Source organism: Trichosurus vulpecula, chromosome 4, assembly GCF_011100635.1.
Source record: "Trichosurus vulpecula isolate mTriVul1 chromosome 4, mTriVul1.pri, whole genome shotgun sequence".
Lineage (NCBI taxonomy): Eukaryota > Metazoa > Chordata > Mammalia > Diprotodontia > Phalangeridae > Trichosurus > Trichosurus vulpecula.
Genome location: NC_050576.1, coordinates 216,078,382 through 216,222,221, shown reverse-complemented (window position 1 = coordinate 216,222,221; position 143,840 = coordinate 216,078,382). Strand labels below are relative to the sequence as shown.

The 143,840-nt window shown below is 42.9% G+C and overlaps 4 protein-coding genes across 7 annotated transcripts; 2 read left to right on the top strand and 2 right to left on the bottom strand.

Moving 5' to 3' along the window:
* Nucleotides 1–47,110: 47,110 nt before the first annotated feature.
* PVALEF (parvalbumin like EF-hand containing) lies at nt 47,111–56,476 on the top strand. Its single transcript, XM_036754140.1, has 4 exons — nt 47,111–47,216; nt 49,363–49,498; nt 50,223–50,338; nt 56,430–56,476. The coding sequence occupies exons 1-4, from the start codon at nt 47,111–47,113 to the stop codon at nt 56,474–56,476; spliced, it is 405 nt and encodes a 134-aa protein (XP_036610035.1).
* Nucleotides 56,477–72,818: 16,342 nt separating this feature from the next.
* Nucleotides 72,819–122,487, bottom strand: CEP131 (centrosomal protein 131). 4 transcript variants are annotated; one of them, XM_036756936.1, is made up of 26 exons: nt 122,071–122,487; nt 120,491–120,692; nt 113,845–113,939; nt 107,325–107,439; nt 106,809–106,936; nt 100,147–100,260; nt 97,392–97,550; nt 96,587–96,704; nt 95,793–95,909; nt 95,176–95,329; nt 94,744–94,838; nt 93,876–94,058; nt 92,591–92,782; nt 91,323–91,460; nt 90,322–90,447; nt 88,520–88,636; nt 86,558–86,660; nt 85,413–85,614; nt 83,163–83,270; nt 82,922–83,039; nt 82,325–82,399; nt 81,961–82,103; nt 76,574–76,751; nt 76,269–76,465; nt 73,271–73,331; nt 72,819–73,169 (listed from the first exon to the last, which is right to left on the bottom strand). In XM_036756936.1, exons 2-26 carry the CDS (start codon nt 120,674–120,676, stop codon nt 73,095–73,097), a joined length of 3,297 nt encoding a protein of 1,098 aa, XP_036612831.1. In that variant the 5' UTR covers nt 120,677–120,692; nt 122,071–122,487; the 3' UTR covers nt 72,819–73,094. The 4 variants fall into 4 exon arrangements, with proteins under 4 accessions (XP_036612831.1, XP_036612832.1, XP_036612833.1 ...); XM_036756937.1 differs by having other exon boundaries at nt 86,558–86,657; nt 122,071–122,404; XM_036756938.1 differs by lacking the exon at nt 88,520–88,636.
* Nucleotides 122,488–124,398: 1,911 nt separating this feature from the next.
* TEPSIN (TEPSIN adaptor related protein complex 4 accessory protein) lies at nt 124,399–140,045 on the bottom strand. The gene is made up of 13 exons (XM_036757799.1): nt 139,894–140,045; nt 136,593–136,665; nt 136,188–136,279; nt 135,830–135,923; nt 134,551–134,618; nt 134,102–134,180; nt 133,824–133,895; nt 132,210–132,413; nt 130,227–130,401; nt 129,144–129,257; nt 128,616–128,694; nt 127,596–127,730; nt 124,399–127,200 (listed from the first exon to the last, which is right to left on the bottom strand). Exons 1-13 carry the CDS (start codon nt 139,936–139,938, stop codon nt 126,607–126,609), a joined length of 1,824 nt encoding a protein of 607 aa, XP_036613694.1. The 5' UTR covers nt 139,939–140,045; the 3' UTR covers nt 124,399–126,606.
* A 237-nt stretch (nt 140,046–140,282) lies between these two features.
* On the top strand, nt 140,283–143,584 carry NDUFAF8 (NADH:ubiquinone oxidoreductase complex assembly factor 8). Its single transcript, XM_036758141.1, has 3 exons — nt 140,283–140,399; nt 140,517–140,627; nt 143,224–143,584. The coding sequence occupies exons 1-3, from the start codon at nt 140,316–140,318 to the stop codon at nt 143,242–143,244; spliced, it is 216 nt and encodes a 71-aa protein (XP_036614036.1). The 5' UTR covers nt 140,283–140,315; the 3' UTR covers nt 143,245–143,584.
* The last annotated feature ends 256 nt before the right edge of the window (nt 143,585–143,840 follow it).

The window sequence follows — 143,840 nt, the reverse complement described above, 5'->3', positions numbered from 1 at the left end:
AACTAACATGTTCTTAGTCTAATGGATATCATTTTTAGGGTTCACTATCGATCACTATTCATTTATGGGAAAAGGGAGATCCTAAGCTTTATATCCAAAGTTTGCTCTCTTCCCATCATATACCAGTTCCACAATGTACATGTGTAGCAGATAGCAAAGAAATCCATAGCAAAACAGAAATCAGAAAAAGTATACATATGAAAATATACACCAGACCACACAGAATAAAGGATACTCCCATTGTAAGGTAACAGCTCAACAAAGAGAGAGTCCCATATCTTAATGAAAGGGAAATTCCCAAAAGTCTCTAGTGCAGTAAGTTGATAATTAAAATAGCTTCTTCACAGAGTATTTCTCCTTTCATAGCCCTTAAGAGAAGCTGGAATCTTTGTATCTTCTCTCTTAATGCTGGAAGCTAGAAGAACCCAAAGACAGTGAAGAGTGTGGATCTCTCTCTTCTGTCCTGCTCTCCATCAACTCCACCCTCCCCTCATGCAGGCTCCATGCATTGATCTCCACCAATGAGGAGAGATTTCCATCCCCAATTAATGATTTTCCATCCCATTCATTGATGGTTTTAGGGCTTGGGTTACACATACAAGAGGATCTACCCAGACTTAAGCCCTGCAGAAGGTCTATTCTTTCATAAAATCTCAGATAAGTTCTTCAATACCTCAAGAATGTAACCCTCATGTCTGAAGTTCTCATGTGACGTGTGGGGCCCACATATCGGATCCAAATCTGTGAGTACCAAAAGAAAGCCAAATTGATCTCAGGACAGAGCTCATTGAAAATAAAGATGAGTAACCTCCGATGAGCAACCATCTTCTCCGAGACCTGTGGAATATCTGTCACTTGTAATTACAGTTTAGTGGAGCTCCCAGCAGCTGTCTTCATTTCCTGCATTTCCTTCAACTATGGCTCATAGAGTCCTGCTCAGTTTCCTTTTGCAGCTCAGTGCTTGTTGACTATTGGCTTCTTGTTGACTGGCTGACTCCAATAGCATCCAGAAGATGGCATTTGATGTGATTTCCCACCATTACCACTGTGCTAATTCTGCATTGTGCCATTTAGGTGATATCTGGGGTCAACACTATTCTTCTGGCACTTCAGGTGGCACTTCAGGCCCTATGCCACAGAAAATTCTTTTTTTGGAAAATGAAAAATGTTGTAGAGGATGTGGGAAAATTGGGACACTGATGGACTGTTGTTGGTGGACTTGTGAACTGATCCGACCATTCTGGAGAGCAATTTGGAACTATGCCCAAAGGGCTATAACACTGCATGTCCTTTGATCCAGCAATACCACTACTAGGTCTGTATTTCAAAGAGATCATAAAAAAGGGGGAAGGACCTACATGTACAAAAATATTTATAGCAGTTCTTTTTGTGGTAGCAAAATTTTAGAAATTGAGGGATCGCCCATCAATTGAGGAATGGTTGAACAAGCTGTGATATGCGAATGTAATGGAATACTATTGTGCAATAAAAAATGACAAGCAGGCAGATTTCAGAAAAACTTGGAAAGACTTACATGAACTGATGCTGAGTGAAGTGAGTAGAACCAGGAGAATATTGTATACAGTAACAGCAATATTGTACAATGATCAACTATGAATGACTTAGCTTTCCTCAGCAATACAATGATCCAAGACAGTTCTAAAGAATTCATGATGAAAAGTGCTATCCACATCTAGAGAAAGAACTGATAGAGTCTGAATGCAAAGTGAAGCTATTTTTCATTTTCTTTTCATTCCCAAAATTCACAAATTTTCTTTTATTTTTATTGGTTTTTTCCTTCAGTCTGTTTCTTCTTTCACTACATGAGTAATATGGAAATATGTTTTACGTAATTGCACACACATAACCTATATCAAATTGCTTACTCTTATAGAGAGGGGGAAGGGAGGAAGGGAGAAAAATTTGGAACTCATTTTTAAATGAATGTTAAAAATTATTTTCACATGTAATTAGAAAAAATACTATTTAAAAATAAAAGAAATAAAATATTTTTCTGTCTTTGACACCTATTATAATCAGAGATGCAATTCTCTCTGAATTATCATCCAGACATTCTTCCCACTCCTTCCCCCCTCCAACAAATTTCAACATATCTACCATAGGTTTTCAAGGTACACTATGGGTCTGCTTAAAAACATAACTCAGGAGTCCCCACCAGTGTGTTTATGTTTTTCTGGTGACCTAGAGGGCACAATTAATTTAGAGCAAAGGCACTTAATGAAAGAAAATGGTAAAAAAAAAAAGTTGCAATAGAGCCATTTCCTCCATAAACTCATAGGTTCGTAAGAAGAAGGGGAGAAAAGAAAGCTCACACCAGCCAATCCGTCAACAAGCATTCGTTAACTGATTACTATATGTCAGGCACTGTGCTAAGTGAAGAAATGACCACCAGTATTTTGATAACTGTAGGATAGAGGTATGTCTCATTTATTAATACATATTTCCATATGGAAAAGACTCGCCATAGAAACTACAAAAGGTTCTGGAGAGCAAGAAATTTCCTCATAATGGCTGACCAAAGCAAAGTTTTTATTATTTTAGAGAAATAGACTTAAAAGATAAGAGGTATAATACAGAAAGCTCACAGTACAGATTAATGAATCAATAGAGTGGCTTACAAAATTAATGGACATATTCAAAGATAAATTTTTGAGACCTCTCAAGACCTATGGGAGTCTCCAAACTATTCAGAGAAAGGTAAAATGTTGATCATTAATGAATTACCAAAATTTACACAAGTAGCATGAGCCTTACCTGAAAGCAGAGCTTTCCCAGAGTCCTCCAAGATTACCATTCCTTTGAACTAATACTAAAATAGAAGCACAATGGCAAAATAACCACGCAATATAATGGGCCTAGCCTCCAGATCCCACCACAGTGGACAATCTCCATGTTTTTCAAAGTATGAGTCAGTGTCTTCAGATGGGAAGGTAGAGGCAGTGGTGTGGGAGACTTGAGGAGAGAAGAGAGAATTTGGAACAGCCTCATTGAAGAGTGGGAGACAGAACCAATTAGGGAGGAGTGAAAGGATTATCTGGCTTCAGCAAGGTCCTGGAGGAAACCTGTCTCCCTACAGAGTATCAGCTTCCCAGGCATCAGGGAAGGACCGCACCAAATGAAGGTCAGAATGCGGCAACTTCACCAACCTGAGCTGATGTGTGAGTCCCAAACAGGCAGAGGAGGGAGAAAAAAAGGAGAGGCTTGAGGAGAAAATGAGGAAAACATTTAAATAAAAAAAAAGTGGTGATCAGGTATCCTTGCTCAGCTTCTCCCCTGTACAGTTATCCCTCCCACGTCACGACTTTCCCCATCAAGGTTTCGATATAACCTGGATTGGCATAAGAAACTAAATGGGAATTTGGGGGGAGTTTTTTGGAAGCCACAGATAACACAAGAAGGCCAGCAGACAACACAGGGCCTATGGCCAAATACTTAATCCAAATTTTACAATAAGGTATTGTAAAAGATACCCCATAAAAGAAAAAGAAAAAAAGTCAGGCTTGTTCTCTGGTATGGAGGGAGAGCCAAAAATTTTGCTCAAAATTTCCAGATCACAGGGGTGCCCATAACCCCCCACGATGTGGAAGGGATAACTGCATTTTGCCCACACATTAGGCATACACTGCTCTGCCTCCCAGCCCTTCCTAGTCACTGACATTATGTTCAGACATGGTGCCTCCAGAACCAAATGTCTTCTGTCCCTCAGGAATCCTAACAGGTGAGAATGGAAAAGTCTCCACTACTTTAGGAACTTGACAAAAAAACATAATTTTTCCCTAGTGGCTTTTCAAATCCCAGTGAGTTTCCTTGGGACAACTGGGTCCCAAATTTTTGTTGTTCAGTCATTTCAGTTGTGTCTGACTCTTCATGACTCCGTTTGGGGTTTTCTTGGCAAAGACACTGGAGTGGTTTGCCATTTCCTTCTTCAGTTCATTTTACAGATAAGGAAACTGAGGCAAACAGGGTTAAGTGATTTGCCTGGGGTCACACAGCTAATAAGTGTCTATCTGAGGCTGGATTTGAAGTCAGGTGTTCCTGACTACAGGGCAGGTGCTCTATCCACTATGCCACCTTGCTGCTCTTGGGTCCCAAATTACCTGTCATCTCAGTAACATTACCTGCAAGGAGATATTTGGAGGAAAGAAGTAAAGGTCCCTTCTACAACACTATAGCAAAGAATATTTGGGCTCCCCCAATGTTGGATACCTCCCAAAATGGTGCCTTTGTTGTTGTTCATCTTCGTTTTAAAGAGGACCTATCACATCATGGGGTGAGGTCTTGACTTGTGTGAACTGAATTTAAGTGAGACGAAGTTGCACAAAGTCATCAGCCTCATTCTGTCTTCCAGAGTCATCAAAGTCCAATGGCAAAACAAGAGTTAGGACGACTGGTGACAGTCCAAGATGCATTGGATGATCTTGGCATCTTCAATGTCTGCCCAAGCTCTAAGTGCTTCACAAAGCCTGCTTTAGCTGCCTTCATTGCTGTTGGAACAAATTGTTCTCATCCACCCATTCCACCAAGGGAAATCTTCACATGCTTGGGGTAGACATTCCCCTAACTCACCGACGGGTTTATGGGGTATTCAGGGTGAATTAGCACCTCTGGTGTGAGGACTTTCTGGACCCTTTTCAGGGATGCCCATCCATCTTTGGTGTCCGCCTTTCACCCAATTCTCACCTGTGGCTCCAAAAAGCTTTCACATTTGCAGCCGCCACACCCCAGTAAACCATCTCTGCAGACAGGCTAAATCAGGTTGAGGGTAACTGACAGGTGCCTTTGTAATAAACCTGTAGTAAACAATGCACATTTCTATGGCATTTTTACATTTATAGAAGGATGCTATATGGACTGGATAAGGCTGTCTCTTATCCAGGTCCATCCAAATGGCATAAGATACTACAGTGCTCCTCAGAATTCAGTATTCTGAAACTGTTCTCTGTTGTTCTTCCCTGATGAAGAGCCCCTCCCAGGCCTCTGGTCCCTGTGTCTGGGGCAGCCCAGTCAACAATACTCAACCTTCAGTGGAAACAAGAGGCATTGCTTTCCCACTATTCAGATCAATTCAGTATGAGCAAGTCAGTTGCTTTTTGGGCCACTAGACCAGGCCAGTCTCAGTGAAAGCAGTGAGGAGACCACCAAGTACAATACTGTGTTCCTGAATTTGCCTTCTCCCTAAGCCTAGACAAGATGTGCTTGTGGTTGCTAGAATTTCCAGGATTTCTCTCCACCTTGAACAGATCACAGACATAGAAACCAGAGGTTTTTAGAATTGCTAACAATTCTAATTCAGGAGCCTGAACTTGAGAACTAGGCTATATCATTCGTTCCCTAGAGCCTATTTGGTTTTTAGATAACAGAAAACATCCAAAGTATTGAAAGAATTTGATTATTACTGGTATTCAGAAAGCCCCTTCCCACCAAGGCCAAGCTCCCTGTACAGTTCCAGCTCTCCCACATCAGACTGTCCCTGTGTTTTAAGTGGGGGCACAAGGCAAAGAAATGGAAGGAAAGGAGAGAGTTATCTCAGAAATTCTGGCTCTCATTCCAATGTTCTACCTACTTGCCAGGAGCTGCCTACAAGATGAAAGCTGCCAGAGGTAAAGGAAGGGTCAGAGATTTCCTGTATAGCTGATCCGAGGTCGGGGGCAGTGTGAACAAATGCTGGCTTCTTGTAAGGGCCAAACAGAGATCTGAGCTTCCCTGGGGGTCAGGGAGGGGCTGTGTAGGACACAAGGTCAGGAGAAAGCAACCTCACCAACCTTTGAGCCCCAAACAGGAGGACGAAAGGGCAGAGGAAGGGGTAAGAAGGGAGAACATGATTGAGGAAAGAGGAAGAAAAAGGGGAAGGAGAAGGAAAAATAGAGAGAAAAGGAGAGGAAGAGAAAAAGGGAAATAGGGAAGAGTTGGCAGTGGGGGTGGGGGGAGATGGAAGGAAATAAGTCTCTCATGGGGAAATGGTGTGATGGTTTTCTACTAAGAAACCCATGTGTCTGTCCCTAGCCCCTGACTGGCTGAGATCAGGCCAACTGGAGTTATGGGCAGTGATTGGTGAGAGTATAGCACAGGACCAGACAAGGGGTTAGCTGGTCTAAGATCAGTCACAGGAAACCTAAATTAAAACTAGAGGGGCTACCCCTGGGGAAAGAGCCATCTGTCTTCACCTAGCAGTTGTTTCTTCCAGGAGCATTTTGAGACCTGCTAAGATCTGATCTTTAGACCTGTGCCAAGTTCCATCCCCACCCTTCCTTTCCCCTCCTCCCCTAGCTTAGGCGTGGCATGTGGACAGTGCAGGATAGAGACTGCAAAGAGGCTTTTTTGTTTTTGTTTTTCGTATTTTTGGAGATGAGAAGTCAAGGAAATTGGGTTTAAGTGACTTGCCCAAGGTCACACTGCTAGTAAGTGTCAAGTGTCTGAGGCCAGATTTGAACTCAGGTCCTCCTGACTCCAGGGCCAGTGCTCTATTCACTGTGCCACCTGGCTGCCCTCAAAGAGTCTTTAGAACAAGGGTTCTTACCCTTTTTTGCATCATGGGCCCCTTTAACGAGCTAGTGAAGCCTGTGGACCCCCTTCTTAGAATGATATTTTTTTAAACAATAAAAGGAAATGCAGTTAGGTCCCAATGGGTACAAATAATGACTCCCATGAAGTGGTCACATGTATTAGAATCTGTCCTGTCTTAAGTTGTAATTATGTCAGATATGGTCATTGGTTTTAGCCCAATGGAAATATGCAGTGTGAATTTGAATAATGTGACCACTTTACAGTAGGGATGCATTATTTGCACTAATGAGGACCTAGTTTGCTAAATTTCAGTTAGAGGTTAATGAAAATGAAGATGTCATTTTTCCCATTTAAATTCATGGACACCTCTGAAATCTATGTCCCTACCCTTTGGAGTCTGTGGAGCTCACTTTAGGACCACTAGGCAAATGGCTATATGCATGATCCTAGAAGAATTAGAAGTTTCTGTCCCTAGGAAGTATGGTAAACTGCCTCCACACATTTTTATTCCCCCAGCATTATAGTGACTGTCTGCCTCTGTTCACTCCCCAAGAATATGTCAAAAGGTCCTGGGTTTTCACAGACAAGGCTATGTGGAAAGAAAACCATGCTAGGGGTTAAAAGACCTAGGATTTCAACTGGATCTGCCACTAGCTACCTAAGCAAGTCACTTCTAAAAAATCTCCTAGGTCCCTTCCACCTTTAAAGCCTATGAGTCCATGTTCCCATATTGTTAAGGGCTGAGAGTCTCAACATTGGGGAAAATTATCTGGACCACATCTCCCTGAAGACTGGCCCCATAATATGGTAAGGTCACCCAAAGTGTGCTCTGATTAGGTGAGAGTGTTTTCAACAAAATGAGTTTCAAAGAAGCTATAAGTCTTCCAAGGATTGGTGATATGTGGGTGGTAACAGGTAATGAACATGGGGACAGCTGAGAAGAAAGGTCTAGACCATGCTGGTGGTGGCATGAGATGCAGTAAGAGTGTTCATCTGGTTACTGTGTCACTAGAAACTAGTGCCATCTAGATTGCCACTCCAACAAAGCCAGTCATCTAGGCTGCCACTGTGCCAAGATGCAAAGAGTTAAGTGAGACTAAGCAAGGGGGAATGTTTCAGACACTGATCTCTGACACCTGTGCTGTGAGTTTGAAGTAATGCTTCCCTCCTTTGCTATGTTGGGAAACAGAGAAGTTAACCTAGGAACATTTATGATCTTATTCAATTCCTTGTCATTTCTTTCGCATGCAGTTTTAGTTAAATGTCTTCTGCTCCAATTTCATGTGTCACCTTGCCCATTCTGGGAAAGGATCTTTGGACAGGGGTTTGGAGCAAGGAGTTTTAATGGATACTAACCCAAAACAGGACATCAAATCTGGACATTAAAGATTTATCTCAGAGTCATGCGGGAACTTGTGGGGAACCCATGCTACATATATAAAGTAGTCTCTGCTCTCTGGGAGCTTATCTTTAAAATAATTCTTGTAGACACAGTGGAACAAGATACACTTATAACAGAATTTAAAAAGAATGGATAATGAGGTACATTTATCCCTAAAATTTTATTATTTTGACTTCAAAAATGTCATGGTTTCAACAGTGTGGGTCCTTCCTTCACCAATATTGATTACAATCCCTTTACATAGCAAACAATTCTTCATGAGTTACAATGGACAACAATTCATCACTTTGTGTCCAACCTTCTGATAATGCACCTCTGCAAAATTAGATAGGTTGATTCTTTAGAACAGATATCATTGGGCTCATACTTGAAGACTTTTCAACTTGGTACTACCTGCTAGTCCTTGGGATCTTCTGGTACAGCCTTCCTAAGAATCCAAGCAAAAGAAAATGTGGTATACAGCAACAGTAATATTGTTCTAAGAACAACTTTGAATGACTAAGTCATTTTGAGTATTATAAATACTCAAATCAACTACAAAGGACCTTATGAAGGAAGATGCTATAAACCTCAAGAGAAAGAACTGATAAATAGAAGTATGTATAGTATGTTTTTACATATATATGCGTATACATGTATATATATTTGTGTCCAATGGTAGCCTGCTCTAGGGTGGAGTGGGGAGGGAAGGAGAAAAAAATTAAAAGTACATGGCAGAGAACAAAAGGAAACTTAGAAGGAAGCATAGAAAAGCAGGGTAGCTTTGAAAATGATGACTAGCATTTATTACATAGTTTTACAAAAAAAAAGTAAACAGTGTGAAATGGACATTCATGGCTTTATATTGAATACTCTTTTTATGCTGTGCTATGTACATGGAAATGTTCTCTTTGTCTTTTTGTATTGAAGTTCAAAATTAATAAATATTTCTTAAAATATTAATTAATAAGAGGAACCCAAGGTCACCCCTATGTCATAAAGAGGCATTAGAAGACTTTAGTGGAGGTCTCTATTGGATATCCATCCAAATGCATCTTGAAATCTGGGCATGAAACATTCTTCATCCCCTCAGTCCCAGTTAAAATCCCACCTTCTATGGGAAGCCTTTCCCAGTCCCTCTTAATGTTAGTGCATACCATGGGTTGATTATTTCCTATTTATGCTGTATATAGCTTGTTTATACATAATTGTTTGCATGTTGTCTCCCTCATTAGATTGTGAGATCCTCGAAGGCATGTATTGCCTTTTGCCTTTCTTTGTATCCCTACCACTTGGCATAGTGCCTGGCACATAGCTTAATAAATGCTTATTGACTGACTATTGATAGCATAGTCAAGGAATTAGAGCATTGGAGGGTGTAAAGTACCCCTTGGCCCTGCATAAATGCGAAAGCTTTTTTTCTGGGGAAAAGCTGTGAGTTAAGCTATTATATGCCATGTAGCCCTATAGCAATGGGACGACAAGATTCCTGGTGACATTTCACCTACCCCCTCCAAGCATCTTCTGGCCAGATGAAGAAAGACAATTCCCACCTATAAAATGAAGAGGTTGAACTCAATGGCTTCTAAGGTCCCTTACAATTCTAAATCTATAGCTTATAATTTAAACCCAAAGGCTGATTATAGTTCTGTGGGTATCCCAGCTCTGCCAAGTCTTCTCCCTTTCTCTTCTTTCCTTTCCCTCTTTTATGGTTTTTTTATTTTCGTGTCTGTGTAGGATGAGCCTCCTACACTATTTGCAGACCTTTCTTTGACCCATTAACCAAGAGCAACTGTTGGGGAAACACCTGCTCACTAGAAGTGTCTTCACAGGCTCCCTTTTGCTGTGGCAACTTCTTATTTGCGGAAGTGTCTCGATTCCCTGTAGTCCACAGTGCACATACCAATCTGCCTACATGCCCAAGGGCAGACCTGTTATACCCAAACAGCTGAAATCCAGGTACCTGGCCTCAGCAAAGGCAATAAGAGCAGAGCCTTGGGCAGTTTGCAGACCAAATAAACCAGATAGGATGATACGGTGCCTTCCTGATTCATGTAAAATATCCCCACCTTTCATTGAGGTACACCTGCTTAAAATACAGTCATAAAGCTCCAAGACCCCATTTAGGGTTTTCTTGGCAAAGATACTAGAGTAGTTTGCTGTTTCCTTCTCCAGCTCATTTTACAGATGAGGAAACTGAGGCAAATGGGGTTAAGTGACTTGCCCAGGGTCACATGGCTAGTAAATATCTCAAGCCATATTTGAACTCAGGAAGATGAATCTTCCAGATTCCAGGCCAAGAAGTCTATCCACTGTGCTACCTAGCTATGCCTCCTCCCAGGGATATCACACTATTATTCAACCCATGTTGTTAGATGTCTAGAATACATGTCATCAGAAACATGGATGGAAAGAAAACCTGGGATATTTCCCAACATTTTCCTTCTATAACCTCAGGCCAAAAAAAAGTGCCTCTCCTCTCACTTATTTAATAGAGTCTTATTTTTGTATTCCTCACTGTGTATGGGGAGGATAAGCTGAGTCATTTTATTGAATTTAAGTTCTAGGATGTAGGCAAGGGGAGAGGAAGCACTGCTATGATGTCAAACAGGGTGGAAGGGGCAGGAGAGAGGACTAATGTGCAGAGGATTTCTGGCAGCCATTAGAGCCCAGATAGATGGAACTCAGAAGCTTACCTGCTAATGGAAAATCTCTCTTCTGAGGCTCACCCTCTTGTTATTCTAGGTTCACTGAATTCATATAGAGGAAGAAATATGAAGGATATATGTTGTAAGGGTGGGGTCAAGTAAATCAGTCAAATTACCCCACCCTGCCTAAGTTAAGAGATAAAATGCCATGCCCGGGTACCTTAACTAGGTGGAAACACAACTCAATTGAATCACATTGAAGGCATCCCAACTAAATGAGAAAAGACCTTCCTGATGATGGCAATGTTGTTGTTGTTCAGTCGTTTCAGCCATGTCTGACTCTTCATGATCCTGATCAGCACATTTTGGTTCATGACCCAGGAAAGAGCTAGAAGGACCATGGTGTAGTCCAGATAGCTCTGGTGACCATTTGTCATAGTTGTTAGTGGGAATGACTAAGGAGGGGCAGATGACCTTCGGGATCTTTGACCTCACTGATGTGGTTAGAAATACTGAATATCAGAATTACTAATGAGCCCAAGCAGCCTTGCAAAGAACGCCTTGCCACATGCAGCACTCAGCCTCTGTCTTTAAAGAGTTTACAATCCAGCAAGGGAGACAGAACTGAATATGTATGAGCAAATAAGTGAACAAAATGTGATCCACAATAATTCCTCCTGAGAATGTCCCTCTCACATTCTTTTTCTCCTTTCCATTCCCAACCTTAACACTTTTGCTCTACAAAACACTAAGATTCTGTGATGATTGGTTGACTTGGTTGATCCTGTCTCAGCATACCTACTTCCTAGGACCTTCAGGAGTTTTGATTCTGGCTCAACTCTTTGGACCCATTTTTTCTCTGCCCCACCTAACTGATTCCTCTTATACAATGACCTATGATCCTTTGACCTCCATACTGGATTGCCTTTTTTTCTTTTAAGAGATATTTATTTCAAAAACATAGCAAGACAAAAGTATAAATATTTCTCCCCAACTCCTGGAAATCACCTCTACCACCTCCCCTCTGCCATTTCAGTCTGGGGGTGGGGGGGGGAGAATGTAGTTTCTATATGTTATTGGTCCCACCAAGTTCATATCCAAATATAGCATCAATACTTGGATGAATGTCACAGGTACTAATGGACTGGGATCCTGCAGGTTATACTCTTTGAGGCATCAATGCTAGGTTGACTATAAAATCTGGCCTGGGCTCCACTCCTGGAGCAGAGTGTCAATGGTTGGGAAGACCTTTAGGGCCTCTCCCCTTTTAGTGGTATTGACTTTCTTTTCTCACCAGAATGCTGCCAGGATGGAAGACGTCAAATGGAAAGGATCATGTTGTATGGATTTTGATTACTTAGCTACTTAAGACTATGGGAATAGAATCAAATAATAAATAATTCTTAGGTATAGTACATTATCCAATATCCAATCGTTCAATCTGAGGCAAAGCTTAGTGAATGGAAAAGTGAACGATAGGAGAACAGAATGAATTAGGGCACAAACTTTCCTTAAGATACTTTGTCAGAACCTCTCTTAGCTCACATGCAAATCATATCCACCCCTAACATTTCACAGGTCCTGGTTATTTCAAGGATCCACGGATCAATTGCTGTTTGGTAGGTGACAAATTAAAAGTTTATTTTATGGTCAAATAGGGACTAATGGGAAGACCAACCCCATACAATTAGGAGGTCTAAAACCAGATGTGAACACACATCTGGGCAAAGAGAGGTAAGGGCACCCTGTGTACAATGCTCTTGACTACAGTGAGCTGTATTGTACTGGTACCTTCAGTCTGTCTATTTGTCAGGGACAGCTTCAAGTCTAATTTCTTTGGTAAAGGCTCTGGTGAACACTCTAGACCTCTAGGGCTCACTCTGTGACCTCCATCCATTGTTCAATTGATTTGGGCTTATTGACCCAGTCCTTCTTGTGCAAGGATGTGTCGCTTGACACTTAGCTAAGCTAAAGGTCCAAAGGACCCAGAAAGAGACAATAAAATCTAAAGGTATTCCGCACCTCAGCAAGTCAACTAACTATATATGCAAAGATCAGCAGAAACAATGAATTTCCCTCCCGGGCAAAAATGATCATTTTCTCCAGTTATTCATTTGCATAAAATAAAAAATCTAGGAAGTGTAACAGGCTAATCACCATTAATAATAGTAATAATAATAATAATATTGATAGATAACATTTATATAGTCTTTACTAGGTGCCAGGAACTATGCTAAGTGCTTTATAATTACAGTTATCCCTTCCACACTGAGGAAGTTAGGGACAGAATGCCACTCCATTCTCCCCTAACTGGAGAATCTGGGTAAAATTTTTTGGCCCTCCCTGCGTACCAGAGAAGAAGTCTGAATTTTTTCTTTTTCTTTTATGAGGTGCTTACAGTACCTTATTATAAAATTTGGGTTGATAATATGCAATATTGTACATATATTTTATGCATTTCTGAGTTTCTAAATTGTATCATCTAATGGCCTTTGTGTGTTGTCTGCGGCTTCCACAGAACTCCCCCAAAATTTCCATTTAATTTTTTATGCCAATGCACAATATATTGAAACTGTGATGGAGAAAGTTGCTATGTGGAAGGGATAACTGTATTATCTTATTTGGTCCTCACAATAACCCTGGGAGATAGGTGTTATTATTATCTCCATGTTACAGTTGAGAAAACTGAGGCAAACAGGTCAAGACACACCATCAGTCTCTAGAGTGAAAGAACTTGCACTGAACCAGTAAGAATTGTCCAACTGGAAGGGCTAGGCCTCTCCCACCTCCTGCATGGAGATAATAAACCTGAGAGAGCTAAAAAGGGGAGGTTTTTGCTGAACTTTGGCTAAGGGTTCTTCTTGCCCTTGCTTAAAGAGCTCAGTCAGCTGAAGAGAATGCAACTCTGGAGTCCTGTAGATTGACCCATGTAGTAGAGTCCAGTGGCTAAGCAATTTGCCTTGCCCAGCCTACTAGTAGCTGTACCCAGCAACCAAGCTACCTGCCCAGTCCAGCCCAGTCTCACAGGTTGTGTTTGTCCTTTGTTTTCAAAGAGGACCATGACATCAGAGAAATGGTGTCATGACTTGCAGTTGACTTTGATTTGAGTGAAAGACCCTGGCCCTTTTAGGCTAAGGCCTTTTCATGTACTCACTTTGAGTGAGGTAACGCCCATTCAGTGAATAGGCCTCTTTAACAAGAGAGTTAAGGGATGGCTCCTTTAATTAGAAAGAAAGAAAAAAAAATCAAGCTGGGAGGGGAAGACCCTCAGGATTGCTGTTCCAAAGAGAAAGTTATCATTGACATTCACTCTAAGCCAGGAGGGCCCAAAATACAGCCTTTAAGTGGAGCTTGGGCAGGGACCTGTTGTGGTCCAATCTATGAGCTTCAGAGTGAATTGGGTTTGAAGTTTTGAGAAAGAAAGACAGACATACAGGAAGGAAGGAAGGAAGGAAGGAAGGAAGGAAGGAAGGAAGGAAGAAAAGAAAGAAAGAGAGAAAGAAAGAAAAGAAAGAAAGAAAGAAAGAAAGAAAGAAAGAAAGAAAGAAAGAAAGAAAGAAAGAAAAAGAAAGAAAGAAAAGAAAGGAAGGAAGAGAGAAAGAAAGAGAGGGAGAAAGAAAGACAGAAAGAGAGAAAGAGAGAAAGAGAGAAAGAAAAAAGCTCCAGAGCTCCAGGCCCACAGACGGTGGGGGGAATCAAGTGGCTGGTGAGAACATGAGTGCAGGGATCTCTTTAATGGCGCTAAGGCAGAGTTCTCTTGCTTTGCCCTGCTTGGATCTGGGTCGCAGTCCTGGTTGGCAGTCTTGGGGGGAGGAGGAGTGTTGGTGTGGCAGAGCTTGTGGTGGCGGTGGAGAGGGAGTCCTCTAGATAGTTACATGGCAGAAAGGAGTGCTTGCACTCACAGACCAGAGCACAGGCCAGGGGAGGAGTATTATACCACCTCAGAATAGAAGTAGCTCTGAAAACAGCAGTGCAAAACCCCTGAAGCTTGGAACAGAGCACCCTCCACTCTGGAAGCAGTCATACCCTGACAAAGAGCTCAAAAGTCAAGTAATTGGCTGGGGAAATGAGCAGGTAGCATGAAGGGACTCAGACTACAGAATCTTTCTTTGGTGACAAAGATCAAAACACACAGCCAGAAGTCAACAAAGTCAAAGAGCCCATAGCAAAAGCCTCCAAGAAAAATATGAATTGGTCTCAGGCCATGGAAGAGCTCATAAAGGTCTCAGGCCATGGAAAAGCTCATAAGAGAAGTGGAGGAAAAATTGGAAAAAGAGATGAGAATGATGCAAGGAAATCATGAAAAACAAGTCAACAACTTGCTAAAGGAGATCCAAAAAAATACTGAAGAAAATAACACCTTAAAAAATAGACTAACCCAAATGGCAAAAGAGTTCCAAAAAGCTGATGAGGAGAAGCATGCTTTAAAAGGCAGAATTAGCCAAATGGAAAAGGAGGTCCAAAAGACCACTGAAGAAAGTACTGCCTTAAAAATTGCAATGGAGTAAGTGGAAGCTAGTGACTTTGTGAGAAATCAAGAAATTATACAACAGGACCAAAAGAATGAAAAAAATGGAAGACAATGTGAAATATCTCATTGAAAAACCACTGACCTGGAGAATAGATCCAGGGGAGATAATTTAAAAATTAGTGGACTCCCTGAAAGCCATGATCAAAAAAAGAGCCTAGACAACATCTTTCAGGGAATTATCAAGGAAAACTGCCCTGATATTCTAGAACCAGAAGGCAAAATAGAAATTGAAAGAATCTACTGATAGTCTCTTGGAAAAGATCCTAAAAGGAAAACTCCTAGGAGATTACAGTAATATAAATTTTTTTTCTTTGATAGGAGCTAGCTCTGCAGCCAACTGACCTATTTCACTCAGCCTTGCCACAGATTAACCAGTCCAGCTGTGACACCTATGGTCTGTGAGGAGCTAACTTAGCTGAACAATGGAGCGATTTATCCATCACACACTGTGTCCCATAATGAATTTCATGAAGCCTTGCAATTGTAGTGTTGGTGAGTTGCATTGTTCACATGTGTTCCCTACACATACGCTTTATACCTATTGTGTTGTAAGTTTGTGGTCACTCTTTCTCCCATGAGCTCTGTGTATATTTGTGGAAGAATGTGTCCCAGGTTGGAGGGGTAGGAAATGTTTTGTAACTATTGTTCTTGCTATACCATTTGAGTAAATGCCTTTCCTAAGAACTAATGAAATCCATTGGCTGATTGTTAAGGGCAAACATGTTGCTGGGGGCTTGTGAGCTACATTATTAAGGCAGTAGCCACAAGAAGGATTGCCCCTCTTGTAGCTGTCATCCCTCTGGGGACACAACCTGTCCAGTGCTAGAGTAAGCCCAGGTAAGGTGCTACATTGTACATGTTTGTCCAGAATCTTTGCATATGCTACATTTTTGATGGGACCAATGGAGTGCTGGATCCAGCTCATATTGGCTTTCAAGAGCCAATTACTAAATTTTCAGTATGAATATTTATACTTTAGAAATTAGCAAAGGCTACAGACTGGGTTTACTTTATTGTTTTATTGATCGTCTAGCCTCAAGAAAGTGATGGAGAAAATATTAATAATGCAAATTAAACTTAAAAGTATATTGCGGATACATTTTTTCCTATTGTTAAACATTTACTAGAATATCCCTGGATGGGACCCAGAGGAGATGTTTTCTACCTACAACTTTCCATCTTGGATGCTTTTACTAGCAGAAAATTAGCATTTTTGTCTTTTGTCCTAGATTGTAATTAGACCATCTGTTTTCTGATGTATTTCCTTTATAAGTCAGACCAGTTCCTTTGAGATAACTCCTGCTTGATAGAATGCTTAAATATTGATGTTTGTTATATTATTGCATACATTACAAGTACAGAAGCTGATAGGAACAATATGGTTATTGTATCCTTTGAGCACTGATGCCTCCTCAATGCAGCCAGAGCCACATGGAACCTTTTTCAAAGGGTAAGGACTTAAAAAAGAACTGAAAGAATTTGCAAGATACTATTGAAATTTTGCAAGAAGAAAAGTATTCAGTTAGTAGTATGAGGTAAATGATAAAACACTGTTTTCTTTAAGTCACCTGAGGATGGGAGTTCCTGGTAGGATAGGAGTTCAGAAAAATATTTGGAAACAGGCTAATATGCCTCTAACAGAGGGTGAAAGTGTTAAGATTGTCGATCTGCGGGGTGGAGCCAAGATGGCTCTGTAAAAGGAAGGAACTACCAGAACTCTCTCAGGAATTCTGTCAGATATATCTAAAAAAGTGAATCTGCGCAGATATGAGAGAGTTAGAAGCCACTAGTAGACCGAAAGGAGTAGGAGCACTGGGCATGTGCAAGGGCACTAGAGCAAACCAACCAGGAACAGCAGAGGAATCCAGCCAGAGCACTGGTCTGGGAGGGCTCTGGGCAGGCAAAACACTGGAGCAGGAACAGGCCCAGGGCAGAAGTACTTGCTATGGCTGAGATCGAGCCCCAGGCCTCTCAACCCATGATGGGAGTCTGTCGGAACGGAGAGCCTGAGGCTGCAGGAGCAGCTAGCCTGGAGACCTCCAACCCACAGTCTTGTGGTTTGAAACTCGCCTTCTTGAACTTCTGGGAGCCAAGATGTCCAAGTAAAAATGGCTCTCATCCCTCCCTTGAATAAACCAGAGAATACTACCTCAGGAGAAACGGAGGAGCCAGAAGTGGGGCTTCAGTAGAGAGAGAAGCTGGGGAGAGGGCTCTGCTTGTGGTGGCAGAAGGAGACTAGTGCAGGAAGAGAGGTATTCCAGCAGCCCTCACCTCAGTAGAACAGAGTAACTAAGCCCCAGAGGGGTGGAGCTAACAAACGTCATCACCAGGACCTTAAAAGTGGATTTGAACATCCAGGGGAAGCGGCAGACACCAACACAGACAACAGCTGAGACCACCTCTGCTGTAGAGCAGTCCTAGGGGGAAGAGGAGACTCCCAGCAGGCAGACCACCCCTCCCCCACACCTCACGAAACCAGAGGCCATAGAACATAAAGCTAGATCTCAACACAAGAAACTTGGGACAGAGCCCCCTGAGCCCCCAAAACAGAGATCCACTTTAGAAGTCAGGAGGAAAAAAAAACCATGAAAAAACACACTAAAAAGCCAAAGACTATTGATTCTTATTATGGAGCCAGGGAAGATCAAAATACCAATTCAGAAGAGGACAGCATGGACACCATACCCACATCTGAAACCTCAAAAGGGGAAATAAACTGATCTCCTGACCAAAAAGTATTCCTGGAAGAACTCAAGGAGGACTTTAAAAACCAAGTTAGGGAGGTAAATGGAAAAAATGGGAAAAAAATTCACTGAGGAAAACAAATCTTTAAAAAGTAAAATTGGCAAAATAGTTAAGGAGATGCACAATGCAGAATGCAAATGGAGAAAATGTCTCATTGAAAAGTAAAATCAACCAAATGGAAAAGGAGATGGAGAAGATAAAGGAAGAAAGCAATACATCGAAAATTAGAATCCAGCAAGTAGAAGCTAATGACTCTATGAGACATCAAGAATCAGTCAAACAAAATCTAAAGAATGAAAAAATAGAAGAAAACGTGAAATATCTAATCAGAAAAACAACTGACCTGGAAAATAGATCCGGGAGAGACAATTTAAGAATTATTGGTCTACCTGAAAACTATGGTGGAAAAAAAGAGCCTGGACAGTATCTTCCATGAAATCCTTAAGGAAAATTGCCCAGAGGTCCTAGAACCAGAGGATAAAATTGTCACTGAAAGAATCCATCGATCACCCCTTGAAAGACATCCCAAATTGAAAACTGCAAGAAACATTACAGCCAAATTCCAGAGCTACCAGGTCAAGGAGAAAATACTGCAAGCAGCTAGAAAGAATCAATTCAAATATCGTGGAACTACAGTCAGGATCATGCAGGATCTTTCAGCTTCTATATTAAATGATAGGAGAAATTGGAATATGATATTCTGAAAGGCAAAGGAGCTTGGACTATGACCAAGGATCAACTAGCCAGCAAAACTGAGCATAATTTTCCAGGTAAGGAGATGAACATTCAATGAAATAAGGGAATTCCAGACCTTCCTGAGGAAAAGATGAGAACTCAATGGAAAATTTGATCTCCAAACACAAAACTCAAGAGAGACATAAAAAGGTAAATGTGGGGAAAAAAACCATAGTTAATAAGGCTAATTAGTTACATCCTTATATAGTATTATTTTGTTTTATATATGTTATATATATATATGTATATATATATATGTCAATCTTGGAAATAGTATACTTATGAGTATCGAAAGGGGTATGCATAGACTGTGTGTGTCAGTATAAAATAACTGATATAATGATAAAAATATAATTAAGAGATATAAAGGGATGGTTCTAGGAAAAGAGGTAAGGAGGTAGTAGAAGAGAGTAAATTATATCACTTGAAGAGGCACAAAAACATATTATAGTAGAGGGAAAGAAGGGAAGGAGAAGAGCAGTATTTGAGCTTTACTCTCATCGGATTTGGTCCAAGAAGGGAATAACATACCCTGATGAGTATAGAAATCAAACTTGTCCTACAGGCAGTAGGAGGGGAAAGGGAAAAGAAGAGGGAGGGGGTTGGTCAGAAAGGAGGGAATAAGTAGCAAGGGGAAAAAGGTAAGATAAGGGAGGGGAATCAAGAGGGAGGGTAAACTGAGGAAGGTGGCGGTCAAAAGACTGTCGATTTGCAGACATACTGTCAGGACTGACCCAGACGGGAAAGCCTTCTGACAGCCTGGGAACAGCTATAGATGCAGGTAGGCCCCATATTGAACAGCATATGATATGATATTCCACCACATCGTCAGAGGCAGCTAGATAGTGTGGTGGATAGAACACTGGACTTGGAGTCAAGAAGACCCAAGTTCGAATCCTGACTTAGACCCTTAGTAGATAGGTGACCCTAGAAAAATCACTTCATCACTCTATGCCTCAGTTTCTTCATCTATAATAATAGCATTTTCCTTACAGAATTATTATGAGGATAAAATGAGATAATATTTGAAAAATGCTTTGCAAACCTCGATGTGCTATAAAAATTCTACAACTATTAATATTGTTAGGACCACAGGCATACCTTAGAACTCTTCTCAGTAAAGGACATGTCACTTTGGGGAAGAAACATGGATTCAGCTTGTTCACACCGGTTTGACAGAACCCACATCTAACTTTAGGCTGAGTTCTGTGAACAGGTTGTTAGCAGGGACGGGGCCTGCGCCCACCACATCAGAGGTAGGGGCAGCACCTCGGCTTGGTTCCAGGCAGAACAGATTGTTAATTCATTTAAATCCCACCACTGGGTCAAGTGGTTGGAGTGGAAGTATCAGACAGGCATTGGGGGGCGTGTCTAAAGCAGAGAAAATTCATCTCCAAAAAAAGCTAAATCCGGAAGAGCCAATGATTTTTTTTAACAGCCCCTTTTAGGTTTGTATTCATGGGCTTACTGAACATTATGTTCTCTTGCTTCTAGGTCTTGCTTATCAAGTCTGTTCCATTGATTTACTCTGCCCAAGACTCATTTTGAGAAAGATTGATGGAAAGGATTACTCTCTTTGAGTAGACTGTTGCTTAAGTGAGAGGCAGCTTTGTCTACTGCAAGAAGGAAGAGTCTCTCTGTCCAATAGATTTGCTTTTTGGTTTTGTTTTACAAGATCATAGGATTTTTTAAAAAAAATTCTAGACATATTGAGTATCATTTTATTTTCAGGTTTGCTTTAAGGAAGGGCAAATTGAGTGGCCTAGTGGAAAAAGCTTTGGATCTGAAGTCAGAGGACCTGGGTTCAAACATGGCGGGATTACTTGCTACTTGTGTGGACTAAGCCCAGTCACTCAACGTCATTGCCCCTCAGTTTCTGTATCTATAAAATGTTAAGAGAAATAAGAAGTCCTCAAGAATAAAATTTTAGACCCAAATGATTGTGATGAGGTTGAAGAAGGGGAGCTGTTTAAAAAACACTGATATGGACATAAAGACAATGTATTATCGAACTTAGATTTCTTTAAAAGACATGGAGAGAAGGTGGAAGTAAGGGCAAATAATGGAAGATGAATGCACAAAGATGGCATGGTCCTCTTGGAATAATGTCAGGAGTACTAATGCTTAGAATGAGCCGTAGCTCTAATGAATGTTAAGCACAACATTTTAAAATGATTCTTTTAGCTGTGTTTCAGGAAAGAGGAAATTCTAAGAAAGGATAGGACTCATGCTCAGGGCAGATGGGATGATTTCTAAAAATTTTTTATTGTTTTATTATTTAATATTTTTTAGTTTTCAACATGGATTTCCACAAGATTTTGAGTTACAAATTTTCTCGTGATTTCTACCCTACCCCCACCCCAAGATAGCATATATTCTGATTGCCCCTTTCCCCAGTCTGCCCTCCCTTCTGTCACCCCACTGCACCCCCACCCTTATCCTTTCCCCCTCACTTTCTTGTAGGACAAGATAGATTTCTGTGCCTCATTGCTTGTATATCTTATTTCCCAGTTGCTTGTAAAAACAACTTTTTTTTTGAACATTTGTTTTTAGAACTTTCAGTTCCAAATTCTCTCCCTTCTTCCCTCCCCACCCACCCTCCTTGAGAAGGCAAGCAATTCAACATAGGCCACACATGTATCATTATGCAAAACACTTCTATAACAGTCATGTTGTGAAAGACTAACTATATTTCCCTCCATCCTATCCTGTCCCCGTTTATTCAATTTTCTCCCTTGACCCTGTCCTTTTTCAAAAGTGTTTGCTTTTGATTACCTCCTCCCTCAATCTTCCCTCCCTTCTATCATCTCCCCTCCCTTATCCCCTTCCCCTCTACTTTCCTGTAGGGTAAGATACCCAATTGAGTGTGTATGTTATTCCCTCCTTAAGTCAAATCTAATGACAGCAAGATTCACTCATTCCCTTTTCCCTGCCCCCTCTTGCCTTCCATTATAATAGCTTTTTCTGGCCACTTTTATGTGAGATAACTTACTCCATTTTATCTCTCCCTTTCTCCTTCTCCCAATATATTCCTCTCTCACCCCTTAATTGTATTTATTTATTTATTTTTAGATATCATCCCTTCATATTCAACTCACCTTGTGCCCTTTGTCTATACATATGTATATTCCCTTCAACTACCCTAATACTGAGAAAGGTTTCATGAGTACAAATATCATCTTTCCATGTAGGAATGTAAACAAAACAGTTCAACTTTTCTAAGTCCCTTATGATTTCTCTTTCTTGTTTGCCTTTTCATGCTTCTCTTGATTCTTGTGTTTGCAAGTCAAATTTTCTATTCAGCTCTGGTTTTTCCATCAAGAATACTTGAAAGTCCTCTATTTTATTGAAAATCCATATTTTGCCCTGAAGTATTATACTCAGTTTTGCTGGGTAGGTGATTCTTGGTTTTAATCCTAGCTCCTTTGACCTCTGGAATATCATATTCCAAGTCCTTCAGTCCCTTAATGTAGAAGCTGCTAGATCTTGTGTTATCTTGATTGTGTTTCCACAATACTTGAATTGTTTCTTTCTGGCCGCTTGCAGTATTTTCTCCTTGATCAGGGAACTCTGGAATTTGGTGACAATATTCCTAGGAGTTTTCTTTTGGGGATCTTTTTCAAGAGGCAATTGGCAGATTCTTTCAATTTCTATTTTACCCTCTGGTTCTAGAATATCAGGGCAGTTTTCCTTGATAATTTCTTGAAAGATGATATCTAAGCTCTCTTTTTGATCATGGCTTTCAGATAGTCCAATATTTTAAAATTATCTCTCCTGGATCTATTTTCCAATGAGATATTTCACATTGTCTTCCATTTTTTCATTCTTTTTGTTCTGTTGTATAATTTCTTGATTTCTCATAAAGTCACTAGCTCCCACTTGCTCCAATCTAATTTTTGAGGTGGTATTTTCTTCAATGGTCTTTTGGACTTGTTTTTCCATTTGGCTAATTCTGCCTTTTAAAGCATTCTTCTTCTCATTGGCTTTTTGGAGCTCTTTTGCCAATTGGGTTTGTCTATTTTTTAAGGTGTTATTTTCTTCAGTATTTTTTGGGTCTCCTTTAGCAGGTCATTGACTTGTTTTTCATGATTTTCTTGCATCACTCTCATTTCTCTTCCCAATTTTTCCTCTACTTCTCTTACTTGCTTTCCCAAATCCTTTTTGAGCTCTTCCATGGCCTGAGACCAATTCATATTTTTCTTGGAGGCTTTTGCTATGGTCTCTTTGACTTTGTTGACTTCTTCTAGCTATATGTTTTGATCTTCTTTGTCACCAAAAAAGATTCTATAGTCTGAGTCTGAGTCCTTTTACATTGCTTGCTCATGTTCCCAGACAAAATACTTGACCCTTGAGCTTTTTGTCACGGCATGACTGCCTTCAGAGGAGAGAGTGCTGTGTCCCAAGCTTCAGGGGTCTTGCACTGCTGTTTTCAGAGCTACTTCTACACAGCAGGCTCTGCCACACCAGTGCTCTTCCTCCCCCAAGAACCGCCAACCAGTACTGCCACCCAGATCCAAGCAGGACAAAGCAAGAGAACCCTTTCTCTGCACCAGCAAAGCACTCCCTGCACTCCTGCTCTGATCTGCTGCCTGATTCCTCCCACTGAGTGGGCCTGGGGCCAGAAGCAGCTATAGGTGGAGCTCTGGAAGCAGCCAGTGGAGCTTTCTGCTGCTGCCACCACACCACCTCCGCTGCCCTGGGGCTGGGGCTAGACTGTGTACTTCTCTCACCCAGATCCAGCAGTTTCCCCACTGACCTGCTAAGTTGTCTTTGGCATTTGTGGGTTGAGAAGTCTGGTAACTGCTACAGCTCAGTGATTCATGGCCCTAAGGCCTGCTCTACTTGATCTATTCCTGGCCTGGTCCTTCCTAGCATGGTGCACATGCAGTGCAATAGACCCTTCCCAGAGACCATCCAGGCCATCCTGGGCTGGAGACCTACTTCTCTCTGTTATTTTGTGGGTTCTCTAGCTCTAGAATTTGTTCAGAGCCATTTTTACAGGTGTTTGGAGGGATTTGGGCGAGAGCTTAAGTGAGTCCCTGTTTTCCAATCGCCATTGTGGCTCCTCCCCCTCCAGATGGGATGATTCTAATGGAAGACAGAGAGAAAGCAGAACTACTCTTACTGGCTTCTGTTTTCTTTGCCTAGGATAATGATCTTTAGAACAAGAAAGAGCAAAAGTAGTTATCAGGGAGTTGAAACTTAACCTCTCTGGTGCTCAGTTTCTTAATCTGTAAAATGAAAGAGTTAGACTAGACAGCCTCTAAAATCTCTTCCAACTCTAAATCTATAATCTATGTAAATGCTAATTATTATTAGATCTAATTGTATGATCAAGACAATAGTCCAAGACAAATTTCAAAGGACCTGTGATGAAAAATGCTATCCACCTCCAGAGAGAGAACTCTGATGAATTCTGAATGCAGATTGAAGGATACTTTTTTAAAAACTTTATTTTTATTGTTTTATTTTGTTTGTGTTTTCTTTTGCAACATAGCTAATATGGACATATGTTTTACATGACCTCACATGTATAATCAAAATCACATTATTTGCCTTCTCAAGGAAGGACAAGTGGCAGGAGGGATAGATTTTGGAACTCAAAAATTTTTTAAATGATTGTTAAAATTTTTTCCATGTAATTGAGAAATATTTAGTGAAATAACTATAATTTTTTTAAAAAGAATCTAATTGTAAAAATATGTAACACACCTTATTTGCACTTATTCAATCCATTTGAGTAATCACCAGTCAAGCACTTATAATGACAGTTACTGTCCTCAAGGGACTTATATTCTAGCAGGGATACAGAATATGTACTCAGATAAAGGAAATACAAAGTGTATACAAAGTAAAAGTGACAGATTTCTGAGGCATAATGGAAGTACTTGAATTTTCTGGATAATTTCTTCAATTCACTATACATACAAATATATGTATTATATTCATGTATGTATATTATATATATGCAATTTTGGTTTAGTCATTCAGTCATGTCTGACTCTTTGTGACCTCATTTGAGGTTTTCTTGTCAAAGATAATGGAGTGATTTAACATTTCCTTCACCAGATTATTTTACAGATGAGGACAAGTGCCCAGGGTCACACAGCTAGTAACTGTCGGAGCTTGGATTTGAACTCACAAAGATGAGTCCTTTGGACTCCAGGGCTGGCACTCTATCCACTGTACCACCTAGCTGCCCCATATATATGTATGTGGATGTATGTGTGTATACATACATATATACACAAATGAATGCAAATGAACTTTATATACGTGTGTGTGTGTATTTCATTTGCATAGGACTCTCCTCATTGATGATGAGCTAATTACTCAATGTAAAGCTGATGAGAACTTGGGAGAGGAGAGATCCTGCTGCTTTTGACTTTCAGCTTTAAAGGGGAGTCACACTTGTTTCCAGGTTCTCTTCAGGGAGAGGTCCCTGGAGGAAGAGAAAGACTGGGAAGCAGCCAACATGTGGGAACCAGTGCCTATACATGTATAGGGAATAGATTTCCAAGTTTGCTAATAAAGTGGTTTAGTTCCCTTATGGGCATAGCAGACAATTCAGGTACCCCTCTCTATCCATGACACACCACATGGTGAGAACTGACTCCTAGGAATCTTAAGAATGAATCATAGAGGGCTGGACAAAAGCATGATTAAAGCCTTCAAAATAAGGAGTTCAAGTCTTGTACCGTTTTCGCCACCGTCATCAGTTGCTCCTGGTACTATCTGTAACTTATTTTACTCCTCTAGATGATTATTTCAGTCCTATATTATTCCCATAGTTCTGGGAATCACATTCATTTTTGCCCACAAAAGACTGGCACAGCCCTGGAGCACCCCTCCTCCCTTTCTCTAGAAGGCTGGGTCCTAGAGCTCTTATACTTGGGCCACAGAGACAGTCTCAAGCTATCTATCTATCTATCTGTCTATCTGTCTATCTATCTATCTATCTACCTATCTATCTATCTGTGACAGTTAAGTGATACAGTGTATACAGCTAAGTGGTACAGTGTATATAGCACAGGGCTTGGAGTCAGAAAGACCTGAGTTCAAATCCTGCCTCAGACACTTACCAACTGTGTGACCCCAGTTGATTGCCTTAGTGCTGAGAAGCACTCCAAAAGGAAAAAAAAACAGTAAAAAGTCCCACTTTGCTTGCCCTTACATTCCACCCCTCCAGGATCCTTGACCTTATAATGTTAATGGCCATGGATCCTGGAACAAATAGAGGCACTATACTTTGCAATCCCATCACATAATAACTTATTAGTAAGGTGGCCATATAGTCTTAAATAAAACATCATTCAGTATATCTTATAGCATTTCTCAGAATAACCACACAGCATATATCATTGTTCAATAAAGTAAACCATAACATTCATAACAACATTCTTAAGCAAAACATCATCCAGTAGCGCTCTCCAAAATACTTGTTTACACAAGCAGGGTGTCCCAGGCCAGGGTCTTCCCTAGCACAACATATCATCCTTAAGGGGTGACAGAAAATACAAACACCATCCACCCCTAGGTCACAGCATGTTACAATCTCCTCTGTCAATACAAAGTGTCCAAGTAAAGTCTTCTTTTCATCTTGACCCAAGATCGACTTTCAAGTTCCATGTCTCTTCCTCTGTGGGCCAACCACTCTCAGTTCTTGCCTGGATTCGCACACAAGCAGCTCTTGGATTCTGTTCCTCAGCTCGGCTCATGGGGACTGTGCCACTTCAAGTTCTTCCTGCTTCTGCCTGACAGTAGACTCCAAGGGCTCCTATTCAAAGTTTCTGTTTCTGGGAAAGCAAAGCTCCACATGCAGGCAGCTCTCAGCTCCTGCCCCAGCCTCCACAGAATCATAGTTACCACCACTGGGAAACAAACAATTATACCAGCCCCCAAACTTTCCTTTTAATTTTGCAGATCCTGTCAACTATGCCATTTTTGTGTTACTTGCCACTATAGGTGGCTGTGTAAGACCAATAACATGAGTACACAGGAGTGCTGCTAGCACAAGTTCTTTGATCAGCTTTTCTAAAGAAAGCAGCTTTAAGCAGTTTACAATCTCACTTTAATCAAACATAAACATAATATTCACTTATTTCAGGGGAAAATGTCAGCACCCTGAACTTCAGAGAGAACACAAACAGAAATTACAAGCAAAAAATTATATAAAAAGAGCAAATAACACAAGTCAACAGACAGGCTTCTGTCTGACCATAGCAATAGACACTTAGTTACCAGAGAGAGAAGCACCAACATCTGGATTTTCAAAGCCAGGAGGCTCCTTAATGGTTACTCAGAGTCTCCACATCAACACTCTTCGAATGAGTGAGCCCCCAAAGCAAAACCTCTCCTCCCACAGCTCTGAGAGTATATGTATATATATATATATATATATATATATATATATATATATATATATATATATATATATATATATATATATATATATACATATATACATATATCCTTTCTCAGAGTCTGAGGGCTTCACACCTCTCAAAGGCTTCACAACTCTTATGACCTAATTAGCAAAAGGGTGTGGGCCTTCCTACAAACAAAGGCAAGACTCAATCAAAGGCACTTGATTGTCTTAGTGCTGAGAAGCATACCAAAAGAAAAAAAAACAGTAAAAAGTCCCACTTTGCTTGCCCTCAGACCCCAGGAAGTCAGTTAACCCTGTTTGCCTCAGTTTCCTCATCTGTCAAATGAACTGGAGAAGGAAATAGCAAACCACTCCACCATCTTTGCCAAGAAAATTCCAAATGGGGTCACAAAGAGTCAGACACAATTGAAAACTACAAAACAAGAAAATCTATCTAGGAATTCTGAAAAATAACAGGAATAAAGGATGTCATCAAGGAATTACTTAATAGGGCAGAAGATGAGTTGGTCTCATGGCAAGACCAAGATGACAAATGAGCAGCCAGAGCATTTCACTAGTACCTTCAGGATGTCAGGAGAAAACTAAGAAGGCCTCCTGAATGTTGGACATTTCATGGTGAACTTTTGGTGGAATATGGATGAGAGTTGCCCAGGATGGGCAGGCATGGATAGATTACGAGCTATGCCGTTGGGGAAAATTCCAAAATTGATGAGATCACAGGGGACCATTAGGGTATTTGATTGTCTACAAGCATCTAGGGTCCCCAGGGGTGCTCAGATCCCCAAATACTCCAGTCAATCTATGAACTGACTGATATGGGCATTTTCTCCTCCAATACAGATCATGGCAAATCCATACCTTCCTATCCTGTGCCACTCTTCCCCATGTCCTCTCAAAACATAGCTTCAGGGATTCTACTCAGTGTGCTAGTGGCTTTCCTCCAGATTCTGTAAGCTCCAATAGAGCTCTCAGGATGTTTCTTTTACCACGTGTTGTTGTTGCTGTTCAGTCTTTTCAGTCGTGTGCAACTCTTTGTGACCTTATTTGGGGTTTTCTTGACAAAGATATTGGAGTGGTTTGCTGTTTCCTTCTCCTGCTTATTTTACAGATGAAGAAACTGAGTCAAATAGGATTAAGTTACTTGCTCAGGGTCACACAGCTAGTAAGTGTCTGAGGCAGGATTTGAATTCACAAAGGCAAGTCTTCTTGATTCAAATCCCAGTGCTCTATCCACTGGGCCGCCTATCTGCCCACGTGACCAGTCTCTATTATTTTCCCAGCATACATTTCCCAAATGACATCCTCTACTCCTGTTCCTCTTGGGAGTTTCTCATTTGTTATATGTTGCATGTGGTGTAATGGATAGAGAATTGACTCCAGAGCCAGGAAAACCTGGCTTCAAGTCCCACTTCTGGCACATACTGACTATGCAACCCTTGGCAAAACCCTTAATCTCTCTGTTCCAGGCGATTCTCTTTGATCCCCAGTTACAGAGAAGGTTGCTGACCTCTATGGATAGAGTGGTAAGTTTCTTCATCACTTCCCTATACTAGTGAAATCGCACTGTCCCTGTCCCTATCCCTATATGTTGAGGCCTCTCTGTAATATTCGTTTCGAATTCTTCAAAGATTGCCAAGTTTCATGTTTTATAGGCTCAAGGTCACTGGAAATACTAGTTGACGGTGACAAGGGTGGCTTAGGGTTCTGACTCTAATTGCCTTTCCATGGACCAGGGTCACCTTGGCTACAGGAAGGAGTGGTCTCACCCTACACCACAGTTTCTTGTTAGATTTCAGGTTAACCCTGAAGTGACTGGTACAGGAGCCTAGTTCTTTATAGACTAATTGCAGGGACTCCCTCCCAAGGGGGGTAATATCAGTCTGGATCGTCTAGAGCTCCAGCTTCTTGGAGATACCCAGGAGAGGGGCAGACTGAGACAGGAGCACCTGTCTAGAAATATCACACACCCGGAGTGAGGGGAATATAAAAGCCTGAGACTCAGAACAGCTTCTTAGATCTCCCCCTCCCCTTCCTCCCACTCCCTAAAGACACAGCACAGACATAAGGAAGCCTAGGCTGCTCACTGGTAAGTACCAAATGGAGCGGAGCTGCTGAAAGTCCCTACTGGTTTGAGCTCTAACAATTAGGAATCGGAAGACAATGCAATGGGGTCTAGAGCTCTCTTCCATGGGAAGGAGATGGACAGCTCCAGGCAGACCCTCTCTGCAACTATGCTAAGAATTCTCACTTGACTTGGCTTTTCCGTTAGCCCCATTGCCCAAGTCAAGACAAGTGGAAGCTGTTTAAAGAAAGCCTCCCACGGGTGCCCAGGTTCTGAGCTGTCTGACATTCAGAGTCTCAGTTTCTAAGGGTCTTTGTCTGAGTGCGTGTTTGCAGGCGGTGGAATAAGCCATGGAATTGGGCGTAAACACCCCTCTCTGTTCTGATAGGGAAAAACATTAGGTTTTGGTTCTATTTTGAGAAGAGGGGGATGAGTGTGAATATGAAAGTGTGACTATAAGAATGTGAGTCTATTCATGAGCTCATTTACAAATATGTCTGTGAATGTGTGTAAGGTGATACTGAATGTATGTGAAAGTGAGATTGTAAATATGTATTGTATATAATATATTATGCTAACAGTATATATAATATAAACAGCTTAATGGATTAGTCTAATATATAATATAAATAATGCAATATGTTATGCTAAGAAAATATTATTTAAATAATTTATATTTATGCGAATAAATAATTTATGAATAATATTTATTTGAATATATCGTATATGTTATATAATATTAAATAATACATGAATGTAATATAAATATATAACATTAGAGTATGTGTATGTTCAGGGAGGGGCACAGTTGTTGAGAATCATTTTTAAAATAAGAATCTCCATTTCTTGGAAAGTTGGTGCTGGTAAGGGACATGGAGATAGAAAAAGGGAGAGAAAACCCAAACAAATCTTCTGCGCCCATCTTTCAGCTGAATTCAATCCAACAAGCATTCATGAAGTGCTAATGTTCAAGACATGTATATGAGAGGCAGAATCAGAATGGAACCAAGTGTCCCCTCTGGCACATCCTGACACTGTGATCGTGGGAACATCATTTCCCTGTCTGTAAGAGACTAAGTGGCAGAATAGTGGCTGATATGCATTGTTGAAAGGCATTTCCTCCCCAAGGAGTTCCCTCTTCTAAAGAGATCACAGGCCTGGAAAGCCATCCCTGCTCTCCAGTAAATCGTATTCTACTGGAGGTTAAAACCTGGACACAAATAAATATAAAGTGTATATAAAGAAATCTCAGTTGGGATAGAACATTAACAAATGGGGAGAGTAGGAAGGACATCAAGACAGGATAGATACCTAGGGGGCCTTTGAGCTGTGCTTTGAAGGAGGCCAAGGAGTCAGGTGGAGCCTGGAGTCAGGAAGACCTGAGTTCAAATCCAACCTCAGACACTTACTAGCCGTGTGACTCCCATCAAATCATTTAACCTTGTTTGCCTCAGTTTCTTCATTTGTAAAATGAGCTGGAGAAGGAAATGGCAAACCATTCCAGTATCTCTGCCAAGAAAACCCCAAATGGGGTCGGAAAGAGTCAGACGCAACTAAACAACAACAGGGAGGCAGTAAGGTGGCAGGAAGGAAGGAGTGCATTCCAGACATGGGAAACCACTTGTACAAAGGCAGGAAAGATGGAATGTTGTTTATGAGGAAGAGTTAGCAGGTCAGTTTTGATTGACTGTTTAGTTAGTTCCACTTGTTCTAGGAGGAAACATAAAATATCCCCAGAGGCAAGGCGGGGGATTGGAGAGGGAGGGAAGGAGGGAAGGAGGGAGATAGAGCCAGAAATAGAAAAATAGAAACAGAGAGAGAGAGAGAGAGAGAGAGAGAGAGAGAGAGACAGAGACAGAGACAGAGAGAGAGACAGAGACATAAACAGAGAGAGAGAGAGGGAGAGAGAGAGCAAATGCATTTGTTAAACACTCAGTATGAGCCAGGCCTAACGCTAAGCACTGAACCTACAAAGAAAGCCCAAAATAGACCCTACCTTCAAGGAGCTTCCAATAAGAACAATATTTTTAATAACTCTCACCATACCAAATGCTCAAAATCTCCAAGCTACATGGCATCATAAGCTTTCAAAATATAAAGACCGAGTAGTAGAGATCAAAATCGTATAGGGTCGGGAGGAGGTGTACATCATCCCTGTTGTCCTGTCTGCTGCTGGGGTGGTATAGATAGAGGATGCTGTCCATGAGCCTCCAGAGGATGAACTCACTTCTTAATAGTTTTAGTCAGCTTCAAAAAGCAGCTTTTTCATCTAACTGTGGAATAGAATATTAAATAGAAAAAAATAATAAAGACTTGTCTCAGAACTATTTCTATCGGAACTCCATAAAAATATGAGAAGATAAAATGATGTCAGTTAATAACAGTGATAATGAAAATTGCTTGAGAAGTCAGCAGATAAACTACCAGAACCAAAGCATCATCGAAGACATACCTGTTTGCCCACAACTGTCTGGACATAACACTGATCCATAAACATTTAAGAACAATTTAAAAAAAAAATCCATCAGCCTAATAGGCTGTAAAATATTACATGAAAAAAATGAATAGCAGTACAGTAATATATCACAGGGCCGTTGAGGTCTGAATTTCATTAAAAAAAGATGAGAATGAGATGAGTGATCATGATAATAATAAAAATATAATTTAGCACCTACTGAATACTTAGCAATACATAACCCAGTGGCCACAATTCAGAAGCTCACAATTTTTTCATAACTTAACAGGCAACAAATCCCCATTCTACCAACAGAGATCTGGAGTTCTCCTTCAGAATTCAACAAATAAACTATATGAGTATCAGAGCATTATCACAGAAGGAAGAATCTAACATCGCCCACAATGGTGCATTGATCCATAAAAATTTGACAGTTGTGTTTTTAATAGATGTAGCTAATGGGTAGAATGCTAGACCTGGAGTCAGGAGGAATTGAGTCAACATCAGCCTCAGACACTTACTAGCTGTGTGACTCTGGAAAGGTCACTTAAACGCTGCCTGCCTCAGTTTCCTTATTTGTAAAATGAGAATGAAAATAGCACCCAACTCAAAGGGTTGTCGTGAGGATCAAATGAGATGATGTTTGTAAAATGCTTTTCAAACTTTACACGACTACATAAATGCTATTATGATAATAATGATGATAATGATGCCACTATACCAAATATTCACAAACTCCAAGATATCTGGAATGAAAAGCTTCCAAAATGTATTCTTCAGTTATTTTTTCAGTAGCATCTGACTCTTTGAGACCCCATTTGAGGTTTTCTTGGCAAAGATATACTGGAATAGTGTTCCATTTCCTTTTCTAGCTCATTTTACAGATAACGAAACTGAGGCAAACAGGGTTAAGTGACTTGCCCAGGGTTACACAGCTAGTAGGTGTCTGAGGCCAGATTTGAACTCAGGAAGATGACTCTTCCCACATCCCAACCCAGCGCTCTATCCACTGTGCCACTTAGCTTCCCCCAAATATAGAGAGAGGCCTAATAGAAGAATTCAAGACCATGTGGGAACAGGATGAAGTATATATTATCCCCATCATACTGTCTGCTACTGGAGTTGTCTTGAGGTTACTTGCAGGGAGCCTACAGAAGATGTCTGCATCTCAATACTTTTATTTGATTTCGACAACGGTCGGCTTGTCCGCTTACCCAAGAGTCCACAGAACTTTAACATAGAATAGTAACAGAATAGTGACCTGTCCCAGGACTAGGCCTATCTGAACTGCTTTCAAACCAGGAGGAAAAGAACAGGATAATGAAAATAAAAATAACAACAAAACGGGGCAAAACTCAGGCTTCTGAAGTGTTTTAAGGCTTAGAATGTACTTTCCTGCCAAAACTCCTACAAGCTGAGTAGCGAAGGCCAAGATCATACAATTAGTGATTGACAGAGCCAGGATTCACACTTGGGCTTCCTGAGTCCAAATACAGCCTTCTTTCAAAGACGCTGTAGCGATCTTGAACCCTTTTCTGTGAAATAGCAGTCAGTGCACTTTTGTTGTTATCCAGTCGTTTTCAGTTGCATCTGACTCTTCGTGACCCCATTTGGGGTTTTCTTGGCAGAAATGCTGGAATGGTTTGCCATTTCCTTCTCCAGCTCATTTTACATGTGAGGAAACTGAGGCAAACAGGGTCAAAGAACTTGCCCAGGGTCACACAACCAGTAAGTGTCTGAGGCCAGATTTGAACTCAGGTCTTCCTGATGCCAATCCGGGCACTCTATCCATTGCACCGCCTAGCTGCTCTTTGTCAGCTCCCCTACAGCGTCCATAGCTCTCTGGCAAGTAGGGTGAGCAGGTGGATTACAAAGGAACATACCAGATGTTTCCAGGTGGGCACGTAAGTACATACAACATCCTTAAAAAAGTCTAAATTATTTTCTCTGGCATTCAAGGCCCTCTATAAGATAGCCCCGAGCTATCTTTCCAATCTCATCTCCTGTCCCAGCACTGAAACTAGATGTGGGTCTCTGAATAAACCTCAAAGAGGCTTTCAAAGAACCCACACTAGGTCCTGTGAGCTTCACCTGTAAAATGGAGGTCATCATACTTCTCCATCTACCTGACAAGGTAAGCTGAGGAAACCTCAAAAAATCACTGAAATCAGGACTTTGAAAACTACAGGTCAGTCAAACCTTTAAGTCAAAGGCCTTTCATTGCTCTCCTCCCTCCCTGGATGGGAATATCCAGAACCTTCTTCAGCCTTGGTTCCCATCTTTGTACCTTAGGCTAGCTTCACATTTTACCTGAAATTTTTTTTGTGTTTCTGTCTTTCATCCTCTCTCCTGGTCTTTGAAAGCTAAAAGGGCTGGGACTATGTTAGCTTCCATCTCTGCATCCACCTAGGATCCAGCCCACACAGTAATAAGCAATAATTAGCATGTATATAGCACCTACGATTTGCCCAGCACTATGCTACACTCTTTATAAATATTATCTCATTTGGTCCTCACAACAACGCTGTGAATTTAGGTACCATCATCATTCCCACATTATAATTGGGCAAACTGAGGCAAACAGAGGTTTAAGTAACTCACCCAAGGGCACATATCTAAGAAGTATCTGAGGTCAGAAGTATCTGACTCCAGGCCTTAATGAGCTGTATGATCTTGTCTAAACGAGCCACTTAATCTCCCTTGGCCTCAGCTTTCTCCTGTGTAAAATGAAGAGGTTGGTTTGGATGACCTCTCGGGGGGCCCTTTCAGCTATAAATCTGTTACGTATCCAAGTTCCATTTAAGAACTTACACCAGCACGAAGAAGAAGCCAGTGGCTGAGGACCCCTGGGAACAGGCTGGAGAATGTTTTGCTACCAAGATATCTTGGCTCCCAACACCATCTTGAAAATTTGCTGCAATTGAGACTGAGCACAAGTAGGTGGAGTTCAGTTTCTTGTTTTTCCCAGACTGGGACAGCCCACCCTGGAAGAGCAATTTGCTGGCAGCACCAGAGTAGAGGAGCAGAAAGTGGGGCAGGATTTCTATACATTTGGCAAACAAATAATTTCTACTTACTTTTTTGGGGGGTGGGGTAATTGGGGTTAAGTGACTTGCCCAGGGTCACAGAGCTAGTAGGTGTCTGAGTCCTCCTGACCCATGCTCTATCCACTGTACCACCTAGCTGTCTTCCCTATTTACTTTTGAATGAACAGTTTGGGTGAATGGTTAGGCCTCAGGAATGAGATAGCATGTTTATTAAATTTATTCTCCATAATGTTAACCAAGATGATTTTTTTTTGGTTCAGGCTGATTTTAGTTCCCTTCCGTTTTGCATGTCCTACTGGTTCCTTGCCTGAAAATTAATCAAGGCACTTATGCCCTGTTTTAACAACCCAGCTAGCAGCTTTGGTGGGGGCGTAAGATCCCTCCCCCACAGCCGGCACCCAGGGGGCTGCCGGGACCCAGGAGGCTGCCGGGACCCAGGAGGCTGCCGGGACCCAGGAGGCTGCCGGGAAAGCACAGGTTCTTTTTATCTTCTTAAACAAGGAAAGCACGGTGAAGGGGTTGACCAGCTTACTTTAATCCAGCATTCAATTAGCATACAGACAACAATCATTTAGTTCAGGGGAAAACGCCAGCATTCAGTTAGCATTCAGTTAGTTCAGGGGAGCGTACAGACAAGCATCAAGAGACAGACCAAATACAGATTCATTGACTTACTTCAGGGGAAAAAACCAGCACCCTGAGGTTCAAAACATTCATTTAGTTCGGGGGAAAAAACAAACCAGCACCCTGAACCTCAAAACCAAAATACAAACAAGTTACAAATATCAACAGACAGACCCAATACAATTCATAGTTACCAACATCTGGGCTTGGCCCGAGAGCAAGGACTGGCCCAGAGTCACGCTTGCTTGCCGCTGCTCCCACACCAACCGGAAGAGGAAAGAGAGAGCTTCAAGCTGTCCTCTCCCCTCTTATAGAGTTTTTGACATCATCAAGCGCCGCCTGAATGACCAGGGCTGATTGGTTCTTGACTTGGCCCATCCCCCTAGCGTAGACGTTAACACCTCCCCTCAGCCAGCCCCATGACTCATCACACAGGAAGTTGTCTGCTTCCTGGCATGCTCTCTGGGCTTCCTGCCCCGGAAGAGCAAGCCACAGCGTCCAGGGGCTCAATGAGGTAAGCTGAGTCACTCAAAGAAAACAAAGGCCATTCCGGTTACATGCCCAAACTTCTGAGGGGTCTTCTTGTTTGAGTAAAGAGGAAAAGGATGAGTTAGGATGGGAGGGATATGGCTCTATGTCAAAAGATACAAGCCTTGTGAACATCTACTCACTGGAAGAAAAGCTTGGATCAAACTGGGTAGGGTTGAGTAAATGGAAGATTCTTGTCTTTTTCTCTCCTGGAACCTCTGGAGTGGAAAAGGCCATAAGTTAGAGGGAAGAGGGAGAAATTAAACCAGAAAATCTAAGAGGAAATAGAGTTGAGCTGAAGTAGGGAGGCAGTATGATGTGAGAAGATACCTCTGTGAATTTTGGCAAATGGCTTCCCTGCTCCAGTCCTCAGTTCCTTACTCACTAAAATGACAAGGTTGAAGTTAAGTTCTTAACTGAGGATTTCCAAACTTGTGTGTTTTTAAGTTATATTTCAATACAATTGGTTTCTATTTTAATCCTATGTATTTTATTTTATGCATTTGAAACATTCTGAGAAGAGGTCCATAGGTTTCACTGGATTGACAAGAGGGTCCATGACCCCAAAAGTTAAGAACCCATAGATTAAGGTGATCTCTGAGGTCCCTTCTGGCTCTATATTTGCCTAATTTAGGTGTCTCCCTGGGATCTGTGGTTGTGAAGAAAGTTCTTTGTAAACCCTGAAGTTCTATATACATGTGAAATATTATCATGCAACCCGACCTCACTGGGGAGGAAAAGATGAAGAAGAGGAGGAGGAGGGGAGGATGAAGAGGAAAGGAACTGGAGCCAGAGTTGACTGGTCAGTTTAAATGGCAGCATTATCCAAGGACCCTAAAGAGAGAAGGAATTCTCATGGCCCAATAGAAGAGTGTTTGTTGTTGTTCAGTCATTCAGTCATGTCTGACTTTGTCACCCGGTGGACCGTGGGGTTTTCTTGTCAAATATACTGGAATGGTTTACCATTTTCTTCTCCAGTGGGTAAAGGCAAACACAGGTTAAGTGACTTGCCCAGGGTCACATAGCTAGTAAGTGTCTGAGGCCAGACTTGAACTCAGATCTTCCTTACTCCAGGCCCTATCCCCTGAACCACTTAGCTACCTCCAGAAGTATGTTTACCATACTCCAATCCCAGGTCTACTGTTGATCGCATTACCTTCTTTCCCTGTGCCCTCACAAATGTCTTTTGGGTCTACCTCTTATCAGGCCAAGATAATAGCTCCCATTTGTATCTCATTTTAACCTCCCGACAACCATTTGAAGAGGGGGTAGCACAGATGGTATCGTTTCCATTTTACAGATGAAGAAACTGAGTCTCTGAGAGGTAAAAAGATTTGTACAGCTCACAGGTTAGATCGGAGTTAGCAAATGAGAGAGCGGAGGATGGGATTCAGGGCTCCTGGCTTCAATTCCAACCCACCCTCCTGCTTCCCAGCAGTAATGGTAAGTGCCACCCCTCTGCGCATACTCCACCTATTTCCAGTGTGAAAGCAAATCAAATATTTATTAAATAAATCATTTGATCTCTTGTGGCCTCAGTTTCCTCACCTGTAAAATGGAAGCTAGTAATACTTTGCCAACCTCGCAGGGTAATTTAAGATCAACTAAAAATAACTGACATCTACATAATGCTTTATATGCATTAACTCACTTGAGCCTCGCAATCACCCTGTGACGAAGGGCTTGTTCAAATTAAGAAGCTTTAAAAAAATTGTTTGAGAGCTTATGGTAGAATGGAAACTCCTTGAGGACAGGTAGACATTATATGACACTTTGGGGAAGCTAGATGGCTCTGGATAGAGCACCATAGAATGACCCAATTTCAATCCTATGAGAGATACTGATTAGCTGTGTGACCCTGGGCAAGTCACTTAACTACTCTGAGCCTGTTTGCTCTTCTGTAAAATGAGGATGACAACTGTTGTTACTTCTCAGGGTAGTCTTAGGGATCAGAGAAGATATTGTCTAAGAAATATTTTGCAATGCTTAAAGTGTCGTATGTTGTTGTTCAGTTATGTCCAATTCTTTGTGACCCTCATGAGCCGCTCTGTCCATGGTGTTTTCTTGACAAAGGTACTGGAATGGTTTGCCATCTCCTTCTCTGGTGGATTAAGGCAAACAGGTTAAGTAACTTGCCCAGGGTCACGCAGCTAATAAGTGTCTGAAGTTGGATTTGAACTCGGGTCTTCCTGACTCTAAGCCCAGTGCACTATCTACTGAGCCATCTAGTCATCCTGAATCGTCTGCTTATTTTATCTTTGTGTACCAAGTTGTCTACCACAATTTAATAAATGCTTGCTGGATCAGTTTGGATCGAATTGGATCCTGTTGTCAATAACATCCCTAGCAGCAGTTCTGAAACTTTTTGGTGTCATGGATCCCTTTGGCAGGCTGACGAAGCCCTGGACGCCTTTTCAGAATAATATTTTTAAACAAATAAAGCAAAACACATAGGATTACAAAGGAAACTAAAACTTGGTAAAAATAAAGAGGGAATTTACCCCATCCTAACTCGTGGACCCCTGAAATCCATCCACAAAACGCTTGGAGGTCCACGGACCCCAGGTGAAGAACACCTGATTTATAGTGATGGCAGCCATGACCACTGGACTCCAATGACTCTGGAGGAGAGGGTGAGGCTAATGACTTTAAACAGCTGGGCCTCACTCCAATCCAATTCACTTGCAAGTCAAGATATCACCCTGGTGATGTCATTGGCCTTCTTTGAGAATGAAGGACAGACAACAACAGCCACGAGAAGCAGTGAGGTTTTAAGTTTCAAACTCATAATCCTCACTTTCTACATGGATGTGGACAAGCAGACACTCTATCTGTCTCTTCCATTCTGGGTGTCCAGGGATCTGGGCCTGCTTGGGCCTTGAATTTAACATGGAGCTTGGCCTTTATCCTGCAGGCTGTGGAGAATGAAGAAAATGAAGACCTGGTTACATCATTCTCCAAATTCCCTTTCATAACTCTCTTCTCCTCCACCCCCACACCCCACCATATTCAGTCTCTCTCCTTTTGGCTGAGCTCAATTCTAAAAGTCATTGTATTCTCACTGAACTTTCAGAGTTAATGCTGAGCTGAGGGAATATAACTAACCGCAGTCTCTTCCTTTTATGCCCTGACTCCCACTGGCCCCAGGGACACATACACCTCCAAAATAGCCGCTGTGCTGGTGAGCCCCCGAATCTGATCTTCCCCTGGGGTAGGTCAAGCCTGGTAACTTGAGAGGCCCATCTCATCACAAGATGTTTCCCTTACCACTTGGCCCCCATATGGGAGGAGAGCTAGGGGATGTTGGAGGTTGGAGTGCGGACGGAGAAGGCATCCATTTCCCTATTCTACTCTGCCCACAAGGCTTCATACTCCGTAGTGACACCCTCCAACAGCAGACCCATCCAGGGGAATGGCAACACTGGGGACTAATGGGAAGAACTAAGGACTGGGGTCTTTGAGGAGAAAAGGGGTCAGAGCTAGATCATCACAATATTAACAGAATAACTTGAAATTTACAGACAAAGCTGCGTGTAGACTAACATTTTAATCTTGAGTCCACGAACTTGCTTTTGAAAAGTTTGTTAACTATATTTCAATAAAATTTATTTCCTTTGGGATCTTAGGTATTTTATTTTATGCACTGAAAAACATTATTCCTAGAATAGGCTTCCAGACTACCAGAGAGTTCCATGATATGAAAAAGGATAAGAACCCTAAGTTACATAATCTCTAGGGGCAACTAGGTGGCTCAGTGGATAGAACACCGGGTCTGGAGGCAGGGAGATTCATCTTCCTGAGTTCAAATCTGGCCTCAGACACTTCCTAGCTGTGTAACCCTGGACAAGTCACTTGACCCTGTTTGCCTCAGTTTCCTCATCTGTAAAATGAGCTAGAGAAGGGAATGTTAAACCACTTTGCCAAGAAAACCCAAAATGGGGTCACAAAGAGCTGGATATGACTGAACAATAATACACAATCTCTAAGGATGGTTCTAGTTCTCTGATCTAATGACCTGAAGCCTGGAGAACCACTTGACTCTGTCCTAAGCATCCTTTAGGATACAGCTCCCTCCTCCCGCCATAGGATGTGGTGGGGCCATGGCTTTGTGAACAGCATCTCAGACAATAACCTGACTGCTGTGCTGAGGGAATATCCTATGGCTTAGTGGAAATTGTCCTCGACAGTGAGACAGTGATCAACCGACAAATTGCTTTGTAACCTGTTTCTATAGTAGCATGGGTATAGGAGGAAGAAACACTGCACTGGTGTCAGGAGAGGTGTGCATAAAGACTCATCTCACAGCTTACTAGCTTTGGGACCCTGGGCAATTAAGTTAACCTCTCTGAAACTCAGTTACCTCCTCTGCAAAATGGGAATGGTAATGGTATCTACGATGGGCGGCTAGGGGGCCCAGTGGATAGTGCTGGACCTGCAGTCAGGAAGACCTGAGTTCAAATCCAGCCTCAGACACTTACTTGTTGTGTGTCCCTGGGCAAGTCAGTTAGCCCTGTTTGCCTCAGTTCCCTCATCTGTAAAATGAGCTGGAAAAGCAAATGGGAAACCACTCCAATGTCATTGCCAAGAAAACCCCAAATAGGGCCACAGAGAGTTGGACAGGACTGAAATGACTGAACAACAAATAGCACCTCCCTGACAGGGTTGTTGTTAGGATCGAATGAGATAATTTATCTCAGGTGCTTTGAAAACCTTAACGTGCTATAGTTATATAGAACTTTGAAATTTACAAAGTATTTTTCTCTTTTGCATTTAATAGTATTTTTTCCAATTTCATGTAAAGAGAGCTTTCAACATTAATATTTGCAACATCTTGAGTTTTGAATTTTTCTCCCTTCCTCCCTTTCTTCCCCCTTCCCCAAGATACCAAGCGATCTGATTTAGGTCATACCTGCGCAGTTATATTCATCATATATCCACATTAATCATATTGTGAAATAAGCATCAGAACAAAAGGGGAGAACCACAAGAAAAAACAAAGTGGAAACTGTATGTCTCACTCTGTTTTCCATCCCAAACCTTTTGTAATTGTCTAAGATTGTTGTATTGCTGAGAAGAGCTAAGTCAATCATGGTTGGTTGGTTGTTGTCCTTTGCTCTCAAAGAGGACCAAAATGACATCGCTGTGCTAGAGTCAAGTTTCAATGCGTCTGACGGTGGCTGATCTGGCCAATGCAAGCTCGGAATGCTCTATTGCAGGTGGAGCACCAATAGTCCGTGTGAACATTTGGGGTGGATACTCCAAACTTGTGCATCCTGCATTTCCTTTGAGCTGTTTCAGTTCTGCTTTGCTTATAGAGCCCAGCACTTTCTCTGATGTGGGCATGCCATGCTGAGCGGTCATGTGCCAGTGTCTCCCGTGTCACCCAATCAATTCCAAAGTTCTTGAGAGAGACCTTGAGAGTGTCCTTGTATCTCTTTTTCAGACCACCATGTGACCACCAAGTCAATCATAGTTGATCATCACACAGCGTGGCTGTTACTGTGTACAATGTTCTCCTGGTTCTGTTCACAAAGTATTTTTCTTACAACAACTCCACACAATAAATTGCGCGTGTGTTAATATCTGCGCAGTGAGGGACTTTTGAAGGCTCTTCTCACTCCAATGCTACAATCCTATTTCAAAGATGAGGTAAATTGAGTTTCAGAGAGATTAAATAAGCTGCCCAGAGTCACATGACTAGGTCATGGGGAACCAGGATTCAAATCCAGGTCAGCTGACTCCAAGTCTATACCACATTACTCCTTTTATGTATAATCTGGATGAGACAGCTACTAAAGTTCCTTCCAAATCTCAAATTCTATAATTCTCTGCAATCATTTTTCCTTCTTCCTTGGGCTTAAGTTTCCTCTTTCGTGAAATGTGAGAGTCCAATGAGATGAATTCTATGATTTTACGATTCTAGGACGAGCCAGAGGTTATTTCACGATGAGGGTCTGGCGGATTGACTCATAAAATCCCTAAGGGCATAACTGAGGTTTCCCTTGTCATGAAATAAAAAGGGAAGTTACCATGTCTCAGTTCTCACTGGTGTTTGGGTCCTCCGTAGGCCACCATCACTCAGGAATAAAATGTATGTCCTAGATCCCAGAATTCTCCCTTTCCTCTTCTTCTTAGGTGGGACCTTTTGTTTTACTCACCTGAGAGAGAATTCAGGGGAATGATTATATATAGTAAGGAATAGCACTGGTCATGTGCCATTAATTAGCTCAGCATAATTTTAGTTAGTTAGGCTACTGCAAAATGGGCAGATTGGTTAGATGATCACCAAAATCCTTTCCAGGGAAGAATGCAGCATAGAGGAAAGAGGACCTGAATTCGAATTCTAGCTTGACTACCTACTCACTGTGTGACTTTGGGCACGTCACTTCATCTCTCTGAGACCTTGGTCTCGTCTTCAATTTAAGCGAGTTGAAACAGATGATCTTTTAGGTCTCTTTTAGACTTAATCTTCTGAGCTCCCCCTGACTTGGACTTGGCTTTCCCAGAGTGAGACTTGTACCTTTTGACTGTAGCTTCTACAAAAGTAGATTTAGTTGGAACACTAATGCATTGTTGGTGGAGTTGTGAACTGATCCAACCATTTTGGAGAGCAATTTGGAACTATGCCCAAAGGGCTATAAAAATTTGCATACCCTTTGACCCAACAATACTACTTCTAGGGCAGTATCCCAAAGAGATCATACAAATGGGAAAAGGGCCTACACGTACAAAAATATTTATAGCAGCTCTTTTTGTGGTGGCCAAGAACTGGAAACTGAAGAGATGTCCATCAATTGGGGAATGGCTGAACAGGTTGTGGTATACAAATGTAATGGAATACTATTGTGCTATAAGAAATGAAGAGCAGGCAGACCTCAGAAAAACCTGGAAAGATTTATATGAACTGATGCTGAGTGAGGTGAGCAGAACCATGAGAACATTGTGCACAGTTACAGCCACATTGTGTAATGACTAACTTTGACAGACTTGGCTCTTCTTAGCAATGTGAGGTTCTAAGACAACTCCAAAAGGCTCAGGATGGAAAATGCTGTCTGTATCCAGAGAAAGATATATGGAGCCTGAATGCAGATCGAAGCATACTATTTGCTCTCTCTCCTTTTTGTTTTGTTTTGTTTCTTCTTTCTTGTGATTCATTCCATTAGTTATAATTCTTCTTTACAACATGGCTAATGTGATAATATGTTTAATATGAATGCATACATAGAGCCTATATTAGATTGCACACTGTCTTGGGAAGGGAGGGAAAGAGGGAGGGGGAGAAAATTTAAAACTCAAAAGCTTGTTGAACTGAGTGTTCTAAACCAAAAATAAATTAATTAATTAAAAAAATTTTTAAAGCAGATTTAGGATTGTTTTCCTTTGAGTTTGATCCTGTGATGCCCCTAATAAATACAAAAGGAGAGTGAAAACTGGCTGTACTCCATCCCCTCCCTTGCATCTTGATGCAAGATGACTGTTTAGTCATTGACAATGGAGGAGAAATCACAGGCTAGAGACTTCCATTGGACTAGAACCCAGAAGGCAGCTTGGGTACTTGGCAGGTCAATTCCAGGAAAAAATTTTCCGAGATGGTGGATTATCTACAATTTTTTGCTAAACAAACAGAACTAAGAGATGGATTGATAGATAGATGGATAGATAGATATATAGATAGATAGATAGATAGATAGACAGATAGATAGAAGGATAGATAAATGGATAGATTAGATAAATACACAGACGTATAGATAAATAGACTAGGTAGATAGATATATAGATAGGTGAACACAGATAGATGGACTAGACTAGACAGATGTATGGATGGTTAGATAGACTAGATAGACAAATGGACACAGATAGATTAGAAAGATAGATGGATAGATAGATGGATAAACTGGGTGGATAGACTAGCTAGGTAGATGAATAAATAGACTAGATAGATAGGTGGTTAGACTAGATAGATAGATGATAAATAGACTAGATAGATAGGTGGCTAGACTGGGTAGATAGATAGACTATGTGGATGGATGAATGGATAGACTAGATAGACACCGATAGACTCGATAGATAGATAGATAGATGAATAGATAAATAGGAGACAGATTGGAATATATGCCAGGTACTGTGCTAAGTGTCAGGGATATAAATACAAGCATATAAGGCAATGCCTATCCTCAAAGAACTTACTTTCTAATGGAGGAAGACCTCATGTAAAAGGGAGCTGGAAAGTAAGAGAAAGAAGGATACTCAGATGAGAGGAAGGTGGCTGGTAAAAAGATAGAGAAGTCTAGAGGGAATGGAGCCAGGAACGAAGTGACCATGATCTGCACTATAGCGGTCTGGGCTAGGGACTTGCTGATCAGGCCTCACTGGAGAGGTATCTCCAGGGTGGGGAGACTGCCAGCAAAGGGATGAGGTTTGGAGAAGAAGAAGAGCTGGGGGTAAAACAGAGCTAGGAGGGCAGCTGGTTCATCTCCACTGCAACTAGAACCACCCAGACACAGGGAAGGTGGTATTCCAGAAGAGGATAGCCCCCAATGCTGGGAGGGAAATGCAAAGCCACACTTGGGGCATCATTTGCAATGGTGCAGTCATCAGAGTTAATATTTATATGACATTTTAAGGATTGCAGACCTGTGAGATAGGTAGTATATTATGATTCCCATCAAGGAAAACCAAGGTTGAGAATGTTTGAAGTCATTTAGCTAGTGATCCTCAGATCTGGGAATGAAAATCAAACCCCCTGACACCAAGTCCAGACTCTCTCCATTACAACATGTTACGTAGTCGTGGGACTATCAACTTTGGTGGCAGACACCAGTCAGGAGCAACAGGTGGCAGCCAATCTTGAACCACGGATATGAGAGAAAAAGTAGAGAACAGAGAAGGTCTGCTGCTAGGGACTAAAGTAGGAGAGGCAGCCTAGCATTATGGAAAGTGCACTGGGTCGGAAGTCCAAGGCATGGCTCTGTCAAAAACTAGCTGTGTGACCTTGGACGAGTCACTTCCTTACCTCTATGCTTCAGTTTTCTCCCCTGTAAAATGAAGGTAGACTAGATTATTTTCGAGGTCTCTTCTAGCTTACATCTCATAGTTCAAAACTGAATGATGTCCTCTCTGGGTTCTTTGGACAAAAGGGACTATGAGCATGTTTCTTTGGCCGTAGCAGCACACTGACCACAATCAGTGCCAGCATCATTCAGAACAAAGAACAGTGATAAAGTCAAAGATTCTGATGCTCCTTAGGTTATTCCTCTGGAAAGGAGGGAGTGTGGGAAGAGTGGAAAAGAGCACTGGCCTTGAAGTCAGAAGACCTGGATTCAAGTCCCAGGGTTGGTCACTGACTCGCTTGGTGACCAAGTCACTTCTCTCTAGGCTGTATCTGTAAAATGAGGGAGTTGGATTAGATGATCTCTTTAAGATCTCCTCTAGCGCAGGGGAGGCTAGGTGGCACAGTGCATAGGGCACCAGTCCTGGAGTCAGGAGGCCCTGAGTTCAAATCCAGCCTCAGACACTTATTAGCTATGTAGCCCTATGCAAGTCACTTAATCCCAAATGCTTTCTCCATATGTTGTATTTGTATAAGAAAATACGTATGTATAAGAAAGCAAGAGCTTTCCTAGTTAAGACTTCCTGTTTGCTACTCGATGTTCATTAAGCCCTTGGGTCTGGTCCAAGGCTAGACACCTGGATGGAATGAGAGATTTAGGAAGCCAAGCTTTTGGCAGCCATTCAGGGTGGGACGCCCACCCCCAACAGGCTAGGTCCACAGCTGTTTCCAGGCCACCAGGCAGAGTATTCAGGGAATTGAACCAATGTTCCCTTCCTGTCTAGAAAAGAGAAAAATAGGCAAGTTCCATCAGCAGTTAATCCCATTGCTTTCTTGGACGTTCCCCCCTTCACCTCCCTAATCAGGTCTAGAATCTTCAAGAATGGGGTCTGGGCTAAGCCTCTAGGTCCAGACTCAGCTGTAATGTCCCTGGGTTTCTGAGATTTTTGGTCTGTGTGCTTTAAGAAAATCACCAAAGCATACGGGCAATGTACTGATGTCTGCATGGGACAAACATATATGAATGATTGCTATTGAGTAGTTTCAGTCAGGTCTGACTCTCTGAAGATACCGAGTGGTTTGCCATTTCCTTCTCCAGCTCATTTTATAGATGATGAACTGAGGCAAACGGGGCTAAGTGACTTGCCCAAGGTCACACAGCTAGTAAGTGACTGAGGCTGGATTTGAACTCAGGTCCTCCAAACTCCAGGGGTGGCTCTCTATCCACTGCATCACCTAGCTGCCCACATATATGAATAGACCTTGTATATATCGGGTCCAGGAAGGCCTTATAGATCCATAGAAATTGCTCATTTTTGAGGCACTGGTGCATGGGGATGGCTAAATACTCAAAGGGCCCAGCCAGCAAAGTTAAAACTAGAAGTTTCTAGTACCTGGAGCAAATTCATTTCAGTGGGGGCAAGGGAAGACCCAGGCTATACCAAAGCTGCTACTGAAGAGGTTGGGCATGCCCTGGGTATCTGTGTGGAAGGGGTCCCCGGACCAGGTGGCAAGAGAGGGGCATTGTGCTTCAGCTGGCAAGTCTTGACAGTAACAGTGGAAAAAGGCAAGTTCCTAGAGATGAATAGAACCCTACTGAGGGTGCGGGTGGTGTGCAACAGGGAGGGAGGTAAGGCAGAGGGAGGAAGTATGCCTCACCCCTACTGGTATTGGCACCTTGGAGGCAAAGTCCTGCTCTCCCCTACCTAGTTATAGCTCTGCCATACAGTCGGTTTTCTGTTGTGGGGAGGGGAGGGCAATCCAATCTAACTCAACAGGGAGTGGTTTAGGGTGAGATTAAAGTAGCAAGGATTGGGAGAGATCTATATATTTTTATATGAAATCAATAACATGAAAATTATATGCAAATTATCATTTGGGGTAAATGTTTTCTCAGGAGGAGGTTGGCAGGAAGGTAAGGGATCTGAGGGGAATCAATCCTAGAAGAACCCTAGCACTTTTTATTATATTGTATAATATAAAATTTGACTTTGATTTTAAACATGCCAGATCTTTGGGGGTTACAAGCTTCATTTTCTTCATCTGTAAAATGGGAATGCAATATCTACCTTAGAGAGTTGTTTGAGGAAAATACTTCAGAAACCTTAAAGTCAAATGTTAGCTTTCCTTATTATTAGCTCTACCTAACTTTTTGCTTTCTAAAAGGATTCACTATAGGCTTTCTTTAAATAGCTGGTTTTCCTAATGCATTTAAAAATATAATTTGGTTTGCAAAAATTTGATTAACTAAAAATGTATGCAAACCTCTTACATAAAGTGAATTCTATGTGCATTGAAAAAAGCCACCTCCCCTTGCTAGCTCATGGACTCCAGAGAGTCAGAATCTCCTGGGCCTTCACCAGGTACCTGATTCTTTCTCCAGAGGTCAAGATGGATGAAGATTTCTCCTCCCAGGTGAAGAAGATTGGTCTGGCCATGGGGACATCCCTATCAGACAAAGACATTGACATGCTGCCATCAGACATGAGGCACCATGGTAAGGCTCGAGAGTTAATGCAGATTAACTAGCCTCCCTAGCTGTGCTCCATGCAGAACTGGAGGAGAGCAGAGCCTGGACAAGGCATCTCTGTATACTCTAAGCAAGGTTTTAAAAATGCCTGTCTTATTCGTGTGACTGTCTGCCTTATGCTTCTGTTACATGGGACCCAAAATACATACCACTGTGGGGTGGAGAGCAAAATCTTTTGGCATTAAAGAATTGTTCATTTAAGGTAGGAATAGTGTCCTATTCTGTATTCCTCTAGTGTGGTGGCCCGGTCCCAGCTCTGGGCCCTCATCCCATTCCCTGGAACTAATGGACAAATAATTGCACAGCCCCCGAGGTGGGGGTGGGGAGAAACTAGAATCCCATCTTTCACTCCAATGCTTGGCCAAGTCTGGCTGGTTTGTTAGATCATAGATTCCTGGTGTTACTAGCCTTTCTTCAGGCCATTGGCAATAAGAAGTATCTGGCCTATATTTCTGTTCTTCTTCTAGGCACCCAATGCCCATCCCTCACTTCCTCTCTAGAGCCTCTACCCACCAAGGAGGGACCTCAACCCTGAGCTTATTCTCTGAATCTCTTTCCTTGCCTGTTTGAGGCTGGTGTCTCAGTTGGGCCAAGCATGAGTCAAAATACCCTACCCCATCCACTAGAGACAGGGAGCATTAGGCCTTCTCTGACTGCCACCACCACCAATCCACCTAACAGCTACCCTGCCCTATCGACTCTCCCTTCCATGGCATGAAAGAAAGCATAGCACATTGAAGAGGTTGAGTTTGAATCCTACCTCCAACTCTTCTACCCCTGGGTCAATCACTTAACCTCTCTGACCCTATTTCTTCATATGTAAATGGGAAGGAAGGAAAGAAACAAGCATTTATTAAGTATGCCCACTCTATTATCTCATTGGTCCTCACATCCACCCTGGGAGGTAGGTAGTACGGACACACCTCAGAGATACTGTGGGTTAGGTTCCGGATCACTGTGATAGAGTGAGTGTTGAAATAAAGCAAGTCTCACAAATTTTTTGGTTTGCCAGGGCATATAAAAGTTATGTTTGCACTATGCTGTATGTAGTATTAAGTGTGCAATAGTATTATATCTTTAAAAAAAACATCAGTACCTTAATTTAAAAAGACTTTATTGCTAAAAAAAATGCTAACCATCATCTGAGCCTTTACGAGTTGTAATCTTTTTGCTGGTAGAGAGCCTTGGCTTGATGCTGATGGCTGCTGACAGATCAAGGTGGTGGTTGCTGAAGATTGGGTTGGCTATGGCAACTTCTTAAAATGAGACAACAATGAAACTTGCTGCATCAATTGACACTTCTTTTCACTTGAACACTTACAGGCTATCGTAGGGTTATTAATTGGCCTAACTTCAATGTTGTTGTTTCTCAGGGAATAGGGAGGCCTGAGGAGAGGGAGAGTGAGAGAGAGAGAGGAGACAGAGAGAGAGAGAGGAGACAGAGAGAGGAGAGAGAGGGAGGAGAGAGAGAGAGGGAGAGGAGAGAAGAGAGAGAGTGAAAGAGAGGGAGGAAGGGAGGAGAGAGAGAGAGAGAGAGAGAGAGAGAGAGAGAGAGAGAGTTGTCGAGCTGTCAAAACACACACAACATTTGTCAATTAAGTTTGCCACCTTATATGGGCACAGTCCATGGCACCCCAAAACAGTGACATTAGTAACCTCAAAGATCACTGATCACAGATCAACGTAACAGATATAATAATAATGGAGAAGTTTGCAATACCATGAGAATTACCAAAATGTGACACAGAGACACGATGTGAGTATGTGCCCTTAGAAAAATGGGGCCAATAGATTTGCTCGATGCAGGGTTGCTATAAACCTTTAATTTGTAAAAAAAAAAAACAAAAAACAAAAACCACACAATAGCTATGAAGCACAATAAAATGAAGTGTGCCTGTACCATCTCCATTTTACAGCTGAGAAAGTTGAGTCAGACAGAGGTTAAGTGACTTCCCCAAGGTCATAACAGCTAGTCAAAGTCTGAAGCCAGATTTGAACTCAGGTTTTCCTGAGTCGAGGACCAGCCCTTTAGTCACTGTACTATTTAGCCTTCTCTAATGGAGGTACTAATATTTGCATTGCTAACATATATTATGCACCATTATTATTCCAGGCTCTTTCAACTACCACAGATTCTTTGAGTACATGCAGAAGTTCCAGACCTCAAGCCAGCAGGAGGAGATCATTCGGAAATCCTTCCAGATGTTGGACAAAGATAAGAGCGGCTTCATTGAGTGGAATGAGATCAAGTAAAGGGCAGGGAGTGGCCCTGGGCCCCATCCTTCCCTCCCTTTGTCTGCCTTCTCCTCCACTCTTGCCTCCTCTAATCCCAGAATCTTAGACCGTCTAAGCCAGAAGGGAGGTCAGCTATCACCCAGGACAACCTCTTTATTTTCCAGATGAGGCCCACAGAGAGGCAGTGACTGGCCCAAGGTCGTATGATCATTTAAGCGGGCAGTCATTGTTGGAGCTGGGAGTAAAATATGTCTACAGACTCTTTCTACTATGCCCCACTAACCCCACCAAGGCTCTGGAATAGGTGATACCCCTCCCTACAAAATTCACAGCTGCAGTCTCCTCCCTTTAGGAGCTTAGAGGTTACTATGTGGAGGGGCGTAAAAAGATTCACAGACAATGGGAAGAAAATGTGCAACTCAAAAGGAATACATACTCTCTTTCCCCCTTTGTTTCACTTGGTCTGTTCTTCCTACCCACATAACCTCCCTTCTCCTGCCTCCTATCTGCCTCTATGTACCTAGGAAGACAGGACAGAAGAAACAGGTATTACCCCATTCTTCTCATCTGTTCACTCACCATCCCCAAGTACCCTTGGCTGTGTCCACAGCCTCTTCTGGGAGTAAGAAAACCAATAGGCAACTTAGATCCAAAGCCCTTAGAACATCCCATACCTCTTTTACTCCACCTTTTCCAAAGCTTCCCATTCTCTGAGGTCCAGGGGTCTCTGCTTCACAGGTACATCCTGTCCACGATCCCCAGCACTGTCCCTGCAGCCCCCCTCACAGATGAAGAGGCTGAGGCTATGATCCAGGCAGCTGACACAGATGGAGATGGACGGATCGACTTTGAAGGTTAGGAGTACAGGGACTGAAGGGAAAGAGGTGGGACAGCTTCTGTGGGTGATGATGAATGAGGAGAGAAACTAATTCCCAGTTCTGCAGTGACTGGCCTGACTCCCAGGCAATCCACTCCCAGCTCAGGTCCCAGGGTCCTCCCAGCCTATCCTCCACACCTCTCTTTGATTTACGTGTCCTCAGAGCACGTCTGCCAGGCTGCAGAATTGGGAAATACCGTGGAGGTTACTTAGACAAATAAATCCCTGCCCAAAGGATAAATCCTATTTACCATACCCTTGATAAAAGGTCAGCTTGCTTCCACTTGAATGCCTTCAGAAAAGGAAGCTTACTACTCCTGAGGCCATCCATTCCATTGCTAACCAGCTCTCAGTGTTAGGGAATTTTTCCTTGTGTTGATTCAAAGCCTACTTTCCTGTAACTTCAACTCCCTTGTCTTAGTTATCATCCTTAGGACCAAGCTTCAAGAAACATTTACTAATCACCTTCTATGTGCAGAACACTGGGGATGCAACAAAGTTTAAACAAGACGTCACCCCTCAGAGAACTTACATACAGTTAACTTTAATATACAAGTTCATTGAACTTTCTGAGCTTCAGTTTCTTTATATGGGGGAGAAAGGAAGGAAATAAGCATTTCTTGAGCATCTACCATGAGCCAGTCACTGTGTGAAGCGCTTTAGAAATATTACCTCACTCGACCCTCACAACAGCCCTGTGAGATATTTGCTAGCCTCATTTTACAGTTGAGGAAACTAAGAGAGACAGAGGTTCAGACAGAGGCCAGAGATTTGAACTCCCATCTTCCCGAGTCCAAGACCAGCCCTCTATCCACTGTGCCATCTAGCTGCCTCATATGAAAGAGAATACCTGAATTACCTTTGTGATGAATGAAAAACCCCAAGAGACAGAGTTTCTGGGAAATTAGTAACCAATCTATTAATTAAGCTAGCTGTCAATGAATAAATTGATGGCCAGTGGTTTCTCTTGGTAACCAAAGAGAGCCTGAAAGTTATAAATAATCCTCGGAAGGGAATGCCCTTGACAAGTGAAAATCACCTCTAATTGGTGGACATTTAATGAGGAGGTGGGCTAGAATAGAGGTTGATCATGAGACTTAGCCACCTCCAACAATCTGACAGGGGAATCCATCTTCATTCAGACCACTCTGGTTGGTTTTCTCTTTTGTGAGCCAGGTCACCCTGGCGTTTGCTAATGGAGGGAGTAACAGGGATAGGGGCTCTTTTCCCAGGATAAGAACTTGGATTCTGTTTTTACCCTAAAGAGAAGTAAAGTCTCTTAGTTGGTTGGGGTCCTGTCCAAAATTGAACAGCATGTTCCTTGAGGGTAGGGGTCATCTCATCTATCAGTCATGTCTTTTAGAGACCGACTTTTTAACAAGAACTGGATGTTAATGAGGGAATTGAGGAGAAAAGCCTGGATCCAATTTAATCTTTGGTTATTAATATAATAGTAATTTCTCTAACCTTACAAGATCACCATTGCCAGCAAATGAGAATGCATACTTTCAAGTGTTGTACAAATGTCAGTTATTATTATTATTAGAAAGTTGTAGAAGAAATGCTCTCTGAAGTTCGTGGGTAAAGGTCATTACTGACAGATGGGATCAGGAAAGGCCTCATGAAGGTGACAGCATTTGATTTAGGCTGTAAAGGAAGGAGTTTAACAAATTTAAAGTAGAACAATCCAGTCAAGAGGATTGGGACAGACTCGTGGTCCTGTAGACTGAATGAATAGGAATAATACGAAATAAGACACCGGGTTGTAGAGGTCCTTGAATGCCAGGCAAAGGAGTTTGAACTTGGGAGGCAATAGGGAGTCATGGAAGACTTTTTGATCAGGGGAGTGACGTTGTCCGATCCAGATGAAAGGAAGGTATAAAGTGCTATAAAGCAGTGATGTCAAAGTCAAATAGAAGGGATGGGGCACCAAATGGGACATGAAGATCCCTGCAGGCCTTATATTGACTTAGAAAATCACATACTAATATTATCTATGTTCTACTGGATTTTTATTTATTTTGTTAAATATTCCCCAATTATTTTCCCATTGGGGGCACCAAGAGTAAAGTAATCAGAATTCTTAGCCTCCATAGAGGAAATGGAAAATTTATGTGGGGATGAGGATGCTTTTTCTACTGTGTGGGCAGATGGAATGAAGGAAAGAGTTGGTTGTTTTGTGTCTCATCACAGTCTGATCTTGGTGGATAGCATGGAAATCTGCTGAAGCCGTTTGAGTGTAGGCACTCTTTTCATTGGCTACAGAGTTGTCAGGCTTTTGCCAGGGCTCCTAAGTATAGAGACACATTGCATGCACTCTCAGGAGGCACGTCTTTATTTTCTTCCCTGTTGACCTGTGGTTTAGCTGCCTTGGCTGCCCCTCTGCTGATCCCTTTCCTCTGGCTGCATTCTTTTTTTAAACTCCTGCCCCTACAAGTCTTCCTACGTTAAGGATTCAAGAATTCTCACCTGTTAACACCAATGCTTTTGCATCCAGATATACAGTCTCTGAGGAAATTTCTTCCAATGAGCAACATTCTCCAAGCATCATGGAGAATGAAATCCTGGGGATATGCCTAAGCTTATTTCTTTTTCAACATGTTGGGTCTGGTGTACCAGTGGGACTTCTGGATGGAGATGTCCTGTAGGCATTTTGAGATGTGGGTCTGGGGCTCCGAAGGGAATTCATAACTGGAAATAGAGATGCAGGAGGGGTCTAGGAATGAAAACATTTGCCAAAAGAGAAAGTCAGGAGAGGGAAGAGGGCTAGAAACAGAACCTGCTGGATTCTGGAAAAGAATGATGTAATGGCAAGCAAAGTGGGACTTTTCACTGTTTTTTCTTTTGGAGTGCTTCTCAGCACTAAGGCAACCAATTGCCTTTGATTGAGTCTTACCTTTAATTGATTCAAGAGTCTTTGATGACCTGCTTAAGTCACAAGAAAGCCTAAGTCACATCAGTTTGAGACATGGTTGTGATGCCCTCTCACCCTGAAGAAATGTGTATATATTCTAATACATTTTGCTTGGGGCTCACTCATTGGGAGAGCATTGCTGTTAAGGAGCACCCCCCAGCTTTGAAAACCCACATGTTGGTGCTTCTCTCTCTGGTAACTATGCCTGTATTGCTATGGACAGACAGGAGCCCCGTCTGCTGATTTGTGTTATTTGCTCTGTTTATATGACTTCTGCTTGTAATTTCTGTTTGTGTTTTCTCTGAAGTTCAGGGTGCTGACTTTTCCCCCTGAACTAAATGAATGATATATGTATGTTTAATTAAAGTGAGATTGTAAACCCCTTAAAGTTGCTTTCCTTAGAAAAGCAGATCAAAGAACCTGTGCTAGCAGCCCTCCTGTGTGCTGGCGTTGTTGGTCTTACACCTCCAAAGCAGCTGCTAGTAGCGTTGTTGTTGTAGATGAGGAACCATAGGAGACAAAGAAAGAGCCATTTAAAGGATGAAGAAAACTAGGAAAATGTGGTATCTCTGGAGTCAAAAGAAAGAAAAAAAGGTATTCAGTAAGAGAGAGGGTCAAGTATGTAGACATGATAAAGGGGATGAATACTGAAAATAAAAGACCAATGGATCATCATTGATGACCTTAGAGAGACTAGTTTCAGTAATGTCAGGGTTGGAGTAGGAGGTAGAAAGGATTAAGCCCAGGCAAGAATAAGTGGTGAGGAAGCTAAGGCATAAGATGAAGATAGTTTTCTTAAGGTTAGCAGTGAAAGGGAGAAGAAAGCTAGAAGCATCAAGGGAAGACATGTTTTGAAGACTGAATATGTTGGTAGGCAGATGTGGAAGAAGCCAGAGGCAAGGGAAAGATGGCTTGAAAGATGATGGATGGAATAAGGGGTCCCAGGTCCCAGGTCAAGAAATTAGCCTTATAAGGATAACACTTAGGCTGGAGAGAAGTAGGAGATAGTAGGTGATGCTGCTAAGTAGTTCTGAAGAACAGGACACTGAAGGAGCTGTTGTCTGATGGTTTTAATCTTTGCAGTGAAACAGAGAGCTAAGTCAGCTGCTTTAAGTGTAGTGGGTAAGAGTGCCAGGGAAGAGAGGAAAAAGCTAGGAACAATTGCTGTGGGCAATGAGATAAAGAGCTGATAAATGGGATTTTTAGAGCAGCAGAGAGGGCCCGGCTAAGCTTATGTACCATAAATTTGAAGTGGATGAAATTAGCTCAATCTTTTGACTTTCCTCCACTGACAGATAGATCCTCAGCAGCCCTGGAGCAGGAGGAGAGAAATTAGACAGTGGAGTTTTCTTAGGGATGAGGATTCACAGGATAACTTTTCAAGTTTTCCAATTCAATTAGATTCAGCAAATACCTATTAAGCCTCTGCTATGAGCAAGGCCCTGATGATGGTTATCATGTACTGCAAGTCTTCTGTTAACCAGGCTAAACATCCCTATTTCCTTTCAACCTAATCCTCCTCTGTCTTTGTTTCAAGTCCCCTCATCATCCCCAAATGCCCTATCTAGATGTGTTCCCATTTATCTCTTCTGAAATATAGAACCCAAGACTGAATGTAATATTCTTGAAGTACTTAATTAGAAGAAGATATTTTGTGTTGGTCAGCTGAGAAACATATTCTTGTCCCTGCAGAACAGAATCCCTGAATAACTCTAAGGCACCCAAGGGTCACCTCCTGGAGCTCCCCCCCAGTCCCAATGACTCTGTCTTGCTAAACTCCTAGTCTTGACCCTTCTTGTACCATCCATTGACTGCGGTTGTTGAAGAAGACAAGTTACTAGGTTTGGGAGCCAGGAGGTAGCCCTGGGACCAGCAACAAAGATATATGCTCCCCGAGGATACTATCTCTCTGGATTTTGGAAGGGATAAATAGCCCCCGCTTGACCTTGATCAAAGCCCTTTGATTCTGTTCTATTTCTGCCAAATCTCACCCCACGGGTTTTCATGTATTTACAAGCTGTGTTGCTGGTGAATTCACTTTAATCCTAAACTCATGGTGCCCTAGGGCCTTAGGGATCAACTGGTCTAACCCCTTCATTGTTACTAGTTCTCAATAAACATTTAGTAAGTGGCTGCTATGTGTTGGGCAGTAAGGATAAAAGAAAAAAAAACCCTGAAAAAAATCTCTACCCTTTAGGAGCTTAAATTCTCCTGTGGGTGGGGACTACATGTACACAGATAATAATGATATAACATAGGTAGTAAAGGAGGCAAAGGAGAGATCTGAGCATTGTAAGACCATTTGAGGATGTAGAGAATACTTAACGTCCCTTCAATTCAGTGAACATTTATTAAGTGTCTACTGTGTACAGGGTACTTCCAGGCTCTGCAATTAGATTTCTTAGGGCCCTGGGGAACAGAGGAGAGATCATAGATTTAGAAATAGAAGGAATCTCAAGATACCTGGTCCAATCCCTTTTTTTGACAGATGAAGAAACCAAGGCCAAGAGCAGCTTAGTGACTTGCCCAAAATCACATGGTAGAGCCAGGATTTGAACCTGGGTTGACCCAGGTTCATGGCATCATGGCATCCTGTCCCACAAATGGACAGAAGTTTTCCTGTCCTGGACATCTGGAATAGTCTGAGTCTTGTATAGGGACATGCCCATCATTGTCTCCTTCTAAACAGTAGGAATACTACCGCATAGGCTCCAAATCCATTGTTGACTCCAAATCCTTTGCTCTTTCCCCTGTACTATCAGCAGTGACCCTCCCTGTGAGGTCCAATATAGAACATTGCCTATATGACACACTACTACAGGTACAGAGTCCCTTCCTGACGTCTCCCATGGATATCCCCTTTCAGGCCCCAGTATCTTTCTCTATTCCTCTCTGGCCATTTGTTCAATGGGGAGAGAGCTAGGTTAAGACCTAGAAGACCCTGGAGTTCCCAGGTTCTGCCTTTGCCACTTACTCACTGTGTATCTTTGAACCATCGCCCAGCTTTTCTGAGCCTCTACTTCCCCAGATGTAAAACAGGCATAATGATCGTTCCCTATCTCTCTTTCAATGGGCTGTTGCAAGGACCAATAAGGTATAATGGGGCTCGTATCACATGAGGTATCCATTCATTACCTTTCTCTTCTCCCTTCAGAATTCTCTGACATGGTCAAAAAGGAGAAGATTCCAAAGAAGAAATAGAAAGAAGACAGATGCCCAGCTGCTCTTTACCCAAGTGCATCCAGTCCCACTTGCCTTCAGCTTTGAGAAAGTTATTGAGTTGTACCTGCACACACAGTGGGCCAGTGAGCCTGATGAGGGATGACACCCAGTGGTGATCAGCACCAAGGCAGGCACAACTTTTATCCTGGAAAACAGAATGTTAGCCCCTTGAGGGCAAGGATTGTCTTTTGTTTTGGCCTTTGTCTTCCTAGCACCTCTTAGTGCCTTAAACACAGTAAGCATTAATAAATGTTTGTTTAATTGAATGGAATTGAACAAAGGAGAAAAGATTGGTAAGTGAACCAGTTTAAGTAAAACTGTCCATGTGGTCTGTACATACCCACAGTCATCCTTGGGGCTAGGCTCAAACCTGCCTCCCATTGGCTCCTACTCACGCCATTAGTACCTGAAAGAGGAGCAAAGACTTCTTACTACCCTTATTTCTGCCTTTTCCTCTTCAGCCCTCCCTCCCATCCTGCGCCTAAGACACAGAGAAGGAAAGCACCCAAGATTAATCAGACTTGCTCCTGAGAAGAGTGGGGAAGCTTTGGTCAAAAGCCTGCCTTTAAACTCATCCAAAACCACTGGGGATCCCATGATGAGTTCAGGAAAGATCTTGGCCATTGGCCACAGGTGTAGGCCTACCCTAGGCTCACTGGCCCTGAGTGGGCAGCCTGGTTGGTACCTCTCACTGAGACACCCCTTTTCCATTCACTTGGGGTGGAGTGGAGAGTCTGCAAGGGGGGAAGGGAAGGGAAAGCACCTCCTCTACTCCCCTACACCTCCACCTTGCTGGTCTAGCGTCTCCTAATCAGCTCTCTCCACACTGGAGAACAAGACCAAGGCTGCTCCCTCTTAGCTAACCTGTGATGAAGTCTGCCTAAACTTCTGACCCTTCCCTGGGCCTGGTCAACTGATTAGCCGTATCTGCCAAATTAGAGCGACTGTTGTGTAGCTGCAAAGGGCAAGGGAGAAAGGTAGCAAGAAAGAATAGTCTGCAAGGGGCCTGCCTTGGGATGTTCTCACAGTTCAAGGTGACCTCTGCTCCTAAAGGGCTCCCTGGTGGGGAGGGGGCAATTTCTTCCAACCACCGCTCCCCTTGGCACATGACACCTGCATATCAAAGAGATTCCCCCAGTTAGGGGCTCATCAAATAGGGCAGGAAGTAGGAACTACCACTGGCCCAGGACAAAGTAAAATTTCAGATGGTCTGGAGGAAAGATCAAATAGGTGGAAGCCCTGGCTCTTGTGGCCCCAGAGGAACCTACATCTAGGGTTGCACAGAGAACTGGCAAGGGCAACATCAGGAGAGCACATGAGCCTCAAGGCTCACAGCACAGCCCTGCCCCTTAATGGCATCATGGAGAATGAATAGCCCTGGAAATATCTACAAATTCTTTGCCCTATGTTCTTCATCTAGAAATACCACCTATAAGCATGGCGTCCTGGGAACTTGTCCACCAAATGGACAGAGGTTCTCCACCTTGGACAGCTGAGTGTTCTCTGAGTGTTCCAGAGGGGCATGCCCACCATTGTCCCCTTCTAAGCAAAAGAAGTATTACTACACAGATAGTCTATACTTCTTGGATTGGAATTGAACACAAAGGGGAACTCCCATAGGGATTTCAGGAAGGAGAACATCTCCTAAGCAGATGATGGTAAAGACTCAAGGCCCGGTGGGGGGGGGGGTGCCATCTCCTAAGTTTTACAGGGGAAGAGGGACTCAAGTTAGGGCTTGCAGAAAAAGCAAAAAGAGAGAATATACAGAAGCCAAAATGTGAAAAACCAGCCTCGTATAGAAGAGTCTATAACGGTACGAGATGCATTCTGAAGGGTATCAGGCTTGTGTGAAGCATCAAGCCATAGACTGGGAGACCAATGGGTAGAACCATGTTCAAGACTTCCTTAGAGAGACAGCTCCCTCTTAGAACACACTTGGGAATATTCCATCATGGCTTCGGTCCAAGCCTTGCTGAAGCTTTTTTTGTGTCGGTTTCCTGTTTAATTTGTATACTGACAAGTTTATTTTTGTTAGGGAATAACAGTAGCTGAAAGCCAATTAGGATTGTAAATAATAGCATAAAGATGGCCCAGGAGGGGGAAAGGTGCTTCTGTCATTAAGGGGCTCCAGCTTTGGGCTCATGTGGATGGGGTTCATGTCCTGGGGAAGCTAGGCCCCAGGGAGCCATACTCTGGCTTATTATACTGCCATCCCAGGTCTTTTTTAAGAAGGTACTCAATATACAAAGTAGATAGGCTATAGTTACATCTATTTACTTCCTCCACAAGAAAAGAAAGGGAAAGGAATGAGGAAGAGAAATTGTTAATTTATTAAGCATGTACTATGCCAGGCACTGTGCTAAATGTTTTATGAATATTATTTTATCCTCACAATGACTCTGAAAGGTAGGTGATATTATTACATTTGAGGAAACTGAGGCAGACAACAGTTAAGTGGTTTGCCTAGCGTCACACAGCTGGTAAGTGTCTGAGGCTATATTTGAACTATCTTCCTGGCTCAAGGCCTAGAGCTCCTCCACTGCGCCACCTAGCAGCCGACACAAAAGATTCATGAGTGCACATTGACAAATATTTCAAACATGGTAACAGTAAGCCATCACACGTTATTCTCTTCCAGGAGGTCAGTACTTAAAGCACGAAACACTTTATGGGATAGCTGAACAGGCATTTCACTTTCCCTTCCAGTCTGCACAGTCCCAGCCACCCAGTCAAGGCCCATATCTTCTGGTCAGCCAGGTCATGGTGGTGGTCACCATCCCTGAGAAGCTGCTTCAGAGATTATATCCTTTTGGGAAAACAGAACCCAGATCAAGAATCACCTGGCTTCTTGAACTCAAAAGGTTGTTATCAAAGCAAGAAACAGCCATCTCGGGGTTGCTGTTTGGTCCTGTACTCAGGGAAAGAAATACAGAACAGAGACTTTGAATCCAAAATGGGCACCAAAACTGCCAGGCTTTGGGGGAAAGGCTAAATTACCCCCCTCCTCTCCTTGATGTATGTCTGAGAGAGAAGCTCAAAGAGTCCTGATATAATCCACTGATGGGAAGGGAGGGAGCCTAGAGGAAGTTTTCTCCTTCTAGAATCTACTGAGTGAGGCTTGGCCCATTATTGGCCAATCAGTGAGAGCCCAGGAGTGTTTTGGGTTAACAGCATAGTCCTGAAAAAAGAAATCTAGCCCATAAACCTCAAGCTATCTTGCAAGGTTTCAGCAATCAAAAGTTATATTCCTTTGGGCAGAGGGCCTGTGGGTAAGGGCATGATTCCCTATGTGGACAGAGGGAGAGGAGGGAGGGAAAAAAGGAGGGAGGGAAGAAGGGAGGGAAGAAAGGAAGGAAGGAAGGAATGAGGGAGGGAGGGAGGGAAGGAGAGAGGGAAGAAAGGAGGGAAGGAAGGAAGGAAGAAAGGAAGGAAGGAAGATGGGAGGGAGGGAGGGAGGAGAGGGAATGGAGGGGACGGAGGGAGAGGAGGGAGAGAAAGAGGGAGGAAGGAAGGAGTTGTGTTGCACAACTGGACCTGGCCAGTTGGGTCCTCCATGGGGCAGATATTACTACTCACAGATTGTTGATTATTGTTTGTCCTTGGTTCTTGAAGAGGACCATGACATCGGGAAGGTGATGTTGTGACTTGCAAGTGAATTGGATTTAACTAAGGCCCGGCTGTGCAAAGTCACCAGTCTCATTCTCTCCTTAGAAGCCACCTGAGTCTAGTGGGCTCTGATGGTTTAGAGTGAGTGTAAATAGCAATTGTTTCTGTTTTGGCCAGAAACCCTGGGAGTCTTCCCCTCCCAGATTGATTTTTTTTAAAAAAACTAGGTAAAAGAGGCCATTCTTTGCCTCATTTCTTACCTAGCCTTAATGACTGAATGGGTGCTGTCTTGGACAAAGTGAGACTTAGGAAAGACAACTTAAAAAGGCCAAGGTCTCCCACTGCATCCAGGACCATCTCCAGTTGTACTGATCTATATTTTGCCACTGGACCTAGATGGCTCCAGAGGACAGAGTGAGGCTGGTGACTTTGCGTAGCCCTGTGTCACTTAAATTCAATTCACTTGTAAGTCATGCCATCATCTTCCTGATGTCATGGTCCTCTTTGAGAACGAAGTACAAACAAGTAAGTGAGGGGCAGCTAGGTGGTGAGTGGATAGAACATTGGCCCTGGAGTCAGAAGCACCTGAGTTGAAATCCAGTCTCAGACACTTGACACTCACTAGCTGTGTGACCCTGGGCAATTCACTTAACCTTGATTGCTAAACAAAAATAAATCAAATCTACTAAGTGGGCAGCTCTTGCTGCTCAATGGCCAATCCTCTTTGGCATAGTTTCCCTTACCCTTTTCATAAAAAGCCAAAGAGTAATTAGGAGTCTCTATTCACATATGTCTTTCAGCAAAGGACATGGGCACATGTCATTGGAAGCATCCTGATGATGGGGCCCCTGAAAGGGACTAGTGCTCTAGCCAGAGCAGATGTGGGAGGAGGGGCTCCTCAGATTACTGCCATTACATGCCTCTCTCCTCCAAGTTAAACATTTGCTGTAGTGAAGAAATCAGTCGGGGTACAGCTTGGTACATCTGTCCATGTCACTAATTCTAGAACGTTCTCCAGGATCTGGAGAGGCTTAAGCATCATCCTCTTGCGGGCGTTCCCCCAGTGCCTTGTACTAAAGAGTTTCAACTGAGTCTATGTGACAGATTCGGTGTCATGTCAGACTACCAAAGGATTATTTTGTGGAACTAGTTAAAATAATAATAAAATAAAATTTAATCTGGAGAAACAAAAGGCCAAGAATGTCAAGGGAAATGATGGAAGAAAGTGGGAAGGAAGAGGGCCTAGCAATCCCAGATCTTGAACTACACTACATGAGTAGTATCATGAAAGTGAACATAACAACTATTCACTAAAAAGAAGGTGGATCGGTGTAACAGGTTAGGTACACAGGTTAGGATCTAAAAGCAATCGAACCCAAGGACACTACCTTCTGGAGTAAGGACTCACTATGACAAAATCTGCTTGGAAAATTAGAAAGTAGTCTGGGAGAAATTAGGTTTTGACAACATTATATACTATATACAACAATAAGCTCCAAATGGATACATGACCTACATATCAAAAGGATATATATATATATATGCATAAATATACACACATACATTATATATACAAATATACATGTGTGTATATCTATATATGGTTTAGAAAAGAGGGAAAGGAAATTACTTTCACAACTATGGATAAAAGAGAGTTCTTGACCAAACAAAGGACACAAGCAATTATAAAAGATAAAATGGAAAATTCTGATTACATAAAATTAAAAAGGTTTTGAACAAATGAAACCAATGTAGCTTTATTTAGAAGGAAAACAATGAATGAGGAAAAAATCTTTTTGTCAATTTTTTCTGTTGAAGATTTATTATCCTATATACAATGTATATCATATATCAATGGAATTGATTCAAATATACAAGAACAAGAGCCATTTCTCAATAAATAAGTGGCCAAAGGATATGATCAGGAAATTTCCAAAAGAAGGCAAGGTATCAATAACCATATGAAAACACACTCCAAAGCACTAATAAAGAAATGTAAATGAAAACTTTGATTTTCCATCTCAGATCCATCTAATTGTCAAAGATGAAAAAAAAGAAAATGACAATTATTGGCAGGAACATGGGAGAACTGCCCATTAACGTACTGTTGGCGGAGCTGTGAAGTGGTCCAACTATTCTGGAAAGACAATTTGAAATTATACCCCAAGAGACATTAAATTGTGCATATCCTTCAATCCAGGGATACTACTCTATGGCACATACTCCAAAAGAATCAAAGTCAGAGGGAAGGGACCCATATGCACAAAAATATCAACAGTAGTACTTTTTGTTGTAGCAAAGAACCGGAAACAAAGTACGTGCCTACCAACTGAGAATAGTTGAACAAATTACAGTATTATGAACACGTTGAAATATTCTTGACCACCAGGAAGAAATGGCAGAATGGAGTGATGTGGAGAAGCCTGGGAAGACTTCTATGAACTGATGCAGGGTCAACACAGAAGTACCAGGAGAACAATTATACTATAGCTTCTTAATATTTTTTGTATGATGGATGCCTTTGACAGTCTCCTATGGAACTCTTCTTTGGATGTTTTTAAATGCATTGAAAGAAAAAAAAATGAAATAGTTATCAAAAAGTTTTTTAAGAAGTCCACAACCCCAGGTTGGGAATCCCTGATTATATGATTATTACATTTTAGAGGAAACCAACTTTTAATGATTTAATAGTTAAGATCAATGCATCAACAATTCATGACTACAACACCAGACTGAAGATGAAACACACTATCTCTTGGTAGAAAGGTGATGGACTGCAGAGACAGAATGAGATATGCATCTTTACACAAAATTCATACATGAATTTATTTTGCATGACTATACTTATTTTTTTTACAAGGGAAGGGTTCTTTAGGGGGAGGGGGAACATTATGGGGAAAAGTGGAGGGTAGTGATAGTAGTATAATAGTGTCAATAAAATATTTTAAAATACACAAGAGAGTAAAAGAAAGGTCAGAAAAGACAAAAATAAGGTAGTCTTGGTAATATTGTGTTAAATTTAATATATACTTGAAAAAACAAGCTATGTTTAATAGTGATTTATAATTATATATAAAATCTTTTGGGGCAGCTAGATGGTGCAGTGGATAGTGCCAGGCCTGGTGTCAGGAAGACTTATCTTCCTGAGTTCAAATCTGGCCTCAGATACTAGCTGTGTGACCCTGGGCAAGTCATTTAACACAATTTGCCTCAGTTTACTCATCTCTAAAATTAGCTAGAGAAGAAAATGGCAAATAACTCTAGTATCTCTGCCAAGAAAATCCCAAATGGGGTGATGAAGAGTTGGACATGACCAAACAACAACAACAAATCTTTTTCTATTCTTTGTATATGGAAATGTTTACTTTTCTTGATCCTCATGAAATTCATAATAAAATAAAAGAATTTAAAAATGCTAAAGTCCACATGATACAATTTTAATGGCCTCTGGATGCCATGGAATGAGTTCCAACAATCTATTCTGTACAGTTCTCAGATGATTCCACAGCTGACAGTCTTTTGAAGGCCCAGCCCCACCATAGGCAGTGGGCCTGAAGATTTTATAATCTTCACTCCCAAATATAAAGTCATGCAAATTTAACAAACAGTATTTCACAAAGTTTTCATGATTACTGCCTGCCTAATACTTATTAAAGTTCCGTCCCAACCCAAAACAATTAGGGAAAAAAAGCAAAAAAGAAAATAACTATAAAAACATTGTATGAAGGAAAACAAGCTTCTCTTCCAAGAAGCAAAGTCTCCCAGAAGAATGATGTTTTCCCAACAGACTCTGAGGACTTAGGATTGACTGAAATTTCCCACTTACCTTTGGATGAGAAATCAAACTGTCCCAGGAGAAAATTCCTCCATAGGTCCTTATAACACTTAGGGAAACCCATACATTTCCTCAATGGATCTCCCACCACAGCAATCCAGATGGAGGCCTGGACCCAAAAAATCTCCAAAGGTCCCTAAAATACGTAGGGCATCCCATTTTTCTCCAATTGACCTTGGGATGCTCTAAGGCTTTCTAAATGGAGATGCCCATCCTGAGGTTGTCTGGGGCTCATAAAACAGCATTGCATACTTAGGGGTGATATGTAGGCAACAGATGGCACACGGGAGCTAAGCAAGATGAGTTGTCAATCATTCAGTGAGCCCCTGGATACGTTGAGTGTGCTCAGATGACTTGCTCCCCCATCCTTTGTGTGGGAGGAACTTCCTTAGCTGCTCACTCTCAGCTTCTACATCTGACCCAACATCAGAGTCAGCTGCACTTTTGGTAGGCTGCACTCAGGTCAAGGTGAAAAACCTCTTGGAGCTTAGGGAAGTGGGACTAGGAAGACTGACCACCGGCAGAGCCACTACCCACCTCCCCTTGTCTCCGTATTCCTAATCTTCAAAATAGGGCTGATAATACTAGCAACTACCTCAAAAGTTGTTGTCAGATACATGTAAAATGTTTTGCAAACCTTAAAGCACTATAGGAATGTTATTATTATTATTCAATAGGAGCTAAATTTTTGCAGACTGCAGTGATAGTTTCCATGCAGATACATGGTTTTCACCCATATCTTTTATTTGCCTTTATCAATAAGTCTGGGGTCCTTAAAGCTAACCCTTCTATAATTTCTTGTGGCAATGAAATGCCTTCATAAATTCCTCCTTTTCTATAAAGAGAGCCATTTGATTCAGCTGTTTGTTTGCTTCTTTGTTGGTCCAGTTGGTTGAATTCATGTAGCCGTCGCCCATGGAAGGTCTTCTGATTCCACTTTTGGATCTTAGTGATTTCCTAGGCTTCATCTGGAAATGAATGACTTTTGATTACATTTGACAATCCAATGATGTATACCCATTGTTAGCCTTTACTGTGGATTAGTGATATTATTTTGTTTCAAAGGTACTTCTGTAAGTTTTTAACTTTGTCATGTGTATTGAGAACATCTGTTAATCCTTTCTCCTTTTTGACAAGAGAATTAATCTTGCCTTAAGTAATTGCCTTAAGTGCTGGGCCCTGTGTTTCATTAATATGGCACCGGTTTTTGATGTATACATTAAGACTGGTAGTGTGCAGACATTAACTGCTTTAAATACTTTCATCCCATTAAGCTTTGCTTTCAGGATGTTGGTAAGTCCTTTGGCATACACAGTCACAAATTTCTCCTTAATAACTTCATGCTCAGCGTATCTTGCCTGGAGAAAAACAAGGTATCTGTCAGTATCACCTTTGTTCATTGGTTCAATTTGACCTCCTGATTCAAGGTCAAAGGCTTCCAACTCTATTTTTCCTTGACAATACATTTAAGAATTTTACCCTTGAGTCCAAATAGCACGTTGATATAATTTGGTATAACACTGCAAAAGATAAAGAAGCTCTTTAATGTGTTATTCATTGAAGACACGCTTGAAACATCAAGTAACTAGTAAGAGCAGTCTTAGCCAAAATCGGCTTAAACTGTCTCACCAGAAAGACGCCGTACTTTATATCTTAACATTGCTGTAGTGGCAACATGTTTTAAAAAGAGAACATTTTCCATGTGGCCATCAAATGCTAAGTATTCTACTATTCTTACTATTCTTGGGTCTATTCTATATATTTGCAGTACATGAATAAGTCATCAGTGTGTAACAGAGTCAAAGGATTTGTGATAATCAAAAAAAGAAGTATAAATATTTTACAATGGAGGCTAGTAAATGTTTAACAACCAACACTCTGAGGAAAACACGCACATGACACACTCTTCTCTCTCCCCACCCCCGTCTCTGTGTTTGTATCTCTCTGATTTCTTTGCTTCTTCAGTTTGCGGTAGGATTTTTGGTTGGTATCTTTCTTTTCTTGCTGTTCTTCACGTTGCTTTGGCTCATTGCTCCCCCTTAATATTTTGACTTTCACTTTTCATTGCCAATTAAGGGAATTTAGACTATATACTACATTGCCCAGATTAAATGGCGCGAATATTAGGGTGATAGGGGGAATCTAATTTTCTACTTAAACAGCACCAGTTAGATACTGATTCGATCTTCCAGAATCTTTTGGCAGGTTTTCCACAGCTTTCTCAGTTGCTCCTGCGATGGTGGTATTTGGTGCCTGTTGTCAGGAGTACTTCTTTGATACCTCTTCTCTTCACCATACTGTGGCTATAGATGTTGCGTGTACTATTGTGTCCTGATGTGTTTCTACTCTGTCAAACATTGTGAGAGAATGCATTCTTTCATGATTTTTTGGTATAAGTGGTGTACTGTATGTATCCATGCCATCAAACTCGAAAGTTGAGGCAGGTAGGTGGCTCAGTGGGTAGACAGCTGGGCTTGGGAGTCAGGAAGACCTGAGTTCAAATGTGACACGCACGAGCTGTGTGACCCTGGACAAGTAACTTACCTGAGCTTCTGCCTCAGTTTCCTCATCTGTAAAATGAGGATAATAAAAGCACTTACATTGCAGGGTTGTTGTACGGATGACATGAGATTTCAGAATCCTAATCTAACTATGCCTGTCTCCTCTGCAACAACATTTGAGACTGGTATTGTTATGTTTCATTGATTTTTTGGCATTTGCCTTAAGTGAGTAATATATTCAATGACCTCAACTTTTTCTTCTTTAGATTTCATTTAACTCCTTGATTTTAGGTCCTTTTTCATCAAATCTGTGTTTGGGGCTTATTATAACTTCCAGCTGACATTTACATGGTGCTTGAAGGTTTACAAAAAGCTTGACAGGTATTATTTTTACCTGACCTTCACAACAACCAGATGAGGCAGGCATTACTGTCCCTGTTTTACACATGGAGAAATTGAGATTCAGAGTGTTAACTGCCAGGCTCACACAGAGGGATTTGAACTCGGGTCTTCCTGACCCTAAGTCTGATGCTTCATCCCTAACACCAAGTTAAGCCCATTCTTTGTTCTGTCAATATTCTATACTTGATGCCTGTTCACTTAAATTCTTGCAGGGGAGCTGAAGTTCCTTTTGGGGAAGCAAAATGAACCAAACAGCGACGTCCCCAGAGCTTCACCAAGTTCGGGCTTGAGCCAGGGATTATGTGAAAAGTCCTCTGAAACTGATCCATCCTCACAATGGTGGAGTTGCGGGTCTAGGAAGCTCTAACACTTGGATTGATATGTGTTATTAGATCATGGATAACAGATCAGGGATCTCACTGGTATGGATACATCCTCCAAAGGAGGGAGCCAAGAGCCTGGTCAGAATGATGGCAATGTCCTAGATGCACTCTCCTACACTTCTAGCCACATTGGCCATTGAGAATGCTGTACCCTACCTTTGGCTTGGGTAGGACAGTGTACCTGGCTTTAGGAAATAGATCCCCTCTGAATTTAAAGCTGAATGTGCAAAAATCCCCCAAATAAGCAAGGAATATTCACTTTATCAGAGGTGGCACGGTATAGTGGATAAAGTCAGGGCTTGTATCTAGTGCTCGTCTGACACATGCTAGCTGTGCAACCATGGGCAAATCAGGGCTTCAGGGGACTTTCCCTTATTATAATTTAAAGATGGTTTGTGACATGCTTTGGTAGCAAAAGTTTTTACAGGAGAAATTCTCCAGAGAAATGCAGATCCAGACTAAAAAAGTTAATTCATATTATAGAAACACCCCAAGGTTCTACAAATGAGGATACAAAATAGCACTAAGTCAAGATGGTATCTTCTAACATTTTTTCCTAATAAATAAGACCAGAATTCAGCCTTCATAGTTCTTTCTTTTTTTCTTTCCCACATCATCCTCATTCATTAAAAACCTACTATTTGTACAAAGCCTTGACAAAAGTAAGACAGTTTCTACCCTTAAGGGCATTACACTGGTAATGGAGAATAGATGATATTGGCAGTGCTCAAAGCATTGGGGGCTCCTCTGTGAGAATTGCCTTCAGGGTTTATGTATATTATTTTCATTATCCTTAGTGGTGGCAAATCTTCATCCACTGGGACAGTATTTTTTTAAAGAAACGGTCAAAAGTCTTTCAGAGTGAAGTCTGATGAATAAGGTGGGCGATCAAGCTGATTTAATGCAATTTTGGATCCAAAACAAACTGTGGCTGTAAAGCAGTCAAAGCTCTTAAATTCTGAAGGCATTTCCTGGAAGGGTCCTGGGAAGCAACCTGGTCCAGCGGGAAGAGTCCTAGATTGAGAGTGCAAGGATCTGGCTTTAAATTTTGGCTCTACCTACCTAGGACAAGTCACTTTCCTTCCATGGCTCTCAGTTTTCTCCCTTCTCTGTAAAATAAACATTCTGAATGATGGCGGTCTTGCTGAAGTTAAATGTTTTTTCATTCGTAAACTGACCCCTCTAGTCCTGCTATCTCAAGAAGTCAATCTCGTTATTTATTTACATTTGGTATTTTTACCTGCTTATACACATAATTAAAAAACTTTAGGGAGCGTTCTAAATAATTTAAAGATGTGCTTTATCCAAAGAAGAATAGATGATACTCCTATGTAGGCATGGCATGACAGAATCATTTAGAACAACAACAAAGGGCATGGCCCAACAGATAAAGTCAGGAAAACCTGGATTCAGTGTCGACCTCTGACACATCCTATCTATGTAACCATGGATTTTTTTAAGTAACTCTCTCTGTTTATGATTTAGATAGCTTGTAATATACATTGATGGCAACAGGAAACAGAGGCCCATCAACTGAGGAATGGTTAAATATACTGTGTATATGAATGGAATATGATGTGTGAAATGATAAATAAGCAATTCAAAGAAACATCGTATGAACTGATGCGGAATTAAGTAAACAGAATCAGGAAAGTAATGCATATCCCCACAAAAATGTAAATTAAAAACAACGATGCTGGATATTATGTAATTAAAATAATAATCTTGGCCCTGGGGGAAAAATGAGAAAATACACCTCCTTCTTTTTGAAGGTGGGAGACCACGGGTGTGGAATGCTGCATAAAACGTCAGACTATTCAAACTGTCGGTTTTGCAAAAGTTCAGGTGTAGAGAAGGTAGTGGTAGCAATACAAAAGAATGTCTCCTGGTTATGAACTAGTCCAACCATTTCAGAGAACAAAATTGAACTATACACAAAGGGCTATGACACTGTGCATATCCTTTGACTCAGCAATACCATTACTAGGTCTGTACCCCAAAGAGATCAAAGAAAATAGAAAAGGACACATTTGTGCAAAAATATTTATAGACGTTCTTTTTGTGGTGGCCAAGAACTGGAAATCAAGGGGATACTCATCAAGTGGGGGAATGGTTGAACAAGCTGCAGTAAATGAACATGATGGATACTTGTGCTGTAAGAAATTATGAGCAGAGTGGTTTCAGAAAAACCTGGGAAGATTTAGATGAACTCAGGTAGAGTTAAGTGAGCAAACCCAGAAGAACATCGGATGCAGTAACAGCAATATTGTACGACAATCAACTAGGAATGACTTAGCTACTCTGATCAAGACAATGATCCAAGAAAACCTCAAAGGACCCATGACGAAAAATGCTACCTACCGCCAAAGACAGAACTGATAAACTCTGAATGCATATTGAAGCCTGCTTTTTTAACTTTATTTTTATTATTTTATGTTACGTTTTCTTTTGCAACATAGCTAGTATGGAAATACGTTTTATAGGACCTCACATGTAATAATCAAAATCAAGGAACTTTCTTTCTCAAGGAGGGAGGGAGGGCAGGAAGAAGGAGAGAATTTGGAACTCAAAAGTTTAAAAAAAGAAGACTGTAAAAGAAATTTTTTACATATAATTGCAAAATATTTAATGAAATAAAAATAACTTTTAAAATGTCTCTGGGTAAAGAAATAGGGGATTATGGGTATGGAATGTTGGACAAGTGATACGACATAGCCGTTTTCTTGGTTAGGTTTGCTTAACTTTTTTCTTGGTTACAAGTAAAGATTACTTGTGAGAATAGGGGGTATGTTAGGGAATGTCTGCAGTATAAAAGAACAAAAGGCATCAATAAAACTTGTTAATAAAGAATCATCCAGAAGATATCTGATTGGAAAACAATGTGGGCTGGATACATGGTGAGAGAGAAAGATAACAATTGGACAGTCCAGGTAACCATTGCTTTCTCTTCCTACTCCTGAGGCACTGAACATTGGTGGAGAAGGATATAAAATAGGGTTGACTAAATCCACTACAGATCTATAAGGCTGAATTTCAACCGGTCCCTCATGGCTGAAGAACAATCCTCTTCATCCCTAACATGGACTCGACTCCACTTCCACCACCTTTTTCTGGTAGATGGTCTAAACACTGGGGAGATAATATTGCGAGCTCCATTATCTTCCTTCCTCTGTGCCTCAAAACCCCTCAACATCATTATCTAGATCTCTTCTCTTTCACTCTGGTTAGAAAGAAGGTGGGCTCTCCTTGCAAAAACTAAACCCTTCCCCTTGTGCCTTTCATTCTTCATCACATTAATCATGTCTTCCTTTCTCTTCTTCCATCTTTCCCTATTCACTGACTACTTCACCATTGCCTATAGGTCTCCCCCTCCTTAAAAAAGCCTTTCCTATACCCTGTCATTTCCTCAAGCTATTGACCTTTACCCTCTCCTTTTCACTGCTAAATTCCTGGAAAGAGTAGAGCTTTTTTTGTAGCTGTTTTCACATTGTTTTCTTCTTCTGAGTTTATGTCTTGGTCTTCCCTGCCACTATAATAGCTTTTTATGGTCAAATTCTTTTGTTTTGTTGTTTGTTCATTTTTTTAGCCTATTTCCTGACTTTGAACTTTATATTAAAGTTGGGCTCTGCTCATGTGAGGGTGGAGAGGTACTGTCTCAAGCTTCAGGCTTTTTCATGATGCTGTTTTCAGAACTAGTTGGGGAGGGGAGTGACATAGAATCTGTAAGTTTTTGGTGCTTCCAAGGTGATGTGATCCTGGGAGAAGTGTGGTCTCTGCTCTCCTGGTCTGCACTCCGGTCTTTACCCAGAAAGAGCCCCTGGTCCCCTGCAACCACAAGAGCTGGTGTTCTTTGCTTTGGAACTGTGAGCAGGGCCCCTGATCCCTTGTGACCGGTGACCATCAGCGCTCCTCTCTGCCCTGGAACTACAACCCACAACTGCGTATGGGTGACAGAGCTGCCAATCAGTACTAGCTGTACGGAGTGCCAGCGAAGGGGCCCTTGTAATCTTTTCTGACCGGCTGATGAACCCCTTTACCGTCTCTATGCTGAGAGCTCTCAAAGCTGCTGCTGCTGCTGCTGCTGCTGCCACAGCATGTGTGGGCTCCAGACAGACTTCTACCCTGATCTCATGGACTTCTCCTGTCTCACCCTGACCTTTTGTTGATTCTGCCACTCCAAAATTTGATTTGAGGTGTTACTTTAAAGGTGTTTGGAGGGAAATGTTGGGAGAGTTCAGCTGGGGGTCTGCCCCAATCTGTCCTCTTCCTTCCTCATTCTTTAACACCCAGCAATCTGGCTGCTGATCCCACCATGCTATTGCAAACCTCACTCTCAATCTGACTGCCTTTGGTCAGTCCCCATCCTCTTAAACACCCCTACCCCCTTGATTTATCTTCCTTTGTCCTCTCCAGTCTGATCCCCCCTTAATATACCTTCCTTCAAAATCTGTCTTTCCTGCCTCAGTCTCAGTCACTCGGACTTTTGGAAAACTTAGGGTTATCTTGGACTCTCCCTTACTGCCCTCACCACAGCTGCCATGTTGGGTCAATCCCACTTCTACATCTCTGCTGATGCTGTGTCTCCTTTTCTCCAGGCATGGGATGCTCCAGTCCAGGTGCTACCTTTGTCTAAGACAAGAAACTGAGCTTCAACAAAGAGAATAACGGCGAATAGTGAATGTGATTGAGACAAACTGAACCAGAAAGAACGAAATGGATCCCCAGAGCAGTAACTCTATAAGACCAAAGCCAGAGACTTCTGAAGTGGTGGCTTTAAGATCAGTGCTGGATAGTCAGAAGAGGAGACACAGTGCACGCTGGGATCAGATGAAAGGCCTTCCTCATTCATTGGCCAAGGGAACCGGGTAGGTGCCCAAGGGCTCAGGGGAGTTATGAAGAAGTGCTGCTCAGCCTAGGCCAGAAGACACAAAATGGAAGCCCGAATACAAGAAGACTGAGGAGGAAGCAAGCTCTGACAGTGATTTGGAAATCCTTAGTCCTGGAAGTACTAAGTCTGGGTTTCTTTGTTTAGCACTTAGAGCATTTTGGAAACCTGTGCTTGGCAAAGTTCTTCGGCTGGTGAGCTATGCATCTCTTATGAATGCTTCTTGTACTCTGGTTGTGTTCTTTCGCTGTTTCTTAGTAAAATTATCCTTTTAAATGTTCAAACCCTTTGTGGGTGTATCTGGGGAACACAGCAAGCAGTTTCCACACCTATCAGTGCAGCTGAAGGATGAAGACAGGTGTAGCATTACCAGGGACTGAACAGCTGCAAGAAGCAGCACCTGGAGAAGACCTGGGAGCTAGGACCCAACTGTCCCTCGGGATAACCCCGACTCCCTTTAAGCCTGCCTACTCTTCCATCCTTCCACACCAGAGCAATGAGTGGATCCTCATTCCAAAAAGGTTTGAGAAGGTGGGAAAGAGAAGGAAGGGAAACCATAGGAGACAACTAGCTTATGGTTCATTGCTGACAAGAAACTTGGCTCTCCCAGGTTCCATATTATCATTTCTGAACAGAGGTCCCTATGACTGCCCTCTTAGCTCCAGACTCTTCTCACTCTAGGAGAGACAAAGTAAAGGGCTGCACTGTGTTTTAGAAACCAGCGACGTTTTTTAATGTTAAAATACAAGGACAGAAGCCCTGAGGTAGCTCTCAGGTTAGGGAGCCACTCATTCATGGGCAAGGGGGACGAACGTTGTAAAAATAGAATAGCAAAGGATAAGGAGAGGCCTTCTTCTCTCCCAAGCCCCGGGGCATTAGCGCTTCCTCATTCACAGTCATAGACTCACAGTCACATTGGATAGTGAGGGCCGCCCCAGCAGACTTGAAGCTGCAGTCTCTCTTCTGGGTGGCCAGAGGTGGAGGCTCACTTGACACTCAGGAGCTGCTTCCTCTGTTGCTCCAGCAATGCCTCAAGGTGATCGGCCCGCTTTACTGCTGCCTGGGACACATAGATACACAGAGCCCGTCAGGCCCAGGGGCCTCACAGAGGATGTCACCCTTGGGAGAGATCAAGAGTTACAGGTTGGAAGGAACACTTACTTCATACTGTTTTCGAAGGCTGTTCACAGTCTCTTCTTTCTTCATTATAGCCATCTTGACCCTGTGGGGAGAACAGATACTAGGTTGCCTAGGAGGCTCCAGTGACCTCACAGCATATTTAGTCAATGGCTTGGAAGACCAGTGGAACAAACTCCAGACTGAGAGTCTGAAGATCTGGACTGGAAACATACTTTGGCAACAATTCAACTTTGTGACCTTGGTTAAATCACTGAGCTGCTCTAGGCCTGCATCTTTCTCTGTACCGGGGTGGGGTGGGGGGGCACAAGATGTCCCCCAAAGTCCTTCCAGCTCCTCTTCTGTTCCATGATTCTAGATTGTCCTTTTGGAATCTTTTGGAATGAGATGAAGGGATGTGAGATAAGTCACTTGTGCCTGGGTGTAAAACTCACCTTTGAATACGCAGGAACAGTCTCCACACAACCTACTAGGCAAATCACCATGAGGCCAAATCACCGGGCGACCTTTCCAAGGGCTCAGACCACTGCTGCTTCCTATCAACCTCCCTAGGCGACACCAAAGGTTGCTCCATCCTGACCCACCCCCTAGGGATACACGTTCTGTCAGCAGCACATCAACTTGACTGGCCTGCTAAGAAAGGCATGTTTAGCCCCCACTGATCAATTCTGCAAATGGGCATTGCTATTTATTAATAACAAGTGAGGACTTCAGTGCTGAGCTGCCTCCTTCCACCCTGATACAGCCCGAGGAAATGGCCTGGGGGCCTTGCCTCTCAGATGAATATCCACAGAATAATTTATTTTTGGTATAGATACATACCTTCTCATAGAATCCTTTCCAAGGCCCATTGGCTCTGCCCTTCCCTGCCATACCTATGATTGGGATGTGTGCTTAACAGAACTGCTATCACTCCTTTGGCTGCATCAGGATCAGTGATATAGGGCTATACTGGGATGGCCTAAAGAGTATTAAAATTGTGTCTTGTTCAGGTCCCCCAGATTATTACCCCTCCTTCTAGTCAGTATAGTAAGTTAGTTTTGAAGTAGCCAGAATAAAGGGGCAATAGCAGGAAATAAGATTGCAAAGGGGAGCCTGGAAGTCACATACAAAGTGTCCCAAAGATCAAAGGAGCATAATTCACAGAATGTACCATATATTAACCAAAAAAAAATCACATCCTGGTAATATGTGTGGAATCAGGGGGAACCATCTAGGCGCCGCTGTCAAGGTTTTTGATAAGACAAGTTCCAGACATCCACAGAACACCAAAAGGTGCAGATAATTTTGAGATGATGTGGGCATATTAATTTTAAAGTTTTACTGACAACTTGATATGATCTGGATGTTAATGAACAAATCCCAAGGCGGCACAGATAAGAATTTGCTTACCCTAAGACCCTGTTACACAAGACCTCAAATTCCTGCCTCACTTCTCACTGGTACTCCTTCTCCATTGGGTTCATGCTGCTGAGGGGCTCCATCTCTAGTCCATGGTTATGTGAGTGATACTCTCTGCCTTTCCCCCTCCCTATCCTCTTCCTTATATCATCTGACTCCCTTCACCATCCTATCCCCCATCCCCATACCATCTGCCTCTATACCCCTTTTGTGCTTGTCTTAGTATGCTCTGTGCCTAATTAAAGTGTGACTGCAATGCCACTTCCCACTGCCATTGCAGGCTTTCCCAAAGAACTGGGCATGCTTGTCCTCATTTTAAAATTTTTCATAAATTCATGATCAAGTCAGAGAAGATTTTATATGTTTCTTAATTTAAAATTTTGGGTATGTTTGGCACACACATAAAAGCCAAGTGCAAAGCCCAAAGTTCTCAGCGACCAGTGAGGACAGGATCTAGGGCAGTTCATGGCCTCCAAGTGCATCCAAGACAATGTACTCATTATGATTAAGGAGTCTCATCTCTTGGGTTTACTCTAGGACACTGAATAGGTTTTTCCGGGAAGATGCCCAGCCCGGAGAACTTTCTGGTTTCCTTTTCCAGGCTACTCTACCAATAATTCTCCTACTATGTCCCTATGGAGGGCGAACCTGACCAAGAAGGGCAATGGACCATGGGTCACTTGTAGTGACACATCTGAACCAATGTGAAGCAAGCAGTTAAAAGGGGGCTGGGCACTAGTGGGTCAAGCAAATCAGTGTTAAATAGCTGCTTTGCAGGATCCATCTAACTTTTTCTCTTAAAGAATTCTCTATCATATTGGAATATTATAGGGACATATAGAATATCCCTAAATAAGAGGGGCAACTAGAAATGGGAACAGAAGTGGCTCTCCCTCTATTCCCTGGCCTCCATTGTACCCCATCCTTTCCTTCCGCATATCACAAGTCAAAGCCATTTCCTCCCCTGGTTGCCTAGTACAACGCTAAGCACTGAGCAGAACCTTGAAAAATGTAGGTTGTGGAAAAAACAAAAAAAGTGAAAAGAAAAATGTAGGTTGTGGAAAGACTTACATGAACTGATGCAAAGTGAAATGAACAGAAACAGGAGAACAATTGTACACAGTAACAGTCACATTGTAGAATGATCAATGGTGAGTGACTTAGCGATATATTGTCTGCGATTCAATGATCCAAGACAATTCCGAAGGGTTTAGAATGAAAAATGCTATCCACCTCCAGAGACAGAATTAGTGGAGTCTGAATGCAGATCCAAGTGTATTTTTTCTTTACTTTCTTTCTCCTTCTTGGGTTTTTGTTTTTTTTTGGTCTACGTTTTCTTTCACAACAAGACTAACTTGGAAACATGTTTTGCATGACTGTACATGTATAACCTATATCAAATCGCTCATCTTCTCAATGAGGGGGGGGGGAAGGAGGAAAGGAGACAATTTGGAATTCAAAATTTTTTAAAAATGAATGTTAAAAATTGTTATTACATGTAATTGGGGAAAAAATATTAATTTTTTTAAAAAAATGTCAGTTGCTGTTATCCCCCAAGGAAGTCTTCTCAGACAAGAATCAACCTATTCACCAATGCAAACAGGAACCATGACACTCTCACCTCTTATGAACTTCTTCCAGCTCATCTTCTTTGTCCCGATTGACCTTCTCTAGTTCTAACTGTTGACGAGTCCGTAGCTCTGATATTTCTACTTTCAATCGCCTGTTCTCCTCTTCAGTTGCCTTCAGTCGGTCTGAGAATTCCTGGCGGATCACCTCTGACAGGCTGCTCCTCTCTTCCATTAACTTGTCCTTCACCTGACAGGAAAATCTAAGAATGAGAGGCAGCCTGGGGATGTGGAAAGGGGAGAGGACATTCAGGAAGAGCCCCCAGGCTTACGGCACCTCCAGGAAGTCTGGGCTCACCATTATCACATCCTCCACCTCCTTCTCCTTCCGTTTCACAAGGCCCTGGAGCCGAGAGTTCTCGCCTTCGGCCTCCCCCAGCCGGCCCTTCAGCTCTGCACAGCGCTCTTGCAGCTTCCGCTCTGACTGCTCCAGATCGGCGAGTTCTGCCTCATATTTGTCCCGCACACGCTTGATCCTGAGGACAGGAAAGACCAAAGGATAAGGAGGCAGGACACGCTGGCAACATCACGAGCCCGGGCATCTAGGCCAAGTCCTGTCACTTGTTATTGGACTTTCAATACATCACCAAATCCCTCACTCTGTCACTGCATGTCACTGGAATCTACTAAATCGCGTTAGTGACCTAGGTCCCCGCTTGTTGGCTTTTGTGATTTCTCATGCTGTGGATCAAGTCAGGAAATCCGGGTTTGATGCCCACCTCTAACACTGACTGTGACCTTATGAAAGAAGCATGTAACTTCTTGGGGTTTCAATCCCCTCATCTATAAAGCCAGGGATAACAACAGTCATGACAGCCAATGTTCATAGAATGCCCCAAAGTTTACAAAGCGCTTGACCTGTGTATCCTTCCACACCAGCTGGTCCAAATGCGAAGCCCTGGCAGACTTCACCCTCTCACACCCAGAACCCCTGGGGCTGCTGTGCTGCCTGGTGGCTACCTCATCACCTGCTTTGTTGAAGTCTAATCTCCAGCCACACTTTATGTCCCTCTGCACCAGCTTCTGACCCCAGTACCCCTTCCAGTTTTGGAATCATAATCGGCTCTGGAAAGGGTGTGTCAATATGCTCCCCAATCGTTCCACTCACCACCCTTTTAACTTTTCAAACCATATGCCCTCCTAGGCTACACATTGTATCGTGTGTGTTGTCTTTCTCAACCACAACGTAAAGCTCCTTGAGGAAAGAGCATGTCTTTGCTTTGTATTTGTATCCCCAGCGACTGGCACAGCGCTCGACACATAGTAAGCGCTTAATAAATGTCTGTTCATTCATTCATTATCTGCTACTATTGTCATCCCTATTTTATAAATGAGTTTCAGAGAAGCTAAGGGACAGGGTCCCTCTCCATGACGACACCTGGCTGCCTCTCAACACCTGAACGAGCTGCTTCACAGGGCTGTGACAAAAGTGCTTTGTGAACCTTAGAGCACCATCTGAATGTGAGAAACCATTATGTGAGGCGAAGTGCCTCACACCGGCCCTCTTCTGCAGTATTAACGAGCCCCTGTGGGGGAGGAGGGGACGATGCAGGACCACTGCTACAACAGATTGGCAGTTAGAGGACCGGCTTCTGACACTTTAGTAATCATCATCACAGACAGGACCCTTAACTTCTTTGCGCCTCTGTTTTCTCATCTGTAAAATGGGAGAGCGTGGCAGATTTGAGTTTGAGTCCCAGTTTCAGTACTTACCATGTAACCATAAACAAAGTAAACTGCAGAACAGTATATAAATGTCAGCTATTTGTCCTACTCTGCTAGACTATAAGGTCCATGGCAGGGGAGGAGGGAGAGGCCCATGAACCTGGATAGAAAATTGACATCTTTATTTACCTTTCTAATCTTATGTAATTTATTTTATGCACTTAAAGCCATCATTCTGAGGCGTGCCTTCATTAGCCTATTTCCTGTTACTCTACCTGGCCTGACTCCCTCTTAACCTCCCCACTTCTGTGACACTACACCCTTGGCTGCTGAAGAACACACCCTCAATCTCTCTTGTTCCTATTTCTTTCATTTCCATCCCCCCAAACCTCTGACTCTGGAACCACATGTTCTGTAATGAACAAACCTGTTTTCATCTTAACCCTCTTCCCTTTTCAGTCCTTCCATCTTCGGGCTCCCTCCTGGTGCCAAGGCTTCCCTTGAAAACCTTCCCAGTTATGGCTGTACCTTAAACTCCTCTCAGTCACTGATCGGTCACGGTGTGGAGTCAGGAAATTCGAGCTCCTCATTGCCACTTTTGGACTCTCCTTTACTATCATCGCTTAGCAACCTGTCCTCCACTGAAGACTCAATTCAAATGTATCCCCAAATCCAAATTCTGGTAGCTATTATAATAAGCCCCGTCTCTAGGCTTCCATTCCATCCCAACTTTTTCCCTTGTTCTATGGGACTACAACATACATGCTGGCATTCCATCAAAAACCCTTTCTTTTTTGGAGGGGGAAGGCAATTTGGATTAAGTGACTTGCCCAGGGTCACACAACTAGTAAGTGCCTGAGGGTGGATTTGAACTCAGATCCTTCTGACTTCAGGGCTAGTGCTCTATCCACTGTGCCACCCAGCTGCCCCAAACATCCTACTTTCCAGTTCCTCTACTCCACTTCTACAACCTCTTCTACTTCACCTCAACTACGCCTTGGAATAACCTTGATCTTGCCATCATCGACAAGGATTTCACTTCCATGTTCAAGAAATCTGCATTTCCTTTATCTGATGACAATCCTTTATCTTTCTATTTTTCCTCATGCTTCACTCCTCCTAAGCCTACTCTTTGTCCTCACTTCATCCCTCAAGACTAACCCAGGTACTGAAAGTCTGTTCTCTTCACTTTCCCAATCCTGACCCTGTGGCGAGCTGGTTCAACTGCATACAGTCTCCCCTCTTGAATCCCTTGCTCCCTTGTCCTATCCCAAATCATACCAAACCCAGCCTTGTATTATTATTCCACTATCCACCTCCTTCATCCCTCTTATGTGCTGCTAAACTGGAAGAAGTCCCAAAACCATGCTGACTATAAATCTCAACTCAACAGGACCTTCACTATAGCAAAACAACTTGTCTGTAACCGATCCCTGACCCTCTCACAAGAGCTGTTCCAAATTTTCTCTTCTCTTTAAGTTTCTTATGACACTTTCTCCTTTTACCATCTGTTCTGAGGATAAAATCTCACACTTCACTGAAAAAACTGAGACCACTTGCAGAAAGCCCCCCTTTTCCTCTCCTCACCTCATATTCATTTGACATTGCCCCTCACTGTCTTCTCCTTCATTCCAGTCTATGACAAGGTCACCCTTTAGCTCACCCACTCCAAGCACTCTAATGTTGCTTTGGTCCCATCACCTCTCATTCTCTCCAGCAAACTGCCCCCACCATGATCCCTCTTCCCACCCCAATCTTCAATCTTTCCCTATCTATTGGCTGTTCTCTGATGCCTACAAACATACCCAAGGCTACTCTATGCTTAAAAACCCCTGAAACTCTCATAAGATCTTACCATACCCAACAGCTACCATCCTGTATTCCTCCTCTTCTCAACTTAACTCCATGAAAAAGCAGCCTATACTTAGTGCTATCACGTTCTCTCCTTTCACTATCTTTTAAACCTTCTACACCCTGGCTTCCAATTTTATCATTCAACTGGAACTAGTCTCCCCAAAGTTATCAATTATCTCAATTTCCAAATCTAATGGCTTCTTCTCAATCCTCATCCTAATAACTATAAGTGTAGCCCAAAGTTCTGTGGATGTACTTCAAACTGGATGTCCCAGAGACGTGTCAAACTCAAACAAAACAGAACTTGTTCTCTTTCCCTACAAACCATCCTCCAAATCACCCAGGTCTGAACTTCACCCTTGACTCCTCTCTCTCCTGCTCACCCAACACATCCAAACAGTTCCTAAATCTTGTATTCTTCACATCTCTCACTTCCACACAGACACCACTTTGGGTCCTCAGTAGCTCATCCCTGGACTATTGCAATAGTCTCCTAATTGATTTCTCAGCCTCATATCTTTCCTCACTTTAATCCAACCTCTATACAGCAACCAAAGTCATTTTAATGATTTTTTTAAAAGTTTATTAAAATCTACAATAGATTCAGCTGACACTTAATCTTGGCTGAAGATGACAAAAGATACAGAAGTAATAAATGCAGAGGTCACAAAGTAGAAATGGGATCAACAGCAATCACCATCTTACCTAGCACAAAAATGCCTACTTTTTTTTTTGCCAGATATAATAATTCCACCATTGACACTAGCACCTTAATACTTTTAACTTTTCTAATTTTTCCTGTTCTTTCTTTTTTTCTAAAAGCTAAATCTTATCCATCCATCTCCTCAGATTATTTCTTGGGCTATTATAGAGACCTTTTACCACCCAGAAAAAAAAGTTCTTGGCCCCAAGGTCCTTGGCACTCTCAAATGGTTCAAAATCAGAAACTGATATGATTTTATCAGTGAAAATGACATTAAAGAGGCATTGCCATCTGCTCTGTCTCTGCACCCTAAGCCCCAAAGGACTTTTCCATCTGACTTGCACCTGCAAGCTCCCATCTATGTGGTCTCCTCTATTAGGACATGAGCTTCTTGAGAGCAGGGCTGGTCTTACTATTCTATTTGTATCCCCATCAGTTGGTGTGCAGTGCTTTAAACACAGTAGGCACTCAATAAATGCTTTATTTACTATTCATTTGTTCATTCTTGCAAAAGCACATGGTGCCTGTCACACACAGATTTTCCTAAAGTGTCATCTATCAGGTCACTCCCTGCTCAATAAACCCTAGTGGCTTCCTATTATTTCCAGGATCAAATATAAAGTCCTTGGCATTAAAGCTCTTCCTATCTTTCCAATCACCTTGCACTGCACTCCCATCTACATTTCTGTGGTGCACACTGTCTAACTGCTGGCCCCCATGCCTGGAATGTTCCCCCTTTGAAATTCTTAAGATTCCTTGCCTTCCCCTCTTCCAAGAGGCCCCCAGCTATTAATACCATCCCCTTTAAGGTCATCTTCCATTTACTCAGTATTTCTCTTATATGTTCTGAGGGAGGGAAGGAGGTAGGGAGGGAGGGAAAGAGGGATAGGGAGAGAGAGACACACACACACACATACATATGGAAGAACACATGTCTGCATTTGTGTGTGTATTTATGTCTGTTTTTGCTTTTTCTTTGTATCTCCAGTACTCAGTATAATGCTTCCTGGAATATTAAGTACTTAATAAATGCTTAAATCAAACCTCCCTTCTCTCATTCACCCCACATCCTGACTCAAATTCTGTCATTTCTATCATCACATCTTTATATGTCCCCTTCTATCCACTCACACAGCTGCCACTCTAAGAGAGGCTCCTCACCTCATGCCTGGACCATTGTGAAAGTTTTCTAGTTGGGTCTCCAGTAGCTCCTTACTACCTCTAAGATCAAATAACATCTTCAGTTAGTCATTTAAATGTCCCAATCTGGCCTCTTCCTACCTTTCCTTCCTTAATATACAATATTCCTCTCCATTCACTCTGTGGCACATAGTAGGGATTCAATGGCTGCTTGTCGGCAGATCCAGTGATTGTCCCCACTGAAAAGCAGTCAGGTCAGACTTAACTCTTTTAGCATCACCTGCCCCAAGAAGCCTCCTTTTCCCTGTGGCTCCAACTCTCACCTGTTCTCAGCTGTCTGCTCACACTCCTCCTTGGTCAGGGTCATATCAGCTTCAAGCCTCTGAATAACCAGCTCAATCTCCTTGTCCCTGACTTTCCGAACTTCATCCTTCAGCTCACGCTCCCGTTTCAGCAGCCATGCCTCCTGGGAGAGAACAGCAGAGACCCCAGCAGATGTTAATGAAGACTATTCTACTAAACAGTGGAATGCAAATGAAAAAAAAAAATGATTCCAACTCCTGACCACATGCTGATTTCCTTTTCTTTGAATCTTGAGATGAGATGAGGTAAGGTGAGAGACAGGAAGGAGTGGAAAGGAAAGACAGGGAAGGTGGCTGACCAATGGGAATAAGTACTGCCTTTCACCTCTTTCTTTAGGTAGTTGGCTTCCCAGGCTTCCTTCTCCACCTCTAGCCGTTCCTTCAGGGCTTTCATATCCAACTAAAAGACAAAGCAAAGTCCTATGACACAGGCCCTACTGACCACTCGCCACTCAACCCAGGGCCTGAGCTTCTGCCTGCTAGAGTCTGACCGACAGCACCTGGAAGAATAAACCTGTGATCCAGGAAAGGCTCAGAGCTTAGGGCAGAGGACACAGCAGGCTGAGCTAATCACCCTTTGACACCTAGGGGAACCCAAGAAGTTCTCAAACTGGAGCTGCCTGTGAGGGAGAAAAGGAGAAGCCTGGGTTCCCTGAAAAGCAGCAGGGTCTAATGAGAAGTGCCCTGGGCTGGGAGTCAGGAGGCTCAGCAGAGTAAAACAATGCCCTGTGTCCTTAGCATCCCTTTGGGCTTCAACAGAAAGTCACAACATAGGAGGTACCTGATGAGTGTTTTTTAAGGTTAAAATGAGTTCATGCTGCTATTGTGAGAACAGAAGAATGCCACTGGGTGGTTTGAGGAAAAGCTGAGGTGGGGGTTGGAGGGGTGACAAGCAGATAGAAGGAGAGAGACAAAGGGAAACCTGGTGCCGCCTCTCTTGCTCCTCTCTCCCTTTCTCATACTCCTCCCTGAGGGCCCTCGTCACCACACAGCTGTTCTCTTCAAGCTGTTGCTTCAGCTTCTCCAGCTCCGCCCGCTGCCTGAAATGGCACAGTCAGAAGTGGTCAGTGCTAAGGAAGGTGGGGGGTGGGGATTAAAAAGTCCATAGCTGGTAGGCTGTTACTGGGCTAGCTCTGGTCTGTCCTGCCTGCCTGCCAGGCTACCTGGCTGCCTGCTGGTTCAGTCGTTCCTTCTCTTCTGCTACCTCGCTATAGAGTCGGCGCCGCTGCTGCTGAAGGGCCTGCTCCTCCTCCTCCAAGTGCTTCTCGTATCTGTTGGGGAAGACAGATTCTTCTCAATTATGCTTATTTCTGTTTAGCCACTGAAGGCAGGATGTGCTTCCCTCAATTCACTCCATTTGCAGTTGAATCACTAAAGCAACAGGGATTGATCACCTGCTATCAGCTAAGTGGACATAGTAGATTAACCAGGGTATGTGTGTGTTGGGATAAGGGAAAGTGCAGCAACTGTGTTAAGGTGAGCTAATAACGAAATGCGGAAAGAGAAAGCCCATTACGCTCCTACCCGTGGGATTTGCTTCTATTTATGGGGAACACACGAGTAGGATGCTGATCAAACCCTAAAGTTTATATAGGGAAACACTCTTGTTCTGCAAACCCTAAGCAGGAAATAAATACTGAAAAATAGGAGATGTACTGTATGAGAGAAAAGTAACAGTGGCAATTTAATAGCTTAGATTTATATAGTATGCCACCGTTAGCAACATACTTCATATTATCCTGTTTGATCCTTGCTAAAGCAGTTTAGCTCATTCTGCTCTGGGTGCACACACTGGCTATTTATGTGTTGGGCATTCTCGATTCTACCCATTTCCCTCATAGATCAGTTATGAGGCGAAGCTATGGTGAAAGGAGCCTGATTCACTACACTGAGCTGGTAAAGGGATATTAAAACTTATGAAAACTAACATAACATTTTCTTTAGCAAAGGAGTCCCTGAGATTTTATATAGGAAGGAGCAATGAGTTTGTCATCTCCATATATGAGGGGTTTTTTCCCCCAGGAGGGGTATCTAGAGGTTAAGGGAGAAAACCACACCAACTCCTCCACTACCCCCTTCCCTCAAGTCTTAATATTTGGACTCCGAGTGTAAATAGCGACTGTTTCTGTTTTGGCCAGAAGCCCTGAGGATCTTCCCCTCCCAGATTGATTTTTTTTTAGACTTAGGTTAAAAAAGGCTATTCTTTGCCTCATTTCCTACCTAGCCTTGATCACTGAATGGGCATTACTTCAGACAGACTGAGACCTGGGAAAGACCTTAGCTTAAAAAAGCCAAGGTCTCCCACTGCATCTGGGCCATCTCCAGTTGTCCTGATCTATATCTTGCCATTGGACCCAGATGGCTCTGAAGAAGACTGAAGCTGGTGACTTTGCACAGCCCTGCCTCACTTAAATCCAATTCACTTGTAAGTCATGACATCACCTTCCTGATGTCATGGTCCTCTTCAAGAATGAAGGACAAACAACAAATGAAGCTGAGACTTGGATCAAGGGCCAGCTGTGTGAGGCCTCAGAGAAGTAACTGAAACAGTCCGGTCCTCAGTTTCTATCCCTCTGTGAAAGATGTGTTTTTAAGCCATGAAATGTTAGAATTGTAGAGGATCTCAGAGATCATGAGTCTAATACCTTCAACAGGCTTGAAGGCGTAAAGCTATTTGTCCAAGGTCACGCAGTTAGCTAGAGGCAAAGGTAGAAGTCAGGTCTCTTCATTCCCAGCTCAGAGCTCTTTACCCCACCAACATTTTCAACTGCCTTCTTACAGAGTCATTCGTCAGCCTCATGGAAAGCTCTCCCCAGGAAGAGCGGTGAGCCAGCTCATCACTTTTGGGTCCAGATCCTGGTTCCATCTCAGACTTTCTGTAGGGACTAGAACAAGCCATATCTCTGCTCCAGACTTGTTTGTCTCATCCCTTCAGAACAGATGGTACGATCAGCGCTCACCTCCTGACTTCAGGTACTGACCCAATTTCAATCAGATTAGGAATCACATAATAATAATCACGAGGAGGAAGAGGATAGCTGACATGTCTATGCGTATGCATGTGTGTGTGTATCAATCTATCTACATCTATCTATACATATCTAAGAGTGTATATGTGAGTGTGTGTGTGTGTGTGTGTGTGTGTGTATCACTTATTATAGTGCCAAGAATTGTGCTAAAGGGCTTCGTTATCATCTCATTTGACCTCACAACAACCCTGGGAGGCAGGTGCTATTATTGTCTCCATTTTACTGACAGGAAAACTGAGGCAAATGGGGGTTACGTGACTTGTCCAGGATCACACAGTGAGGAAGTATCTGGGACAGGATTTCAACATAGGTCATCCTGACCCCAGGCCCAGCGCTCTAACCACTGCACCACCAGCTGTCCCCACCAGAAACCCCTCCATGTACCGCTGCCGGGCCAGCTCCCTCTCTCGCCGTCCCTGCTCCTCCTTCTCTCGCTCCAGGTGTTCCCGCAGCTCTTCGGTCTGCTGCACGTAACGCTGAGCGGCCCGCTGGTCTGACTGCAGCAGCTCGGCCTCGTGCAGGGTCTTTAACTTCTTGATTTCTTGCTTGTGCTTGGCAATCAGCTTCTGGATCTCTGGCTCCAAGCCTATGGTGAGGGACATGGAACAGTCACCCCAAACAGACCAAACAGGAAAAAGGCTCCTGCAGAGGGGCTCAGGACCCAATCTCACTTCTGGGAATGAAGCAGAAACCCTTCTCTCCATCACCTTCAAGCATAAAAAGAATGCTGGGCTTATTCCTGGCAGGAAATGGGATCTTCCCTCCACCCTTACCCCCAGGGGGAATCTGAAGAGGGAGCTGTCACCAGAGAGATAGAAAAAGAGAAAGGGCATTAAAGCAGATGAGGTTGGGAAGCATCAACTGTCCTGGCCTTAGTATCAAGGTCCCTGTTTTCTCTCCCTTCAGCTGCAAGGGCCCCACTCTCTCCAGGGCATTAAAAGATTCACAAAAGCTAAATTCAAAGGGATCCTGGAGGTTTTCTAGCCCTGCAGCCATCTCCTCTACAATTTCCTTCGCTTAAGTCTCCTCTTGAATTCTGGGGAGCTCACTATTGTCAAGGTGGCCTCTCCTCCCTGCTACACAGTTCTTCTACCAGCACAGGCACACCTCTGTCCTTTCTCTCCACTGGGCAGTCCTGCCCTCTAGAGCAGCACAGGAACATCTGTTCTCTTAAAATACAACAAAACCTTTCAAATAAGTGAATGTAGCTATGATACCTTGCCTTTTTCCCCCTCTTCTCCAAGCTAAACAGACCCAATTCTTTCAAATGTTCCTCCTAGTAATGGTTTTCGGATCTTTTTTCTTTACCCAGGAGAACAACCTTGACATTTGCCACAGCAGAACAAAAATGCCTACCAGGGAGTTGTAGCCATGGTGAGTGAGATCAGAGAGAACACCTAGGTGTCCTTGACGAATATGTCACTGGCCCGCATGAGCCACGTCCCCAGCACAGAAAGAGCTGACACAATCGCTAAGTCGCTGTCAACAACAGGTGCCAATTCCCCAGAGTTGGCCTTCTGGTCCCCTACCTCGCACAGTGATCTCTTTAATCTTCTTGGTTTTCTCATTGATCCACTTCTCTCTGCGGATTTTTTCTGTGGCGCTCATTAGTTCTTTGAGTTTCTTAATCTCCTGTGAACAAGAAAGGACACTCAGGAGCAGCCCAAGAGGAGTGGAAAATGAAACCCGCATCTCTCCAATGCTACCTATTTCCAGACTCCTCAAACCAGTGGAGGTTGTTTCCAGGTCCTAACAGCAGAACAAGAATAACAAAGGCTATTAATACATGCAGAACAGCCAGAGAATTTCGAGAAATCTACCCACCAATGTCAAATTATAGACTGCGGACGTTCCCAAGGATCGTCCTCCCCATACAGCTTTCTCTTTCCTTGTGGTATCTCACGTCAAGAGCTTAAGGATTTAGGAGTGGATTTATTCACGTAAAATAATCTTGGGAACGTCAACAAAGTTGGGCATGTAGCACCTGCCTCGGTGCTCCCAAAGAGGAGGCCAAGGGAAGTCTGAGGTAGAATTCATCTAGTTACTTTAAGAGGCAGATACCATAAAACACCTCAGGTACTGAAAGCTGGCTTCAAAAGGGACTTGTTTTCTTAAGGCCAACCCCTTACGGTTTTATATTTCTTTCGTAGACTCTACTTCCCCAGGAGACAGGAAGGTAGCAGAGAACATTGTGCTTGGCAGAAATGGAAACTAAAACAGAAAAGTGTTCATACTGAGGCAAGGGCTGGGAACTCAAACTCCAAACTTTCCCCCCATCCACTGTTTTACTGCACTAAGCTTTGCATTCTCCTGCCTCTCCCCTAAAGCGGTGTTATTCCACGGCCACATCCTTGTTATCTTCTTTAACCTCCTCCCCAAAGTGAACAATACAGAAGAAAGGATGGCATCGAGAAAATACAGGACAATCTTGTAGAGAACAAGGTCGTGAGGTTTCTCTCCATGGCCCCTCTGACAGAGATGCCACAAAAAGATACCAATAAAAACCACTCCAGGGCTCCCAGGACCCACACTTAATTACAAGGCTTTAGAAGCTAGGGGTTTTTAACCTGAGATCTGTATTGAAAACTGTATTTCAATATAACTGGCTTCCTTGTGATCCTGTGTATTTTGTTATACATTTAAAAATATTCTTCTCAGAAAGGGTCAGTAGACTTCATCAGATTGCCAAAGGGATCCAAGGTTAAAAACCTTTGCTTTAATCAGAGATTGAGGAAGAAGCAACAGAGATGAAGTGAAAAAGTGAAAAAAAATGGGCTCTAAGAGCCATTCCAAGAGAGAGTCACATTGGGAAAGTGGAGAGCAATACTGAGGTTTATGAAATACCTTAAGAAAGCTACCAAGTACATTGGTATAAAATCTGCATACATCTACATAAATTACACAACTACTATTCAGCACAGATTAAAATTAAATTACTATAGTCTCTTGAAATTTGTCTTTCTTAATTTCTTCTCCTGATTTCTTCTCATCTAACTCAAGTCATTTCCCCAAGCAAAAAAAGGTCGGTTTATTAGTATGCAAACATGAGCTGTGAGCTCTCTTAATTCACCCATCATCACATTAGGATGTAAAAGAGTTCCAGCATTCCTCAGGTAATACTTATGAAACTATTTTGCTCTCAGCTGGCTTTGGCTGTGATACACATATCCAGAGCAGGGCTTCAGGGTTTCCTTGGTGCCACCTTCTGAGGCTCACCCCTTGCCCCTTCAATCCCTCCAAGAATCCTGGCTGAGACACAACAGTAGAAATTCCCCTCATACAAAGGCCTGAAGGTACACCACACCTAACGCAATCGGGGAAGAGAAGAAGAGGGAGAGGAGGGATAAAGGAGTCAGTGAGAGGAAAGCTCTGCCAGAAGAGAAGTAAGCCAGCAAAGGCAGGGCAGGTGAGCGGAGGAGAGGTCAGTGTGGGCAGGCCCCGCTGCATCACCCACGGTGACATCAAGGCACCCACCCCTTTGAGTCTCTCACCAGTTCATGCTGCTCCTGCACTTGGGTGATTCTCTTTGTGTATTTCTGGTCCACTTGCTTCAGCTCGGCTACCACTGCCTCGCACTTCTCACTCAGGACCTTCTTGTCGTCAATCAGCTGAGGTTTGAGGAGGGGACCAGGTGAAGCCAATGGGTAAAGCTGCTAACTCAGGACCTAAAGGTACTGAGTGGATACTCCCCTAACTTCAGGATTAACTCACAATTGCTGCAGGAGGAAGGGAAACCCAGAAAGCAACCCCAGCAGAGAAGACTAGAGGGAAACAAGTCCCAGTGAGTTACACAGACATGCCTCCTGCCCCTGGGGGTGAGCTCCCTGAGAACAGTCCTTCTGCACTATGTCCCAACAAAATCTTCATCCCTGAGTTGGGAATAGGTATTCTATGAGAAATATCCCTGAGAGAAGGTGGGCCTCAGGGAGGGCTGCATAAACTGGGACCCAGGAAACAGGAAGAAGAGATGCATCAATCCAAATACTGGCTGTGGCACAGGAGCTCAGGCCACCATGTGATGGAGTGTGAGCCTGGCAAGAGCTGGGGAGACAGGGCAGCATCAGGAATGCTGTGGACCCTCAGCATATGACGCCTTAGAGCCAATGTTTCCCCTTCCATTTCCTGCTTCCCCCAAGGGGGCTTCCCCTGTTGTTTTCTGTTATGTCCTCGCTCTTCTCCACAGCGACTATTATTTGTGGGATATATTTCAAGCCTAAAAGTATTCCACGGCTAAGCCAAAAACTTCTTCTAGGCTCTGTTCTACTAGCATCCTCAAAGGAATATGCAGCAGAATCCTTAGAAGGCCTTATAGGCAGGTAGGGAGGGGCATTGTTCCAGAACACATTCACAGTATGTATCTCAGACAAAAAACTTCTAGGTCCTACAGCTTCTGCCTGTGGCCAACCCTTTCCTAATCATGAAGTACCTGTGTATATCTGACCCACCCCAACATCTGACTGCCCCTGTGGTCCTGACCTGTGGAATGCATATGGGTCAGGAGTAAGGAGAGAGGATACGAGACATACGCAGTCATTAGAAGTTAAAACAAAAACAAGAAACCTTAGTGCCATCTCTAAGAGGCGTCCTAGCATCTTCTATCCCCACCTCAGGTTTCTGTTCATTCCAATCTATCCTCCAAACATCTGCCAAAGTGATTTTTTTTTAAAGCCCAGGTGCTTCATTAAAACTTAGATCACTTCCCCTCTCCAAAAACTCCACTGGCTCTCCATTACCTCCAGTAATAGGCCAGTCAAACTGGCCTTCTTACTGTTCTTATGCACAGCATTTCACTTCTCCCCTCCACACCTCTGCACAGGCTGTCCTCCATGCCTGGCGGGTACTCCTCTCTCATCTCTGGTTTCATTCAAGGAAGGCTCAGCCAAAGTGCTACTTTCTATAAGGCCTTTCCTGATCTACCCACTTCCTAGTGCCTTCCCTCTAATCACTGGGTACTTGTACATGCTTATATATGTACATGCTGTCACGCCCAACAGAAGGTAAGCTCCTTAAAGAAAGGGACTGCTTTGCTCATCTGTGTATCCCCAGTGCCTAGCATAGTGCCTGGCACACAACTGGCACTTAACAAATGCTTGCTGATTGATTGAATGAAGCAGGAATAAGGATCACCCTCCCATTTCGCAGGTGGCAAAATGAAACTTGGAGGGGGAAGTGACACATCCTCAAACTGACACAAAATAAATGGCAGAGCCCCGAGCCGAGAGGCAGTCCCTAAGTTTCAATTCCATAAACTACCCAACAGCTCCTGCTGCTTGCCATGAGCACACAGGGTTACCTGATCAATGAAGGCCAGGTGTCTCTGGATAGCAGCTTCATACTGCTCCCTCTGCGTCCGGAGCTGCTGGGTCAGCTCCTTCTCTGTTTCCTTCACGTTCCGCACAGTGAGCTCTCGCTGCTGAGCCTGTCAATGGGGTTTCAGGGGAAGAGGATGGGAGGGAGGGGGGGTTGGCTGGTACCTGGGTTCAAATTAAAGGAGCAGAGGCCAGGATCAGAGGAGATGGGGCTGACCGTGGGGCAACTAGAGAGTTCTAATTCTACTGCAGCTCATAGTGGGAGGAAGCAATGAAAGAAAACCAAGAAATGTTAAGGGGAAAAAAAAAGCCACCCTGAAACATGCCCAGATTTGATTCCCTGCTTATGAGATGCAAGTAGTTAACATGCTGAGTGAGAAAGACAGGTCTATGAGGCACATGACTCCTAACCTTCCTCTACTGCAAATCTTCTCAAGAAGCAGCATTCAACCACAAACCTGGTCCACCACCCTAGGGGTTCAGTCTTTCCCACAATGGTCTATAACCATCCCAGTGATTCAGTTAGACCTCTGGCTAGGCCTCCCTGGGCAGACAGGCCCACAGAGGTGATGGAAGCAGGTTTGCACAAGAGCACTCAATCAATGAGCGAACATTTAGTAAGCACTTATGTGCCAGGCACTGTGCTAGGTGCTAGAGAGATTTGGGTGAAGACTTCCTGAAAATGAGGTCCGTTATATGCTGGAACAGGCTACTAAGGAAGGTGGTGGAATCAATACTATTCTCAGAACAGGACACAGTCCAGGCTGTCTGAGATTAGTTAGATATAGGCCTGATTTCTTTTGCTTTAATCTAGTTACCAGAGGGGACACGTCTCCTTCCTCACATTTCCTCAGAATACAGAACACCTGTGATGTGGAGGGATCCAAAATGAAATCCTCCCTTCCCACAGTCCCACACTAACCTCCCTAAAACTGGTTCCAGGAGACCTTAAGAATGTTGGCCATTTCTACCTAGGATCACCCACCAATGCTGTCTGCAGCAGCGTCATAGCCTGCTTCTTCTCCTCCACTTCTAGCTTCAGTCTCATCATAGAGCTGGTGACCTCAGTAGCCACAGCCGAAGCCTGCTCCAGGTGGGCCAGCTCTTCTTCCGTCAAGATCCCCTGGGAAAACAGTAAAGGTTAGATACCCCAGTATTGTCTTCTACCTGGCTCTAATGGAAACCTCTCCTCAGATCCCACTGAGCATGCCACCCACCTTTCCCAGTTCCCTTCCTCGTCATATCCCTCTGTAATAGCAATTTAGATTTGAAGATCTTTCCTACCCATTAACAGGCCATGTGACCTGCTTATGTCACAGGATACCTACGCTACATGTGGTAGCAGGAGCTTACTGAGAGAAAGAGGAAAGTGTGTCACAGGAGATGCTGAGAGAGCAGTTGCGACAGTTAGAGCTGAGGGAGAGAGCAGATGTGCCGTGGTGGCTGTGAGTTTTTGGGAAGGCCCCAGCAGGGGGGCGGATGGTTTTGGGATGGAGTGGTTATCTGCTGTGGTATTGTGTTATCAGATTCTTTGCTGCTGTGATAGATTGGGCATATTGGTTACGGGATCTGGTTATTTGGTGTCTGAATAAATGGTTTACTTCTTCTACCTTCTATGTGGACAGTCTCATGTGTTTTGCGATACCGAACCACATGGGCATTTTGACAATTATCATCTATATTGTGATTATTGCCTTGCTGATACACCCGCCCACCCTCCATCCCCCACAAATCACTCTCTAAATCAGAAGTAACATAATTAAGCAAAGTTCAGAATGTTGTAGAGAAAGACTAGGATGTAAGGATGAGGTGTGTACGTGTAAATGTATGTATATATATACATGTGTGCATATGTGCATGTGTGTATATATGTGTATGTATATATTGCCCCAAATTCATTCAGTTCTTGATTAATTCACTTTAGAGGGACAAGAGGAAGCAGCATAAATTAAGATAGCCTGTCTTTTTAAAAAGTGTTATTAACTTGGAAGTATGTAATAAGTCTATCACTCTCACTACATTTAGCTTGGGTTAATACTAAGATGACTACGTTTTCTGAGCGTACACCAAACTGAGCTCCATCAGTAACTCCATCCTTAACACACTGCCCTATAACCCCGCTGCTCTGCCCCTGCTGCAGGGGGAAAGAATCTGCTTGGTGCCAATCTTCCACTGGACCTAGCCCTGACCCCAGAGAAGAAGCAATGAAATTCATGCATTCCTTTGTTCTGGCTTTGGCGAAAGGAGGCTCACCTCCCGAAGAGGGGCTGAGGCTACAGAATGGGGTCGTTCTTGTTCTGACTTCTCCATCTCATCTAAAAAGCTCATGATACTTTGAAGCTTGGCCTCAGAAAGCAGTGCCCCATCCTCTGGGACTCCATGTGGTGGATTCAGTTTCCCAAATTTTTCCAGGTTGTCAGCTGTTAAGGAGTTAGAGCCAACTTCCTGTAGAGAAGGAAAGAGGAAAAGGATAGGAATTAGAATGGAACTGGTATAGGGTAAGGGAAGCAAAAGAAGAATTGCTTTCTTTTTCCATAGATCACACCAGAATAGTGTAGAACTCCCAAAAAGAGGCATCTGCCTGCTAGTGTGTAAAGTAATCTGTGTTCTTTGTACTTGCTTGTCGTGATGAAGGGCAGGGAGGCAGCAGTGGTCTAGCACACTAGAGATTTGCTTTCGGAAGGCCAAATCACCCAAAGCACCTCACCACACATCCAGGACCTAATGGGTAAGAAAACTACTCTCTCTCTCTCTCCATGTCTGATTCCACGTGAACAAATTCACACACTCCCCCTAGAAAAGCTGCCACCACTAATGTGAGATGCTGATTCAACACCGCTATTATTTTCCTTGTACTCCAGGCTGAAAAGCTTTGGACTGTATGTCTGTCATCTAAGGACCAATCTAGTTAGGTCTGGAGAGGCTCATCACCAGATAACCATCTCCGAAGACATGGAGGGCTACAGGGACATTCTGCAGAATGAAACCCCTCCATGTCTGAGGAGATGTTCACCTAGTGATTGCCTTCTAATGACCAAATTAAGCTGGTCCAAAGCCTATCCAGTCTGAAAGGATCTAAAAAAGCTTGTGTGCTGTTGGTGCTGTCTTTGGGAACCTATGCAGAGGTACTGAGCAACTTCGGTGAATTTAATATAGAATTGATCCAGTAGGAAGTTGGGGGAGAAAGGAACATTATTTCCTGCTGGTCCAGAGCTTACTGATGCTGGGCTGATAGAAGTGATTTCATAAAGACATTAGGGAAACAGGCTAAGAGTCATCATCATGTTTTTTGGACCAATCTTATAAGACTAGCTCCACCCAGCTCTCCACTAGGTCGGATGCCCCCTTCTCCCCCCCCCCCCACCCAACTTGAGCCAAAGATGAAAGATCAGTGACAGTTTTATTCTAATTCCTTTTATCTCCTCCCATAGTCTGTCCTTTCTGGACCTAGACCTCTTTAGATCTTGGCACTATGAAGGAGAGGACTGAATGGGATACGTATTGCTTTCAGGTAATTCCCCTGACTCCCTCTAGTTACCCCATCAATCCAGGAATATTTTTCCTTTTTATAGGTCTTGGGTTGGTTCAGCTGCTCTGGTTCCTCTTCTAACAGCTTCAGGGTTTCCAGCAGCTCGTTAAGAGTCACCTTGGCCTGGGGTCTGCTGGATGCTGTGACTGCAGTGTCCAGGCTCTCACAAACAACCTCATGGCAGGTTATATCCTAGTTGATGGTATGGAGAAAAGGGAGAAAGAAAACAAGCACCTAGTTAACCAGCCAAAAGCACACCAAAAGCACTTAAGCTAGGTACTGCCAGAGAAGAGAGAGTCAGGGGTCTTCTCTCTTACTTTGGATGGGTAAAGCTGACTTCTGAAACAGCTCAGTATGTACTGTAAGTTTGAAGATTAGGTTTTTCCCTTCACTAATTTTCTTAGTAACAGATAGGTCAAGAAGAGGCATTAGTGTAGTGAAATAGAAAAAATATTGGGCAAAGAGTTAGAAGACCTGCCTTTCTTTAGTCCTGGCTTTGACACTTAAACTTTAATCCTCAGGTTCTATGTGTGTAAAATGTGAATCTTACTATGGCTCATGCCTCACCTCACGGGGGTGCTGTGAGGCCACTGTGACAGCACTTTAAAAAGTGTTTTACAAACACATGCCATCATCATTATGGCTGCCACTTTCCCTCGTAGAAGAGCAAACTCAGCAAACGGGAGCAGCTATGGAACCATGCCTTCTGCTCTCTGGCTGTACAACAGCACCACTACAGACCATGGGAATCTTATTAATGTGGCAGCGGAAGGAGGCAGGGGAGAGGTTAAATGATGAAGGTCAGGCTTGGGCAGGAGGAGCCTTATGGCATATGATAATCAGTGGGGGAAGAGAAAGACTGCCTAAGAGGAGAGACCTGTGGCTTATCTTCTGGAGATTTACAAAGAGCTGCGGAAGAGTCGGGGACTGGGTGAAAGTATTCCTCTGGATCTGTAGCATGGAAATTGGCACCTGTAAAATAAGAAACAAAGTCATTAGACATTTAGAATGAATGTACTACCAACACTCAGATTCACTTCATGCCTATCAGCCATCTAAGGCTTTGTCAAAAGAAGCCACAGAAAGGAAGCAGGGCATACATGGATGCCAGTGGATGGGTATCAGGTGTGAGAGATACCCATTATTATGAGACATCATCATCCCCCCAAACTCTAGTAGAAGAGATTGTGCCTTTATAGACGTCAGGGCCAAAGGAGCTTCGATGCAGGATCCCCAAGACTTCTGACCTCAATACTCCACTTGAGTCGTTGCTTCTCTACTAGCTCTGGGGTCGATCTGAGGAACCTACCTGTGTTGTTAGCTTTGACGGTGCGGTCTGCCAGGCTCCCACTCTTTGGGGAGGCTGCCTGTATGGGCCTTTTCTTGGATGCCTTCCTGGTTTCCTTCGGCTGCCCCAGTGCAATATCTCCTGCCTTTTGGGCTGCTCGTTTCTGCTGGAGTTCCTGCCATGGTAGAGTATATGTGAGCAATTCACAAATCAGGGAGAAAGAGTCCCTCCATTTCCTGCAAGTAGCACTACACTGAAACACCCTGTTGTGTGTTTAGGAAGGAAAACGGAGGGGAAAGAGTCATCTTTTATGGTTACAGTAAGTTGGAGAAGTCACCACTGAAGGATCATGATCCTGACTTAAATGTCCCAGACACTGTCTTTTGGTTAGAGGTACAGCTTTGAAAACAGATGTGGCAGTTTGTCTGCAACATTCACTTATTACCAACCTGTCCCCAAAGAAGGGAAATAAGAGACTGCTCTCCTAACCTTTCCCTTCTTGTAGACACTATCGCTTCTGGCCATCATGGGGAGATTTTCATATGCTGATACTATCATGCTGATTGGTATCCCACAAGAACAGCCTTGTCCAAAACAGATTAGAGCCCAGACTCTGATCCATCCTGTAGCTAGGCTACCTGAATAGCAGCTTGTCTGGCCTGCCGGGCTTTCTCTTCCCGGATTTTCTTTCTCTCTAAATCTTTCCGCGGCTCCAAGTCGAGAACATTCCCTTCCAACTGTTTTTGTTGTCTCTCCTACAGAACAAATAGAACAGGAAAAGAATTCTTGAGAACAAATCAAGTTCCTAAGTAATATAACAAGTAATGCATAGATATTAGGGGGGGAAGGGTCACCTTAAAACCAATTCCCCTAATCTTTTTATTTACAGAAGACATAGGGAGCTTAAAACCACACAGGTTACAATGTCAGAAGGCCTGAAATGCCTTATAGGTCTAAGATGGTCTGTGATCTCTGGATTTCAAAAATCCATTAGGTAGGGCAAAAAATAAAAACAAAAAATATGTATCATTCAAAATCAGTCCCTTAGACAGCCCTCTCATAAAAAATACTATCACTAAGAGGGCCCAGGACCTTGGTGACTGTTGTTCTACAGAGAATGACTGGGGTCAAGAAGCTTTGCCCCACCCACCCAGATCTTGTCACCCTGTTCAAATAATGCTAGTTCTGTTCCTTCAGTCAGAATCAGGACCCAGCAGGAATGAGAGGGGGTGGCAACATAGGCTGTGACTATATGTGGTGGTTTAAGTACATGGTATGTCTGAGTTTCAGCTTCTGCCACCCCCAGAATCTGCCGCTTTGAAGAAATGCAGCTTATACTACTAATATTTGGGGCTCTGACACATCCTCTGGGATTGTAAATTATGTGAGTATGGGCTCACATCCAGGACCTTTCACGACCTTTCACACTGACCTTTCTTTTAGATGTTAGCAGGTGTTCGAGGAGGGATGCCCCAGTTCGATGTCTTTGTGCATGGTGTCGGTACCAGCGCTGAATGGTGACGGCAGCTAAATTTACCTGATGGATAAATCTGTAAGAAGGAAAAGAAGGTATGGATCAGATGGGATGCTCATTGGCTTCCCATCAGAGTGACACAAAAAGTTTCAAATGCTATGATCGCTTCTCAGATTTCTCTAACACCTATATCCAAGTATACGAAGTATGTCAACGTGTCACAAGTCTAAAAGCGTGTCATCTACATGAGATTTACATAGCCTAATATATATCACAACTGTCTATTCTCAAGGACTCGAGAATATAGCACAAATTATATATAAATACAGAGGAGATGCAAACAAAGTAGCTGTCAGAGTTTGGTAGGGCTGGTGAGGAGAGGCTTCTTAGAGAGGATAAACTATCGTGTCTCAAGCATTCTCTTCATCATTTCTTCTTCTTCCTACTCATTTCCAAATATCTGGATACAAGTGAATAGCAGTGAAGCTAACTGCCAGACTTAAGGGCCCGCCAAAGTCTCTCACTGATCATCCACAATTTGTGAGCCACCGACAGACAGTGCCGCAAGGAAGGCCTGGGCCTACGGCCTTTCTGTCCACACTTCTCGCCCTTTGTCTTCCCTCCCAGTTTCTAAGACACGCTCCCTTCAGCCCTCTCCTTCTCTAATTTCCCACTGTGCTCCAGACCCGTAAGCTGCCCTTTTGACCCTGAGAGCCCTCTCCCTGTCTGCTCCCCGGGGGGCTCTGCTCCCCTCTCTGCTCACCTCTCTGCTTCCTCTTCTGTCACCTCCTTCCTTCTGAGCAGTCCTGCTGCGCCGCTGGTGTTGTTCCGTGTCACATTGTTATTACTGGACAGATTCTTCTGAGGCTTCATGAAACTGCCGCTCTCGCCGTCTTCATTGGCAGTTGCCTTGATGATATTGCTAGAGAAAAAAAGCATCGAGTGTTTTCACAGGGCTCCCTTTGCCCTAAGGAAGTTCACTGCAGCTCACACCTGCCTACAGCCAATAACTGCAGAAGGAGGAGCTTCGGCTGGCTTGCTGAGCTTTTCTACATGGCCAAGCAAAGGAGTCAAGAGAATAAATAAGACGAGTTTGCTGGAGAAAAACTAAGTGTTTTCTCATGTTAAATTTTCTCTTTCTTTGGTTATAAACATAATCATCAACAAACATTTATATATAAAAACAAGAAAGAGTATATGATACTATGAACTTGCTAGTTTTTCAAAAGCACATAAAAAATCGCTCTATTTGCATCCTTTTCCATACTTATTTTTGTTTTCATTTGCATATTTAAAATTTTTCTTTTGATTTTGTCTTGTAACTACCTACTAATTTATCTCCTCCCCCCCCCTCCCCACAAACAAAACAAAACAAACCATCTCAACACCTCAGAGACTTCAAAGGTCTCTTCTTCTGTTCTTTGATTCTAGGGGACCTCTAGATCGTTAGTTTCACTCCTTCTTGTCTCTAGTGGTGATAAGACAATATACCAATAGAGGGTTCTGTGCTGCCCAAGGTAAATCTCAAGGATTATGGTTCTCAACCACGGGAGTTTTTCCCTTACTTTTTTACTTGCCAGTCATAATGATGAGATTACAAGTAAAATAGAAAGGTAGATGAGATATATATATGGGAAAACTGTTGCTCATTCTCATTAAAAGTCCTGCTATAGATACCTATGCCCGTCAACCTTTACTTGCTGCGACCTGAAAGTGGACAGCAATGAGGCCGGGTAATTCTAAAAGCCTCTAAAAAGAAAGAAGGATAAACAGGCAGTACACTTTTTTTCCAACGACAACAATGATCCACTTCATATAACCTTTGTGAGTCATGATACAAAAACACCACTTAACCTTCAGTCTATAAGGTGGTGTCTTATACCCATGCTCCACCTAAGGCCAAAGCTTCTGAAGAGCCCAGGCAGAAAAACTCTATTTTGTATCTTCCAAAAGAGATGACAGTTGTGGTCTCCATGATGCTGATCAACAACCTTTGGGGTTGTTTTGGCTGGCAGAAGTTCCCACTGCTACTATGGTTGGAGAAGGGACTAATCTTGGAATAGGGTTCTCTTCTCTTATCAGATTTCTCCTCTCTTAGTCTGTGTTCAAAAGGGGAGTTAGGGAACAAACCCTTTTCTAAGCCTCTTTACTGACCCCTTGATGAATCCAATAAAGACCCTCATTCAGATCTTGACTGGTTACTAGTGCCTAAAAGCGTCTTAGGTGCTGCTGATCAATCTGCATCATGCATAAACTCGGTGACCAGAGTGATACAGGAAACCATCCTCAGACACTGAGTGAGGAAAGAGAGGTAAGAGGGGCACTTAGAGCCACAAGGAGATTTGAGGGGTGGTTTCCTCCTCTGGCCAAGGGGTCTGAGGGTAAGCTACTCCACTAAAGAGAAAAACCTTACTACTGGGAGGAAGGAACGAGGGAGGAATAAGAAAAGAAGGAAGAAGAGAGAACAGAATGCTGAACATGAAGAAGACCTCTTTATCCTCATGGAATATCAGTTTTAACAGAGACCTAGGAGGTCATTTAGCCCAACTTAATTAAGAATCTTTTCTAGAGAATCCCCTAGAAATGGTAATCTAGCCTTAACTCAAAGGCCTTTAATGGGGGGAATCCACCACCTCCTGAGCTAGCTCATTTTACTTTGGGACAAATCCAACTATAGGAAGATTTTTCTTAGATGGCATCTAAATCTGCCCCTCTATCCCAATGTTCCTATTTCTTCTTTCAGAACAACCCCTCCTTTCCTACGCTGGCCCTTCAAATGCTTGAAGACAATTATTATGTCTTCTTTAGGTCTCCACGGTAAACATCTGTAGTTCTTTCAACTGATCCCTGTATACGTGATCTCCAGGACCTTCACTATCCTGCTTGCTCTTTTCTGGATGCTCTCTAGTTTGTCAATGTCATTCTCAAAGCGTGGTGCTCAGAACTGAACAAAATACAGCAAGCCCACAGCGTTCTATGTTCTAGACACTTAATGCAGCCTCAGTTTGCATTAGTGACTCCTCTTGAATTTGTAAGCTACTAAAACTTCACTAAATCGTTTTCATGTAAAAAATGACTTCTTTTTAAACCCAAGTATATAAGACTTTACACATTTACCTCTATTAAATGTCATCTCATTAGATTTGGGCTATTGTTTAAGCATGTTGATATTGGCCCAAATCAAAAGAACAGTCCCTATTCCTATTTTCTATGACCATCTCTGTCTTCAGCTCTAGAAAGAAGTGGTTTGGATCTTAGTGGTTCTAACTAGAAACTATTGTTCGTTATAGTGTGTGTCTTTATGTCACTCAGTGATTACTTGGTAACATGAAGGCTGACCCTCCCTCAAAGTGGGAACCCCCTGAGAACAAAATTATCTGACTGGTTCCTCCACTACTGCTGAACTATATTTTCCCTGTGCCTGAGTTTAACCGCTGACTCCACACAGGGTTTTCTTTTCTTCCTGGCAAAATTCTCCTTGCTCTTCAGGAAGTGAAGTGGATAAGAAGAAAGCCTACTTGAGGGATGAAGCAGCCTGGTTGGAGCTCTTAGGCGGAGGAATTTTGTCTATAGTGCTGTAGTTGTTATGTACCATGGTGGTAACACAGTTGCCCACTGCTCCCTTGTTGCTCCTAACAAAAAAAAGAGAGAAACATATTACAGCTTGTTGGACCATTGACTACCTTCCATCAGTCAACACCACAGATCAGGGGTTCTTAACTAATTTTGTGTCAAGGGCTCCCCTCCTCAGAATGTTTTTAAACACACAAACTAGACAAGATCACAAAGGAAACCAATTATAATGAAATATAACTATCAAAATATATGTGTTTTTTAAAAAGTTCATTAGGTTAAGAACCCTTGACATAGACCAAGGGTCCACTGTGAGCAAAATTTTATACTAGGCACTGTGGGAGGAGAGGAGACTATGCCCAAAGAATTATCTTGTGCCTCTCCATAGTGATGTCCTAAGAGTCCTAGGTCTAAGACCACCTCGCAGGAAAGACTGCCTTTTGCTACTGAACAAATTTAAATGCCCATAAAAGCATCTAGCCCAGGCTCACAGTATATACAGAATTCTACTTTGTAGAAAATAATATTATAGGGAGGTTCCAATGCAGTGCACTCAGCTCTACCATTTAGGAATTTACAGTCTAGTTGAAAAGCTAGAATATGGACATATAAAAGAGTTTAAAATAATTATCAAGCAACATATGAACAAGTAACTATACCACAAATGGCGTACTGCAATACTATGGAGAGATCAAAGTACAGAGAGGTAAAGTCTCCCCAATCCCAGAACCTTAAGATCTCAGAGGGGGAAAGATGTCACCTAGTCCAATCACTTGCTATAGTGTAGAAAAGTCCTTTCATAGCATCCCTAAAAAAATGATTATCCATCTTGTGCTTAAAAATTACTAATGATAGGGGCACCAGCTTCCATAAGGCAGGGGGATACTTAGCATTAGACACTTCTAATTGACATAAATTCTCTCTTATATTAAACCTAAGTCTGTCTCTAGAAAGTCTATTCAGTAACCCCAGTTCTTGCCTCTGGAGCAACACGAAATCAGTCTTTTATACATGATGGCTCTTCAGATATTTAAAGACAACATGCTGCCACCTGCTGATGTGTGTATAAGTGGGTCCTGGCCAATGGATTTTTCAGGTGATAGGCCCAAGCTACAGTGACTGCAAGCTCCTCAAAAAGTTAGTGCTTGGGAGAAAAGCAAAAATTGGCCAACATAAAAAAAATGAAAAAGAACTCCCAAATGAGGAAGAGGAAATAAAGGAAATTATTAGAAACTATTTTGAATACTGATATCTTAAATAAAATGGATAGATACTTAGAAAATATCCAGATTGACAGAACAAGAAATAGAAAATTCAAATAACCCAATCTCAGGGGAAAATTTTCAGAATAAAACCATAAAGGAATGCCTAAAGAAAAAAAAATTCAGGACCAGGTCAATTTACAAGTAAATTCTATCAAACATTCAGAGGACACTTAATTTCAATATTATATATACTGCTTGCAGAAATTGGAAAAAAGACAAATATGGCCCTGATAACTAAACAAAGAGACAATTAAACAAAGAAATCTATAGATTAGGGGATCTTAACCTGGAGTGTGTGGACTTAAAAAAATAATTTGGTAACTATATTTCAATACAGTTGGTTTCTTTTGTAATCCTATATATTTTATGCATTTAAAAACATTGGGAAAGGGTCCATAAACTTTCAAGAACTCTTGCAACAAACCAACATCTCTAATGAATATTGATGCAAAAATTTTTTATGAAATATTAGAAAAAACTATAACCACATATTAAAAAGATTAGATTTATAAACAGGTCGAATTGATGCCAAGAATGCAGAGTTACTTCAATATTAGGATAACTATAAGCATAATATACCATGTTAATAACAAAAACAGTAAATATCACATAATTATATCCACTGATGGAGAAGAGGTTTTGGAAAAAATGCAATAGTACTGTATGTTAAAACCATTAAAAAGCTTAGGAGTAGAATATCTTTCTAAAACAAAGAATTAGCATCATCTATAATGAAGAAACACTAGAGGACTTCTCAATAAAACAGTAGACAAAGCAAGAATTTCTAAGAATGCCATCATTATTGTTCTAGGTCTAGAAATGCAATAAGGCAAGAAAAAATAAATTGAGAAAATAAGTATAGGCACAGAGGAAAAAAACATTGCTCTTTGCTGATAACAAGATAGTTATAAAGAACCCTAAAAGGTCAACTAAAAACCTGAAATAACTTCAGTAAAGCAGCAATATATAAAATAAACCTACAAAAATCACTAGCCTTTCTGCATATTACCAACAAAATCCAGCAGGAAGAGGCAGAAAAAAAATACCTTTCAAAATAATGAAAGAAGTATAAAATATCTAGAAATATAACTACTAAGACAAATAGGAATTGTGTGAATACAATGCAAAAACCCTCTTTACAGAAAAAAAGACAAATAATTGAAGATATTAATTGTTCCTGGTTTGGTTGTGCCAATCTAATAAAAATAACATACTACCTAAATTAACTTACAGATTTGGTGTCATAGTAATCAAATTACCAAAGGGCTACTTTATAGAAATTGAAAAAAATAATAACAAAGTTCATCTGGAGGAACAAAAGGCCAAAGACCTCGAAGGGAAATAAGGGGGGGAAAAATGGGAAGATATAGCAGTACCAGATCTCAAACTATACTATAAAGCAATAAAAATTATTTGGTACCAGTTTAAAAACAGAAAAATTGTCCAGTTGAACAGACTATACAAGATCAAGAAGCAATTGAGCATAGTTGCAAAGGAAAAGACTCCGCTATTTAATAGAAAATGCTAGGAGAGGGAGCAGAGATGGTGCAGGAGCAGGAAATACAGTAAGCTCCCCTTAAAAACTCTTCCAGACAGATCTAGAAACATACCAGACTGAATCCTCATGGGGAAATTCAAGAAAAGGTTACAGTAAGTAATTTTTCCAGCCCAATTTGGCATAGGAAAACAGAGAAGTCTGGGGACGGGGTATGATCACAAGCCTACCATGCAGAGAACTCTAGGTTGTGCACCAGGGCAACAAGGGTCCCAGCCTTATACCAGAGCACCACGACCTCATGCAATGTGCAGGAACAATTGCCAACTTGGGGCTTTTTTACTCATTCCCCATTTCTAGGTTATAGATTGGATGGACTGAGGAAGAAACCTGGACCCAGGGGTGATACTGTGGGATGGAGCAATTGCAGGCCATACGCTTCATATAAGAGAAATGAGTTCAAAAGTAAATGGCAGCAGTGTGGCTCAAACACTGAGCAGAGCAGGGTCTCCGTTCTAAATTCTAGCCCAATCTGAAGCCTACAGAGGAATAACCAGGGCAGGGATCCTAAACCAAAGGGAAGCCTACTGTTCTGTCACCATCAATCTGCAGAGCTTCCTGGCTGCCAGATAATGGCTAAAGCCAGTAGCAGTCTACTGTTGCTCAGACTCCAAACACCCAAAGTTTTTGAAGACACAAAATTATTGTAGTTAGAATTAGAAAGGAAAACATTAACTAGGGGAAAAAAATCTTTGCAGCAAATTCCTCTGATATCCAAAATATAAAGGGAAATTATTAAAATATATATATAAAAAAGAGGTTCTCCATTTCTCAAAGGATAAAAACTGGCAGTTCCAAAAGAAGGTAAGCTATCAACAACCATATGAAAAGATGATCCAAATCACTAATAAAATAAATGCACATTAAAATAACTCCAAGGTTCCACTCCAGACCCATCAGATTAACAAAGATGACAAAAACATAAGTGGCAGTTGTTGGAGAGACTGTGGGAGAAAAGGGACACAAATGCACTACTTGAGCAGGAGAACTTCGAACTTGTCCCACCACTCTGGAAGGCAATTTGAAACTAGGCCCTCACAGTCACTGAAGTATACAGAACCTGTGATTCAGGAATACTGGCTGACCATATATCCCAAAGAGATCAAAAACAAGGAAAGGACCTATTTAAACAAAAATATAGATTGCAGCATTTTTTGTCTCAGCAAAGCATTGGAAACAAAGGAGCAGCCTATCAATCAGCTGCAGAAGGACTGGACAAATTATGGTATCTGCATATAACAACATGATTATACCTTGAGAAATAACAAAAGGGTCAGATTAAAAGAATCCTTGGAATTCAAAGAAAATCTGCATGAACTGATGGAGGGTGAAATGTGTAGAAGCACAAAAACAACTTGTATAATGCAAAGGGAAACAACTGAGACAGATTTAGGAACTCTGATCAACGCAACCATCGATCATAACTCCAGAAGCTTCCCACCTGCTGGCTGGGAGGTGATGGACATACATACACCCAATATATAGATCTGTTTTGCTTGAATACATCTATTTGTTTTAAGAGATGGCTTTTAGGGGGAAGGGGGAGGAGAAACATGGGTAGATAATTATAGTGATTTTAAAAATAGAAGAGTCAAATAAACATTTTTTACAATACACAGAAAAGAACAAAAGAAAGCTCAGGAGACACAGACAAGCAGGGCAGTGTTGAAAGTGACATGTTAAATTTAGTAAATATCTTAAAAAAAACCCTGAGATGTATGTAATAGTTTTATGATATCATATAAAATCCTTTTTTCCTTTTCTTTGTATAAAATATTCATGTTTGTTGATGTTTTTCAAATGCATAATAATGAAAAAAATTTTAAATTAGTCTTTTCTTGATAAGACATTCATTCAGCTAAAGTAATTATAAATATTTCAGCACACTATATTGAAAGAGCAATGGAAACTTAATTTTTAAATACCTGAACAAAAATAATTGCTTAAACTGTTATTAGATAAAACAAAATGCAATGCATGATACATTTCAGTAGTTACAAAAATACTTGGATTTAGTAAAGCTGTGCCTTTATTTTTGTTTTCTTTTTTATTTCAGACTTAAAGGCTTTAAGCTTAAATACGCAATCAGAAAAGAAAAAGAAACATTATAAACTCAAATACTGAAACTTAAATACAAAATAAGAAAAGAAAAAAAGTATTGCCATGTGCACAATAAATGTAACAGAGGATCCAAAATATAGAGCAATAAATTTCCATTTCAAGAAAGCCTATATAATAAATACTACACATTGTGTTGAGAGCTGTCCATCTTTTCTTTGCTTCATTTTAAGTTTTCTTTTGTCTCTGCTGTGCACTTTTTACTTTGTTCTTTTTCCCCCCTTTTCCCCCCTTCCTCCTCCCCCACCCCAGTCCAGAAGGCTACAATTAAGGGAGGATACACAGATACATATATATGTGTACGTATATACATACACACATACATATTCAGATACATACATATATACATACATACATATATAGACACATACACACAAATATATATATATACACACATATATATCCTTACATACATATACTTACTTACACATACCTATACTTAGATATCTATAATCATAATATTTTTGACTAGAAAAAATCTTTACACAGACCTATTTTTCACACAGTTAACTAGAATGAAATGAATCCAACAAAACTTCAAATTATGTTGAAGGTTACTCTAAAATGACAACTGAAACTATATATTTTACTTTAAAGCAATTTATTCAGTTTTTTAGCTTGTACAGCCCGGTATTGCAAAATAAGAAGAATTTTTGAGTACTGTTAAGAATTTCAAGTTATTTCTGTTTCATATGTAGTACCTAATGGATCAAAGAAATCACAGTGAAATACCTACTTTAAAAATTTTTTTACAGATAACCATCATGTCTCCTTAGTCTTCCTTAATCCTAAATAACCTCAATTTTTCCAGTGTTCCTCCATATGATATAGTTTAAAACCCTCTCAACAACTTATCTGAATGCACTCTAGTTTACGAGTGTCCTTAAATTGTGATGCCCAAAATTATGCATAATACTTCAGATATAATTTGACTATTGCAGAATTCACTGAAGATTCTTATTTCCCATGATCAGGACTGAGCCTATGTCTCCACCAAAAAGATTATTTCACCAAGAACTTAGTGAAGTGGTTCTAGGTAACTGGAGTAGTCTTACCCCCCAAGGCTTAGTAAATGAGGAAGAATCCCCCAGGCATGGACTCCTCTCCCTCATGTCCACCTCCTCACTTCCTTCAAGTTCCAGCTAAAATACCACCTGCTATAAGAAGTTTTTACTGATCCCCCTTAATCTAGTTCCTTCCCTTCATTATTTCCAACCTGTTCTCTGTCCAGTTTGTTTGTACATGTTGTCTCCCCCATTAGATAGTGAGCTCCTGGAGGGCAGGAACCTTCTTGTGCTTTGCTTTGTATCCCCAGTGCTTAGCACATTGTTGAGGACAAAGCAGGTGCTTAGTAAAGCTTACTGATTAACTGACCGAGGTTATTTGGGAAGTTAAGTCCATGAGCCCGTAAAATCATACTTGCTCCCATGTAATGTCTATCAAGTTCAACCTCAGACTCGAGCCACACAGAATGAGAAAAATGCCTTCATTCTCCCAAGGAAAGGATGGCTTTTAAGAGTGACAGAGAACTTTCTAGAGCCCCCTCTAGCACCTAAGCTCTGCTAGGGAAATGGCAATACCTACTCCCTGAACACCACACAACACATTCTTGATTCAGCTGTTCTCCCTTGGGTGAGAGAAGTCATCTGTTTTCATGGTTTGCCCCTACCTGTTATTGGCAGTAAAATTAGGTGCCAAGGATATTGTGCCTTCTTTTTTCCTCAGACCAACTGAGGAGTCAGCTGTATTGGTGCTGCGAGCGCTGGATGGGATGGTGAACACTCTGGGCTGGTCATCCTGTTATGGAACACAGAGGCAACCTAAGTAAGAAGACAGGATTTAGATCACTAACCTCAACTCTACCTCAATTATCTGTGTAATACTTGGAACATCATCACTCCTGGGCTCAGGTTTCTCATCTACAAAACGGAGAGGGCTCTAACTGGCCCTTATGCAGTGGAGAGAGCAGCCAAACAAGCTGAAAAGTTCTTTCCAATAAGAAAGACTTGAGAAAAAGTGTTTGATGTGTATTTGCTTTCCCTTTTCTAGAGGCAGAGATGCTACATAGCAAGTTAGAGTCTTCCCCTTACCTAACATCAAGCCTTCTTGGGGAAGGGGAGGGCAGAACTAGAGGGACCAACAATTCTATTTCATCTCGGACTCAAACTCCCAAGGATCCCCTTACCAGAATGTTCCACGTGGTTCTCTTCTCAGGCGAAGTTTTGCACAGACCTGCTAGCTTCTTTCTCCCCCCAGTGCTGCTGTCAAAGAAGGTCAGGAAATCTGTGGGCTGGTCAGTGCTGGGTTCAGAGAAGGAAGAAGGGGAAAAAAAATGAACAAAGCCAGATTTCAAACACGAAATGAAATCTAACAGGGAGAGACCAAGTCACTAGCCAGAAACAGAGCTCTGTGTACTCACAGTGTTTCCTAGCTCTGATCTAGCAACCCATGCCTGGCAAGAGGCCTTAATATATGACATCTACAGGAAAATTATTTGGGGCTTTAATGGTGGTTCCCACTCTTGACTCAGGACTTCAAGCTCAGCCCCAAACTTGGCATGAAACTGGGGCTTCCCATGAAAATTTATTTTCTTGTTTTTGGTGGGCGGGAAGGACAGGGAGGATAGTGATAGATTGCTAAGAAATAAAGAAAAGAGGATTATTGGAGCCTTTTTAAACATTTGCAAAAGAGAACAGAAATCTAGCAGGGAACAGACAAACACAACCTTTTTGAAAGTTACATGTTGGAGAGGCCAAGATGGCAGTCACAGCAAGGAGTACAACAATACTCTCTCCCACACACATACACAAAAAGTACCAGATTCAATCCTGACTGGGAAAATTAAAAAAAAAATCACAGTGAGTTATTTTTCTAGCCCAAATTGGCATAGGTAGAAAGACAGTGAGGTCTATATATGGTACAAATGGGATCCAGTGTGGGACTGAGAAGGGGACTTGTGCCTAGGAGTGGTGATCTAGGCTACGGGAAGGAGAGGTTGAGGACCCTAAGGCTATAGGAGCTATAGGTTTGAGGAGCAAGTATACAAGGAGGCAGCAGCTAACCAAAGGAGCAGAGAGGGGTCTTAATTCTAGCTCAGAGCCCAGTCTGAAGCCTATAGCAGAATAATCAGAGAGGGAATCCCAGACCAAAGGGAAGCCTGCAGAAGTTTCCAGCTGCCAGATAACAGCTAAGTCCAGCAGCAGTCTATGGTTGCTCAGACCCAAGCCAGGTCAAGAATCTGCAGAGCTCAGACAAGGAAGGCAGTGACCAGACTTCTCCCTGGATCAGACCAAAATGAAAGTTTGCAAGTCCCCAGCCTGACCTCACCCTGAAATCCTAGAATAACACAACTCTTACTCAATACCTCCAAGAAAGCAGCAGCAAGATCCAAGAGGACAGAAGCACAGCCCAGAAATTCCCTCCAGCCCTAATATCAAATCTGAAGTCAGGAGGCAGGCTGGTAGAATCACCAACCAAAAAAAGAATCCCACCAAACAGTTATTATGGTGACAGGGATACTTAAAACATAAACCCCAAAGAAGAGAATGACTCTAAAACATCTACAAGCAAAGCATCAAAGAAAAAAGACAAAATGGTATAAATTCAACTTTAGCTTCCAGAATTCTTGGAAGAGATGAAATAAAATTTTACAAGATTAAAATATTTTGCAAATGAAGTGAGAGCACTAGAGGAAAAATTGGAAAAGAAATGAGATCTATGGGAAAAAATGTTGAAAAAGGAATTATTAATTTGGCACAAGAAGCACAAAACTCTACCCTAGCAACTGACTCCCTGAAAATTAGAATGGATCAAAGAAAAGATAATGATTCCATGAGACAACAAGAAATATTAAAACAAACTCAAAAGGTGGAAAAAATAGAAAGAAAATAAGGTATCTCATGGTAAAAACAGCTAACTTGGTAAAACAGAGAGATGATTTAAGAATTAGTGAACTTCCTGAAAGCCATGACCAAAGAAGCCTATGCACTATATTTGAAGAAAATTCCCCAGATCTCTTAGAACCAGAGAGCAAACTAAAAATAGAAGGAATCCACCAATCACTTTCTGAAACAAAGAGTAAAATAAAAACTGGAAGGACATTAAAGCCAATACTTCAAGCAGCCAGACACAAAAGAATTCAATTAGTAAGGGACCACAGTTGGGATCAGACAAGAATTAGCAGCCACCACTATTACAGGAGTGAAGAACTTGAAATACCATGTTCCAGAAAGAAAAATCTATAGGCTTACAATCAAGAATATGTCACCCAAGAAACACTGAGTATAGTATTTTTTGGGGGGATGGAGGACAAGGGGGAGATGGACCTTTAATGGAATAAAAGACTTCCAAGCACTCCCAATGAAAAGACCAGAGCTGCATAGAACTTTGAAATACAAATAGAGGAGTCAAGAAAAACATAAAAAAGTAAATATGGATGAGCAATCATAGGAGACTAAATAAGGATTAACTGTTTACTTTCTAATACTGAGAGATAATACAAATGTCTCTGCTAAACTCTACTGTCTGGAGTCATAGAGGGACTCTAATAAGACAGAGGACTTGGGAGGCTTTTGTTATGTTTTGATGATCTTAAAAAAAGAAAGGAAAGGGAGGGAAAAAGGAATACACAAAGTGGGAAGTGAAAAGTAGGAGAAATTATCTCACATAATCAGGGTATGAAAGGAGAAAAGTACAAACAAGGAAGAAGGGGCGGAGGGGAGCAGGCAACACTTGAATTTCACTTCCATTTTACTGGTCAAAGAAGGTGGAAATACACATACATACACACTCAGTTGGGTACAGAAATACATTTCAATCAACAGGAAACCAAGACGGAAGTGGATGAGGGGAGAGGAGCTTGCCTTGAGTTTCTCACCAGGGCAAGAATAAGTTCCAGGCCTGATCTTGTGCAGGGGGGAAAAGCAGATGCCAACTGGCATCTCCATCTCTCTCTTTCTTTTTTTTTGGAGGGGAGAAGGCAAGGCAATAGGGGTTAACTGACTTGTCCAAGGTCACACAGCTAGTAACTGTATCAAGTGTCTGAGGCCACATTTGAACTCAGGTCCTCCTGATTCCAGGGCTGGTGCTCTACTCACTGTACCACCTAGCTGCTCCCTCCCTCCCTCCCTTTCTTTCTCTTTCTCTCTTTCTCTCTCTCTCTCTCTCTCTCTCTCTCTCTCTCTCTCTCTCTCTCTCCCCCCCCTCCCTCCTTGGCATCCCCCTCACCCCCTTCCTCCATCCCATGCAAGCTCATGGATCTAGTGTGGGACTGAGAAGGAAACCTGTGCCTAGGAGTGGTCATCTAGGGGAAGGGGAGGTTGAAGGCCTTAGGTTATATACTGATTGAGGAGCAAGTATGGAAGGAAGCAGCAGCTATGTGGCTCTAACCCAAGAAGCAGAGAGGGGTCATACTTCTAGCTCATACTCCAATCTGCAGCACTGCAGCAGAATAACTAGGGCAGGAATCCCAGACCAAAGGGAAGCCTGCAGTTCTATCACTCTGAACCTCCAGAGCTTTCCAGCTGCCAAATAGTGCCTAAGTCCAGTAGCAGTCTACTGGAGCTCTAACCAGGGGCAAATCTATGGTTATACTACTCAGACCCAAATACAGATCAAGAACTAGCAGAAGGACGATAGACCAAAGTAAGGATTAATACTAAGCAAAACAAACTCTAACTATTGAAGATGGATCTTGAAGAGGGGTTGACAAGAGTTTTTTCTTTCTTTTTAATGGTGGGAGGATGGGGTGGGGGGCAGGAAGTGGTACAGAAAGAACTCAGATTCCCATTCATTAAAAATAATTTAATTTTAAAAAGTTACATGTTGAAATTATGATATACTTAAAAGGAAAAATAAGCAAAACCTGAGGCATTCACAGTTTCTTTCCATAGGAAATACTCATTTTCTTTGGTGTCTGTCAAGTTCAGAATTTTAAAAATTTGAAGAGATTTTACCATTAAGAAAAATATCCTAAGAACCTCAGGTCCCCTTTTGCTAAATCAAGTCCTGGAATATCAGTTGTCTGGTAGGAATGTTGACTAAGAGGTTAAGTTCCCCTGCTCTATTTACCTTCCATGCCTCCTTCCTAGATTGTCAGATTCTAGGATTTTATCATTCTGCAACTCCCTCAATAACTATGCAATCCAGGAAAGTAAAAAAGTTGGGATCCAATAACATAAAATAGTATGAGAATATGCTCCCTTAGCCCTCTCTACCCTATTAATAAGGATCTATTGGGAGAAAATGGAGTGACAAACACCTCAAGCATATATGAGAACCGTATGGCAAGTGAATTCTCTGCTGTTAGCCCTAAGGTGGCATTTCTCCTGGTTTGGAAAGCAGAATCAGTCAACAAAGTTGGGAAGTAAAGTCCCAGGAGTGTTAAGGCACGGTGATCATTTCTTGGCCCCTCATTACTAATAATTCTTATAAACTCTCCTTACATCCCAACCAACAAAAGAACAAGACCGCCATTCTAAAAGTAAATAGATATTGGATATTTTCTTGAGATCTCGTATTTGGAGGCCAGAAAGTTGCTTGTCCCAGGCTCTTAATACAAATATTTAGTGTGTGAGGTGAGCAGTTATATATTTTGGGGAAATACTCTAGCAACCTGCCTCATCACCCAGAAAGCAAAAATCACAAAACAACAAGGCCAAATGTTCCCTGGGTAGTACAGAGAATGGTCCCCGATGAGAGGGAAACTACTTCCAAGTGCCTTCACTAATAACTTATGTTTATATAGAACTTTAAGTTACAAACCATTTCCACATACATCAGCTCATCTGATTGTTATAACAATCTTGTGTCATGGCACAAACAAGATCATAGTTTTGTTTATCAGGCAGAGGGAGCTGCACAGCCAGGGAATCCACTCCCCTTTCAGAGTAATGATCTGGAAGTGACAGTGAATATAATGACATAGCTCTACAAGTACAGATACAAAGGACAAGAAGCAAGTTTTAGCCAGGTCATAAACAGGGAGAGGGAGGGGAGGGGTCTTCAAGGACACATTTGGAGCTTACCCTGGGAGGCCACAGTACTGGAAATGGCATTGAACAGAAGAGGGGTTTGGGGACACATTATATAATTCAGCTACCCAGATGCGATAAGAGCACCTGCATGACTTCATTCGTGGGAGTGAATGGGAGTGAGGAAGACAGTCATGTCTGAAAAAGAGGGTCCAAACTCTTAAAAGGCAACATTTATGGGAAGGAAGAGAAAGGCCATGGCCTTGGGCATCTGGAAAACAAAACAAAACAGTTCTGTAACAACAGAATTTTATTTCTTCAGCCCCTTCTAATTTTTAATATAAGAAAAACTTAAGACTATGGTCAGCACACAGAACACAAAGCAATACAATAGATGAGAAAGCAAGTAAGGAAGATTTGAGGTAAAAGAACATTCTTTTTCTTACTATACTTGTAAGGGAGGTAACAGAAGTACTGTTACACCCATTTTAAATAAGAGAAAACTGAGGCTCAGAGCAGGTAAGTAACCTATCCAAAGCCACATGAACTTAAACCAAGGCTTGTCCCTCTACAACACGCACGGAATGTCCTTGTCCAGGCCCAGGGCCTCACCAGGCCTGACCTGGTTGGCTTGGTCTTGCTATCACAGAGCTCCAAAGGACTATGTTTTCCAGAGCCTGAAATCTCTTGAACCTCAGATGTCTCTGCCTTGTAATGGGGCAAGAGGCAGCTCCTTCCCTCTCTCCCTAGAGGAAAACTCTAATCCTTGGCCCCTAGCCTAGAATTTAATTCTCTATAGAAGCCACTGTTCCTCACACAAAAGAATTCCCTTGGCTTTTGTAAACAATGCATTCCTGAAAAGGGGTGACAGGAAGAAGAAAGACCCCTTTCCAAACTAAAGAGAAGCTTTAAGAAAAGAACACAAGAAGGGTTCATCAGTCAATCTCCAGTTCATTTGGATGAATAGGCAGCTTTTCCTAACCAAAAAAAATTAGAAGAATTTTAACTGGCTTCCTTTCCCAATTCTTCTCTCAGAGATTAGAATATGAAAAGAGAGTGAGACTACTACTGCCTTCTGGAATACTTTTTCCATAGCAGAACTGCCAGCCCATAAAGCAAGAAAATCAGAGAGGACCAAGGGTCAGTACAGGTAAGGGCTGCTTATGAAGAGAAACCCAACACAGTCCAGAATGGAGCCCCAAACAACTCAGAACACATAAACATCACTGATTATGGGTCACCGCTTCTTTTTTTCTCAAAAGCCAACAATTGCCTAGATCCATCCCTGGAAGAGACAGGAGAGAACATCAAGTCTGGAACACTTTCAAAGCAGAGTGACCCTTGACTATTGCATTCTTCCACTGCTACCCCTTCCCACCCCCATCCTCTCCCATTGTTTTTTTTTTTTTGAAAGACATAAGACAGCAAGGAAGAAAAAAAATGCCCTAGCCCCCCAAACATCTGTTGCTCTTTTTCACCTTGCAGAATGAAGACAAGTCAACCCTCAGCCCTGCTGCCTCTCCCTCACAGAGGGAAAAAAGCCCAGCCAACAGTCTGAAGGGATGGTATTGCCTCAACCGCGAAATGGTGTTGGGAGCCCTGACATTATTTCAGGACATAACACTGAAGTAAGTACTCTTTCCTTTCTGAGGTTTGATGGAATTCCCTGGGGAGATGGGGAAGACTATTCTAAAAAAATAAGGGCTGAACTGGGGAGAAAGCCAAGATGATTACCTGAGGGTTCCATTCAACTGCTGATTGACTTGGGTTGTGCTGTTGGATCTTCGAAGGTTATTGATAGCTCTGGAACTCCCTAGTCCTGTACTCTCCTGAAAAAAAAATGAAGCAAGCAACAAGTATTTATTGAGCATCTACTAAGCATCTAGCAGATCCTGGAGTGATACAACTATACATACCTGACTGGAAACTTTTATAATCTGATTGGGAAGCACATACAAAAAAGGTAGGAAACAACATATGATATGTACAAATATAATTAAGTGGTAAATCATGTTGTATGAACTATCAATGCTAAAGAAATTCACAGAATGGAAGAGGTCAAACTAGGTTAGAACAGTTTTTGTGAAAAGCTTGAGCTGAATCTTAAACACCAGGTAGGATTTATGCCGGGATTGGGGAATAACATGAGCAACAGCAGAGAAGAAAGTACAAACATGATATGTCTGTGGAACAGGACAGAAGACACATGTTGGAGAAGAATAGGAAATGCAGTTAGTTAGGTAGGGTGGGTTCAGATTAGGAAGGGCCTAAACGTCAGACAGAAGAGTTTAGATTTAAGGCACCAGGTATATAAAAGTTTTGAGCAGAGGAGTGATATGATGAAAATAATACACAAGGAAGATTGGTCAAACATCATTACGTAGAATGAATTAGATGAAGGGAAAACTGGAGTGGTGAATGGAGAGGAGGGTCAGCCAGTACACCATGGCAATAGTCAAGGGATGAAGGTCTGAATTAAAGTGGTGCCAGCACAACTTGAGAGGAGGGGGTGAATGTTAGAAACAGTTCTTAGGAAAAAGAAGTTGCCCTTGGTAACTTTTAGATAAAGGATAGAAGAAAGGACATGAGTCAAAGGTAACTCTGTTTTCAAGTCCAGGTAATAGTCCTATGGTGATGTCACTGACAGAGAATCCGGCAAGGAAAGCCTTCTGGAAGGTCAGGGAGGAGTACAAGGATGACTTTGACTTAGAAATGTGAAACAGGCAGCTAGAGATATGAAACTAAGGAACGGAAGCTTGCAAGGTTTACAGGTCAGAACTTGACATAAATATTGGGAGGCACTAGCATAGAGGTAATTGTTGGAGTGATAAAAACAGATGGAGTCACATAACAATTTATAGTGCTTTACTGATTTTTACTGTCATCAATGCCCTTTCAGATGAGAATTTTACCAAGAAAAATCAAAGCTATTTACCATGAACTCCATCATCTCTCCTTCTCATATTCCTCAATGTAATCCCCAACAATCCCCTCCTTTATTCCAATATCTGATTAAAAGGTGACCCTTATCCTCAAAAAGAAAAACCCCTCTACATGTACCTTCGATCCCATCCCTTCCTAGCTTCTGCATATTGCCCCCACCATGAACTCTGTTCTTCTTTACTCTTCGATTCCATACCACCAGTTCCTAGGTCCTTCTCTACTATCTATAAGCACAACAAAGTCCTCTCTGTCCTAAAAAATTCTCACTATAGCCTACCATCCTCTCAAGCTATCATACTACTTCTCCTCCATTTCTCAAAGTCCTTGAAAAGGATCTCTACACTTGATATTTCATCAGTCAACTGAAACTGTTCTCTAAAGTTACTAATGACCTCCTAATTGCCAAATTTGACAGCCTTTTCTCTTTTTCCCTGTTTTCTGAACACTCTGCAGCCACTGTTTACTATCCGTCTCCTTTCTGGGTTTTCACGATACTGCTGTTTCTCGGTTCTCCTACCACTGGATGACTACATGTTCTCCTTTGCTGGGGCATCATGCATATCTGGCTCCCTAACTGTGGGTGTCCCCCAAGACTTTGTCCTGGGCCTTCTTGTATTCTCACACTACATTCTCATTTGGTGGCCTCATCACAGTTCCCATGGGTTCAATGATCACCTCCATGCAAATGACTCATCAATCTATATATTCAGCTCTGGTTTCTCTCTCACATCTCCAAATGTCTTTTGGGTATTATGTACTAGATATCCCATAGATACCACAAATTCCACACATCCAGAACAAACCTGTTATCTTTCCCCCAAAACCTACTCCATTTCCAAACTTCCATCTTTTTGCCCAGGGCCTCACTATTCTTTCAGTCACTCAGTTTCAAGACATCAGTATCATCTTCAACTCCTCACTCTCATCCCACAAATCCAATTAGATGCCAAATCTTGTTTTTCTATCTCTATAACATCTCTTGGACCTGTAGCCTTCTCTCCATTCAGTTATTCCTTCTCCCCCGACTCTGCACCTCTTGCTTGGACTACTGCAATCCACTCTTAACTAGTTTTCCTGGTTCAAGTTTCTTTGCACTTTGATCCATCCTCCACATAGCTACCAAAACACAGATCTGACCGTGTCACCCCCCGCCCCCCACTCAACAAACTCCAGTGGCTCCCTAATCTCTAGGATCAAATGTAAACTCCTTTGGGGGACATTGAAAATTCTTCACAACCTGACCCCAAGATACTCTTCCAGCCTATTACACACTGTCCAGCCAAAGGGTCTTCTTGCTGTTCTTCTCTGCCTCTGTGCCTCTGCACAAGCTATCTTCCATGGCTACAATGTCCTCCCTCATCTTCACCTCATGAAATCCCTGGTTTCCTTCAAAAATTAACCACCTTCTGTATGTGATCTTTCCTAGTTTTCCCAGGGACTATTACCTTCCCCACACAGGATATCTTGGAACTACTTTGTATGTACCATTAGATGAAGAGGGCAGGGACCGTTTGACATTTTGTCTTTGTATCTCTCCAGCATCTAGCATGCAGTTGGCCCTTAATAAAGCCTAGTGATTGATCATTGTTTTAAAGACTATTAAAATGAGGCTCAGATAGAATAACTTTTTCCATGTTATACCAAGTTACAAATCAGGTCATAAACTTAATTAAAACTTCTGACTCCAAGCCAAGCACTCCTTCCTAAGTGACTCTCAAATGATTATTATCATGATTCTAAGAGACAGAAGTGTTACATGATTTGAAGCCAAGGAAATACCGGTATTTTTAAAAATGGGCTTTTGAAGCAGGGAGTTGCTTGGAAAACAATTTACGTGCTTAGGAAATTTCCCAAGTATAATCCAGCCTTCTCTCCCAGTCAATTCTGGGTCCAGCTCATTGTTCGAGTGCAGTACCTGTCTGGGTCAGATGTACTGATTCAATGGGACAAAATGAATAATGGGCAACCTATCCAAATGCATGCCACAGTCATGACAACATAAATCCTTTATCCACTTAGTTTTTCCTATGTGGATTGAAAGGCTAACCAATTTTGAATGGCAGTGGCTTTTAGATTACAGAGGAAGCCCTGTAATGTTCTAGGCTTTAATTTATTTAGAGCAACGTCATGTCCACACGAGAGTATTTGGAAAATGTCACAATCTATTGGGAATCCCTCTTCTATTTGGATTTAGCAAAAGATTTCCTCCGTGTCACTGACTGGCACTGAACAGAAGTCTCCTGACCTTGACTGATATTGAACAAAAATATCTTTGTAACTGTAGTTATAAAGGAATCTTAGGCAATCAAGACTACAGGCAGCCCAAAGGGCAATGGGGAGGTACACAGCAGATGCTTGCATGAGAGAAGTGGAGTAATGACAACAGTATCTCATAGTTATATATGCTATTTTGAGATTTGCTAAGCATTTTCTTTAACAATGTTGCACAAGCATCAACTCCATTTTATATGTGAGGGAACCAAGGCTCTGAGGGGCTGAGTGCTTACCCTACTATTATGAGGCCTTCCCTTGGAGAATGCTCTCCATTTGTACTGTCTATCTCTTGAATGCACATGGTTAGCTGCACTTCATTTCCTCCATTAGAATGACAGGAACCGTGTTTTTCCCCAATACAGTGGGAGACTGAGGCAAGAGCTGAACCCAGGATTCCCGAGGCCAAAGCCAAAACTCCCTGCATATCATTATTCCAAGTAGGACAAGAAAAGCCAATCCAGGCATGGAGCAGGAGCAAGGGAGGGATAGCCAGATAGCTTTCTATCAGCTTTCTATGGTGTTGCACTAATAACCACTAACTGTGATTAAGAGAAGACTTTTAGATGGATACATAAATCCTCCATGGATGATTTATGAAATGACGCAGTGGACAGGAATCATAAAGGATAAGGTATGAACGGCGCATGGATGGAGGGCATATTCACACTGATGAGACCACAGATGGATCAAAACATCCTAAGCCAACAAAGTTCCATGCAAGGCCCTCTTGTCTCCATTTTTTACCTTAGGTCACCTCATCGACTCCTGTAAGTATCTCTTAAGAGATGTATCCAAATCTATATGCCCATTCCTAGTTATGCCTCAAAGTCCAGCCCACATTTCCAACTACCTGCTAGATATTTTTATCTTGATGTCCTACTAGTCCCTCAAACTTAGTGTATCTAAAACTGAAAACACAAGGATGTACCCCCAAACCTGACCCTGCTCCTAACTTTTCTATTTCATTAAATGCTACTAACATTCCCTCAGTCTCCCAGGCCTATAATCTTATAGTCATATTTGAATCTTCTATCTCCCTAACCCCACACAGCTAATCAGGTGCCAAATCCTGTCACTTTTAACTCTAAAATCACTCTCATAGCCATTCACTCCTCTCACCATCGCCCTGTTTTAGGTTCCTGTCTCTTCTCGACCAGACCATGTGAAAGGTTCCTAACTGGCCTTTTGGTTTCCAATCTACACCCCCTCTCCAAGCTCCTCCCCTCACCATCGGAATAATATCCTAATGCACAGCTATGACCACATCGTTCCTTTGCCCAAAATCATCCAGTGGTTCCTCACTAAAACAGTATAAATCCCCAGGCTTACAATTATGTGTTCCCAATGACCTGGCTTGGCTCGGCTCAGCTCCTATTACTCCCCTTCAGAGATTATTCGACATTCCCATCAAGGTGGACTCCTTCTTTTCTGCTATCGTTGTTACTGTGGACAGTACATTCAAGTGCAGTGCCACCCCCCCCCCCCCTCCTTTTTTAGAAGACTCCTTTCCCAAGCAATGGATAGTGCTGGGCTTGGATCAGGAAGACCAGAATTTGAATCTTGCCTCTGATATTAACTGTGTGACCTGGGGCAGATCACCTACCGTCTCTTAGGCTGTTTCCTTATCTGTAAATGAGGATAGTAATAGCACCAACTTCACAGAACAGTTGTAAGGGCCAAATGAGACAATATATGTAAAGGCTTTGGCAAACCTTAAAGTGCTACATAATTGCTAGCTATTATTACTATTATAGGAAACTTTCGTATTGAGTGTGGTTTACAATCTTCCTTTTGGTTTTATGTGTTGAGTTAACAGTTTTCTTTCAAGCATTGCAGCTGTGGCTCCGGTCAAGGACATTCTCAAAATATTTATTAGTATCCAAGCCGAGCAGATTGTACGTACTAAGATAACTGCCACTTCCCAATGTCACTGACCAAATATAATTTTTAGTTTAATTACAACGGCCAATCTATCACAAGTTCCCCCAGACAACAGGTACCTATATCTGAGGCCACTGAGGATCTGGGGCCCATCATGAGTACAGAAACTGTGGTCCACCCTAGGCTCCGGCCAATGAGCACTCATAAATCTTTAAGAACAATTGAAGAACAAAGGCCTCACTGATTGAGGGTGGGGGGAGGGGCAGATGGCAAAGGAGAGCAATGTGAAATAAGATGTGGTCCTTACTGTCAAAGAGCTTACAATAACTATGATATAGTTATTAATTTTAAATAACTATAACGTAAAAACAGAATATAATTACCTAAGATATACCCTTGAAGGGCTATGATAATTCATAGGCAGAAGACCCTTCTGGCTAGAGGAATCAGGGAAGACTTTATGAAAGAGGTGGCATTTAAACTAAACCTTGAAAAATAGGCACAATTTGAAGAGAGAGGCAGGGCAGAGATGGTATCAGCAAAGAGGTAGGAAAACTTAAGGCATTTTGGGGGGAGAGTAGTATAAACTGGCTAGAAAATGCCTTAGAAGCACGAATTTTATTTAGTAGTAAAACAGAATGGTTGAAGGGCTCGGAGCAGTAAAGTAACATTCAAGGTTAGAATCCCCCCAAAATTAAAACTCCTTACAATTTATAGATCTGGAAGGATTAGCTCAGTTGTTCGGAGGATGCGGCTAATAATGCCAAGTTCATAGGCTCAATCCCAACATGTGACAGCTAAGTTTTGTACAGACTGTTCAATGACCACTGACTGAAAACCTAAGCCCAGTTAACCACCCTGTAAATACGTACCCTTGGTTGGGGAAGTGAGGATGGGGGTGTGGGGGTGTGTGAAAACAAACAAATGAGAATGGATGATTCAGCACCATCCATAGCTCTTATGGAAAATGAAATAGACAATGCAAAGTTGACGTAGATCTCGATAAATTTACAACATTTGTAAGCTGACTGTTTTGTATGCATTGATATGCATTAAACACCGGATCAATTTATGTGCCACAAGGGAGCAAAAGTTATTATAATGCTTAGGGGTGGGAAGGGTCCCATATCACCTAATCTGAAAATTACCCTATTCTACCAAACACTCAGATTTTAAACAACCAAATGAATGTCAATATATGCCTGGTTTTGAAAAATCTCTCTACTTAGTTTAATGTCGGAGGGAGTATCCTGTAAGACATTCTATAGCTTTGGACACTCACCAGGGCATTCCTTCTAGGTTTATTTTCAGTGATAACAGAGACAGACCGGGCAATGGGCTTTGCAGGGGATGCACTGTTAGGACGTCGGGAAACAAGCAGGGGAAGACCTGTCAAGCTCAGTTCCATTCCTTCTAGGTTGTCTTCTGGATAGCAGGCAGGGTTACTGGAGGCCCGGGTACTTTTCATTGTGATCAGAGCTGACCTAAAGCAAGAAAACAGATACAAGGAATCACCAGGAAAGAAAAATTTTCCTTTCTGTTCTTCTTCCTCCACTAAAGATAGTTACTACTCCAGGAAAATGTTATCTGGCTCTGACTTAAAAGAGCCCAGTAACACTAACGTCTATATTCTAGAGGCACAAACTTCTATAGCGGACGTGCATTTCTTGTGAGCCAAAATGAAGCCATTTGGTTCCCCATTTCAATTCAATAAGTATTTACAAAGTGCTTGCTATGTGTATAGCACTGCTAAGTCCCTCAATCCTAACACTTAGATAGGGACAGGACACTTTGCCTTTTATGAGGCAACAATTCTGCTCCCATTTGCCTAAGTCTTAGCTTCATGTTTCAAGGCATCAGAAGTTACTGCTTTCATCAGACAAAGCATGTAGTCTTTCAGTTGTTTCCTGCTGTGCCGTAAAATTTAATAAGGATATAGGCAACGTCAGGTCCAGACTAAGGTTCTCTCTATAGCTTTTCCGAACACCTTTGTGATTTGCTGGGCTCTTGGATGGTAGCATAAACACTACCCTCACTATGGAAACCACCCTACCAGTTTCTTTATACTGCAGGGAAGCCACAGATCCTATTGAGGCTCAACAGGTGATGGAGGAGGAAGAAGGGGGAAGAGAGGGAGGAAAAGAAACCAACAACAAAAATACTAAAAATTGGTTTTCAAAAAGCTCCAAATCTTTCTTTCACCTTAGGGAAAAGACTCTTTTGCCCACTGCTGTTTTTTTTTCCCCTGATCCCTCTTTTGGGTGTGGAAACATGTTATATACACAGTAAGTCAAAATCAAGTCAAGAAGCATGTATTAAGGGCCTGCTATGTGCTCTGCTAAGGGCCATAATGGTAATAGCTACCATTCACATAGACATTAGTGTTTGCAAATCGCATTACCCACGTTATCTCATCCTAACTAACATGTCCTAGGAAAATAACAGTCTGGAAATCTTTCACTGTTGAGCAAAAGGGAGGAGAGCTGTGCAGGTCAAAATACAGACCAAGACCAGGGCACACGAATGAAATAAATCATTGGTCTGTCGCCTGCCCATCACTAAGGCATACCTACTGAGACCAAAGGCGAGGGTTATCTTTTCATTTTAATTTTCTTTTCTTTCTTCCATGCAATTGGCTCCACGAGCCACCTTTCCCTCCACCCTTCAAGATCTTTAGCTTGCCCAACCTGTGGCTATTTCACATCCTTTTAAGAGATTTTTTAAAATATCGCCCCCCCCAAAGGGGGGGGTTATCAGCCACGTACACCACGCCCTCACCCTAGGAGACGGGGGTCTCATCCTTTCCTCCCCTACCCCCTCCCCCCCACCTCCTAGCACCTCTGGATCCCGAGGAGCCCTTACCTGCTGAGCTCCGCGGCGGTGCAGGAGTCCAGGGACGGGGAGGAGAAGAAAGGACACCCTTTCCCCTCCTCGGGTGTAGGGGGGTAGGGGCCGGAGGAGCGTGACCGACCCGACCCCCACGTCCCTCTTCTTCCCCTCGACCCCAGGGGAGCCCGCCCGCGGTCAGGCTCCACGGCCCCAGGCCGGGCCCGGGGGGCGCCCTCCAAGGGAGGTCGAGTCCAGCCGGCGCGGGGCCCGGCCTTCCCGCTGCAGTGTCCCCTGGCGCCCGTCACAAGCCGCCGCTCCCCGCCGAGGAGCCCCCCGGAAACAATGAAGCGGGGCGGGCGACGGGTAACGGGGGCGACAGGCCAGCGGAGGAGGTGGGAGGAAGAGGAGAGAGTAGCGCTGGCAGCTAGCAACCCGCCTGGCACCACCCACCGCGTCAGGCCCCCCGAGGCCCGCCCTCCCTCTCCTCTCTCCCTTCCGATTGGCTGAGGCCTGGGCCCGGCTCTGGAGATCGCAGGAATTCACTGGACCGCTCTGCCGTCCATTGGGGGACGAAGGGGGCGGGAGAGGCACGCAGAGGGGGAGGATCTGTGATTGGTTAAGTCGGAGGAGGCGTGGCCCCGGGTTGAAGGGGCGGGGCGGGGCGGGGCGTGGAAAGGGTCACTGTTGCAGGGGGTGGGAACCAAAGCGGGAGAGGGTGGTGGTGACCCGTGGGGCCAAAAGGTCAGGGGGAAAATTGGGGTTAAAAAAAGGAAAAGGGAAGACAGTAGGCGTAAGGCAGATGTGGGAAGAGGGAAGTTAAGAAAGAAAGGTCAGAGAATGAGGACTGAGAGCCCTTAAAGAGGGCGAGGAATCTGGGAGAAGGGATGATGGAGGGAAGGTCCTAAGGAGATGGGCTGCTGGGACCCAAGAGGTCCACTTAAACAACTGGTTTCAGGAAGATTGGGCAGGGTTGCTGTGCTGCCTTTGTTCTGGGGAAGAAAATGCTCACAAAGCCTTCTCCATCAGTGGGCCAGAGGGACTGACAGGCATTCTGATTCTTCACCCAGCCAAATTAGGGAACTATTTTTAAAAAATTTTAACAGAAGCATATCTGGGAATTTTAAGTTAGATTTTAGTTGGTGGCCAGAGGTACAGAATTAAAAATAAAAAAATAGAGAACTGTTCAGAGAAGCCAAAGAACCTAATACCACTAAGGAGAGGTTATTAACCTTGTGTCGGGCAAATCTGGTGAAGGGTGTCGACCCCTTTTCTGAATGTTTTTAAATACATATAATAAAATACATAGGATTACAAAAGGAATCAATTATACTCAAAGTTAGCAAAACCGAACCCTCTCAAATCTAGGGTACAAATCTATGGTCTGGTCTTCCTCTTCTTCTGTAACACTAATTTGTACTTGAAAGGTTCCCATCGGTTTCACCCCAATAACCATCACTTGTAACAAAGAATAAAAGAGTGAAAAAGCAGTTCAGGATTACCAACCCACACATGACAGTGTATGAAATACCTCATACCAGGGGTGGGGAACCTCTAGGTCCTCATCTGACTGAATCCAAACTTCACAAAACAAATCCCCTTAACAAAAGGATTTGTTGTATAAAACTTGGATTGTCAAAAAGTGGAATCCAAGGACCTAGAAGGCCACATGTGGCCTCGAGGCCAAAGACTCCCCACCCCTGCTCCATACCCATAGTCCCCCCACTAATGCAAGAAAGGGAGATATGTTTTTCCTCTCTTCGCAATCAAGCTTGGTTCATCTATCAAGGTATTGCTTTGCGGTTGTTCTTCCCACTTGTACCCTTATAGCTGTGCATAGTTTTCCTGGTTGTGTTTAAGTAAGCACGAGTTTATCTTTTTCTATACTTCTCTCTATATAGTTTCCTATGATCACTAGGTATTTTCCAGGGTTTAGCACAATGCCTGGCACACAGTAAGTACTTAATTAAATGCCTATTGATTTGACTCTTGCAGCACATATTCCATTACATTCACAAGCCACAATTTATTTAGCTATTCAGAAGTTGGTGGACACCTACTTTGTTTGCTCCTATAAAGAAAAAAAAGCTGCCATTAATATTTTGGTGTATATGTACATCACAGAATCTTAATAATAATTTGCAAAGTACCCTATATCTCTTATTTATCTTCACAGCAAGTCTGTCAGGTAGGTACTATGAGGTCTTGTGATCTCCATTTTACCGATGAGGAAACTGAAGCTCAGGGAATTCGTGACTTGCCTATTGTCATAGAGAATGAAGCTGATATGTTATCTTCTTAATGTTAGACCAATAGAATGATCATCATAGACCAAGGACAGCACATTATGAAAGAAGTTTCAGCTCTGTGTAAAATATCCAATAGTGTTTATTAAGAAAGTGTAAACAACCAGCACCCTTCACAAGTTCCACAGAGATGGGATGCTCCCTGTACCCTTTCTCCAGGGCTCTCACCAACCCTCATAGTTTTAAACAATTTATGGCAAGAGTAAGTATGGCCAAAAAGTAGAGACACTGAACAGACGACCAACACATGAGTAAAAAATAAAGTATCAGAAAATAGCAGGCTAGACCACAAGATGTAACCTTGACCCAGAGTCCACTCCTTCAACTGGACACTTTCTTATGAAATCTCCATTACTCGGGAGTGGGGAAGGTGGTGATATCGTTTTCAGATACTATGATGACCATGTAACAAGGAAGATTTTCAGCAGAATGGCAAAGCATTTAAAAAAATAATCTTCAGGAGAAACAGACACACACCCCAGGATAAAAAAACAAAGGGATTACTTAGAGTTTCTAAATCACAGAGGGCAAAACTGCCTAGAGCTCTCTTGCTCTATAGGCATTTACCCAACAGTTGATGAGTGGCCCTGACTGGCTAGGGTTTTGGTAGTATTCAAGGCCATAAAGCAGAGGGTCAGTGTTTCTGGAAGCACCTTTACAACCTGCTCTCGAGCACCATAGGAATCCAAATCCAAATGAGCAGGCCAAAGCTAGAGGACAGATGGGGAAGGGAGGACAGAGCAATGGGTAACGTTCCTTCAAATGTCAGTCACTGCCTTCCAAAACAAGGTAAGACCCACCCAATTTCAAATGATCTAGAAATTATAGCAGCTCAGGCCAAAGCCCTGTGGCCTATTTTCTCAACCTGTGGATAGATTTCTATGTTCTCTCACTAATTGACCTTAAAGCACAGGCAAAGGCCATTTGGGACTACATACAACTCCTCAGCTCCACCTATTAAGGGATCTTTAGCTCTCAATGTGACTCAGAATCAAGCTGTCAGTGTGAAAAAATATGAAGGAAACATCTGCTGAATCTTATAGAATGGATTCTCCAGAGGGAAATCAACCAAAGGATTCTCTCCTCAGGTTCTATGGGTTTATACAAAGATGATTCTTTCCTCTCCAAACCCTCTTGATCATTAAGGAGAGAAGACAGGCATGTCTTGCAAGGACTGAAGGCCTCTTTTTCTGCTTAATGAGTTCTTTACAATGCTCCGCCTGAAACAGGGTACAACTGAATGCTTAAATTGCTAAAAGAGCATCCTCTCAGATGGAGTGAGAAAGGGCCTGGTTGAATGTTTAGAGCCACACTTAAATTGGCTAAGGGGTCTGGAGACTCACTAGCCATGAGCCTGCCAGGTGAAAGCTCTGGGGAGAACCCACAAACTATGTCTCTGTAAGATGAGCATAGCTCAAGAAAGTCAAACTTCCTAACCACCACCACCTTACCAAACTGCCCTTTCACAAAGTCAGGAAGGCTCAGCAATGCTGTCTAGGATCCACCCTCTCTCCTAAGGCCACAAATTATTGTTAAACACAGTCCTTGACTGCTAGAGAGGGGCCAGAGCTCCTTCTGGTGCTAGGGCACCTAACTCACTCACATGCCTGTACTGGCAATGATCAGGGTTCCATAATAATCCTGATCCAACCAACTAGTGGCCCAATTCTTTATAAGTTTCATGGAAAATTACACATGTATAAGGCATGTATGACTCTGAAATATGAAACCAGCTCTGCTAGAGGGAAACAAACATTAATGGGGGAAAGATAGGTTTTGAGAAGAGATCAAATCTGCTCATTCTTCTTATAATGTTTGAGGAAGGTTCAGCATTGATCAGAAACCTCCTGGTTTTATTCTTTCTGAATGCTCTGCAAGTAATATGTGGGGCATTCCCTATACATCTAAAATAATTTCCCCTTTCCTGTTGCTGATCAAAAAACCCAAGATGAACACTGGTACTTTCTGACTTGGATATTCCAGTGGTCTGCTTAGTTAATGTAAAGTTGCCGTCAGCAGGAATTGGTTTGGAGGTGGTGAGAATTCCCCCAGAGGAAGGATGCAGACACAGCAAACAGGGATAATGACTGAGAAACACAAGAGTGGAAATTACACTTTGGAGGACCCCAGAAGGGCCCATGAGCACATGTGTGATAATACAAGGTAAAGAAGAAGCCAAGAGACAGTCAAAGGCAGACAGATGTGCAAAGTCCTTCTCAAGACAAGGAAGACAAGGGGCAGTGCCCCAGCCTCAAACGCTGGCCATTCATGCATTTAAGAAGGCGAAGGCAGATAGTTCTGGACTAGGAGCCTCATGGGAGGTGGCCTCTCTGGACGATATCCATGGAGCTTCAGAACTTGACACTAACTGGAGCAGCTCTTCTTTGGCAGCCTCAGTCACAACCACACCTGTGTGAGCCACCAACTCCATGCCAGCAAACAAAGAGGAAGTGCCAGTTATGGGGGTCGAAAGGCTGCTTTCAGGGTTGATGTCCGGTTTTAACCTGCTATTTGTAGTGTTAGTGCCCGATGAGTCTTGGCTAGATCCAGGCCCCTGCTCACCTGAAACTGCTAATCTAGTTTCGGCCTCCTCTACACTTCTTCTACCAGCAGTCATGTCTCCCTGTGCTGAGACAGGAGTTATCTCCTGGTGTGATGAGGATGCTGGGGTTGTGCCCCTGGGCAGGGAAGCAGATGAACTCACTGGCTGGAGGAATGACTCCCCTCCAGCAAATGGAGCAACTTCTGTCAGCAGATCAGTTGGGCAGAGAGAGGGGCGAGATGCGCTAGTACTGGCTTGCGGTGGGAGTCTTTTGTGAGGAGGATGGCTTCGGCACAGAGCCTCGAAGTGCCTCAAGATCTGGGAAGCAGGGAGAGAAAGCAGGACTCAATGCTCTGTGGTTTAAAGAAATACAGATTATGGCTCCGAGGAGAGTAGAATGAGCAGGTTAATCATGCCCCACATTCGTCACTGCTACCATGGGTGCTTTGATTAGAGGGCTGGGTTAGCAGATCTAACAAATAATGACAACAATAATAGTAATAAATGCCTTTTTGCTCACTCCTTTAAACAACAGAAGCAAGAACAGATCCCTCCAACGGATGCGTGTGAAGGCATGTTGGCTTCTCTGCACGGCATGAGCAACCACAAAGATGCTGCCTCCACAAATGCCCTTAGAAAAAGCAGCTATCCCCGACCCAAGCCTGACAGTTTTCTTATGCCTGCAGGCAGAACTAAATCGGAGCACCACCCACCTTGGTTGCCTTGTTGGTCACAGGGCCAGGGCTCCCCTCGCTAAGCTGCTGCAGCTTTGGTTGGATGATAAAGAAGATATGGTCCTGAGAAAGCAGATCTGAGCACATGAGGGAGAAGATGGCGCACATGGCTCTCTGAGGGGAAGATAAGCCAAAGTCAGCCACACAAAGTCTCTGCCAAACATGCCTCGGTCCCACATGGCAGAAAAGAGAGCCTCTTTCATTGTCTCCTGCTCTAGGAAGCAGAGAGCACTCCCAACATCAGCCTCCTTTCGTGCCTGCCTAGCTCCCTTCCTGGCTTTTCTTCTCTCACCTAAGTGTGAAGGGAGGGCCCAGGATAATCCTCCTCCTCCTCCTCCTCCTCCTCCTCCTCCTCCTCCTCCTCCTCCCCCTCCTCTTCCTTCTCCACATTCCCAGGCTTCCTGTCCTAATCCCATCCGGTTAATTCCTTAGTTCCCAGGGCTTGTCAAATGGTAAGGAATCAAGAAGGTTCCAGAAGGGCCCACTGGACAACTCTCCCACTCCTAACGTTCTCTACATCTGCTCACTTTTTTTGGTGGTGGGAGAATGACAGAGCTAAGGACAAACAGGAATGCTCAGCAACGACTCGACTTTTATCATGATGAATTACAGCAATCAAAGCTATCAGCACTCTGATTAGGAAAGGAGCTGCTTGAGGTCTGGGTACAGATCAAACACACACAAGAGGGAACATCTGGGCGGCCAGCATTGACAACTAGGTGGCACAGTGGACTCAGGAAGACACGAGTTCAAATCCAGCCTTAGACATATACTAGCGGTGTGACCCTAGACAACACAAGTCACATAATCTCTGCCTCAATTTTCTCAACTATAAAATGGGGATCATAATAGAACCCACTTCACAGGGTTGTTATGAGGATTAAATCGGGTATTTGTAAAACACTCAGCATGACACCTGGCACACACTGGGCACTTGATACATCCTTACTCCCTTCCTTGTGTCTTCCCTGCCTCCCCCTCCCTGCCCATCCCTCTCACCATCTGAACACACTCATTGGGTCTTCCAAGTTCCCGGTTCAAGAGTTCCAGTACTGCCTCACAGTTGAGCAGCCCACACCTACAGAAGAATTAAATGGTGTAGCTGAAAAAAATCTAGCAAAGGAGGATCAGGGGTGTGAGGTGGAGTGGGGAGACAGACCGAGGAGGGGTCCAAGAGAAAGGCATCTTGGGCCTGGTGAAAGCTAGCACAGAGAAGGCTCTGATGCTGGCCTAGAAAAAGCTTTAAAGCAAAATGGGCATGAGACACTGTCGAGGAAAGGAAAGTGGTAAGGGCAGGTAAGGGGATGAAAGTGGAACGTGACTCTTCATCCGGAGTATTAATTACAGAATAAAGATGGAGCTCATCCCAGTCTTAGGCTCCAAATGGTCTTATGCTTTCAAAAGGACAGGATAATCTCCCCCATTTCCTCTCTACCTCCCTCCAAGAATCGCAAAGTTCCCCAGTGCAAGAGAACAGAAGCAAGGGAAGCAGCAGCAATGAATGGAGAGAAGGTATGAGTGGCTCACTCTTTGATGAAATGCTGCACCTCCTCTCGAGTCAGAAAGACCCGAGGCCCCTGGGTCACGGTGCTCACAAGGCTCATCTCTTGTAGACAGTCGCTCAATGGCACAGCCTCTACCCTGTCAAACAGCATAGCTCCATGTCAATTTTTCCCCAGAAAAGGAAAAAGGTAGGTATGAAAAGGCTGAGAACTTTATAGCGGATGGGATCACTAGGACGGAAAGGCTGAAGAGTCCCAACTCATCTCCTTATCATCACCAAGTGACCTTTTGCAGTACTTGGTTACGTGGCTGTTTGGACCCCATCTTAAACTCTGACCTTTATTTCCTAACCCAACTGGAGATACATAGGATGTGACATTAGCAAAATAAAATCCAGGCAGTGGAACAGAGGAGGAGAATGAAGTCAGACACACACAGCCAATCAGCTAATGTGCTTAAATGTACTTTTTGGGGGTTTGGGTTGTAGGAAGGCAGGGGTAGTCACTGGAAAATAACAGTAATGGGTACAAAGGGGAAGCTAGGGAGGAGTTAGACAGGGATTGTCTTCTTCTTCCTCCTATTATTTTCCTTTAGCAGATAGATTTGGGAGAGGTGGAACAAGAACCAACATCCAATATTAGGTCCCAGAAGGATTCCAAAGTTAGTAGAGGGGAAGTTGGTTGGAAAGAAAATGTGTAGATTGAGTAGATTTCGGTTTTTATTTTGATATGGGGAGACATTCTTTTGATTGTTGCTGTCACTGTTCTTTTCCTCCTAAAGATTCTCACACGCACATGCACACACACACACACACACACACACACACACACACACACTCTCCAACAAATTAGTATAGTCAAACAAAACAAATCACCATAGTGCCCATGTCTGAAGACACATGCTTCATTCCACTCCTACAGTCTACCACCCCTTTGCTGGGAAAAGAGAAATATGCCCCTGCAGGTGGATTTCCAGAGAAACAACTAATATGGTGGTAGCTTAGATCACTGATCCCTGCCTAGGAACAGGAGAAACCTGAGAAAGACTGTCCTGGCATCCTTTCTGTTGTAGTAGCTCAGCCCTCCCAAATCCTCATTGAGGGCTCACCTTTCCGTTACGTCACCCATCTCCCGGCTGGCTCCTGAGTGGCTGTCGCTGTCGGATTTACTGCCAGAGTTGGAGGTTCTGCTGAGTTCTCCATTCTCCTGAGATGAGTTCTGGGAGCCGGGGTCACTGTCCATCTCCTCCCAGCCGCCCCCCGCCTGCCCAGGTTGGTGCCTCACTGCAGAAATGGGGATGTCAGATAAGCCCCACAAAGAGCCTCAGTCCTTCCCAAGTCACCCGCTCCTCATCTCTATGGGGACTCCATCCATCGGAGACTCCACGGGAGTAGCCATAAAGGGCAGAGCCCCTGAGGAGAAGGCTCTGTGTTGATCTGCTGGATTCAAATCAATTCAATACAACAAAGATTTATTAAAGTATCTGTTGGGAAGAAGGCACTGTGCTAGGCACAGAGTACGGCAGCCAGCTCTGCTCAAAGGCCTAAAGATGCCATGTTTCTATTTTGCCAAAGCAGACCAAAGAGGAAGTATGGCTCAAAAGGAGAGAGGACAGAAGGGCAACTCCAAGGTTAGGCACTGAAGTCTAGGTACTCACTGATGCTCTATGCAACCCTGACCATCAAAATTTACCTCCCTTTGGAGAGCAGAGGGAGAGGTCGAGCTGAGTTACCCAGCTGGCTGGGTCCCCATTCAGGCAACTCAGACTGATGACTGCCTTTCTGCCTGCCTTTCTTTATTTCCTTATTTCTTTGGGGATCCAGCCAGTTGGGTAACTCAGCTCCACCTCTCCCCCTCCTTCTCCTCTCCAAAGAGAGGTAAATTTTGATGGCCGGAAGCTCCCCACTAACTTGGGGTTTACTGGCTAGGTTCCTAGGTTCGTTCGTTCCTTCCTTCCTCTCTCTCTTTCTTTTTCCTGACCCATTTCACTCTGAAGCTCATAGGTTGGACCACAATAGGTCCCTGCCCGAGCTCCACTTAATAGCTATAATTTGGGCCCTCCTGGCTCAGAGTGAATGTCAATAGTAACTGTTTCTCTTTTGACTAGCAACCCTAAGGGTCTTCTCCTCCCAGTTTGATTTTTTTTTTCCTAGTTAAAGGCGCCATCCCTTGACTCACTTCTTAAAGAGGCCTATTCACTGAATGGGCATTAGCTCACTCAAAGTGAGAACCTGAAAAGGCCTTAGCCTGAAAGGGCCAGGGTCTCCCATTGCATCCTGGCCATCTCCAGTCATCCTGATGAATATCAGGCCACTGGACCCAGATGACTCTGGAGGAGAAAGGGAGGCTGGTGACCCTGCACAGCCCTCCCTCGCCTCACATCAAAGTCAACTGCAAGTCATGTCATCATTTTTCTGATATCGTGGTCCTCTTCGAAAATGAAGGACGAATACAACAACAATGCAACCCTGCCACATCACTGACCTTCCAATGGCAATCTTCTCATCTCTACAAATGGGGCTAATGGTAGTAACCTCTACAGAAAACAGCTAAAGGGAAAGACTGGAAAGACTTCTGCAAATACATTCTGTAAAGAGCTGAATGATGAGAACAGCTGAGATGCACAAGGCGAGGCAGCACACAGGAGAAATCGAGCCAAGAAGTGACTCCCCAGAGCGACTCACTCACCCAGGGCTTCTGAAACTCAGCGACCCACAGTTTAAGAAGTGCTGCTCTAACCTATGAGATGAGCCACAGCCAGACCAATATAAAGGGAAACTCAAAGAGAAGACTCTACTTCCTCACCTTCTCTCTCTTCTTTATTCTTCCCTGGACTGAGAAGCTATTCCTTTACTCCCTACCCTCACCCCATAGAGTTTTGTGAACTAGCTAAAGTTAGAAAAGGCAATGTTCTGTCTCTGATCCTCTGCTCTTCTGGTCCCAGGAAGGAAGAAAAGCTTACCTGACCACAACAACCAGGGGCTCAACCTAGATTCTCTTCCCTGGGGTGGCTGTTCTCTCTAAGCCTGCTCACTGATGGGTGGCAAGAAAATCAAACAGGAAGGAGAACAAGCCTGGGGGGGGGGCATACCTCGGACACTCTGGGTGGGCCCAGGTGGTGTTTTCCTAGGAGCAAAGTGACCTTGGCCAGCGGAGGGTGCTACTACAGGCTGGTAGGTATCCTCCCTCAGCACCTGGCTCTGGATAGCGGGACTCTCATGGCCAGGGAGCACAGCATTAGCCACCACCTCAGCAGCTTTCTGGATGGTGGTAAGAAGGGCTTCACCAGCAAAGCCTGTGCCAGAGGAGAGAAGAGATTCTTACAGCTTGTTCTAAATCTCCAAGTTACATTTTTGACTTGTCAGGGGGAAAAGAATGTCCGCCTCCAGGACCTTGTATGGTCTGCTCTCTGCTTCTGGAGCTCAGAGAACGATGACAGACATCACTTGACACCAGGCCTCAGCAGAAGGAGATCCAAGTTTAGGAGGGAATGGAGGACAATTCCAGCAGTATACCCTTTCCAATATAATCTGACTATCCCCTGACTCCACAACCTGGCATGCCCATGCTTCAGCCACATCTGACCACAAGGACAGCATCTCGGTAGTCCCGTACGTGTAGTAGGGCTGTATTCTTGTGCTCCCTCCAAACGCTTAATCCCTATCTCAGGACTCAGGAGCAGCAACTAAGTTCCCCAAACATACCCACACATGGAGTAAGGAGGTCAAACAGAAAAAAGCCCCAGTCTGGAAGTGGGGACACTAACTTCTAGGACCTGCTCTGCCTCAAATTAAAGGTGTCACTTGAGCGTGCTGTGCTTCTGTAAGATGATGGATGTGAAAATACCTTGAAGAGTTAAACATGTTACACAAATTGAAGGTACTGTTATTATTAGTAAAGCATAGACAGGAAAGAAAAAATCCCCTGCAAGTCACTGAACCTCTTGGTCTCAGCCACCTGAGGGGCTGAAGCAGACGATCCTGAACGGCCCTTCCAGGAACATTGGTAGCTGAGATTTATGTAGAACGTTAATGTTTGTAAACTGCTTTATATAGAGCATCTCGTTTAATTCCACTGAACCCTACTGTTACTATCCCAAGGAAGCAGGGTGTTTATGTGGCTTGCCTGTGATCACCCAGATAGTAAGTTTCTGAGGCCAGATTTGAATCCAGGCCTTCCTGACTCTAGTCTGACATTCTCTCCACTATACCATAGCTATCTCTCAACATTCTATGATTCTACAAAAAAAAAATGGCAAAAGAAATGTCAAACTGGTGAGCAGAGGACCATTTTGATTGTCTTAGATGCCTCAGGTTTCCTCCCCTTTGGTCAACCTAGGGCCCAGCACTCAACTTTCTCCAACTCAGATCAAGGCCACAGCACCCAAATCCTGAGCATGGCTTTAAAGCCTGGTGTCAGTGTTGCTAAGTCCTCATCCTCAAAGTCTTTAGCAGTTAGCCCCATAAACCCCACTTTAGGAAAACCAAGATGCCCCAGCCTTTTTGTTTTTTTAAAGCCAACTCTGATATAGCCCTTGAAGTTTTGCAAACAAAGTCTTCTCAACCTTATTTTCTTTAATCAGCTTTCCAGAAGACCCTCTGGCGGCCCAACCTATGTCATCCTCAGATGGACAGACCAGTTAGAGCAGTAAGAGAAGGCCCTGAACTAAGAAGACTGGAAATGGAGTCCCACGGTGAATACTCACCAGAGCTCCCCCTGTCCTTGGTGTAGCCAAAGCCTTGGAGGGTGCTATAGGAACCAGACTGGGATCCCATACCTAGGGAGAAAGAAAAATACCTTGAGCTGGAAGTGAGGCTGGCTTCCCTAGGGAGCAATTCCACATTCATCGGGCAGAGAAACTCCAGGGGGAAGGGCGCACAAAGACAGAAGATGAGTTTGTCTCCATTTTGACTTAAAAGGACCCAGTGATAAAAGGGACTGGAAACTGACTTAAAGAGAAAGGAAGAGAAGCATCCACTCTACCTGTCGAAGGAAGGGACCTAGGAGACTGGGTGGAAGGCAATGGCAACAAAGTATCAGAAAACAAAGCACTCGCCAAGTCCTAGAAGAGGGATGGAAAGTATGTCAGTGCCCTGCCCTCAGCACGAAGCCATCCTGAGAGGGCTCTGCTCTGGGCTCCAACTCCCCCAGCCCCAGCAAGATGCTAAAGGGGCCGACAAAATAAACCACAAGGAACGGAAGTTCTGTCCCTGAGTCCCAGGATGGTCCGTAGCAGCAAGCAGAACCTCAAGCGTGCTCTCACTCTTTGGGTGAGCAGGAACAGGAAAACAGGAGACCAATTCCCAGGCACAAGCCCTGCACTCTAAACTCAGAGTGCACAATGGGCAGGAGGTCTACCAATTACAGCTTAATCCAGAGGGAGACCTCCTTGTTCAATACTGCTTAGACTGAACCCTACCTTTAAGACTCACCTGGGCAGCCACTCGGACCTTCTGATACAAGCTGTTTCCATGCAGAGGATCTGGGAGACCGCCAAACACTGCAAAATAAAGAGGGCAGGGAGTAGAAAAAAAAAAAAAAGAGACCACTTACTCTCAAATGTACAGAATTTCTTCATTCCAGTCCATTTAGAAATGGCTCTCCACACATGGATCCCCCAGTCGCTTCCCCAGATTCACTGCCTCTTGGCCACTCTATTCTCTTCTTCCCCTCAAGCACTTGGATGTCTCTCGGGGTTAGCCTCCAGGGAGATTTTCCTCACAGCCTCCATCTCTTGCCCTGAAATGCCACCTTTCTAGTAACATCATGAAGAAGAGATCACAAGGGAATGAGCTGCCACTGATGAAAGACAGATGTAAGAGAGATGAACGGACAGACCCCAGGTCTGGAAAGGTTGCAAAATTTTGTATTCAATTACTCAAAGAATTCATGGACTTTTTTTTTTCCTGGGGATTTTCAGGAAAGAGAGAGCTAACTATCTATGCCTGCTTGAAAAGAGGTCCTGACTGAGGGACTACGTAACTTTTGGCAGGGCTTTATCATTTCACCCCTTCACGCCCAGTGCAGCTGGCTAGAGCAGTCGGCAGCAATGATGCCCATCCCTGGGACATATTCCCAAGGACATTCCACTGATTAAGAGCCTTTAAAATTGCTCCAGGGAGATGTTTTCCTTTAACTCCTGTCAATGTTTTTTCATTCCCCTCTTCCCATGAGGACAAGCAGAAGTTTAACTAGCTCTCAGTATAGGCAAGTAATGTGAAAAGACTGATGAAACCAAGATCAGGAGCCAAGAATTGAAGGCCCAATTCCAGAATCACCTGTTTCTTTGCTCAAAACAAATATAAGTTCTCCCTTCCCCCAGCTCCTGAGTGGTCTTCCCCTTAATCAGTAAATGTCCCTGAACAGCCATTCAAAGGCCAGGAGAATCATTCAATTTCCCCCTTCAATCGGCTCTGAGGAACAGTCCCCAGAGGAGCAGACAGGGCCCAAACCAGGCTGAGGACCTGGGATCTACGTCCCAGGATGGAGTTCCGACCTTCTCCATCCTGAAACCAAACTTTGGTAGTCTTCCCTACCACCCTAGGATCTAGATTTCTGTGAAATTACAATGTTATTTCCTAATTAATGTTAGGAAAGGGCTGAATTCCATACTAAAACGGATAGGAAAAGGAAGCTGAATATTCTAACTGAACCCTCTCCTCCTTTCTCTATAATGCCCTAATAGGGACTAGTTCTAAAATTGCCAGATACCTGCTGCTTCCTGGATGAAGGAAGAATTGCGTTTGAGTGCAAGCAGAAAGGATGTAGAGCCATGGCTACACATGTACAGCAAGATTTTCAGTGCCTGGGAAGAGAGAAGACAGCAAGTGAAAGACCACATTGGGCTGCAATGCAGACATGATGACACGTACCCAGGGCCCGGGAAAGCCCCCTGTGCTACCTTACCATCCACACACATCCTGGTATGGTATCCATACCACTGTCCTCTTCCTTCTCCTTGGGCCCTTCTGGAAACTGGGTCCTGTCTAAGCTCTGTCCTGGCTTGTCTGACTCAGCCAGGGCCCTGGGAACCAGCTGAGGGTCCCCACCCTTCCTCTCTCCTGCTTACCTTGAGTTTAACATGGCAGGAGTTGCTCTGTAAGCGGTTCAGGAGGTACTCCAACAGACACTGGCTGCTTCCCATTGACTCATGGGAAATTTCTGGGAAGCAATCATGTTAGGGAAAGGACAGACTCCAGATTGCACTGAAGGGAAAGGGGAAAATTTAGCCTTCTCACTACAACCTCCTACTTTTTTTCTATAATCATTTCTTTTAAGGAAAAACTTTGTAATTTAGGTTTAGCTGAAGAACCAGCAAACAGCTTTCTCCTGTCTTCCCAGTCCCATTACCCAACCACCTCAATGTGCCTCTTAAATAATCCAATAATCCCTGATGGGTAATCCCATCAAAGTCACAGCTCTTTCATGGCCTGTCCCAAAACCTGCCCTTCTTGCCTTCTTGGGAAAAGGATACTAGCAATCTCTTCAAACAGGTAGCCAGGGCATGGGACATCATCATCAGACGTTCCTTTCATCAGAACTGGGAGCTAGATGAGAACAAGAGAACCGCCCCCCCCATTGGTAATCTTTTCACACAGGGACATCCTTGTATCTACGTCTGCTCTTTAGGTGTAGTTCCTTCCATGCATGGAGGGTCTTGTCAACCAAGAAAATGTGACCGGGATACTTGCTCTAACAGGCTGGTGCTGCTAATGGGGCATTTAGCCCCAAATTTATGTACATCTCTTTTTCAATATGCCAGTGAAACTGGTTTATTGGGGATGCTGCTGATGGCTCATAAGGGGGGGAGAGTTGAGTGGTAAATAAGGGAAGTTGTTCTAGCACACAGCTTTCCAAGCAAACAGGAGGATTCCTGTGCTTGGAATGAGGTGGCCCATAGGTCATACTTCCCTGGCAACTGACGAGACATATACTTTAAGGTACCATCATATATCTACTGATCTAGCAAAAATAAATTAGAGTAACAAAGTCTGATATTGGCTGTGTTGTAGGGAAATTAGTGTGCTTATTTCTTACTTGCTTACGGATATGTTTATATACGTTTCCGGTAGAACCCAATATACATGGTTTCAGTTTTTCTGGACAAAATGTGGCAATATGTCACAGAAGATACAAAAAGGCTTCTAGTCTTTGTCCTTTGACCTGGGAAATCGATTTTGTAGAACAGATCCCAAGGAAATTGTCCAAAGGGGGAAAAAATCTGTTAAAAAATGTTCAGAGTGGTTCTATTTACAATAGTAGAAACAACCCAAACTGTCCCAAGGAATAGTGTAATAGCAGAACATATAACTGGCACTTGAATGGGCTGTAACACTATCTTGAGTTTAAAATGACAAGGATATGAAGTATGCCAGATCATGGAAATGATCGTATGAAATGTTAAGTGAGAAAAGAAACAGATAGGATGTACAACTATGTAACGGCAAGTATGTGTATTATCAAAGATTTACAGAGAATTTGGAATGAGCTAAATAATCTAGGGCTGAGTTATTATCAGGCTTTCCCCCCTAATATAAGTAAGGGATGCCTCAGAAAGATAACAAGGAAGACAGAAGCTTACTGGCTCATTCTAGGTTACATTAAGATAGCCCCAGTATGCATCAGCAAAATTGTCCAGATGGAACTAAAGCTTGGATAAGCCCATTCCTAGGTTTAGTTCTTTCAACACCCTCCTACCTTCCTGACCTAGAACTTAAATCAATTCTAAAGGCTGGCATCACCCTATAATGGCAATGACATCACTAGGCATACTGGTCTTGACAGGCAGTAGGGACTGAATAATGCCCACTGCCAACAGAAATGATGCAAAGGGTCAGCCACCTGACATTGACTCAGAGCTGTAATACTGCTGCAGAAATCACCAATATTATTTCCTTTTAGAAATTATTATGACATTCTGATCAGGAGGGTACTATGAACTTCATTCAAAAAAAGCTGCGAAAGAACTCAAAAGAACTTTTAAGCAATTGTGGTAAAACCTGGTTGGTGGCCACACAAGCCAAGGACTAGAAAGTAAAAAAAGAGTTGGATCCCATTGCGTGTGTGTATTGGGGGAGGGGGTGTGAAGAAGAAAGATGGGAGTGAAGAGGAACTGTGTTAGAAAATTACAGACCTCTGCTCCTACTTCATAGTGTTCTGTTTCTGTTACCCCTTCCTTATCAATTGTCATACAATTCAGGAATGAGAAGGGAATGGTAAGAGTGGACAGCACCATCGAGGGAAGGAAGAGACTGTTAGATAGAAACTGAGGAGAGAATGAGAATAAGTAACCACTCTGGGAAGGTTCCAGATAGATTTCTTCCTTATCTAAAGCAAGGGATTCTCAATAGCCCAAGGTCCATGAGCTTTAAAAAAATATATAGATATTTTTAGATATTCTGATAACTATATTTCAACATAATCAGTATGGCAGTAAACCTTAATAGAGAAGGGGTCTGATCTGGTAACCTGGCTTTTCCAAGTCCCCTTAATGAAAGTACTTTCCCTCTGAGATTACCACCAATTTATTCGGCATATAACTTTTTTTTTTTTGCACGTAGGTGTGCCTCTGCTGTCTCTGCCTCGTTAGATTTTGTTTCTTTGTTTGTTTTTGGAGGGGGGAAGGCAGGGCAATTGGGCTTAAACGACATGCCCAAAGTCACACAGCTAGTAAGTGTGTCAAGTGTCTGAGGTCACATTTGAACACAGGTCCTCCTGACTCCAGGGCCGGTGCTCTACTCACTGCACCACCTAGCTGCCACTTCCTCATTAGATTTTAAGCTTCTTGAGGGCAGGGGCTGATCTTTGCCTTTCTTTGTATCACAAGTGCTTAGCAAAGTATCAGGCACATAGCAGGGCAGTAAAAAATGTTTGTTGACTTGGTAAAGGCTATGGGCCGCTTTCTCAAAGTACTTTTAAATGCTTAACCTTTCTGTGTGTGTTTGGTGAAGCATATGGTACCTCTTCTAAGAATGATGCCTTTAAATACATAAAATGGAAGGAAACACTAAAGGAAACTGATTATACTGAAATAGTTATTAGGATATTTTAGAAAGCAAAAAAAAAAAGTTCACGGATCCCAGGCTATTAAGAACCCCTGGCTTGAGAAAAGGAGTCTTGGTTGAGGTTACAGAAGAGGACACAAAAGGAGGAGGAAGGAACTGCTCAGAGGAGGGTTTTAAAGGAGGAAGGAAGGCGACACGGATCCGTAGAATGCGGATCCTCTGAGAAGACACTGACTAGGAGCGAGGGAACCACACTTCCAAGAGAGCTGTGGGCATGGGCGAGGGGTGCTGACCCTGACCAGGAGGAGGAGAGGACCCTGACATTAGTTTTGTTTAGGTGACTGGGGTGGGGGTGGGGAGGCAAAGAATAAAAGGACCTGAGAGGCCACGGAGCTGGCGCTGGAGGGCATTCTGAGGACCTTCTAGCCCAACCCTCCCATTTTACAGAGGAGGAAAGATGAGGCCCGGATGTTCCCGGCACATGCTGCCGGAGTGGGGATGGGAAGGGGAAGAGACCTCAACCCTCTCGTGGGGAGGCCTGGGCCTGCAAACGCTACCACAGAGGTCAGGAAAGGAGGGAGACGGAGGCCGTGGGAGGCCCGGGGCCCTGCCCGTAGTTCTCCCTGAGAACGGGAGGTCAGGCGTGCTCTGCCCGGGTAAACGTCTCAGGTCAGAGGCGAGAGCAGCGCAGAGGCCGCAGTTCAGGCCTCCAGGGTATCGAGTGGACCCATAGGCTTGGTCAATGGGGCTCGGGTCCAGCCAGGTACTCACTCTGTGTAAGAAGCTCAGCCGGTCCCGGAGCTGCGGAGCGGCCATGATCCCCGGACGCCCTCACCAACCGGCTCCCACTTCCGCCAATCACCTCGCCGGAGCGGGCATTGTGGGCCAATCGCTCGCGGCGGGGCGGAGCCCCGAGGACACCCTTAATAAACAAATTGATCTCGGACCAATCCAAAGTCAGAGAATGGAAACAGACTAGAGGTATGAACCAATGGCAAGATTCCGAGAGAATCGAGTGAATCCGTCAGGGAAGCGGGTGATGGTGATGGCGGGGAGGAGGAAATTATCATTGAACCAATAAGAAGGCTCACCTAAAGTTAAAGACAGGAGTTCCACCCTATCAGCAGGGAACGGAAGCCGGAAGTAGGAGGATCCAAGATGGCTGCGCCTTGGTGGGAGAGGACGAGCTTCTCATGTCGGGGACCGGAGCTGTGTGGAGCCGAGTTCGGAGCCGGATACAGAGCTTTCCGGAGAGGCTGGCGACCTGTGGGGTAGAGGTGAGAGGGTCCCCTTTTGGGATTCCGGACGGGAGCGCGGAGGCCCCTTCCCGGGGCACTGGGAAGGCGGCGTTTTAGGGCACCTTGCAGATCTCAGTCTCTGTCTCTCCCTCCCAGGCCGCGGCTTATGGGAAGTGTGTCCAGGCCGCCACGGCCCCTGGCCGGGACCTGAAGAGGAACGTTTGTGCCAAGGAGTTTGAGGCCCTGCGGAATTGCTTCGTGGCGGTTGTACGTGCGGCCTCCGGGCCTTGTTACGGCTCCCCCTCCCCCCTCCTCGCTCCTCTCCGCGGCTCCTGCAAGTTGCTCTTTCTTACCTGGATGCAGGGCTTTGAGGAAGGGCGGTGGAGACGGTACAGCCTTAGATATTGAAAGGGGACCCCAAGAGGTCATTCATTCCAATCCCTTGCATGAAGCACAAATCCCCGCTACAGCACCCCCTACAAGTTCTAGACTCTTGAAGATCTCTACTATAGAGAACTCACTACCTTTCCAAGGGGATAGAACATGCTAGAACTTGGTGCTACGTACATTTCTGCTGGGGTGCGGGGAGATGTAGGGGACTGTACATTCGAGACTCCACTCCTGGCTCATGCAGACCCTTCTCTCAACTCCTCCCCCACTCCCTCCTCTCCCCACCACCCAGAACAGCTCCAGCGCCCACAGCTGCATCATCCTTCTTTGCAGTCCTATGGCACTTACTCCATTCTGCCTTTAGTTATTTCCCATATCAGTAACATCTTATTAATAGATTGTAGAGGAGTCACTTTTTTTTGTTATCTATCTTTATCCTTCAGTGTCCTGAACATAGCTGGTGCTCAGGCTTATTTGGATGAAAGGACTTAATTTCTTCCTATCTTCAAGGAGATTAGTGTACAGAACCGTAGATCTGGAGCTAGAAGGGACCTGAAAGACATTCCAATCCAATCCTCTTATTTTACAAGTGACTGAAATCCAAGGGGGTTAAGGGACTTGCCTAAGTTACCCTAGTAGTAAACAGTCAGAGACAGGATGTGAATCTCTGTACTGCACTGCTTCCAAAGGACTGGCACCTTACCAGTACAGATGACTATACAGCCTGTGCATTCAGAGGAAGCTGTGTTGGGGGAAAGGGCTGCTGGAGCAATGAATCCTAAAAAAAAAATCCTAGACTGGGATTTAGCAAAAGGAATGTGATTCCTTACTGCTAAGTAATCTAATGCTGTTCATCTCTGGAATGCGTTTTTGGATGACAAGGTTTCCAGAATGAATAAACAAATAAGTTAGCTTAGCAGTGTAATGGAGGGTAAGTCTTTTTTTCAGGTCTTGTACTGCTATTAACTCTACTCAAGAAATGATTAAAACAGGAAAGACTCTTAAGTGCATATTGACAACCACTTAAAATATGTAACAGTAACCTATAACTCCTGTTAGATTCTCCCAGGAGATTGATACTTAAAATATCAAAACGTAAGACATTTTGCAGGATTGCTGAATAGCAATGTTACATTAACTCCTCATTGTCCAAATTACTCTTTTTGAATCTATGTGTTATTGGGTAAACACTGTAGCAAAGGCTGAGCTTTAGATTTTTATTAAATGGAATGTCCAGTTTGGGATATACAGTCGTGGACATACTGCATTATGCCCACGGAATACTTATTTAAATACTTAAAAGGCCTGTAAAAAGTTGCTGTGGTTAAAAAAAAAATCAAAACCCTGTGGCCAGTTTCAAGTTGAGTTTCTCCAAATTTTAATGGTCTTCTAGTAACAGATACATAGACCATTACTATCTTGAAAATGAAGCTTTTATTGTCCTTCAAGTGTTAGGACCTGAGAAGACGAGATGACTAAAGGGTTATATGATTATCATGCATGAAAGGTTTTTACAAAGTGATTTTTGGCAGTTAGAGCCACAAATGATTAAACTAGAAAGAATGCTTTTAAACTACATATAATAGATTTCAGTTGAACATAAGGGATACTTTCTTAAACACCAGGATGATCAAAGTATGAATACTCTATTGAAAGAGTTATGCATCTAGGTGGCCCAGTGAGTCAGGAGGACCTGAGTTCAAATGTGACCTCAGACGCCCAATTGCTCTGCCTTCTCCCCTCAAAAGAAAGAGTTTGTATAGTTTATATCATGGCAATTAAAAAGCAAAATCAAGAGATCCAGATAGCCCGTGCCCTTGCCAGAGGCCACACACTGCCTCTGAAGAGCTTAGTTTTTCTCTCAGTAAATCTATCCTTCAATGATTATTTTTTCTCTTTCCTGAAAACAGCTTCACTGTTTTGGGTGAGCAACCCTTTTTTGATGGTAGGTAAAGAAGGGGGAAGGAGGAGGAGGAATGGCTTGGTGAGAAAGGGAAGGTGAAATCCTCGAGTTCAGAAATGAATTATTTAACCTATTTCCATCAATGGGAAAAATTTAACATTAAATATTTCATCCTTGGGAAAGTTACGTTATTGTGCCACCCTAAGTAGTGTTGTGCTTTAATTTTTCCTAGTATGGATTACAGTCCATCCCATATTTTAACAGGTTCCCCTTATGAACAACAGCAGATAGATGGTTGGGGTCAGGAGATGTAAGTTGTAGATATGCTGTAGACCACAACTAATGAGAATATGAGAAAACAAACTCAGGACCTTGAACTAGGGCACCATAATTAAACTAGGGGTTATAGGCAAATGATGAATAGCTCCATTTATCTTGTTATTATGGCACAGTGGGCAGTTGGCAAATTCTGCCTCTTCCCAATAATGTTTGGTTTCCTATATTTTCGCAACAGAATTGTGTTTAATATTAAAGCAATCCATTGACACCAAATACTTTTTATCATTTTAGGCCAAGAAGACCTTGAACTGATGTGTTAGGATGGGTTTTGAATCGGTGGAATTTACCTTCCATTTGGTGCTACCCATCAGCATGAAGTCAGATTTTACCTACAGCATCAAAGCGAACACCTGAAGCTCTTAGAAGTGAAGCAAAAGTGTTTCTTTGTTTTAAGAATGTGCATGTGCACACTTGCACACACTCATACACATATTATGTATATGCTCACATACACACATAAAAACTGAACAGAACTAGCAAGGATGGTGGTAGGAGTTATTTTGCAAACTTTGTATAAATAAAGATTTTGGTTAGAGTGGGATCTAATTTAATTAAACATAAAGTCTTGAGTTTAAATTTAGCTGTATAAGTATATATTGTGGCTTGACTTTTCTGAGACTGAGTGCCATGCCCATAGAAAATTTAACAACCCTCACGGAACAAGAGTTCTGGTAAGTTTCCCATTCCTGTGTAAGGACTTGAAAAACAAGAGAAAACTATTAGCCTTAGCCCTATAAAATAAGGTCTAGTTTTTGTGTTTTAAAATTTGTTATGAAACAATATACAAGAAAAGATTGTGAAATGGAATTTTACAGATTTTTAAGAAGCATATTTAGTTTAACACAGTA

What these genes read in the sequence shown, in the direction of transcription:
- PVALEF (XM_036754140.1), top strand. Translation starts at nt 47,111, where the DNA reads ATGGATGAAGATTTCTCCTCCCAGGTGAAGAAGATTGGTCTGGCCATG. An exon ending in ATCAGACATGAGGCACCATG is followed by an intron (nt 47,217 to 49,362) that starts GTAAGGCTCGAG and finishes TTATTATTCCAG; the next exon opens with GCTCTTTCAACTACCACAGA. An exon ending in ATTGAGTGGAATGAGATCAA is followed by an intron (nt 49,499 to 50,222) that starts GTAAAGGGCAGG and finishes TCTGCTTCACAG; the next exon opens with GTACATCCTGTCCACGATCC.
- CEP131 (XM_036756936.1), bottom strand. Translation starts at nt 120,676, where the DNA reads ATGAAAAGTACCCGGGCCTCCAGTAACCCTGCCTGCTATCCAGAAGAC. An exon ending in CAGTTGAATGGAACCCTCAG is followed by an intron (nt 107,440 to 113,844) that starts GTAATCATCTTG and finishes CTCTGAACCCAG; the next exon opens with CACTGACCAGCCCACAGATT. An exon ending in ACAGAAGAGGAAGCAGAGAG is followed by an intron (nt 96,705 to 97,391) that starts GTGAGCAGAGAG and finishes TCCTTCTTACAG; the next exon opens with ATTTATCCATCAGGTAAATT.
- TEPSIN (XM_036757799.1), bottom strand. Translation starts at nt 139,938, where the DNA reads ATGGCCGCTCCGCAGCTCCGGGACCGGCTGAGCTTCTTACACAGA. An exon ending in CTTCATCCAGGAAGCAGCAG is followed by an intron (nt 134,619 to 135,829) that starts GTATCTGGCAAT and finishes TTTATTTTGCAG; the next exon opens with TGTTTGGCGGTCTCCCAGAT. An exon ending in CCAATGAGTGTGTTCAGATG is followed by an intron (nt 127,731 to 128,615) that starts GTGAGAGGGATG and finishes TCTTCCCCTCAG; the next exon opens with AGAGCCATGTGCGCCATCTT.
- NDUFAF8 (XM_036758141.1), top strand. Translation starts at nt 140,316, where the DNA reads ATGTCGGGGACCGGAGCTGTGTGGAGCCGAGTTCGGAGCCGGATACAG. An exon ending in TGGCGACCTGTGGGGTAGAG is followed by an intron (nt 140,400 to 140,516) that starts GTGAGAGGGTCC and finishes TCTCCCTCCCAG; the next exon opens with GCCGCGGCTTATGGGAAGTG. An exon ending in GGAATTGCTTCGTGGCGGTT is followed by an intron (nt 140,628 to 143,223) that starts GTACGTGCGGCC and finishes TTATCATTTTAG; the next exon opens with GCCAAGAAGACCTTGAACTG.